The sequence below is a fragment of the Lutra lutra genome, chromosome 2, assembly GCF_902655055.1.
Source record: "Lutra lutra chromosome 2, mLutLut1.2, whole genome shotgun sequence".
NCBI classification, from domain to species: domain Eukaryota; kingdom Metazoa; phylum Chordata; class Mammalia; order Carnivora; family Mustelidae; genus Lutra; species Lutra lutra.
Genome location: NC_062279.1, coordinates 39,646,926 through 39,791,104, shown reverse-complemented (window position 1 = coordinate 39,791,104; position 144,179 = coordinate 39,646,926). Strand labels below are relative to the sequence as shown.

Genomic DNA, 144,179 nt, shown 5'->3' with positions numbered 1-144,179 from the left:
GAAGACTGAGATGGGAAGGCAGCATGGGCAGGTTCTTAGAGAGACTCCCTATGTCCTCTTTTTATAAGGGCACTAACCACATCATGAGGGCCTCACCCTCCTGACCTCTTCTAACCCTAATTACCTCCCCAAAACCCCACCTCTGAAAACAATCACTTTGGGGATTAAGATGTCAACATATGCATTGAAAATGGCAGGGGATCCAAACAGTCCCTACTACACAATCACCTAAGCTTCCACTTTATAAAAACAAGAAAAGAGGAGCAAATTAAACCCTGTGCCAGCAGAAAGAAGAAAGTGAAACGGATCAGAGCTGAGCTGAATAAAATTAGAAACAAAAGCAATAGAGAAAATCAGTGAAACTAAATGCTGTGTTTTTGATAAGTTAAAAAAAAAAACTTTAAAAACCTACAGCACTGACCAAGAAATAAAAGAGAGAAGCTGCAAATTACTGTAATCACTACAGAACCTACAGATGGTAAAAGAATAATTAGGAAATAGTATGAAAAATCATCCACCCATATACTTGACAACTGAGATAAAATGAATCTATTCTTCAAAAGACAAAAACAAACACTCAAGAAAAAAATGGAAGACCTAAAAGAGCCCTATACCTATCAAATGCATCAAATTTGTAGTAAAATAAAATAAAACAGAAACTTTCTCACGACAAAAAATTTAGACCCAAATGATTTCACTGGCGAATTCTACCCAACACTAAAAGAAAAAATAATACCAAGCCTAGATATCCTCTTCTGGAAAATATAAGTAGAGGGAATACTTCCTAACTCATTTTATGAGGTCAGCATTACTCTAATGCTGAAACTAGATAAAGATATTACAAGAAAACTACAGACAATGCTACATGAACATATAAAATTCTCAACAAAAATTCAACAAATGATGACCCCAAATACATAAAAATGATGATACATCCAAGTGAGATTTTTTCCAGGAATGCAAAACAGTTTCAGCATTTGAAAATGAATTAATGGTGCTCGCTTCAGCAGCACATATACTAAAATTGGAACGATACAGAGAAGATTAGCATGGCCCCTGCGCAAGGATGACATGCAAATGAAAATGAATTAATGTAATTTACCATATTAGTAGATCAAAGAAGAAAATACTTGTGTAATTCAAAGTTTGCTAGATTATGTCCTGGATAAGTCTTCTCAAATAAATTTTGTCTCAAATTTGATGAACATTTTTTAAAAAGATTTTATTTTTAAGTTATCTCTACCCCCAAAGTAGGACTGGAACCCACAACCCTGAGATCAAGAGTTGCACACTCCACTGACTGAGCTAGCCAGGAGCCCCACTGGGTAAACACTTTTAATCTGATTACGTGGGTTTTCCTCAGCCCAGGAATTTGGAGTTTTTTACTTTGCTTTTGATAATTACTTCTGTTTGATTTATTCTTATGTCTCTGGCAGTTATGTACATGTTAGATTAGATTTCCTTTTCTGCATCCTTTATACCCCCCATCTTTTTGTTTCTTTGCAATTTTCCCCTAAATTTTGAGAGACTTTCTCAAGCTTGTTGCCAGTTAGCTACTGCTGTGTGACAAACCATCTCAAAACATAATGGCTTTAAATAATAACATGTATTATGTCTCACAGATTTCCAAGTTGGTGGTTCTGCCAGCATGAGCTGGACTCAGCTAATAGTTTGGCTTGCCTCTGTGTCTGTGGTCAGCAGGATGACTGGCCATTGACTGTTTAGGGTCTGATTTTTGCTGGAATGGCTTGGCTCTGCTCCATGGGGTCACTCAGCCTTCCCAAGGCTAGCTTAAACACAGTCTCATGGCAACAGCAGAGGAGCAGGCAGAGAACTAAAATTCCCAAGCACTTTTCAAGTGTCTGAATAGTCAAGTTTCCTACTGTCTCTTTGGCAAGCCACATGGCTGAGCCCCAAGTCAAAGGGAAAGGGACTTCAGAGATACAGAGCAAAGGTTATATATATTAGGGCCATTAATGTGATCCATCTACCAATATTTTTCTTTGTATTACTTATTTAATTTTCTACAGAACCAGTTCTATAGGATTTATAGATCGTATTTTGATATTTTGTTTTTAGGTTCCATGCTGTCTTTTTTTTTTTTTATCTTATCCATGACCCTTTAAATTTCATTCTACTGTTTTTCCATCTTACCCTATTTATTCTTTATGACTTTCCTGATGTATTTCCTATTGACCACACCTTCCTATATTCTATTAGGTAGAGCACAGTGTTCAAAAGCTTTGTCTTTTTTTTTTTAAAGTTCAAAAACTTTTTAAAGTTTTCAGAGGTCTCATGAAAGTCTTCTCTGCTGTTTCCTTCTCTTCACTGTAATATATTCTTATAGGCCTCCTTTGACATCTTCTGAATAAATAAGACAGCATTTTGAAGTGTGTGATATGTGGGTTGCTTTGGGGCTCACTCTGGGTCTGAGTGATGGTAAAATCATCACAGATGCCCAGTGGAGAGGAGGTGTGTGAATCCAGCTCCCAGTCCTCACTAGAGTTTCTGGCCAGTACTCACCAGTGCGTTTGTGTTCTGAGGAAATGACATAATATCCTGTTCCCTCTGCCTAATTCTGTAATATTCTAAACAAAGAAAATACAACTTGGGCATGCAGAACTACCAGGATTCTTCCTGCCTGCCCCTGCCAGCCATTCTTTACTTGTGAAGAATCGTCTGCACCACCTCAGGCTGTCATCCGGGAGTTCCTGTCTCTTAATGTGTGAAGACAGACAAGAAAGAGTGTGTGGAGGCTGGGAGGGGTTGGGTGGTGGTAGCAACTGTGCTCTGGCAGTCTCAAAAAAAACAAAAAACAAAAAACGAAACACCAGTCCCAGCTGGGCAGAGACTGCTTTCTCAGTTTTCTCGTGAGGTTATAATCACATCACAACTGTGCCCATGACGGTCAGGCACAAGGGTTTAGCCCCAGCACCACAACAGTGTCTCACACAATACTTAAGCTTTTAAACTATGAGAATGAACAACAAAGGAACCCTAAATCTCTGAGCTGTGAATGGGGCCTGGGTTTTCAAGTATTTTCCACCATCGTGAAGTTAGTCTCTGTTTTGTGACTTAAAGATGGCGTGCCATGAGTTGGGCATGGGTTTTCAAAATGGCTTCAATCCTCCCAGAATCTTGTTTATTGTTGCCCATCAGTCTTAGTTTTGGGCAATGGTATGAACTTATATCTTTTTAATAAAAGATTCCGGGAGACTGCACTCAAGAGCCATTGGCTAAAACTTACTTTAAACCAGATTGGGATGAGAATTTTGTTTTGAATAAGTAAAAAAAAAAAAAAAAAAAGCATAGAAATAAAATCCAAAAGCTGAAAAGGGTAGGTATGCCTTGAAAAATCTCAGGGTTGGCCCAGTCCTCTGACTATCCAGTTTCCCTTCCCAGAGTCAGGCTGTCCTGTGAAATTATCTTACATGTTCCCAGAGAGATCCTACACGTACCTGAGCACAGTATGTGCATGTATTTGTATGCACATAGCCACATACTAACCACTGTTTCCTTTGTGATTTTTACTTCTTAGCAAATCTTAGAGGTATCTCCATATGTCAGTACATACAGAGATTTATTTATCTTCCAGCCTTTCTATTGAGATTTTAAAGGTACATTTTTAATTTTAATCAAATAGTTATGTTTAGTTTAAAAAGTCAAATAGAGCATAAAGATTATTACAAAAGACAATGTCCCTCCTTGCCCCTAATTCCTAATTTTCCTAGAAGAAACCACATTCAACTCTTCTAGTGGTTCTTCATATATTTCTATGAATTATATTTTTAAATATTATACAAATGTTAAAATTCTTGGATTTTCCAATTTTTTTAAAATATTTTATTTATTTATTTATTTATTTATTTATTTTAGAGAGAGGGTGGGGAGGGGGGGGTGGAGAATCTTCAAACCAACTGTCAGCCAAACATGGAGCTCATGGCGGGGCTGGATCTCATGACCCTGAGAGAATGACCTGAGCCAAAATAAAGGGTCAGACATTCAAGTGACTGAGCCAAACAGGTGCCCCAGGATTTTTTTCCCTTTTAAATATCATCCATTCACTTTTTACAACTCCCACATTTAGGTGGCATAGAAGGAGCTGGTGAATGAGTTGGAGGTCAGACCAACAGAAGAATGAAGAAAGAGTAACATTGGGAAAGTCAAGAGAAGTTTGCATCTCAAGAAAAGTAGCAGTCAATGGTATGGAAGGTTCTAAAGAGATAAAAAGATAAGGACTGAATAGCTTCCGCTCTATTTGGCTACTCAAGTGTTGACTTCTACTTTCTGCTATAACAGCTTGAGGGGGGCTAGGAACCTGTCATGAGATGAACAGAACAGTTCACAAGTGGGGAAGAGAACTAATTCTGGGTTGTCTAGACAATGAGTTAATTAGGATGGGGAGTCGGTGGCGGGAGGGCAGGAACACGAGTGGTGTGAGACGCAGAATCCCTGAACCCTTGCTTAGCTTCCCCCGAGATTTGCAGCTTCCTTTCCTAGCCTAGGGAGTTGCAATATTTTATGAGCCATCAAGTCTCCCCAGGCTAGGCATCTGGAGTTGCCAGATAACTCCTTAAACAGCAGAGACCCAAATCCTTCAAACAAGACAGTTTTCTCTTGCTTGCCCTCAAAGGGAAGACCAATGGAGGGAGACTCCCTCACCTTGGAGGAACCTGTCTATAAGACGATGGAAGGATCAGGAGCTCTGTGCCTAATCTCTTAATTACCTGTGACCTATGTAAGTATCCCCCAACAAAGCATATTTTAAAAATGCCTGACATATGATGGAACAGGAGTCACCTTAAGCTCTGGGATATGAGTGGGAGTGACCCAGCGTGCACCCTCCCTGCCCAACAGGACTTGTGTTGCGGCAGGGCAAGAAGTTGGATTTCAGGAGGTTGAGGAGTAGGAAAGTAATGGAGGAGACATGGGAAGTGAAGACTAGTCATTCCGGCAGTTGGTGGATGATAGGATGGAGAGAATGGGAAAAACCAAAAGAGTAAGATCCTGAAGGATCCAGCACACGGTGAAATTATCAAAGCAGGTACATGTGTCCGATTGCCTGTGTGTCTAATGGAGACAATGTTTTGTATGCGTCTTTTCCAGTTCAAACCATCAGAACTTAGAATGCAGCTTGTAAAGGCTGAAGAATAGACACACTATCAGCATCAGGAGGTAGGACCTGGACAAGCTGGACCCTGAGTATGGTTGAAAAATAAGTTATTTAAATGAGAGATAGTAAGATATGCCCTAGAAATATGCACCATGCTTTGACACATCAAAGAAACTGCTGAAACAAGAAGTTGTCAAGAGCAGGATGATAGCGGAAAATTTGAAATTAAGACAAAAGGTAGCTCTTTTTTTTTTTTAACAGTGGCTTTGTTAGGATGTGCTTCCCCCCATCCATTAAAAATATTTGCAAAATAAAAAAGTAAACTTTTCACAATTATATAGGCAATACAGAACATTGCGTGCTTTTTTTTTTTTTTTAAGATTTTATTTATTTATTTGAGAGCAAGCAAGAGCACAGAGGGAGAGGGAAAAGCAGACTCCCTGCTGAGCAGAGAGTCCAATGACGCTGGGCTGGATCCCAGGACCCTGAGATCATGACCTGAGCCAAAGGCAGACGCTTTACACCTGAGCCACCCGGGTGCCCCTATTGTGTGCTTCTTCAAACAAAATTAGACTGGGGCAAACAGCTGTGCTGAAGCCGTATTGACTTAGTTACAAACAGATAGTTCAAGACCCCAAACCTGATGGTTTTAATGATACTATTTGAGTGTGGGTGCTGTTGGTGCTGTGCAGGGATTCCCTGGGGTGGAAACCACCTCAGAGCAAAATTAATGGGTTTATATAAATCGTTTTTCTAGAAATTCTGTGAGTCCACATGGAGAACTCTTTCTAGAAACTTCTGTCATCACAGTTATTATCTTCTTTAAAACAGTCCCATCAATAGTCAGGAAGGTTTGTTTCTCCTGAGTCTGGGATGTATAACCTGTAAACACATAACTCTCAGATGTATGAAGAAAGCCCTCCCCCTCCACCATAGCTGGCACTCCCCCTATGCTCGGGTAAATTTGCACCATACACCTGAGCGCTGGAGAATCAGGCTGAACAAGACTTGAATGGCAATTCCACATGTGAATAAGAGCTCCTTTGACCTGGGCTATCATTTTGGTTCTGCTCTTACAAGCTGTGCAGTGAGTGATTATTTGACCCCTCTAAGTCTCAGTGTCCTACATGCAAAATGGGAATAATAATAGTACTTACTCAAGTGGTCAACATGTCAGAATGGAAGCATATAAAACTGTTGACATAATATGCAATGTGTACCTAACTTCACCTAAACTGAAAAGATAAAATTTATAATTTCATCACATAAAAATATAATTTTTACAATTAATTTTTATAAATATTATAATTTTACAATTAATTTTTTTCACATAAAAACTCAAATTATAAAAGGATTATAATGAAAGCAAACAGTCCCTTTCTCCCTTCCTCTCTTTCTCTCTTCCTACTCCTTGCTTTAAGCCCTGTTCTATTTTCATTTATTCAAATAGTTAACAACATGTCCGTAAATTATACATCTACACCACTACTATTTTTAAAAATTTATGTAGTTTCTCCATGTCTTTTCATGACTTAATAGCTCACTTTCTCTTTTTTTCTTTTTAAAAAATTCTGGTACAGTTAACATACAGTGTTGTATTAGTTTCAGGTGTACAATACAGTACAGTACAATACAATACAATTCAATACAATTCTATGGATTGTTCAGTGCTCATCATGACAAGTCTACTCTTAATCTCCTTCACCTGTTTCCCCCATATCCCACCCATCTCCCCTCTGGTAACCATCAGTTTGTTCTCTACAGCTAAGAGTCTGGTTTTTTTAATTTTGTCTCTTTTGTTTGTTTCTTAAATTCCACATATGAGCGAAATCATATGGTGTTTATCTTAAAGATAAAGATATCTTAATCTTATCATATGGCATTTATCAAATGGCAATATTTCATTCTTTTTTATGGCTGAGTAATATTCCATTGTGTGTGTGTGTGTGTGTGTGTGTGTGTGTGTGTGTGTGTGTGTATCTCTACCACATCTTCTTTATCCATTCATCTATCAATGGAAATGGGGCTGCTTCCATAATTTGGCAATTGTAAATAATGCTGCAATAAACATGGGGGTTCATATTTTTTCAAATTAGTGCTTTTGTATTCTTTGGGTAAACACCCATTAGTGGAATTACTGGATCAAATTGTAGTTCTGCTTTTAGTTTTCTGAGAAAAATGCATGCAGTCTTCCACAGTGGCCACACAAGTCTGCATTCCCACCAACAGTGCACGAGGCTTCCTTTTTCTCCACCTCCTCACCAACACTCATTGTTTCTTGTCGTTTTGATTCTAGCCATACTGACAGGTGTGAGGTGATATCTCATTGTGGTTTTGATTTGCATCTCCCTGATGATGAGTGATGATGAGCATCTTTTCATGTGTCTCTTCTGTTTTCTTTGAAGAAATGTCTGTTCATGTCTTCTGTTCATTTTAAATTTTATTTTTTTTTAATTTTAAAAAAAGATTTTATTTATTTATTGGGCAGACAGAAATCACAAGTAGGCAGAGAGGCAGGCAGAGAGAGGAGGAAGCAGGCTCCCTGCTGAGCAGAGAGCCCAATGCGGGGCTCAATCCCAGGACTCTGGGATCATGACCTGAGCTGAAGGCAGAAGCTTTAACCCACTGAACCACCCAGGCACCCCTTCTGTTCATTTTAAATCAGATTATTTTTCTTGGTGTTGAGTTGTGTAAGTTCTTTATATATTTTGGGTACTAACCCTTTATGGGATATGTATGTGGAAATATCTTCTCCCATTCTGTAGGGTGTCTTACCTCCAGTATTGATTTACCAACTTAAACATTTTCTATTTACTTCTTGCTATGACTCTTACAGATCTAGTTCCCTGGCACCATTGCAACTCTCACAGCATACTTAAACTTCCATTTCTTGTTCCATACAATGGACTGACCCCCCCACCCCCAATTCATGTTATGAATATTAGCCCCCCCAGCTCTTTCTCTCAGTCTTGACCTTTGTCAGCTGAAATTTTGTATTTGTCTTAAAATATCGAAGTTGGTTGCATTGATAGTTTGCATTGCAACCGTAATGAACTTTTCTGCTATTTGTCTACAAGTTGATTCTAAATATTAAAAATAATTATCAACATATATATTATTGTGACTATAAATGCTGCTGTTCCCTCAGCAGTCAAATAATGTCTATGAACACAGGGCTTTCTCACCAGCACTTGTGAGCAGCCATATGAGAATGGTCTTAACATAAATTTCAATCATGTCACATTTTAGTTTGCTTTGTATTTGGAAAATGTCTTTCTTATACTTTGTCTCTTGAGTTTCTAATTACCCTTTCATTGTTGTTGAAAGAAAGACCTTAAGGATTAACATATGTCTTCTCCACCTCCTTACTCTTGTCCAGGTTCTTATTCATAGTACCCATTGCTTGGAAACTATTCCATTGTTGTTTTTGAAGTTCCAGTTTTTCTCTTATTTAGACTATGGTTTTCTTTTATTGATTTTTGTTTGCCTTTTTGGATGCAACACTTTTATTATTATATCTTCTTTTGATTTTTCTGAGTGCACAGTCATTCTGTCTGACCTCAGTAAAAGGTCATACCATTTTTTTCTCCCAGGGACATCCTTTCCAGGATCTCCATGCCCTGATCTGGACTAGGCCATGTTCTGGAAGTGCCACTTTGCATGACGTCATCATGGCACAATCCTTCACGACTCTCCTAGCTCATACCCACTGTGTGCTAGATCTTACTCCTCAGTTACCAGGAAAATTTCCCCAGGGTTTCTAGTAAAAGGGTGCATATGAAGTAAATTTTGCGGGGACTTGCCTATCTTTTTTTTTTTTCTTTTTAAAGATTTTATTTATTTATTTGAGAGAGAGACAGTGAGAGAGAGCATGAGCGAGGAGAAGGTCAGAGAGAGAAGCGGACTCCCCGCGGAGCCGGGAGCCGATGTGGGACTCGATCCTGGGACTCCAGGATCATGACCTGAGCCCAAGGCAGTCGTCCAACTAACTGAGCCACCCAGGCGTCCCGGGACTTGCCTATCTTTACTCTGTCATCATTCTGATGGAATAAGTGTTTTATAGACTTGTTCCTTTCTGTTTTGCTCTCTTGAGGCTTTTAGAAGGTTGTTTTTTTTTTTTGTTTGTTTTTGTTTGTTTGTTTGTTTTAATCTCTAGGGTTCTCAAATTTCACAGTGAAATTTCTGGTGTGGCTCTTATTTCACTTATCTTTCTGGATATCTTTGCAGTCTCTTTTGCTACAACTTCTAGAACTTATGTTATTTTTTGGATAAACTCATCCTTTCTGTTTTGGGGGGGGATTTCAGTTCTGGGATTTTTTTAAAAGATTTTATTTATTTGAGAAAGAGAGAGAATGAGAGAGAGAGAATATGAGAGGGGAGAGGTCAGAGGGAGAAGCAGACTCCCTGCCAATCAGAGAGCCTGATGTGGGACTCAATCCAGGGGCTCCAGGATCATGATCTGAGCTGAAGGCAGTTGCTTAACCAACTGGCCACCCAGATGCCCTCTTCTGGGATTTTTTTAAGTTGTATATTAGACCTCCTACATTAAGCCTCCCTGTCTCTTGTTTTTTGGTTCAGTTTTCTGTATGTGTGTCATTTGGTTTACTTTCTGAGAGATTTCTTTGATTTTATCTTCCTACCCTTCTACTGAATTTGTAATTTCAGCAATATTTTTCTTTTTAGTTTATTTGCAAGAACTCTTTCTAATTTTCTTACTGTTTCTTTTTCATGGCATTCTATCCTTCTTTTATGGACATATTACATGTATCTCTGTGGTGGTACTAATTATATTACTTAAAATGCTATTTTCAGTTTCATGAATTAGTTCTGTCTCTTCTGGGGACAGTTTTTCTCTTTGTTTACGTGTTCTTTCCCTTCCAGTTTGCAGGCTTGATTCAAACATCTGATGAACTGTGGGTGTCTGTTTATACTTGAAAATTCCAAGTCTGACTGGGAGTGCGGGATCAAGTGGTGGGGTTTTCATCTGAACCCATGTCACTTTCCACCAGGCAGGTAGGCCTGGGAGGAGGCACCATTCCATGGCATGCTGAAGGAGGTACGTTTTACCTGGATCACCAATACTGTTCTAACTACTGTAGTTCTTCCTGGAGAGCTCTTTTGATGTTTTCAGAAAAGTTGTTTTTTCTTTCTTTGGGGGCTAAGCAGCTGGGTACAAGACACATAGGGAAGTGGAGGAGGCAGATGGGGAATGACTGATTTTAATGTATTTTAATCTTAAATCTTCAGCAGATCCCCTGTGTTCAGCTCCACTTCATGCCTCCAACAGGAGTCCCAAGTCTTTCCAGGCACTATCGTGTGGGTTCCCGCCCACTTTCAATGCTTGCTGTACAGTCCGTCTGGATAATCTGGGTTTCCTAGGGCCTATTTCATTGTGAGCCAATTCTGTGCGCTTTTTGTTTTGCAGAAATTTGTTGAACTCCATTGTTTGTTTTTTTAAAGATTTCATTTATTTATTTGTCACAGAGAGAATAAGGGAGAGCAAAAGCAGGGGGAGCGGCAGGCAATGCAGGCGGAGGCAGAAGCAGGCTCCTCACTGAGCAAGGACCCCAATGCAGGACTCCATCCCAGGACTCCAGCATGATGACCTGAGCCAAAGGCAGATGCTTAACCGACTATGCAGGCATCCCAAATTCCACTGTTTGTCAATGGCACACTCTCCTATTTTCTTTATTGTTGGGATTTTCAAAAATATTATTTATTAGCATTTTAATGCAGAGTGTATACATTTATGTACTCAGACTGCCAACTGAGACTGAAAATCTTCTATTTCCTTTAGTAATCAAGGTGTAACTTCATTATTTCTTCTCAGGAAGAAATGGGAAGAACGTTCTGAATTGCAGGCAAGTCTGATGGCTAGAATGACAGGAGTTGAGGAAATTCATGGAAGATGAAAGAGAATGTTTTTCTTCTGCCTGTCCCCAACACAACCCCCCGAGGATCAAGGCAGGCAAAATTATCTTCTCTCCCCAAACCACATTAGATGTATTTGATTTCTTCTCTCCCACACATATGTAGACCTGAATTTGGAACTCATATTTTCTTTTATGAATGCTCATTATGTACCATGTATAAGTCACATATCATTTTATTTAATCCTAGCCACTCTACAAATTAGATATTATTATCTTTATTTTATAGTTGACTAAATGGGGACTGAATGCAGTTAACTATTCTATCCAAGCTCATGCAGCTTATAAGAGACACCCCCAGAGGTTTAGCCAAAGCTGTTGCCCATCTTCTTTCACTTTCTGCTGTCATGAGCAAAAGCATATTAATCTTTAAGTCTTCATCTCCTCTTTTCCTCCTCCTCCCCTTCCCCACTCCCAAAGTCTGAGGTCTAGTAGAAAATGTACCAATTTAGGAGTCAGAGAATTTAGATTTTAGTTTTGCCTCTGCCACACTTGGTAATGCTACTTTGGCTCCGTCACTAAACTTTTCTGACCCTGACTTTTCGCATCTATATAGAAAAGTACTGGGGCGCCCGGCTGGTTCCGTCCGTAGAGCGTGTGACTCTTGGTCTTGAGATGGTGAGTTTGAGCCTTGTGAATAGAGCCTTCTTTAAAAAGAAAAGAAAAGTATAATAAAATCGGCTCTGTCTCAGCCACGGATTGCAGAGGATCACATAAGAGCAGGCATATTAAAAGGCTCTGCAGGTAGGGGTCCCGGGGTGGTGTGGTTCATCAAGCATTACATTTTGAACTCTTGGTTTTGGCTCAGGTCCTGATCTCAGGGTTGTGAGATGGAGCCCTTTCTTGGACCCTGAGCTCAGCTCAGAGTCGGCTTGGGTTTCTCTCTCCCTCTGTTCCTTCTCCTGTCCCTCCACCTCCCCCACCCCTTGCTCTCTCTCTCTCTCTCTTTAAAAAAGAAAAAAGACTACAGGTAATCCCAGAAACAGTTCACACCTGTATAGTACTCTATAATTTGAAAAGGGCAATAACATTGTGAAATAAATCCTGTTTTGCAGATGAAAACTGCACTGTCTTGATATAATACAGCTCACACTTTGCAGAATCAGAATTGAAACCTCATTCTTCTTACTCCAAATTCCGTTTTTTTCCACTTCATAATGCTGCCACCTTATTTACAAGAGGATTCTTTAATTATTAACCAATTAACAATAGAATTTATTCACATAGCTTACTCACTTGATAAAATGCTATGTTTTTCTATTCATAATTTTATTTACATACTACTCTTCTGGAGCTCACCTATTGTATTAAGTAAGGCGTGGCTCTATTAATTATTTATTTTCATTTATTACTTTAACATATTAAATTATGTTGTAATGGCCACAAAGTATGAAGCAATTCTTTAAAGGCACTTGAGTTAAAACCAGTAGCCTAAACGGAACTTGGCACCTACCATAATCCCTGGCATAACTGAATACCACTTCATATCATTGGATGATATTTTTAATAAAATAAAGAGCTAGACTGCATCTTCAGTATCTTTAAAAAGAAAGCTTTCTAGCAAGTAATATAATGTTTACATGGTTCTTCGGCTTTAGAATACATCCTTGCCAAATAAGCATGAATCTTCCAACCTAATCTCTGGGAAGTCTTGTTGGAGAAGACCACACGAACATTCCAACCAGAGAGTCTGTTTGTCTAGATGGTGTCTGGGCCGCAATGCCGTCTCCTAGTGGATTAATAAGAAAACAAGCCATTAAGCCTTAGAACACGGGGTGCAAAAGGAGACACAACAGACGGAGAGCTGAGAAAGAGCAGGGGGAGAGGCAGAGGGAGAAAGCAACGTTAGAAAACTAGGAGCAAACAAGAAAAAGGACTCTATGTATTCTCAGCACTGGCATGGCCCCGAGATGGGTAGATATACAGGAAAGAAAAAAGGGTGCTAATTAATATTCAGGTTACAGAAGCCAAAATGAACAGTTTCTAAGAATGGAGGTAATTAAATCTCTGCACATACGAAAGAGAAGCTAACAAACACTGATGGGCCGCCCACTTCCTTGGACTGGTGAGCTTCATGCCTTTAAGATGACAAGTTTTCCATAAGTTCCGTCACTGCAAAGAAGTACCAGTATCTGGCCTGACAGCCCTACTTCTCATGGCCAGGCTACTCTGGCCGTACCCACCCACCCCCCCTCCCCCGCCTGCTGGGGCAGTGGGACGCCACCTACCAGCTGGGCCAACCAATTAGTTCCATAGCAGAAACCAGTTTCAGCTTTAAGGTTTATAATTCTGTTGCATTCTACCCCAAACAAATCCTAAATTCATCAAAATTGAAACTCAGAATGTAGTTGGAAAAATGGTGAGTTGTGGGGGTACAACCTCATTGTAGAAACCACAAAATATATAAAACAAGTTTTGAAAAATCATCCATAATCCCATAAACTCAAAGTAGTTGCATTCTTTGAAGAGTAGCTTGTGTATAATTAGGATCTAAATTTTCACAACAGTCCTACAAATGAGAACTGTCTGAACCACGAAATGCTGCCAAGACTTTACCTTCAAAACAGGATCAAAGGATAACGACTCTGTTCTTCAATTTCAATGTACTTTTTTTTTTTTAAGATTTTATCTTTAGGTCATCTCTACACCTCATGTGGGACTTGAACTCACAACCCCAAGATCAAGAGTAGCATGCTCTACTGACTGAGGCACCCAGGCACCCATCTTTTTTTTCACTAATGCTTTTGATATTTGGATTCTGGAGTTCTGAATGATATTCTGTAATAAAATCATAATAAAATAATCATATAGAAGCTGGTGCATGGGGAAAAAAGACTATGAAGTTTAAATAGAATATGTTTAATTCCAGATTCACCTCTGATCTTTGTTAAAGGTACTCTGTCATTTTTATACAGCAGTTGCTTATATTTTGGATTCTGCTTGACTCACTCTATGTCATTTTGTATATACATGCCCCTTAGCTCATTTGCTAAGGTGCCCCTCCCCACCAAACTCTGTTTTTAACTCCATGCTGCTATCGGTTTTGTCCTGGCCATGTCACCGACCTTCTTCGAATCTTCTCTGGATCTTCCATTATCTTTAGAATCAAAACCAAACTCATGGCACAGAAATCCCTTCCAAGCTGGTCTCTCTACTTTGTGCCCCTACTCCTGGGCCGGCCGGATGCAGAGTATTAATGCAGGTTTTGATAAGCTCAGGGAGAGTGTTCTCCAGGGTGGACGAAATATGTCTCTGTCCTGGAGTCTATAGTCCCACAGCCCTTGCCTACTCTTGCACTGTCCAGCTTGCTGATTTTGCTGGTCTAACTGGTGCAAGCTGATTGTGGATGAATGATATTTGGTGCCTTTGGTTTTCTCCCCTGGTGATTGCTCATTCACAATGTTTCCCCATCATTTTTTCATACTGATTTGCCTAAGATCCTTTTCAGTTTTAGATATTGCAAAAGTCTTCTCTTGGATCTGTCAAGACTTGAGCCATAATGTCTTTCATTGAGGAGAAATACCCAATTTTGATGGAAGTTAATGAATGTATTTTTTGCTTGCTTGTACTTTGCAAGTTTTAATACCTCCCCTTGGAACCTGAAAGACTTTTTTCATACTTACCCACTTTTTAAAAATTTCTTTAGACATTCTCTCTTGTTTTCTGAAGTCTGACCTCTTCCAGGACAGGAACTGGGCATTATTCATCCTTGAACCCTTAGCAGTCTGACTCATGGTAGTTCAGTGCTGGTGGAAAGCAGGAGTGACCCGTGTTAGTGGTCATGTCATTGTGCTGAGTTCTAGTAAAGTCATTGCCTCTCACTTCTGCAATGCCTCCCACAGTCTCTTCTGCCCACAGTTATTTGGAATTGGGGCTCAGACAGAATGAGTCCTTTAGTATCAGATGCCAGCCACAGGAGATCTGGAAACATAGAGCAGCCATTCAGGGGCATGAATGTAGATCATCAAGGAGTGGGAGATGATCTGCAGAGAGAAGAGAGCAAGAGTCCATGGGGGCAAAAGAGAGAGACCAGGTTTTCATTGGTTTTTGACAAGTTTTCTGCTTCTGAAAATTCCTCATACAGTTTTGGAGGTCATAAGATACCTGTACATTCCTTTACCAAGAGAAAGCTTTTATTAAAAAAAGATTTTATTTATTTATTTATTTATTTATTTATTTATTTATTTGAGAGAGACAGCAAATGAGAGAGAGAGCTAGTGCATGAGTGGAAGAAGAGGTTGGGGGAGAGGAAGAGAATCTCAAGCAGACTTCATGCTGTGTGTGGAGCCTGGGACAAGGTTCGACCTTGCCACCATCTGAGATGATGAACTGGGCCGAAGCCAAGAGTCAGACACCCAACTGACTGAGCTTCCCAGGTGCCCTGACCAAGAGAAAGCTTGAGTAAGTTCCTCTTCTTTATAACCAAAATATCCCTAAGGTACCTATCCATATGTTTTCTACATAGCAATAACATAATTGCAATTTTTGCATTTTTCACTGGAGATAATAGTAACTTGCTAAATACCTACTTATTATAGCTAAGGCATCTTTTTTTTCTTTTAATAACCACACAAAAGTGGACTCCTATTCAACTTGTCACCCAGTGATCTCTTTTTAACTGTCTATACTTTTTTATTCCTTAGCAGGTACTACCACGCTTACTGGGACTGAAATCATGAGGCCATGTTATGGTCAGATTCATCTTTTTGAATTAACCATGTTGATTACGTGTATTGCCATGTAAGCTCTGTTTCTGTCTAAGGTGATATCAATTCCACTTTATATTTACAGCATCTAAAATTTTTCACGTGAAAATGGAAAACTCAGATAGCAATTTGGTACGTTGGTAGAAGAACCCAATAAAAGGATAGGACTCAAGTTCACTCATTTACTTACATGTTAATTCTATTTACTGTGTTTAAAAAATATAATATAACCTCCCTAAGTCAGTCCTCTATGATTTCACCTTTGTAGCAGTTCATATAGTAACTGGGTGGAGTAAATTTTTTTATTAAAAGTTTTTGTATTGTGTAACAAAACACAGGCACTAAAATCCACACAAAACAAATATATAGCTCAATGAGTAATTTCAAGATGGACACACCCTTATAATTATCACCCAGGCCAAGAAATAGAACTTTGCCATCCACCCCAGAAGCCACTCCCCAACACAATCACAACCCCCTCAAGGTTAATTTTTAATTATATAAATGACAAAATGATTAGGTAAGCAGTAGTGTAAATAATTTCAAAGAGAATGTTTACATGTATCAGACTCATTTTTCATGTTTAAAATTATTTTTAATACTATTTGAGTAAAAAATTTATGATAATATTGGAATGCTCATGATTCTGTATAGTTTACTGTATACTCTCTATAGATAGATGATAGCTACGTAGATAGGATAGACAGACATGAATATAGTTTTAATATATTATCCTCACTCACTACACCCTGCAATGTGTGATTTTAATAGGTGAAGAAGCCAAAGATCAAAGACAAAGAAATTTGCTCAAGGGACAAAGCTAGAATTGAAATCAAGTACTCTAACACTCCTTTCCAGTATATTCTGCTATGATAATTCTAAGTGGTTCTTATTTGTTCATTAAAACAGGTTTGCCTGTTATTTTATGCATGTAGGTCTGTTACTATATGCTATTATTTTTAAAATCCTGTAATACAAATATATCACTCCTGAGAATGGTCTTTTTTCTTGATTCATCCTTGTAAATGCTTCACTTTATTCTTAGCCTAAATTATATATCCTGGCTACAACAACAACCCTTGGGCTCCTGGGTGGCTCAGTGGGTTAAGCCTCTGCCTTCCGCACAGGTCATGATCTCAGGGTCCTGGGATTGAGCCTCGCATCGGGATCTCTGCTCAGCGAGGAGCCTGCTTCCCCCTCTCTGTCTGCCTACTACTGATCTCTCTTTCTCTGTATTCAATAAATAAATAAAATCTTAAAAAAAAAAAAAAGAAAAAAACAACAACTCTTGCGGAACCCATATTCTGTCAGACACCATGCTGAGCAGTTAACATTGGGAATTTCATTTAACCCTGAAAAAGGTTCTTTGGGATGGGCGTCCTTCCGTCTGTCTCAGAGGTGCCGCTGGCAGAAGGGCGGGAGGTATCCCTGGCCACAGCTCCCAGTGCAGGCCCTTCCCACACATGCGCACTCTACCCCACACGCCTCCTGACTTCCGGGGGGCTCTGTTGGTGCCCTACAGCAGGAGTCTTTTTTTTCCTTTTTAACCTGAACATGCTTGAGTCACCAACAGAACCTAGAGCAAGTCGAAAAGAGATACTGGGTGAAGCAAAGGAACGAACCCCAAGTCCTATCTGTGCTCCTAAGACTGTGTCTCTTGGCTTGCTCTCCCTGATGTGCAACGTGTCAGGGGAAGTGCTTTGGAGGACCAGGTAGATTTCATTCAGCCATCCCTAGAAAGCTCTGGTGGCTGCAATTTCCGTGACTCACGGAAAGGATACACAGGAGAGGAGGTGCCGAAAACTCCCTTTCATACTTAATAATTACCATGGATAGTTTTTTAAAAAAATATTAGACTATTATGGAAGATTGGCAAAGGAAGAATAACTTTTTCAATATGAACTGAAGTTATTTTGAACTTAGTTTGTGCAGCAACTTATGTAAACCTGCGTATCACTGTAAAAGAGCTTGTCTTCTGTGTTTTCAAAGTCATAATTTAAATGACAACCAAATATGTTAAGTGGCTTTTGTAAACTCGCTACAATCTTTGCATGCCCAGACTTGTCTGGGACAAAGTGTACAAAACAGACATGTGATTTATAAACTATGGGGTAGTCAAATGAATACAAAGAAAACGAAGAGAATTGTCTATATTTGAGTGTTTGGGAGTGATACTTTAAAAACATGTTAAGGAAAACTTATTTGCTTGACTTTTATCTCAAACAGACTTGACTAAGGCTAATAAATTAGGCATGCTAATTATTCCCCATCAATAATATCTGGAAACAATGCTTGAACCTCCAAATCATTTTGTTTCTATTACAAAGATCACAGAAACATAGAGCAGAAAGGATCTCAAGAGAGAATAAAATTCTGGTTTTTGACATTGGGCTGCTCACCTAATTTGTCTGCACCCGTATTTCCTTCTGAAAAAAATGGAGATATTATCATTACCTGAAGAATGAGACAGAAGACTGAAGGTTCTGGATGTATTAAAGTGAGTGATGACTTAACTGTGTGTTCAAACATGACAATTTGGTCTGGATTACTTGATTCATGTATTTTATAAGTTTTCATCTACTAACTGCCTTCCTGGTATTGCACAGAAAGCTAAAGAATACATACTCTATGGGGCATCTGGGTGGCTCAGTTGGTTAAGCCTCTGACTCTTGATTTCTGCTCAGATCATGGTCTCAGGGCCCTGAGATCTCCTCCATCAGGTACAGCATGAAGTCTTCTCAAGATTTTCTCTCTGCCCCTCTCCATTTGCCCCTTCCCCCAGCTCACCATGCACTCTCTCTCAAATAAACAAATAAATAAGTAAATAAATAAAATCTTCAAAAAAAAAAAAAAAAAGAGAGAGAATACATACTCTAGTGGCCTGAAGGCATTAGGGATTCCATTCTTTTCTGATTTTGATCTTCAAACTTTATTACATTTATTTTTTAATTTTATTTATTTATTTGTATTCATGAGAGACAGAGAGAGAGAGGCAGAGGGAGAAGCAGGGTCCCCAAGGAGTAGAGAGCCTGATGCTGGACTCAATCCTAGGACCCGGGATCATGACCTGAGCCAAAGGCAGATGCTTAACCATCTGAGCCACCCAGGCGCCCATTCTTCAAATTTTTAATATATAAAGTAGTTACACAGTAAATATTGAGCAAGAACAATATTGCCAAGGCTCATTACATTTCCCTCCAAGGGGCTCAGGTATCATATCATTAAGAATATGACCATTCTTGGGGTAAAGGCAGTCTTATTCCCATTTAACAATTTGGGGCCTAGTAAGGTTAATGATATGCTCAAATTCAGATAAAAACAGCCCTGAGCAAACAAGGCTGGAACTTAGGTTTCAAATTCTGCGTTCTATTAACTAAACTATTACCTAGTTCATTTTTTAATCTATATTGGTGCTTTTAAAGTTGTCTGGAAACTAAAAAATGTAGAGTTGCCTTAGTAATAAGTGGGACTTTATACAAACAAAATCAAATTCAAATTTTATTGTAACTTCTTGGGAGAAGGATGAACTAGATCCTTTTGATTGGCCCAAAATGACTCGTTATAATAGAGTTCTAAAGGAAAAAAAAAAGATTATTTGGACCATGAAGTGACTTCACTCCATTCAGAATTGTTTCAAGCTAAATTTACACTCAAACAGCTTGAAAAAGCCAATGTCAAGCTCAGTCAGAGCTGCTCGTGAGCAGAACAGTGTCTGCATTTGTCATACGATGGTTAATACATTCAGCTGAAATTTCTCCACAGCTCTAAATACAGACTAGTGTTTCTAAAAATTGTTTAATCCTTTTAAAGCAGACGAGATTTGCCAGGATCTTTTTTTTTTAATAAACAAAGAAAGGGTATGTTTTACAAGTATTAAGTTAACAGAAGTAAGAATTGTTATTAATTCTCTTTCACCATGGCAATTGGCCACAGACCATTAAGCAAGGCACCTAAGAAGTAGCCAGAAACATCCAAAACCTTAAGGGAGGTTAGAATGCAAGTAAATAAGCAAATTTTAAGTAATTTTCCAGCCACTTTTATTCATGTATAATTTGTAGATAAATGAAAACCCATCCTTGGAACAGGTGATTCTAAAACCCAATCTCCAGTCCACTGCAGAAAACCTCACAGGTGTTGAAGATGAAAAGAGAAGCTGAACTCTGATGGTCAAAAGTCTCAAGGAAGAAAGGAAGCAACTGCTTTCCCAAAGATTCGTTGGTAAGAGCAGTGAGGACCCAAAAAGTGTGCCTAACGTTTGGCTGCAATTAGCCAGGCCACCATCCCCTCAATGTTCTGTACTGTTGACATAGTTCCTCCCGCATAAAACTGATTTCTAATCAACAATATTTTGTTGATTGATGTTTTGCTGATATACAAGACAGTAACCACATGTTCAGTCTTGCTTAAGAACTAGAGATTGTGGAAGATGGTGACTTAAGTCACCATTGAAAGATGTGCTGCTGTGGTAATTTGCTAGCTTTGAATATAACAAGAGAAGAAATTTTTTTTTTTTTTTTTAAATCTCCTATGCCAGGTCCACGCTTTCAGAAAGCAGAACTGGTCCCCTCAGGATTGGTCTGAATACCAACTGGTGAATTTGTAGATTAGCTATAACGTTGTCCCAGTCCCAGGCCAGCTGTCTTCCCTTTGAATTCAGATAGTTGTGCACTTGCTGGTCATTATCATTAGGTGTAATGAATTTACAAAATTGCAAACTAATTACAATACTGGTGTAGCAAAATCAATTTGGGAAGACATATGTATAAAAATAAAAGTTAACATTTGTAGATCGTTTGCTTTTTTGGATTTTCCATGTAACCACTTTCATTGGTGTAATTAATTGAGGTTTAATTGCTAAACATTTTTTTAAAAGATTTATTTGTTTATTTGAGAGCGAGAGCGAGAGAGTGTGCGAGCAGGAGAAGGGGCAGAGGGAAAGGGAGACAAGCACACTCCCCGCTGACAGTGAGCCCATCGCAGAGCTCAATCCCGGAACTCCCAAGATCATGACCCAAGCCCAAATCAAGAGTCAGATGCCTAACTGACTGAGCCACCAAGGAGCCCCTTGAAAAATAATTTTGTATTTTTAAGACATTGTAATGCTTGAAATATATATGATATATTGTGTTCTGGAAGATTGTGAAGGAAAAAACCCATCCTCCTTTTTGCTTTATGGAGGATATTAATATATACAGCCCACATGGCAAAGCACTGAGGTCGCCCGCCAATAGTCATGTGAGGGAGCCATCTTGGAAGCAGCCTCTGCAGCCTCGACCTGGAGCCACCCAGCTACACTCTTGAATCCTTTAACCATGGGGTCACATTTGTTGTTTGAAGCCACTAAAAAATAAAATAAATAAAATAAAAAATAAAATATGTTGTTGGGGTTTAACCACTTTCACAAAGTACACTGGACTTCTAGAAAGAGCCCTCTATTGCACTGGAAAAATTTTTAAAAACTTTCAAAACTGTTATTCCCCAGGCCTGACTCCTTCCTGGGATAGCACAACACTGGATTTAATCTGATCTGATTAAGTAAATATTTGTTAAACACGTAGTATTGAAAGATACTCTAGTAGATAAAGAAAAAAGTTGACACCAGAGAAAAGGAACTCAGTCAGTGATTACTTGTATTGGTGTTGTTTTTTAAAAAACAGTCCTAAGTTTAAAAAAAAAAAGCATTAATAAACACAATCGTTTGTCAGAAATCGCCCCTTTATGTACCTGCCTTCATACCTCTCCTGTTTGTCCCTGGAAATACTTCTTCCCATCCAATCTTCACATTTCTCAATATTGTCAAGGTTCAGAACTGGGAGAATCATTCACATTGTTCACTTTGGCTCATTTGTAAAATAGTACTCAAAAGATCATTAACTATTAAAATCTTTTTTAAAAGGGGGGGGGTGCCTGGATGGCTCAGTGGGTTAAAGCCTCTGCCTTCAGCTCAGGTCATGATCCCAGGGTCCTGGGATCTAGCCCCGCATCGGGCTCTCTGCTCAGCAGGGAGCCTGCTTCCTCCTCTCTCTCTGCCTGCCTCTCTGCCTACTTGTGATCTCTGTCTGTCAAATAAATAAATAAAATCTTATAAATAAAAAAAGATCATTAGTTGTTATCAGCTATCTTGTTACAGAGATGTGACAATAAAGGAGAGTTGACTATGCCCTGTTTTGTTGACAGATATATATATATTAGGATTTCCAATGCATTTAACAATTTTGATGGGGAAAAGGTGAATTCTGAATTGCTAAACTAAAATGATGGAGGAGGACAGAATTGGAAATGGTAGCTAAATGAATAGGCGGAGTTTAGCTAATGGCTTATATGATATGAGGCCATAAGAGGCCTTAAAACCTCTTATCCCTAAAAATTACTGCTGCTCTGTAATGTCTGAAATCTTCATATTCTCCAGTTAAAGACTCAGTTAAAATGCAGAACAAATGCCCCATGAGAAGTAACATTTTAATTGTTATCAGCCATTTATTCCTTTGTGGAAGTGTGTATTAGCTTCTATCTTAGCAGTAGATTTTGATGGAGAACAGAGTATCAAGTGCTGTGGGATGAAGTAGAGAAGAAAGAAGCATGTCTCAGAGCCCTTTGGACACCTTGTCTGTTTTTCAGTTTTGCCAGTGGTTGGAATGACATGCACAGAAAAGAATCTGATTTACCAAGAAATTGATTTACAAATATTTTTCTATAATTAAAAAAAACCTTCAAGCTTATAGAAAAGGCCTAATAGCACAAGAAACTTCTACCTATTCTTTATCTTCATTTGGTAAAAGCACTATCATTGTGTCTCGCTGACTGTTCATTATGTCAAGAGTTTCCGTCTGCTATCATTTCTCTTTTGCCCAAAGAACTTCCCTTAGTATTTCTTGTACAGCAAATCTGCTACTGAGAAAGCCTTTCAATTTCATTTATCCAAACATATGTGAATAGCTACTTTAAAGTCCTTGTCTGCTAATTCAACATCTGGGTTGTCTTGGAGTCAGTTTATATGGACTATTTTTGTCTTGACTACGGACCACATTGTCCCATCTCTTTTCTTGACTGTGGATCTCATTTTCCTGTTGTTCTCATTCCTGTAATTATTTTAGTGTATATTAGACATTGTGGATGATATGGTACAGAGATTCTACATTCTGTTATCTTCCTCTGAAAAGTGCCTTTTTGTTCTAGTAGGCAATTCGGCAGGACTCAAACTCTATCTCCTGTGGTGGGCAGCAGCTGAGGACTCTGCTTAATTCTTTCAGTTGCTTAGCTGTTTATTTTCTGCCTGGCTCCTTTCTGCCACAGTCTCTCATTGTAGATTTGTAGTTCAGGGATTAGTCAAGGACTTGTCAGTATTTATATGCAGCTTCTGGAGTTCCCCCTTCTGTGGTTCCTTTCTTTCTGTGATGTTCCTTCTCACTTTCCAGTCTCTCCAGAAGCCCTGAACTCTGTCCTATTCCTCAAACCAATTTCACTGTAACTTTCCACTTAAATTCTATCTCAGCTATTGGACTGGGAAATACCTTCGGGCAAAAAAAACACACAAACACACAACCAACACAGTCTTTTCTTTCAAAGAAACCAGATGCAGAATACTTTTCAAAAACATGAAAAATAAAACATCAATTCTACAAATTGTTACAAGCAAATTAATTAATTCAGCACGTATTTATCAGGCATTTACTTTGGGCTAGGTATTATGCTAATACTAGGTGCTAGAAAGCTTTTGAGATCTAAGAATTGTATTAGATTGTAGTCACTTGAATGGGCCTGGTTTTCTAAATCTCAGCATAAAATGTTACTCAGAGATACTTGCAATCACTTCCCCCCAAATGAATACGTTAAACATACATTTACTTGTTCTGTCATAAATACCTTACCTTTATATGGCTCATTTTTAAAAGAAATTCCGATTTCTGAGGCCAGATGCATTTTCAGTTAAGTTTAACAACACCAGCAGTTGGTTGCAGTTCAAAACCTCCCTCTCTGTTTTCATCTTATTTTATTTCCCTTCCCTGCCCCATGTTCATGTTTTGTTTCTTAAATTCCACTTGAGTGAGATCATATAACTGTCTTTCTCTGATTGAGTTATTTCGCTCAGCATAATACCCTCTGGTTCCATCCATGTCGTTGCAAATGGCAAGATCTCTTTTTTTTGATGGTTGAGTTTTATATATATAAAATGTTATATATATAAAGTTTTTCATATATATATCTATATATATCATATATATCTATATATATAAAGTTATATATATATAAATTTTTTCATATATATATCTCTCTATATATACATCACATCTTCTTTATGCATTCATCTGTCAATGGATATCTGGGCTCTTTCCATAGGTGGGCTATTGTGGACATTGCTGCTATAAACAGTTGGGTGTATGTGCCCATTTGAATCACTATATTTGTATCTTTTGGACAAATACCCAGTATTGCCACTGCTGGGTCATAGGGTAGGTCTATTTTCAACTTTTTGTGGAGCCTCCATAAGGTTTCCCAGAATGGCTGCACGGGTTTGCATTCCCACCAAGAATGTAAGAAGATTCCCCTTTCTCTGTGTCCTCACCATCTGTTGTTTCTTGACATGTTAATTTTACCCATTCTGACCATGTGAACTGATACCTCACTGTGGTTTTGATTTGTAGGGCAAAACATAAAAAACTTAACTCTAGGAAACAAATGGAGTGTTGCCGGAGGGGAGGTTGGTGGGGAGGGGAAGGGATAATTAGTGATGGGCATTAAGGAGGGCACTTGATAGATGAGCACTGGGTGTTATATTTAACTATGAATCACTAAATTCTACCCCTGAAACTAGGGAACAAAACAAAACAAAACAAAACCCAACTTTCTTCAGCTAGTTTGGAATGTGTCAAAATGTTTTTCCTAAAAATCCCTGCAATGGAGAGCCACTCCTTACAGCAAAACCTCTGTAGTTTCTCTGTTTGGAAGAGAAGGAACTCCGGAACTAGAAACATCAAAAATAAAAGGGAACACAGTGGGCCTACAGCATCACACTGGGGGCTCGACTACTACCAATAAGCCTGGACAGTGAGCAGCCTCCCTCTGATTTATTCCTACCTGGAATGTGGAATGTTACTAGTCTATATAATTGGCTTTCGTTTTTTACTATTCCTGAGTAAAATAAAGGTGGAGAATACATCAGTATGAAATCCAAAGCTAAATGCCCCTCATTTACTTTGGGGTGAGAGGTCAAGGACAGGAGGGAGCTGCTGCTGTTTCCACATGTGCGTCAGGGAGTTCGTAGGGCTCACCCGCTTGGTTCTGGAGCCTCTTGCCTCATCCTTACTCTCACATCCTCATTCAAGGCTGTGCTGAGCATAGACTTGCAGGAGGTTGAAGAGGGACAGAAAGAGGAGTGGGATATTTTTCTTGCCTTATAGTTTTGTGTAAGTTTGGCTCTAGCTTTAATGGCGGCGGTGGGGGGGGGCGTCCAGTGGGAAACAGATTTAAGACTAGGCTTGAGTTCCCACTTTGTGATGCTCATGGTTTTGCATACAGGTTGGAGGTGAGCCAAGTGTCCTTTCTATTTCTATTTGGTTTTTCAGCTCCTATTCCTGTTCTGATTCTATTACTAGACTAGAATAGCCTCTAGATCACAGAGAGCTAGCACAGAGTCTATACGCCACAACAGCTTGTTGAATGAAGTACTTGGCTCTGCAAAATATATTTTTGTCCTTTCCCCCTTTATTTTTTTTTTTAAAGATTTTATTTATTTATTTGACAGAGAGAGATCACAAGTAGACGGAGAGGCAGGCAGAGAGAGAGAGAGAGGGAAGCAGGCTTCTTGCTGAGCAGAGAGCCCGATGCGGGACTTGATCCCAGGACCCTGAGATCATGACCTGAGCCGAAGGCAGCGGCTTAACCCACTGAGCCACCCAGGCGCCCCTCCTTTCCCCCTTTAATTGTATTTTCTAAGTAAATGTATCTTAGCCACGGAAATGATTTTATTACGATAATTTTATCTATTTCTTCTCCAGCATTAAAATAGTTCTGACATTATAGCAATTTCATGATCAACTCTGCATTTCATTTATGAATCATAAAGACTTCCACCTGTATAGATCAATAACAAACACCTGTGCCCTCTGAAGGCTAACTTCTTCCTTTAGTGCGGCTGTGCTAGCTAAACACCCAGTGATTTACCACCATGAAGCCGGACACCAGGAGAGGCTCACCAGTGCTTCCTGCTGAAGATCTTATGCGTTAAAAAGAGAAGAAACGAGGAAAAGGAGAACACAAGTGTTAGTTACCAGTTTATTAGTCGTTCCAGTTTTCTTCCAAAGAAAATAGTTTCACTGAACCCTTGGATGAGTGGGCTGGGGGTAGGGAGAGGAGAAGTGGTACTATCAGCTGGTGTGGCTTTGAAGTGTGGCTGCAGGCCTTCCAGCCCTTTCCCAGCTCAGCTGTTGCAGCAGAGAAGCAACTTCAAAGGCAGACTCTCTGTTGTTCCTGCCAGTGGGGGGTGGGGGGTTGGGGTGTGATTCTCATCAGTTGGCTTTAGAGAAAAAATGGGGAGGAATTCATCCTCTCCCTTGCCAAGGTTTGATGCTCACCTAAGGATCTACCACCTTTTGGTTTTGACTGTCTGTAGCTAGTGGAGGCAAATCAAAAACAAACCACAGTCAATTTCACTGGGACTTACATTTACTTAATGTACACTATTTTTACAGATCATCTGAGATGGTCAGATTTTGTCATTTGTCCAGATTGTGCAACATGTCAGTGATACAAGGAAACTGCTCCTGCTCCTGATTACAGTTTCTGTTCATAGAAATATAAAGTGGCTTTCCCAAAAGCAAAGCAGAGTTTAAGAAGATTGTCCCCTTGCTGCTCTGCGACCTCCTGCCCATAATTTTAACTGTTTACAGTCCTGAAGTCAGTGTATGTATTGGTAGTGCATTCAAACCCTTCTGTGAGTCAAGAAAGAGTTATTCCATTTGGTCAACAATTTACCTTGTACAAGAAAGACATTTTTGAATAATAAAATTTAAAAGCAAATGCAATTTCCCTCCATAATTTTATTTGGTCTAAACCTTTCCATTTAAAATTTATGTTCTTTACTTCACAATTATAAAGGGAAAAGGAAACAATCCTTGAAATATTAACTCTAACTCTTAAAATCAAGACAAGCTTGGATTCAAAAACTAATTCTACGACAATGATGGAGACAGTAAATTTCCCGGCCACTACCTCCCACCAACTCTTATTTAAATAAACTTGAAAAACTAGGTAAAAACATTTCAATGTACGGTACAAGACAGGAGAGTTTTCAGGGAAGTTTAATTATGCTAGAATAGAGAAGTGTAAGGAACCAGTCACATTAAACTTGAGAGTTACTCGGCCAAGAAGCAAGTTGCCAACACCAGGTGTATATTATTCAACGGCATGCCTCCAGCATGGTCCAAAGAAGCCTGTTCTGATGGGATGAAACTGGGTATTTAAAAAAAAAAAAAAAAAGAAAGAAAAAGCAAACAAGCTCCTGGGAACACAATGAAGGGAAAACATTCCAATCACAGAAAGCTTCCACAATTAGCAGAGAGTAGAAAAGACTGTCTCCTGCACAAGTTCGGAAGCAGCGAAGATCGTTAATTCATTAAAGCACAGTAAGGACAGCAGTGAGACACAATTTGTCCACTACCTGTATTACATTCATCACAGAATACGACTGAAGAGGATGATATTCTTCCAAGGGACTGGATTTTTACTTTTGAATTTCACAAAAATGTTTAAATCACGGTGGCATACTCTCCCAGAGTGTCACTTCCAAAGATGTATTTCTATTCCTCACTGACTGTATCCTGAAGAAATCAAAGGTCTTCACAAGGTAAAATCACATCCCTGGTTATAGTCTGTGCTTCCCCTGTTTCCCCTTCCCCCCTTTTGGTATAATAAATGACTTGGCGATGTAATTTTGAAAAGAAAAATAAAACTGGGGAGAAATGACAAGTGAAGTGATTTTAGGTACATAGGGTTTGAAAAAAAAAATGCTGTTCATGATTAGTATATTTAGGAGCTTACTACTAGACTGCTGAACCATTACTTATGTTGTTCGTTTTCTGTGATTTCATTCCAACGAGAGTTGCACGCTGTCAGCTTGATTTTGTGTCTGCTGATAGTCATACTTCCTTGCTATTCAAAAACCAAACAAAAAACAACAACAAAAGAAAGAGATAAAATAAAAAGTAAAAAAATAATTAGCTTACATCATTAAATCACAGTCAAGTCATGATTCTCAGTAAAGAATTAGCTTGAATTAAATAATTTTTATTAGAGAAAATTTATTATATTTTGTGATCCTCTCATTTCTCAATACTGCTGATATCCATTTTTATATATTTATTATTATTTGTAGATCAAGATTATTCAGAGCTTTAAAATAATTTTTTTAAAGATTTTATTTATTTATTTGACAGACAGAGATCACAAGTAGGCAGAGAGGCAGGCAGAGAGAGGGGCGGGGGAAGCAGGCTCCCCACTGAGCAAAGAGCCTGATGCAGGGCTCAATCCCAGGACCCTGAGATCATGAGCTGAGCCGAAGGCAGAGGCCACTGAGCCACCCAGGTGCCCCTAAAATAATTTTTTAATGAAGCTATTAAAATTAACATTTTTTAAAAAAGATTTTGTTTATTTATTTGAGAGAGAGTGTGTGTGCATGAGTTGGGGGGAGGGAGGGGTGAGGAGCAGAGGGAGGGGCAAGCAGAAAGCACTGGGCATGGAGCCTGATGTGGGGCTTGATCTCACAACCTTGAGATCATGACCTGAGCCAAAATCAACAGTCGGATACTTAGCCGACTGAGCCATCCAGGCACCCCAAGTTAAATTAACATTTTATAATTTCCTTCTTTCTTATCTCCCACTTCCACCCTAAGATAAGTTAATAATACTACTTTTGTCCACATCATAAGGAATTTGTATTTCAACTTTTGAGTCTAAGAGACTTATTATTGAATGCTGTCATTGATATAAACTAGAAGAAAAACAGATAGGCATTCTGTATCCTTTCTGTACTTCTGAGAAATGTTTATTGAAGAAGAACGGTTTTAACCTGCAACTAGACAAAGTATGGAGTTAAAATCTTTGTGAATGTTAAAACTTTCACTCTCTTTAAGTTTTTACTAGCCAAGAAAGAGATACTATTTATTTATTCTACTCAGGGTGCATCCAAATTTTTGTGGCCTAAAGTTTGTACAATTTTGGGAATCCTCTTTAAGAAAAAGAATTTTTTTGTTATTTCCTCTTGAACTGCCAGACTGTCAGGACTAGATAGCTCACAAACACTAAGAATGAGCCACTGTGAGGGGACTCATAAAATGGGCAAATCCACACAGATAATATTTATTTATTTATTTAAAGATTTTACATATTTATTTGACAGAGGGAGACACAGCGAGAGAGGGAACACAAGCAGGGTGAGTGGGAGAGGGAGAAGCAGGCTCCCCGCGGAGCACGAAGACTGGTGGGGGGCTTGATCCCAAGACCTTGGGATAGCGACCTGAGCTGAAGGCAGCTGCTAAACGACTGAGCCACCCACGCGCCCCACACATATACTATTTAAAAGAAAAATGGCTTCTAAAGATGTTTGCATCCTTGTCCCCAGAATCTATGAATATGTTACTTTACAGGGCAAACAGGACTTTGGAGATGTGATTAAGGTAAGGACCTTGTGAGGGAGAGAGTACCCTGTATTATCTGGCCCGGCCTAATCACATGGGCCTCAAAAATCAGAGACACTTTCCTGAGTGCAGAGAAAGGCTACAAAAAAAGGAAGAATGATCAGAAAGATTAAATGCTGCTGGCTCCCAAGATGGAGGCAGTGGAATGAGGGTGGCCTCTAGAAGCTGGAAAAGGCAAAGTTACAGACTCTCTTCTAGAACCTCCGGAAAGAGGGCTCTGCTGACACCTTGGTTTCAGACTGTTGTAGGACTTCTACACTACAAAGCTGTAATATCACACATTTGCGATGCTTGAAGCTACTGGATTTTTAGTAATTTGTTATAGCAGCAGCAGAAAACTAGCACACCTCATAAACACAGGGATTCTGATAAGTTATATTTTATGGCATTCCCATCAAAGAAGAAAAAAACCTCTATACTTGGTTTATGATAGTATAGACTATGTTATTGAGTGTATTACTGCTAGGAAATAACTTTGTTTTGACTGGGCATGCATGGAAACTTAAAGTTTTATAATTTTCCATATAGAGCTTCTGGCTCTACATTCATTTTATTTTTTAGTATTTACATTTTTTTAAGGAACTTTTCTTTTTTTTTTTTTTAAAGATTTTATTTATTTAGGGACAGATCACAAGTAGGCAGAGAGGCAGGCAGAGAGAGAGAGAGAGGGAAGCAGGCTCCCCGCTGAGCAGAGCGCCCGATGCGGAACTCGATCCCAGGACCCTGAGATCATGACCTGAGCCGAAGGCAGCGGCTTAACCCACTGAGCCACCCAGGTGCCCCAGGAACTTTTCTTATTGTGGTAAAATACACACAAATATTGCCATTTGTAACTATTTCTAAGTGTACAGTTCATAGTGCTGTGCAACCATCACCACCGGCCATCCACAGAACTCTTCTGATCAGCCCAAACTGACTTCCACACCCACGAAACAAGAACTCCCCACTCCTTGTTCCCCAGGCCTCTGGCAACCACCATTCTACCTTCCGTCTCTGCCAATTTGCCTCCTATAAGTAAAATACGTGTTCTTTTGTCACTGGCTTATTTGTCTTCATAAGAATAATTGTGAAGCATAATGTCCTCAGGTTCATCTGTGCTGTAGCATGTGTCAGAATTTCCTTCCTCTTGAAGAATGAATAACATCCGACCGTATTTCTCTACCACATGTTAGTATCTGTCAAGGACACTTAGGTTGTTTCCGCCTTTTGGCTATTGAGATAAGGCTGCTTTGTTAAATGTTACTTCTTCTTTTGAACTGGTAACATATGCGGATGGTACAAAATGCAAAAGGAACAAAGGAAACAGTAAAAAGCATATCTCCCTCCTACCTGATCAGTACTGCAGCTACCACCCAGCTCCTTCCCCTAAAGGAACTGCTGTCACTAGTTAAGGTACAATTTGTGCTTAAGACTTTAGAGGTTCTAGGGCGCCTGGGTGGCTCAGTGGGTTAAGCCTCTGCCTTTAGCTCAGGTCATGATCCTGGGTCCTGGGATGGAGTCCCACATTGGGCTCTCTGCTTGCTCAGCGGGGAGCCTGCTTCCCTCTCTCTCTCTCTCTGCCTGCCTCTCTGTCTACTTGTGATCTCTCTCTGTCAAATAAAAATAATAAATAAAATCTTTAAAAAAAAAATAATCTGACGCGTATCTTTCCAAGCCTTCCTCCATGCTTCCATGGTTACATAGGACATTTATATTACACATAGATAACACAAGGGATATTTTGGTCATTTGATTTTAAAAGAGTAGCATCCTGGTATATATACTATTTTATCTTGCTCTTCTCACTTCATAATACACCTTGGAAAATACTACTCTTTCTTTTTTAAAAATGTTTAATCTTTTAAAAAGATTTTTATTTGAGATAGAGAGTGAGAGGGAGAGAGCATGCATGAACAGAGGGGAGGGGCAGAAGGAGAGGGAGTAGCAACTCCCCACTGAGCAGGGAGCCCATTGTGGGGCTCGATCCCAGGACCCTGAGATCATGACCTGAGCTGAAGGCAGACACTTAACCAACTAAACCACCCAGGCACCCAACCACAACTCATTCTTTTAAATTGTGGCATAAAAGGCTGTGGCTTAGGCGTACAATTCATTCTGGTTCCATGTATTTTAAACTTTATTTCTTGTCCCTGACATACATACTCATGGTGTTCAGTACTATCTGACATATTAATATTAAGACATGAACTCTGGCCTTGCACATTGATATCACATGCCATATTCTTGTAAGCTGTTGGTTTTTGTTTTGTTTTGTTTTATTTGTTGTTGTTGTTGTTGTTTTAAGTAGGCTTCAGGCCTAGCATGGAGCTCAGTGCAAGAGTTGAACTCATGATCCTGAGGTCAAGACCTGAACTGAGATCAAGAGTTGGAGGCTTAACAGTATGAGCCACCCAGGCGCCCCTGCAAGTCATTCTTATTTTGCTTCGGCTTGCAGTGATTCAGTTCTAATGGAAATGCCTGCAAACTCCACAAATACAAAATTCAAGCCCAAACCAAAGCGGGTCCAACTCAACCTCAGCCAGATCCCCAAATGCTCTTGGTTTCTTCAATGCTACTCCACATGAGGGGAAGTGCAGAAGAGGGCAGATTGGAGCAGGCAGAGACAGCAGTCCTAACTGATGGTTCAAATATTGAATTTTTGCAAAATTTATAAAAATATCATCATATGAGCACATTTCTAGGGCTATTCTCAGGGTCCTGGATACGCCCTGTACAAGCAAAGGGTCCTGAAGCGTCAACTTCACGGCAGATCTGCCTTTGCTAACATTGTGCTAAGCATCTAAAAGACACACTAAGTTTTCATTACCAATTCTTTCGGATAATTTTTGCTAATTGAATTCAATTCCAAAAAATCGATTTTTAAACATGCCTCCATTCAACACAGAAGATACTTACAGATGGAATACATTTCCAGTTGTTGTCTTAAACGGATTTTGCTCATTGTGTCATAAAAGCTGGGCTCTGATAAAGTTTCTGCTGTAGGTGGCACACTGAATATCCTCATAATTTTCCTTTTATTCCTACAACACAAAACCAATACGAAAGAGAGATTTATACTAATAGCTACAGGTCTGTAATGGACTCAGGACCATAGTAATTAGAAGCTATGTTAAAAGGACTTAAGTAACAATGAGCTCATCTTCTCTTTTGTCTCTGTGAGATGCTTCCTTGGCTCCAGTGTTCTTCCCTTAACTAAAAAGTATGAAGTTATATGTGTAAGGCCACAGAGCTTGAAGAAATTGAAGAAAGCTGAACTCAGCCACTTCATACAACAAAGTTACGTACCTCCACTGTGCTTCTACTCCTGCACCCCTCCAAAAATCTAGTATTCGATGGCAAAATGCACCAACTAGAAAATATCTTATTTCTCTCCTCCCTCTGGTGTCATCCAAATAAAGCTAAATTACTGGGGTAGAAAATAAACAGAATGAGAGTAGATCTTAATTTTGTAAAATAATGAATCACTGTATTTCTTAAATACAATGGAATGGCCTTAGTGGATCCATCTACTTAAAATCAACAACAGTGTCTCTTTTTTTAAAACAGGATGGTGGGGAGGAAATGGTGGCTATTTTTGGAGAAAACCTGTTACCTGTGGAGCCTTCTCTCAGCCACCCCCGGGGCCAGGCTGCCAGTGGGCCAGACGATCCAGATGGGGCGGGAGGCGGGGGGGGGGGGGGGGGGGGGGGTGTAGGTGGGTCATGTGGCCCAGAAGGGCAAAACTGCCTGCCTGAGAGCAGGTGCTACCCAGGCCAAACATCAATTATTTCTCAATTACTAATTACTCCGAACTATTGAATGTTCTTTTAACCTTGGTGAAGAATACCAAGAAGCATGTGGCTATAAGGAGAAGTGACTCCATCCAACTAAAACTGCTTTTCTTCTTCAAAGCACCCATCTTTTTTTTTTTTTTTTTTTGTATATTTAAATGAAAGGAGCCAGGGAGTATGGAAAAGAATAAATTATGCTGGGCGCCTGGGTGGCTCAGTGGGTTAAGCCGCTGCCTTCGGCTCAGGTCATGATCTCGGGGTCCTGGGATCGAGTCCCGCATCGGGCTCTCTGCTCAGCAGGGAGCCTGCTTCCCTTCCTCTCTCTCTCTGCTTGCCTCTCTGCCTACATGTGATCTCTCTCTGTCAAATTAAAAAAAAAAAAAATCTTAAAAAAAAAAAAAGAATAAATTATGCTACAATACCTGGAATCAAAGCAGGAAATATTTATTGAGGATTTACACTATGTGGCATGCCAGGACACAAAGGTTAAAGGTCAAAGTACTTGTTCTGAAGGGACTGGAGTTTTTGTGGAAGGGACAGACAAGTCGTCAGATAATACCATTATAATTCAGTAAGTGCTATCATACGGTTGTGTACCAGAATCAGAAGGGAAAGCTTAAAATGTGTGAGGAGAGAATTGCTAAAAACATGGGAATTTGAGTTTCTGCATTTCAGGCACAGTGAACCCAGGCTGGATGATCAAACTGAGCTATATTAGAAATATAATATATGTGTATATGTGTATGTATGTATGTATGTGTGTGTATATATATATACACACATATATAATATGTTATATATTTAGTGTATATAATATATATTATATAATATAATATGAAGCCGGTCAGGGTGCCCAGAGCTGGACTTAAATCTTAAAGCAATGGGCTCTTCAAAGCCAAACTGGCATCCAGAGCTCGAGAACAGACCCGAGGAGAAGTACTTCCCTAGCAGGAACAAAAATACCGATGAAATTATTTGTGTGCATTTAATTTGGAACAAACAAACATGTCAACTTTTGAAACACCTGCTTTCTTTTCAACCCTGAAATACTAAAAATATTACCTCTTGGCGTACATGAAGAGGACAAAGCTAACAAGGATCACTACCAAGTACACATTGGTGGCTTCGTTCCAGGCCTCATGAACGCTGTAATCCATAGAGCCATCGTCACCCATCACCCCGTAACCTCCAGGCATGGGGCTGGAAGAAAGAGAAGGGAGTAGGGTTTCTGTTAGTGCTGGTAAGACCGATTGTAAAGGGGCTGGCAAACGTAAGGCCTGCTGGCCAACTCCAGCCTGCCACCTGCTTTTGGATGGCCCAGGGGCTAGGGATGGCTTTACATTTCTAAACAGATACATTTTAAATGATTAAAATGTAAAATGTACCTGTATAATATCTTTGCTTTTTGCTTCCCAGCCCTTGAAGCCAAAAGTATTTACCACCTGGCCCTTTAAGAAAAAGTTTGCCAACTCCTGGCCTACATAACTAGGGCGTGTAACATATTTCCCCTTATTTTTGATTTTGAAACATTTTATTTTCTGAGTGAAGTGAAAACTGGAGTTTAAAAACCCAATTACGAAAAGATAACAAAAAGGATATAGGGTTGAAATGTTACTGTCCGGTTTCTGAACGGTAACTATCACCAGATGAAAGTACCAAAATATTTTATTTATTTATTTTTAAGATTTTATTTATTTATTTGACAGAGAGAGAGAGAGAGAGAGCACAAGCAGGGAGAGCAGGACAGCCTGATGTAGGACTTGATCCCAAGACCCTGGGATCATGATCTGAACTGAAGGCAGACCCTTTACCGACTGAGCCACCCAGGTGCCCAAAAGCACCCAAATATTTTAAAACACAGACCCAAACAACTGGCCGTGATGTTAAAAAATATCCTGTCATGCTCATGACGGCACCCTAGAAAAGACAAGACAGCCATCGCAATGCTCTTCCACTGGCCTCTCCAGCAAGTGGAAAATGTTGGGAGCTTTATCTAGTTTTGGCCTCCTGGCCAAATACCCTTGAAAGAAGCTATGGGATAAAAAGTTACTTTTTGCTATTTACACAGCTGTGACTTCTATTCACGGAAATGGATTCTTTGGACATTTTCACAGAAAATAAGAGTGGTAAGAGCCAGTGTATCAAATAGCAAGTATAAGAGTAATGGTTTCCTCTTTGTGTTTGAGAGTTAGTTGAATTTTTCCTTGAAGAAAAAGTTCCTCCCTTCTGTTGGACATAAAAGGTAAGTCTAATAAGTAAAATGACCTATTATGTGAAAAAAAAAAAAAAACCAAAAGCATTTTTAAGACATTCTATAAGAAGGAGAAAAACTGAACAAGCGATAGGTGATCAATGTACTGTAGTTTCTAAGAATAGGACAGTCGTTTTCTAATTCCAAGAAAAAGAGTATCTGAAAAGTCCAAGAAATTGTTTTGCAATTTTTCTCTAGACATCCTACAACAATGAAGGCTTTGCAGACATTCTTGCACTAAAATATCTTCCAATCGCCTGTGAGCCTCCAAATGTTCTGTAATGTAGATCTGGCTTAGTAAGTTAATAAGTGTGCATTAAGGGAAATGTCTGTTTTCTTTCTTATAGCTCACCTCTGCATAAAATGAATAAAATTCTTCCATAAGTTTGCTCCTAGGCCAGGTGGCATGTTTTCCCTGTTCTGACATCTGAAATTTTTGTCAGATGTTTGGGGACATATTGTATTCACTTATGATAAAGTGAGTGTCATGAATGATCATATAACTTAACCTCTAGACACTGAGGTCGAGAGTGAAAACTTTAAAAGACCTATTGGTGTCCGATGAATATAAAGATTGGTCTTGTGAAAATCAGCCAAGTATTAATAAAAACAATTTACTTTTAATCATAAAAATTTATAGGTATAAGATCTAAATATTATTTAAACATCACACCATACCCAATTCCTTGATATGAAAGACTGGCTACAGATTTTTTTTTTTTTTTTTTGAGAGAGTGGAAGACAAGGGGCGATTTGGTATATTCACAGTTTTAATTCTTATTTCCTGAAACTAAACTCCAGAATTTCTCTGAAAGTAACATTATGATTCATAGTAAGTAATCAGTCTATTTTAGAAATGGAAACTTTTGGAAGACAAGAGACTATAATTATCTTTATGATTTATGGAATCTAGAATTTTGCTGGTGCTGAAAAGTAACAACAACGAATGTGTTTTGGGCAAAAAGAGATGACTTTGAATATCTGATTTGAGATGCTGCAGAAGGCCACAGACAATTATGCCACAAGGGTGGTAGGTTTCAGGATTGGGAGCTGTTAAATTCAGGAAGAAACAGGGGACATACAGCAATGGCCACTAGAACATTTCTCAGGTGTCCTTTACCTGACAAATTACGGAAGTGTTTCCTACGTGTTTTCTAACACCTGAATGGATCTGACCCAGGTTAATTTCTTGCTTCAATTTCTCACAGAATTCTGTTCATGGGCCACTTAATAAGGGGTATATTCCTACAGAGCTTGTCTTCATCCTGCTACAAATATGTCGATCTTGAATAGTATTTAGAGAAGGATTTTGAATTATTACTGACCCAGAATGGTAAAATTTTAACATGAATGAAACAACATGTATTATACAACATCATCGGTATGCAATGGCACTACCATTCCACAGTTCCAGGGACACGCACTTGAATTATTTTTAGTACTGTAGTTGTGAAAGATTTGCACTGAGGGTAGGCCTCTCCTGCCCAATCCTCCATCATGACCAATGGCACGACTTTGCAAGACTGCCAGGAATAAGGAATGGCCTTGTGCGGAGTCATAGTGCAGACCCATGGCCCACATGTGGCCTTAACTATGACGGTCACCTCCCAGCACGCTACAGTCTAACCAAGTGTACACATACATACTTGCTAAGTAGTTACTTCATACCACCACAGCCTTCTTCTAAAGCAAAATGCCCATGGGCATTACAATGGTGCATTCCCGGGAAGTTACTATTTCAGCAAGATCACTAAGGTAGCAAGCCATGTGCCCAGATCGTCATGGAGGGCTCTTTTGAGAAAACTGAACTTTTTTCACATATTTTTCCTGGACACTAATGCTTGAACAATTTCGATAAGGAAATTCTAGGATGAGCTGAATTAAGACCCAAGTAAAACATTAGTATCCAGAGACAGAGTTCCCAAAATATGGCAACTAAGGGGTTAGTTTTAGTTTGATTAACTTGGTTGAGAACTAGGAGAAAATTTTCCAGGGATCAAGTGATTATATCATAAGTTTTAAAATCCGTTTCCTGATTTCAGGTTCCTGACTCCATATCTAGGTGGTTCTAAAATTGTGTAGCACTTGTCATTATGCCTTAAATGTTGCCATTTTTGTCTCTCAGAGCTTTGCTATCTTAATACAAATTCGGATTAGAATCACTTACACAGTGCCTTACAACACAACGCACTGCGTAAATGTAATTTCCTTTCTCTGTCCTCTGAAACACTGAAGGTTTGAGCCCCTGAATCAGAAGGGTACGAGGTAACAGGCCCTCAACCAAGAGGAAGGAGGCAGTTTGCGGGTTCACCAGTAGGGCAGTCGGCATGCTGCATTTCTGCCGGGAAGCCCCGAAGCTCCGTTTTACAGAAGAAACCGGGAAGGTGGGAGTGGTAGTTACGTAACTTGCTCCAAGTTGCACAGGCCAGGGCTGTCCCATGCACCTGACACCCAAACCTGAAGCCCCTGCAGTCGCGCCCCTGGCTCTGCGACACCTCTCCTCCCGGAGAGAAATCCAGCCGCGCGGGAATAGAGTAGAATCCCCTCCCAGGAAGCGACCACGGCCGCCCCCGGAGCTGCCGGGACGGCTTTGGCGCTTCGCCGCTCGCAGGCTGCGAAACCCTGCGGGATCCGAACACACCCGCGCTCAACGGCACCATCCCCGGTCGCCGGCGCGGCTGCCTCGGTGTACCGCCCGCATCTCCCGCACTCGGAGCCTCACTATTCCTCACGACCCTGAGAGGCTCGCGGTACGCGCTAGGCTCAGGGCCCGGGTCCGGGGACGCGCGGCGGGCAGCGATCCCTTCCTCCTCCCGCGCGAGGCCCCGGCGGGGCGGGGCGGGGCGGGGCGGCGCGCGGGCGAGGGGGCGGGGCCGGGTGACGCGGCCCCGCCTCAGGCCCGGGAGGCGCGGAGACGCGGGTCCACTCACGCTGCTGGCTCGGGAGGCGGCACGCGGCCAGGCTGCTCCGCTCGGGGCTCTTTACCCCGGAGTCTCGCCGGACGCGCGGGGCCCGGTCGCCGAACGGACCTGGACGACCTCTGCCTTCGTCATTTCCTGCCGGCCCGCCGGTTTCCGGATGAAACGAGGAGCCAGGTCTTTCCCCCCGCCCTCCCCGCCCCCCTTTTCAGTGTTTGAACGGGAGCGACGCCGCGGCTGCTCCGGTGCCGCCCCCGGGCGCGTGAGTGGAGCCGGGCTCCCTTCCCCCAACCCCCGCGGCGCGTCACCGGCGCGCCCCCCGCGCTCCGCGAGCCCCCGGCCCGAGCCCGAAGCCCCCCGCGGGCGGGCGGGAGCGCCGGGCGCCGGTGCCGGCGGGGGGTGTCGCCGCCCGCGTCTGGAAGCCCACGTGGGTGGAGCTGTGGTGCGCCAACACCGGGCGAGAAGTAGCGGGGACAGGTCGTTGCCCGGAGTTCCGTGCTCTTCCCGCCCCGCTTCGGCGCGCCCGGGCGTGACTCAAAGCGTGGGAGGGGGAATGTGCATGGTCCCACAAATCGGGGTTAAGCTGGGCAACACGAAGACTTTTTTTTTTTTTTTCCCGTAATGAGGACATAGAGTTACTTTTAATATTTACTTTGATACCTCACTTGAGAAAGCATATGCTCTCCACACTGTCTTCCCACTTCCTCTGTCATAATAAATGTTGCGTGGCTGAGACTGTTGTGTTTTAAAAACTGGATGTGCCCAGGATGCTGCAGTATTGTCCGTTGAAGTGATTTTTGTGTCTTAAAAAAAAAGTGTGTATAGGGATTTGAGAAATAGGTTTTCTAGCATAAGACAGGTAATGAATTTATGCAGGTTTTCAGCATCAGTGTGGAAGTCATCAGATTTCAGTGGTTGATAGCAGCCTTGGGCATAAATGGTCATTGTCCACGTGCTTGAGGTCTTAACTGTTTATGTTGAGCTAGTTCTCTAGGGTCAGCTGACTGCTAATTATAATTCATCCTAGACCTTGTACAAGTTGTAGTCTTAATTAATAAGCAGAGGTAAGAGCTAACATTTAGCCCAAATCCCTTAGCAAGTTTTCTCTGCCTTTTCTTGTGGCTCATTCTGTTAAAATTAAGCTCACCTTTGTCTGGAGAGCATTGCTTGGTACAGTAAGGTACTAGCTTTATTTATAGTATTAATACATTTTAGTTTTTATGTATTATACATACATTGCCATATATATGCCTTATAACCATTTAGTTTGACTCTGAATTTGGAAAATTAGGAACAATAATAACGGTTAATGTTGAGTACTGCCTGTTTGCGGGGCCTGTGCCAAATGGTACATGCTTTATCTCATTTAATCTTCTGGGATAACTTTTGTGTAAGCATAGGTTGCTCAAAAATTTTTGAATACATGGGTCTGATTTGAATAGGTCTAAATGTGGAGTATGTGTATTATTAATTACTTCTGTTTCTGCTTTTGCGATAAAGGGTGTTGGCAATATAAAATGACTCATAGAGTAAATATGTTTTTCAAGTTGGAAGATGTCTTTAAAATTGCATAGAACTGCAATTATTCTCTTTACTTGGGTATTGGAAAGCACCGTGTCTCATTTATCCAAGTTCCCATAACACACCATCATCACCCAGTGAAACCGGCTATTCTTGGACATTGGTAGAAGGTAAATGTTGGGGAAGCCCTAATGGCCTTCTGAAAGTCTCCCTCCTACCATATTTTTTCTAAGTGGCATTCCTAATTAGGGATCGACAAATGATGATGAAACAAGAAGAGTAATTTTCCAATACCAAACCAAGGAAATAAAAATCAGTGGATTGGTTATTACTTTGTTGATGAATCTAACATTCGTGGGTATACAAATGTTAAGAATGTTAGATTATCTGCATTGTGGGGTCTCTACCTAATTTTTCATTTTGCCTTTAATATCATAAGCAGTTTGGAGTCCAGTACATTGTGCATTAAGAGGTGAACATTTTGACTGGATTTAATTGAGTAGTTTTGACATCCTTAATCAAGAAGTTTATTTTGACTGTGTTTCCAAAGATATAATGATTTGTATAGGCATAACAATGATGAGAGTGATGGTGAGGTCTAACAGTTTGCAACTTGTGAGAGTGGAAGTAGATGAGAAGGACTGGAGAGGACAAGGGAGATGTTTTGGAAAAATGCATCTTATTTGTGATGAGTGCACATTGGACTTAACCTATCTCCAGATTCTAGTGGCCCAGTCATTGGAGAAGAAGAGATTGGGAATGCTTTGCCGGTCAGTATTTTTAAGAGGGTTCGTTTACCTCCAGGCCTTCTTTTGGGGAGGGATAAGTAGAGAGTTGTCTTCGGTGGAACTATAGAAGAAGAAAAAAATGCACGTATTTTCTTTTGAAGTTAATACTTCCACCCATCATGACTGACAGATTCTTGTCATCTTGTCACCACATGCATCTTCAGGCACTTTCCTAGTAGATACTTGATATTGGTGGGCAGCCGCTAGTAGGTCAAGTGAAGAAAGGAAAAAGTGGGTGGATTGGGGGTAGAGACAAAGCTCAGGGGTATACAGCAAAGCATTAATAGGTTTTTCATTTGGACAGAATTTAGGAACTGGGCCTCCAATGGCCTCTGTTACGAAAATCAATCCAGTAGTATTAACTCTATGTGTTTAAAATCTCTTGTATGTTATATGTATCCAGAAATATGGAGAATATCCCTTTGATGTGTTTTACGAACAACGGAACATTTAGAATACAGTACATGAAAGTTAACTGAATTTTTCATGACGGCCATTTCTGTATGTTTGTCGTTGTTGGAAAGTCAGAGCGACCATGATGCCAGCATTGGCTCCTGTTTGTAAGGCATTTAAGCAATGTTGTTTCATCCTTTTGGGAGATAAGCTCTTCTCATTCCTTCAAACTTGGCTCTCATGTGGAGTGCCCTTTGAAGCTCCAGAGTACAAGGGATCTTTTCTGTCACTCATTGCCATTATCTCCAGAGCCGAGAACAGAGCCTGACGTATAGAAGGTACTCACTCAGTGACTGTAGAATGAACAAAAACACATCGGAATCATCTTTTCTTTGCACTACTGAAGATCCCACTTTAGTGGCCTGGCCACTCCAGTTTACCTCTTTCACAGAATCTTCAGCCCACAAAAAGACCTTTGATGTTCGATGTTTATGCCACATACTTTGGCATTTAATCCTTTATGGCTTTATACTGTTATATGAGCATTTCCGTGTTTTGTTTTCCCCATCTAAAATAGAGGCTACTCGAGGGCAGAGAATATATATTGATAAGGTACTATGTTTCCTTGTTTATATAGTATAATAATATCTACAGAGTAGGTTTATATTTGCTTTCTTTTTTATTATTTTTTTTAAAGATTTTATTTATTTGACAGAGATCACAAGTAGGCAGAGAGACAGGCAGAGAGAGAGGAGGAAGCAGGCTCCCCACTGAGCAAAGAGTGCAATGCAGGGCTTGATCCCAGGACCCTGGGATCATGACCTGAGTGGAAGGCAGAGGCTTTAACCCACTGAGCCACCCAGACGCCCCTTAATATTTGCTTTCTGAGTGAATGTTAGATACCATAGGGGAAACGTCAGAGATACTGAAAATGTGGTTCCAGTCTTCAAGTAGGTAGTATTTTAGTAGGCAAACATTGTGTACAACAGTATGAGAATTTGTAGTTAAATGAAACAACGTAATAATAAGAGTTAACATTTAGGTAGTGCTTAAAATGTGCCAGATACTGTTCCTGGAGGCTTTGCCTGTTAATTTATATGAATTTCATAATGAACTTTTGAAGTAATAGGTACAGTTAGAATCCCCTTTTTAAAATGAGGAAACTGAGGCACAGGAGGGTAATTAAGTTACTTGCCCAAGATCAAAATGCAAATAGTAAATAGGGAGACTGGCTATGAACCCAGGTGGTCTGCCCCCCCCCCCCCCCAGTCAGTGTCGTTTCTGTGGGAAATTTACTTTACCAAAGAAGAGAGATCTAAAAGTTGACACTACTTTTTCAACTGTAAAAGCCTCTTTCAGATTTCAAAATAGCATGAAAGATTGCAGTGACTGCACTGCAGAAACAATGCTGTGGATTTTCCAAATACAAGCGTCTGACAAATGGTTACGGGGCAGTGTTTTGAAATGACTAAAGGCAAGGGGAGAGAAACTGAATTCTGAATCTCAGAGCTAAACGAGGATTATAACTCTTTGTAGGTACTGAATTCTAGGACAGTGATTCAGCAGGAAAACTTACATGAGATATAATATTGAATGATACTTGATGTCTTACTGCTTTTCTTTTTTAAACACTTACTAGATTCATCCCTAGCGGTAGTAATTTACCAGGAAGTGAGTGTTACTGAAAGTTTCCTATGTGCTTCTATCCATTTGCTTTGTCCTTACGTGGAATCTCGATCCACTTTTTCAGCTTGTCTTGGGCAGTAGAGAGCACTGTTGGGGCCAGGAGGCCTCTTCAAACCAAGAAATATTTCTTTGGTGGAAAAAAACTGTAAAATTGTGCTGTTGATTGGATGACAGACCTGGAGTGAAGTGATTCTGAAGCTGTGTGGAATTGGATGTGGGTCTGCAAGATGAAGCAAGATGAAGAGAAATGGGATTCTCTGAAAACCCACTTTTGTGTCCCTTTTGTCAGGAGCTGACAGTATTATTTTGGGGGTGTTGGGCATCAACAGAGTCACTGAATCTAAACGACTCCAGAGATAGGGGAGTACATACGTCAGCACCCCCACTGTCCAGGAATCAGAGGAAGTGCCCTTGAATGAAGGATGGGCCCCAATCCTGGTTAGCAGCCAGGGAGGACACACGCTCTGCAGGTATAGTATTCTTTGTTTTAGATCCTTTCTGCTGGGCAGGCGGTCATGTTGTTGGGGATAGCTTTATAATTTGAGTTGTCACTTTAATATCAGCACATATTTGGGGATGGCCTGTCAGGGAAGCAGCTTATAACAATGGATATTGTCGCACCTTTGTATTCTATTTAAACATCCTAGGAAATAATTGGAGTTAAAATAATCTATGTTGAAGTGTTTTTCCGACTGGCGTGTTAGCTTTAATCTTAATTTCAGGTTTTTCTCTAAATGGGGGTTTTAGGGAAAGAGAAAATGAAGCACTGATTCATTTATTTTTGTTCTATCAGTATGGGATAATTTGATAAAATCTCTACTGGCCCATTAGATGAATTTTAGGGTTTTCAGAGCAGGATCCTGAATGTGATCCAGTGCTGATCTAGTGCGGTAGTTCTTTAAGTAGGAGTGTCCGTCAGAATGACCCAGGGTTTATGATGAAGTAACAGATCTCTTAGCCTTACCCTAAAGATTTGATTCTTTAGAGCTGGGCCTGGGATCTGTATTTTAAAGGATCCTTAAGTGATCCTAGTGCCCGCCTCCCTCTGTAAGTACCAGCCTTGTATTTTATAGATAAGAAAGTTGAGGCAAAATCAGATGACTTGCCTAGAGCTGGTTTAGTGGTACCAAGATTGTGTCACCAGATAACATGTAATTTCAGAATTTTATGGCTGGAAGAAATTTTCCAAGTCAATTCAGTAGCTCATTTTACAGCTTAATATAAACTGTGCTTGTTCACACAATTTCAAGTAATACATGAATGCAGCAAAATTTGTGTTTTCTCAAAGCCTGATTTCTGTCCTGGCCATGGTAAAGATTAAAACTTCAATCACCAGAATTTCTTTATAATTTTAACAGATGTTTTTGTATTAATTTTGTATTAATTTCAGGAACTGTCCATTATTTGCAGTATTTTTATTGTGTATTTTATGATGCTTTGTTAAAGTTTCTTGAAAATATAGTGTATTTAAAGCTGAAGTGAAAGGTTAAAATTTTTTTACTTAAATTACTTATTTTTCAATCTTAGCTAAAATGTAGTACTGTGTGAGAATTTGTGCTGCTTTATTAGAGTTTCGTGTTTTTAAAATTTAGTTGATTTTTAACTTTTGTAAAATTTTTTTTTAAAGGCATCTTACTTTGGAAAAAGCTCAACTTGGCTTCCGTGTCATCTTTGAGTATGAGAGAGAATCCTGTTTTGAGCATGTCCTCAACAGAGACCAAAGAACCAGGTTTGTTCCTTCAAGAAGTCTCCTAAAGCCTGTGGAGCAGCATCCACTTCCAGAAGTCGATAATAATGTTCGTGATGCCTGTGAATGGACTACATGGCCAAGTGACTCATTAAGATATCCACGGAAGAGTGGTTAAAAAAAAAACAAAAGAAGAAGAAGAAGAAAAGGCAGATTTCGAGAAGCACACCAATATCATGTAGAAGTTTTGAGGATTTGAAAGAAGATAGTTCTGACAATAGGAGTGAAAGACTCTAGCACATATCTTTACATGTTTCTTACAGCGCCTCTGTTAACCCATCTGCTTCTGGGTATAATATTTGAGTTACTTTCCTCTACTGCAATAGCTGGTAGTCCCCTCATGAACAGAGTTTTATTTCATGTGCATGGAGAACTAGTGGCTCTAGTAGGAGAAATGGGAAGGGCTGCCGAAACCAGCTTCAGCTCGGTAATTACTACCGGCACAGGATGTTGACGAATTGCTTCTTCATAATGTGCTGCTGTTTGTTCACAGTCTTGCGGCTTTAGATTCATCTTTGATCTACCCTCAGCCTCTCTGTGTGCCTGCTTTTTCTTGCACAATCTTTTTAGCCTGAAGATCTAATGACCATATTTTTTCAGTTTAAAAATAAGAATTACATCTTCATAAATAGATCTCTATTATTGTTCTCTCCTGCCCAAGGTTATTTGCTAAGATCAAGAATAGAATAATTTCCATTCGTTTTTCAGATTTGCTCTTCTTAACTATTTTTATATTCTTGTTCAATGTTTGGTTTTCCTCTACTCTTTTTAGGTGGAAATGAAGGATGATGTCTGTGTTGTGTTTTTAGTTATCTCGGAGACCAGAATAACATGGATTGTAAAAACTTAGAGAAAATTTACAACATCTTTTAACCATTACTCTTTTAAACTCATTTTAAACCTCCATCAAACTTCTTCTTAGCAATATTGAGGTAAATACTACCTTCTTACTCTGCACTTTCCTTTTTGGGGGAAGCAGTAAGAAGCAGGGATTTCTCCAAATGCTGGTTAAGTGCAGAGAGAGAGGAAAGGAAGAGGGGAGAGAGCACTTTTGTAACTAGCAAATGAAGCAGGAGAGAAAAGCTTTTGTACTTAACAAATGAAGCATTTGGTCATTAAAGTCATTAATGTGTATATTCACATTTTCAGTATAAAAATTGGTTTGTGGCTTACAACTAAGATCATTAATAGTAAATTTTATTGTTTTCAACCCTGCTTACTTTTGCAGCTGAGTCAGTTGACCTGATCCATAGTTTTCTTCTTTTTAAATTGAGGAAACCTCTATTTTTATGAATCAGGTTTTACGCAGCAGAGAGGAATATAGGCAAAAGAGCAGCTTTTAAAATTTAGTAAGCTGAAATTCCAGAAACCATTTTTTAATAAATATTTCCTTCCCTGGTAGGCCTATTTGCTTCACCCATTTTTCTCCTTTCTGCCTTATTTATTTATTACCTCATGTCACTTTTACCTTTTTTTCCCCCATCTGTCCAGAATTCCTTGCTTGCTATCTGTGTTTTGCCTACTTCCTGCTTTTTCCATGATTCAGCCTCCCTTTGAAAGTGATTTCTGTTCTTACTGTCTATTTCCTTGGGTGGGCCTCCTTCCTACTCTGTTGCCTCCAAGTCTTTTGTTGTTATCTCTTGCAGTTCAGCTTCTGTCATCTCTAGCTCCTTCCTGTTTTACCCCTCACCTGTGTCCACCTCACTTCCTGTCCACTTGCATCCCACTCTCATCTCCCATCAGTGGTGATCTTGTCTTTTCCACTGCCCCATCTACCTCTGTCAGTATAAGCTCCCTGATCTATTGTGTTTCATGCAGCTCTGATCCCTTCTCACCTCTTAATTGCTGATGTTTTCTTTCTGTACTTTATGGTCATTGTGCATTTGCCTTGTGAGCTCTATTTCTGTTTTTCTTGTCCCCGGGTGGTAGGTATTACTAGATGGATTTGTTGTCAGTATTTGCATAGAACACAGATCCTTGCTGTGTATTTCCTGGGTAGCCAGGATGAATCAATTATTATTAACTTTTCTTGGAACTTTGAGCTTCCTGTGTTTTCTGCTTCTAAGAATTAGATTAGTATTCTAGAAGACTAATACTACTTTAAAGAAAGTCAGGATAGTCCTATGATGCTATCATTTTAACTCTTTATCCAAGAGTTCGTGACATTTGAATTCACTCCCTTGTTTTGAAAGATTAAAAAAGACATCCAAACCAGGTTTGGGGATAGGAGTGGGCGGAAGGTGGGAAGAGAAAGGTAAATACTAGAAAAGGATTCATAGTCAATTTCTAGAACTGGAAAGAAAACTGAAAACAAACCACATGCTTTAACATTTTTTAGGTAAAAGGTCCCCTAACTGAAGGAAAAATACCATTAATTCTGTTAACTAGTTTTAGTTCTAGGTCATCTGTATTTTTACATTTCCGTTTAAGTTCCAACACCTTTATTTAATGTTTAACAGAACAGAAACTTAATCTTGTAAACATTCATTTTATTTTGAGAGATTTGATGTTGCCTTAAATATTAACCTGTGTCATTTTATAATTACACTGTAACGTTCTCAAAAATGCCGTTAACATCTGACTCTCTTAGTTTCTCATGTGGGAAAGCACATAAATTGTATGGTTTTGTCCCTCTGGACTCTGTAGTCATGTTATAATGAAAAGGTAGCTTATTGGCAAGCTTTTATTTTATGCTGTTGATGATATGTTGTCTTGTGTTTTTCCATAATTTTTGTATATACTGAATGTGGAGTGATTCTGTAACTGAGTTTTCTATAGTGTATCTGAACTACTGGAAGTAGACTAACGTAAGTGTAGATGCAGCTTTAAGAAACTTAAAAAAACAAGAGCCCTATACACGTAATGTGCTGCTTCAGATTTTAAGAATAACCATACACACTGGGGTCGGTTGTATGGAACATTCTTTCTGGCTGAGCCTTCTCTAATTGTGGTGGTGGTTGAGCATCTTGAAGCTGAAGGAATGGCTACTGGTCTGATAATGTTTCTGTAATATTCACCTATGAGCAGCTAGTAAAAATAACATCAGAACTGTGGATAAGCTACTAAGAAGAAATTTATGTAGATGTGCTAAGTACAGGGCTATGTTCTGGGATTACAGAGATGAACAAAGCATAGTCTGTTCTCTCTGGAAGGGAAAATTGGTAAGTAGATGATTGTAGTACAGGATGGCAAATGCTAAAATACACATGTGTAGTAGCTGTTATAGGAACAGACCAATTGTGTAGGTCAAAAACCTAAGAAAGATAGGTATCCTACATATATAACTGTGACTATATATTGTGTATAAATTCTGACTGTGATATAATTGCTGGTGTCTCCCTTATTACGTGGGGAGCTTACTCAGAGCACTCAGACACCGTGTCTTCCCCTTGAAATAGTGATAATTATCTAGGAGTGTTATATGTATTAACTGAGATAATATATATGAGGTACCAGTAATGGTCCTTTATTCAATTATTATTTAAAATTTGGAGAACACGATATAGGATTATACTTTCATTGTGTAGATAATATTGCTGCTCAGAATGCTTGGAATTCCCATTTTAAATTTGCTTTTAATAGTTTTTAAGAAAACTAAACTTACTCAAAACCTTGTAGTCCGTATCCTTTATTTTTTTTTTAAGTCAAAGGAGGTTATTTGATCTATTTGCCAGTTGTAGTTCTCAGTGACAGTTGTCTGTTCCCATAAATCAGAGCTGTTCTTAGAGAATTTAAAATTTGCTACCATTAAATGTATTTGACAAAAGTGTGCCACAGGCTTCTATAAACTATTTAGCAAGAGTGACAACATCATTGGAATAGATCTTTGTAATGATTGCTTTTGGGAAAGTTGGGTAAGACTTACTGGGGACAGAAACTTTTGAATACATTATAAAATCAGTCTTTGCATAGCTGTAGTCCCCACACTGGATTATATATACCAACCTGAATAGATTTCCCGAATTTTACCTATGTTTTTGTTATTTTAAAAGGTGTTTAAATTAACTTCCTTTAACAGAACCAAACTGAACAGCCTGCATTTTCTTATGTAGTAGGAAAAATTGGCCCAATAATTTAATATTACTTTGTTCATGGTTGATTAATTTTTTCCTAAATTAACGGGTCTTTAAGATAAGGGTGTGTGTACTAGACTATATGATAAATCAGGCTGGGCACACTTTTCATTTGATGAAACAAATTGATTCTTCTGCTCTGGGTGTTTTGACCTTGTTATAAAAGTCTATTAAGTCATAATGAGATTAGACCGGTCTGTCATATTGTGATTTAAAGATAAAACAACCAGCCCAGAATTGTGTTACAGATCAAAATATATGTCTTGTTTAGAGCATCTCTATTAAAGTTCATGATTTACAGTCATGAGATTTAAATAGTTTAGTTTGTATCTTATGGTTGGTATTTATTTGTATTGACATTATAGTCATAGATAGGGAAACTATTTCCATAGAAAGGGAGACTTGATGTCTTAGTTTAAGCTGGTTGTGATTAGAAAAGTGGCTTTCACTTGTGTTCTCTGGAAGATTCTCAGGTCTGTGGGCATGTTAATAATGACATGTTTAATCCCCATAATAAATATTTAGTTAGAGGTATTTGGGAAATTGCTGCAGATGATGTAGAATGAGCTGAGGTACGTTTTTGTCTTTTACTGAACCTGTTAGGTTCTTAGAGAAACTAAACTTTTTTTTTTTTTTTAAAGATTTTATTTATTAGATTGAGAGAGAGCGTGCAAGCAGGGGAGCAGCAGGCAGAGGGAGAAGCAGGCTCCCCGTTGAACAAGGAGAAGGATGTGGGGCTCGATCCCAGGACCCCAGGATCATGACCTGAGCTGAAAGCAGACGCTTAATCAACTGTGCCACCGAGGTGTCCCAAAACTAAATATTTCAAATAATGATTTATTTTTTTCTTGGCTTTTAGGGTCCAAAAGTAGGGCCAGGCTCTTGACATACACTGAACTCTTTGCTACTGCTAATGTAATTCTTTCTAATAAAATTTGATGTTATGAAATAGTTTTTATATACTATCCATTCATATATAATATATAATGTATGTTTACATTGACAAGGGAGTAAATGCTAGGGCAGTTCTGCAGAACAATAGGTTTGTTGTGTTACATATTTCCTACTATAAAAATGAGGACATCGAGGGAGGTTATTGAACTGCCCAAGGTCACACCAATAAGTGGTAAAACCAGGAATTTAAGCTAAGTCTGGTTAAATCTCATGCTTTCATTCATTTTTCCATACTAACTTTTAAGTTATTTCTCCTTGGGGCACCTGGGTGACTTAAGTGGTTAAGCATCCCAACTCTTGGTTTTGGCTCAGGTCATGATCTCAGGGTCCTGGGAAGGAGCCCTGCATTGGCTCTGTGCTCAGTGAGGAGTCTGCTTTTCTCCCTCTGTCTCTGCCCCTCCCCCTGCTCGCATGCTCGCTGTCTCTCAAATCTTCAAAAAATAGAATATTTCCTCTTGGGAAAGTAAAATTTACCTTTATAAATGCATATTATTTTGAACCAGGGAGTACTTTTGTTAATCCTGTGCTGTATGCCTAACTTTTTCCCAAAAAAATAAACTTTGTTTATAGTATATAAGGTTACAGAAGGCTCAGTGTTCAAAGTAATCAATGCTTAGTAGAAAGAATAAAGTCAGATAATACAGAAAAGCATAAGGGGGTGTTGAAAATCACTAGTAACTACCATTCAGAGGTTAACATTTTGATGTATAATCATGCAAACATTGAAATAAAATACATATATGTATATTTTTAAAACAAAAGTAAATTTTTAGCATGGATATTGTCTAGTAATACTTGTCATTATATATTGGCCATCATTTCACATCATTGTTAATTTATATCTTACTAAATTTTTTTTAATTTTTAAAAAATAATCCTTTTATTTTAGGACAGTTTGGATTTATAGGGAAATTACACAGATAGTACAGAGAGTTCCCAGATTCCCCTATTATTAACTTCTTACATTAGTGTGGGGCATTTTTCGCAATTAATGAACCAAAACTGATAACATTATAATTGACTGAAGCCCTTGCTTTATTGAGATTTCTCTAGTTTTTACTTCATGTCTTCTTCTGTTTCAGGATCCCATCCACGATTCCACAATACATCGTCATGTCTCCTTAGGCTCTCTGTGGCTGTAACTGTTTCTCAGACTTCCCTTGTTTTGCAGGACATGGCACTTTTGAGAAGTACTAGTCAGATACTGTAGAATGTCTCTGTGCTGGGATTGTCTGATGTTTTTCTCATGGTTAGATTGGGGTTATATGGGGTTAGACTGAGGGAGGCCACAGAGATGAAATGCTATTTTTATCACATCATTTCAAGGGTGCATCCTATCTGTGTGACTTTATTGTTGATATTAACCTTGGTATCCTGGCTGGGGTGGTATTTGTCAGGTTTTTGTATTGTAAAGTTACTTTTTTTTCCTCTGCTTTCTTTCTTGTGCTCTCTGGAAGGAAGGCAGCCCACACTTAGGGAGCAAGAATTATGCTCTACCTTCTGAAGGGCAAAAGCAGAGTTTCTGCCTATATTATTTGGAATTCTCCTACACAGGAGATTTATCTGTCCTCTCCCATTTATCTCTATTGAGTCATTTATTTGAATCAGTGTAGACCAATGGATATTGATACTTTCAAGTTAAATCCAGTATAACTTTATTGCTCTAATTTTTCTAGCTGTGGCCATTGGGAATCTTTCAGTTGGTTCCTATATCCATAGACCATACCCCTATTGTTGTGTGTGGGTTAATACCTTCATTTCTTTTTGCATAGCTGCATTGTATTCCATTGTAAGACTCTACAACGATATAGTTAGCTAAACCCTGATTTATGGTAATCTATCAGATTTTTCACTGGTATAAACAAAACTGTGATGAGAAGTCTTCAAAATATATTTATGAAAGTATTATTTGATAATTAGGAAAAATTGCTGTATTAAAGGGACTGCCTTTTATACCCTTACCTGAGGCAAATTTCTAAAATGTGAGCATTTTTACCTTGCCTATGAAAAACAGTGGTATATTTATCATGTGGTTGCTTCTCTGTTTTCTTTCTTTTTTTTTTTTTTTTTTAAGATTTTATTTATTTTGGGGCGCCTGGGTGGCTCAGTCATTAAGCATCTGCCTTCGGCTAGGACGTGATCCCAGTCCTTGGCTCCCTGCTCAGTGGGAAGCCTGCTTCTCTCCCACTCCCCCTGCTTGTATTCCCTCTCTCGCTGTCTCTCTCTGTCAAATAAATAAATAAAATCTTTTTTAAAAAAGACTTTATTTGTTTTTAGAGAGAGAGCACGCACACAAACAGGGGGAGGGATAGACAGAGAGGGAGAAGAAGCAGACTCCCTGCTGAGCAGGGAGCCCGATGTGGGGCTTGATTCCAGGACTCTGGGATCATGACCTGAGCCAAAGGCAGACACTTAACTGACTGAGCGCCCCCAGGCACCCCTGTTTTCTTTTTCATGTGATGAGAGCTGATGGCAGGGGTGGCACCGGTGGACCTAGAGAGCTGCTTTGAGATCACATCTTGCCTTCAGACACCTGTGCCTTCTCAGTATAGAATCAGTTACTGTACATAGTAAACTCCGTTGGGAAGAATAAAACAGCATTCTCAAAGAGTAAAAACTTAAGAACTGGAAACAACCTTAGAAATCATGTTCCATCCCTGCATTTTAGAAATCGGAAACTTGTACCACAGGGTGAAATGATTGCCTGGGATTTTGCCATAATGGAAGCATTCAAGAACCTGAATTTCTGGGGTGCCTGGGTGGCTTAGTTGGTTAAGTGTCCAACTCTTGATTTCGGCTCAGGTCATGATCTCAGGGTTGTGAGATTGAGCTCTAAGTTGCTCTGTGCTGGGTGTGGTATCCGAAAACAACAAAACTTGAATTTCCGCTCAGAATTCCTTGTTATGTGAGTATATTTTGTATATATACTCTCATATATATATATATATATATATATATATATATATATATATATACACACACACACACACACACAGTTTTTTTTTTTAATTTGTTTATTTGACAGAGAGAGATCACAAGTAGGCAGAGAGGCAGGCAGAGAGTAGAGGAGGAGGAAGCAGGCTCCCTGCCGAGCAGAGAGCCCGATGTAGGGCTCAATCCCAGGACCCTGGGATCATGACCTGAGCCGAAGGCAGAGGCTTTAACCCACTGAGCCACCCAGGTGCCCTATACACAGTTTTTATGTTGGAAAATTTCAAACACATACCAAAGAAGACAAGATAGAATAATTCATCCTCATGTCCCCATCTCTCAGCTTTACTTGTCAGTTTGTGGCCAGTCTTGTTTAAACTCCCATCCAATCCCCTCCCTACCATATTATTTTAAAGCATATCCCAGATACTAAATTATTCATCTGCAAATATTTCAATATGTTCAAGAAATCTTTTTCAAAACACAACCACAATGTCATTATCCTACCTTTAAAATATTTCTATTCGAGCATATTTAGTTGTAAGAACTTCAGAAATTTGTACTCACCATGGATTAGAATCAATCATTACTGAAAATACATTTACTTGGTATAATTCCCCAAAATTAATAGAGAGATTTTTTTTAAAGATTTATTTATTTTAGAGAGAGTGAGCATGTGTGAGCATGGGGAGAGGAAAAAGGAAAGGGGAAGCAGACTCTCCACTGAGCAGGGAGCCTGATGTGGGGCTTGATCCTGGGACCCTGAGATAATGACCTGAGCCAAAATGAAGAGTGGGATGCTTAACCAACCGAGCATCCCAGGTGCCCCTAGAAAGATTCTAATGTGCTATCTGTATACCATACAAAATGGCCTAGGTTATGGCTTTTATAAAAAATGTATTAGGGTTTTACCTGGGAAAAATAAGTTAACCTCTCGTGAGATTTCTTTAGAGCAGAGAAATCCATAAAGACTGTATGACAGATAACCCCAGTTGTGTACATTTGCTTTTTGGCACTTCTGTACTCTATCTGTGCATGGAAAAGAAAGTCCAAGTATAAAATCTCTTTCAGATTTTATTCTATTAACTGAAGCCAAGGACAAGAACATAGTGGTATGGTCATTCTATTCACATCTTCTGTAGAGAGATTTTTGAACGTGGAGTAAAATTCCTGCATGCTATTTCCTGAATTAGGAGTTTACAAAGCTTCTAAGAGAGTCAGTGTGTTGACATCACTGCATTTTCATTTGCTTTTAAGAAGATAATTTAAGAGGAAAGAATACCTTTTGTATCAGAGCTGATCCTAAAGGCAGAACCAATTGCAATTACCCTGTTTACATCAAGCAGCACACTAAGTGGATTACCTGGCTGTCAACAATTTAGAAGGATGGCTAATACTCCCAATATTTTAAATATCATATTTTATTGGGGCTTCACTGGATCTTTAAAATTAAAATTGAGGTGTTATTTTCTTCTGGAAAAACAACCCTGTTTCAGACGCTTTACAACCGCAATAGGAAACTTTCTCCTAAATACCCATTTACTTGCATTGAATTTATCCTAGAATTGCTTCTGGTTTTTTGACATGCTGTTAAAATATGCAATGATCTAAATTGAAGAAGAAGTGAAAAAGAGGGCTGAAATTTTCTTTCTGCTTTTTCTAAGCCAGACCGAAACCAATCTTAACAGCATAATTTTATTTAAAACTATTTTATTGCTAATAAATATTCATCTTGCTAGCCTGTATTGTTCATTATATGCAGATTCATGTTTTATTCTAACCTAATTTAGACTTTTCTGCCTTGCGTTTCACAGTCTTACAGCCTTTCCATTTTCTTTCATGAGTGGGCTTTGTTATAGTCAGTCAGCTTAATTTTCTTTCCATTTTGAGTGCCCTATTTGTATTATTTCTGAATGTTGGCACACTTTTATCTACTTGTTTTCATTCAGTGAATATCTTTTAAAGAAGAGAAATCATTGTTCTCATCTCTAAGCAAAAGCCGAAAGATTAACGAAAAATAATCAGTTTAAACTACATCTCTCGTCAAGTGCATTCAGTCTTCCTAGGCTAATGTGTAGTAGGAATTTTAAGTTCTTGGAGGACATAGTATTCATTGTCCTGTGCTGTGATTGACCTCTGTAGCATTTCACCCACTCTGCCTATTTTAAGCTACTTTATAAACCTCTTCTTGATACGTAAAGGATACTTTTTCTTAAAGTCCTCTTTGCTTTGACATTATCTCTTTTGACATCTTTACTACTTTGTCAGCATGTGATCTTGATTGAATTTCTTATCTTCTTTCAGTTTCTTCCTCTGAACACTGAGGATATTAATCAGTAGTCTTCTCATTGGATTGTTGAGTTAAATGAGATAAGCTGTAGTTCCTGGCACATGATAAATGCTTCAGAAACATTGAAGCCATCCTAATTATATCTTTCCCCTTTGTTTATACCTTCACTTGATTAGGAAAAATGGTATGTGTATCTTAAATAAGTGACCCCCTTTACATTTTCCTCAAACTTTCATTGTTTTCCTCAAACTTCAAAAAAAAAAAAAAAACCCAACCACCTTCATTTTGAAATGATTACAGATTCATAGGGAATTGCAAAAATACGGAGAGGTCCCGTGTGTACTTCGACCAGTTTTCCCCCAAAGGTAGCTGTGGTGCAAGATCAAAACCAGAAAATTGACACTGGTGCCACCTGGCGCTTACTCAGATTCCTCCAGTTTTATATGCACTCATTTGTGTTTGTGTGTGTGTGGTGTGTATGGTTCTGTGCAGTTTGATCACATGTGTATTGTGTAACCACCATCACAATCAAGATACAGGACACTGTATCCCTGACCTATCAACCCAAAGCTTCCTCTTGCTCTCTTATATAATTTCCCCAAACCCTTGGTAACCACTAATTAGTTCTCTAGCTTTCTAGTTTTGTTACTCTGCGAATATTATATAAATGGAGTCATATGATGCTTGTGATCTTTAGAGATTGGCTTGTTTTACTCAGCATAATGCTTGTGAGAGCCACTCAAGTTGTGTGCGTCAAATAGTCTGTTCTTTTATTGCTGAGTTCTGTTTCATGGTGTGGATGCACCACAGTTTAGCCGTGGAAGGACATTTGGGTTGTTTACAGTTCTGGGTTATCACAAAGCTGCTGTGAACATTTGTGTACAGGTGTTTTGTGTAGACCTAAGTTTTCATTTCACTGGGATAAATGCTTAGGACTACAGTTCCTGGATCAGAACTTTCTAAATGGACCATTGTAAGCTTTTTTGAAAATACATGCTAATGCCATATGCAGATATTAAGAGCAGGTATTTCTTAATGCCAGCCATTATAAATAATATAGTGTCCTCTGTTTTAAAATATCTTTCTGTATAATTTGCAGCATCAGTCCAAAGTATTGAATCCTGTATTTTTGTACTGTAATATGTTTTTTTAATTTTTATTTTTTATTTAAATTCAGTTAATTAACATATAGTGTATTATTAGTTTCAGATCTTTTTGTATTGTAATATAATGTGTACTAAATAAATATTTCATTTTGTTAATGAATCCCCTTTCATATTGTATTGACAGTTTTCTTGGGTATATTATAGTTCTTAGATACTAAATTTGAGTGGGGGACATATTTCAAGTAATGTTTTTTTCTTTTTATCAGTTCTTTGCAATGTGATAGATGTTGAAATTTTAAAATACTTGTAAAGATGAGCACAACGAGTCAGGAAGTCCATTAACCAATATCCAGCATTATTTCAAATAATGAATAATGTTGGACATTTGTTTTCCAACATAATGTTTGGGGTCCTAAGATGTTTTATAAACTCATTGTCTCCAAGATTAAAAATAAATGATGTCATTATTAAGGCGAAGCTACAAATGCTGTTGACATGTGAGGAGCTCCTAATGGTAATACCCATAGATGTAAGTAATTGTACTGAAGTTGGGCATCAAAAGTCAGGAGAAAGACAATATAAATTATGTGTGGTGGACAGGCATTAGATGGTTGATCAGTTCTGGCTTTCGCAAATATATCTAATAGTCTTAAAATAACTAATAAAAGGAAAGCTCTAAAAATTGGTAGAAGGGAAGGAAACAAAATGTAGAAAGCAGTGGTTCTTAAGTCTGCTCATTTGAATATTGTCAGTCAATTTAAAAGTGAAACAAGCATCCCTCCCTGGGCCAGTTAAATTAGATTCTGGAAGTGGTGCCCAGGCCTTGGTATTTTAAAAATATGCCCAGGTAGTGTTTAGCCCGAGTTGAGAGCCCCTGACCCAGCAGGAATGGCCTCTCTGCTCCTATTTCTTCACCTTAGAATTCGGTAGCGTTTGTGCTGCGAGCATCCATCTCTAATGTATCGGACTCATGTGGGTTCCACATACCTTTTATTTATTGCTCTGTGGGGATGCCTGTTTTCCTAGGGGGGAGGGTACCCACACTTGTGGACACATTGAAACTGTAACAGGGCTTTAATATGTGTAACAGAAGAATGCCTATCTTTGGAATGAAATACCCCAAACAGTGAGAAACTCTAAGTCATTGACAAGTCAAAAGGAAACTAAGTTTCATCTGGGGCATATAATGGGTAGGACACTTTTTGGGAAATTGGGCATTTAGGAAACCTGCATGGGGTGTTGCAGTGAGAGGTCTCAGGTTTTACTGATAGCTCCTATTGTCAGCCTTATTTAGTTTTTATTTCTTTAATTTTTACTTGGCAAAAAGTGTAACAAGTGAAACTATGCAAAGATGAGTATAGACAAAAGAATCAATACCCCACAAATTGTTCATAGCCTGATGTGAATTCTTCCATACCTTTTTCTGAATTCATAAAAGTTTGTTTAACGATATAAGGTTTATGAGTTTTTTGTTTTTAAAATAGGATCATATTCTATACATTATTATGAAGTGTTTCCTCCTTAATATATAATGGATATTTCTTTAGGTCAATACAGATCTAAGTCTTACTTTAAAAAAATGTATAACATTTTCAATACGTCATGATATATTGAGCCATTTGCCTGTGAATGGACAGAGCGTGAACTCTCTTTAATTTTTTAAAAAATTACCACAAAGAATGGTGTATCTTTGTATATTTAAGCTTAGGTATTTTTGCTTTTGTTTGTAAAGCATTCTTATAATCCATGGTTTGGTTTTGGTCAGATTTCTTAGTTTCTGGATACTTTCTTTGATACTGAGAATTAATGGACTAATAATATCAGTTGATTTCTAGTTAATTGGCTCCTAGGTATTAAGTTGGACATTAGGTAGGGGAATCAGTTATTTTAGAAATGGATTTTAATAAATCCTCGTGGCCAGAAACGTTTTTCATAGGTGCTAGAATCCCTAACATGGAGTACCTTAATGAGTGGCCTTCAGATGGGCTTCATGGGGGGTCCGTGAACTGTCTGATATTGATTGAAAAGGTGTGTATACATTGTACATTTAATGGCTTTTATTACCTTTTCAAAGGGGTTTTTATTGCCCCTCAAACTGGTTAAAAATTGGTAATACAGATATCAGAGAATAGTACTTAGTCTGCAGAACCTGTAGAGTACTGAGTTGTCATTGATAGCACGTTTTTAATCACAGTATCCTCTTTCTGTAAAGATCTGGATTGAAATATGTTCCTAATTTCCAGATGGCATAAGCCTAGGAGAGATGGCTAATGCTATAGCTAGCAGACTCCAGGCTCAGAATAACCTGAATAGGTCATAATAATGTTCTGAAATCAGCAAGATGAAAAATACTGAGGATAAACATCTGCAGGAACTGAGGAATGCTTAGGCAGGGAGGACAATCTCGGATGCACCTAAGATGAAAAGAGCGAGGAGCTGATTTGCCCACGGGCTTGTGTGGGCTAGCTCTGTGATGTGGCTGTTAAAAATATGAGCCATGTGGACCACATTTGATGGGTTGTTTTTGCGTCTGAAAACCACATTTGAGGTGAGACACGGGTAAGGAGGAAGACAAGGTTAGGGATGGACTGAGATGTGAACCCAGAAGCACACCAATGCTGAAGGAGTTTGGTTTTTGGATCTGACGGAGAGGGTGTAAAAGAACAATGGTGGCAACCCTTGTAGGTGAAGGAATAGGAAGACAAGAAAATGTGCCCAGTAAATGTTTGAATGAATGAATGAATGAATGAATGAATGAATAAATATTACAAGGCTAAGGATTTTGACTTGACCTAAGCTCTGGTGAGAGTTTTCCAGTAATGGGGTGGGCACGTCTAGAAAGCAGTGACTTCCCAGTAGAGCCTTCAGTCATAGTGATGGGTGACTGGGGTAGGGCTGTAGAAAGTGTTCCTGTTCTCAGTGATAAACTGTTTAACAGGACTTTAAAACACTGTTAATTGGAATTTTATATTTCTCTCAGGTACTTTAATTCTTAAATAGGAGACAATTCCAGGATAATATCATAGGCTCTTTAAAAGTACTTTTATAGAAGGAGTGTTTTTGACTCACAGACTATATGATTGTTGTTGTTTTTTTTCTTTTTAACGTATAATGTATTATTTGCCCCAGGGGTACAGGTCTATGAATCATCAGGCTTACACATTTCACAGCATTCACCATACACATACCCTCCCCAGTGTCCATAACGCAGCCACTCTATCCCTACCCCTCCACCCCCCAGCAACTGTAATAGGTTTTATCTGAAACTGTGATGAATGCATTATTCTGCTGTTAAACCTGAAGTAGCTAGCTTGTCTAGACTTGTAGAGTAAGTATGGTTGAAGATTTTATTTTTCATGACTTTAGAGAGAAGAAAAACCACATTCTTTTCAAGCTACAAAAAGAGGAAAAAAGGAAATTTTGCCACTTGCCGTGGCCTCAGGAAACAGGCACACTATCTCCATTAGACTAATTGTCTGAGACCTGACTCCGATCATGGTAACACACCAGAGAACTGGTGTCCTGCTGTGTCATTTACATATGTGTGCCCCTCAGTGTGCATACTGCCCTGTGGAAATGGATCTCTAATGTTTGTTTAAGTTGGTTAATAGAGATACCTTTTATTACCCCTCAAGTAGTCAAAACAGTGTAAAAGAACTTCAGGTTATAAAAATGGATATTGTCCAAATTATTTTATATAAAGCTTTTTAAAAAACCCTGTTTCTCCCACTAGCAGTTTTAAAATAGATTGGGGGATAAGGCCACTTGGGACCCCATGGTTTCCACTCCTTTTTAGAGGGCCCTAGGAGTTTAGGTCAGGGTTTAAGATGGGCTCCACCACTCACTGACTGGCCTTGATTTCCCGTGAAAGATAGTGCTGGTGCCCCTAAGCATTCTGAGAAAGCATGGTGCTGGGTCCATCCGGAGAACTCGGTATCTATTTTGTATCTTCTGCTCTGACCTCGTGACCCCTTTCTCTTTTTCCTGATTCAGCAGATACTGTCATCTGTATGTCTTATACTGTCTTGAAAATAGCACATCTAAAAACTAATTTTTTTGTATCCCCACCGCCACTCCTTCCTCCTCTCATTCTTAACCTGCTTCTGCTCTCTTCTCCTGTCTCCTCTTTTTCATCCATGGGTACCACTCTCCAGAGGTAGCCCTGGAGGCGGCTAACACTGAGCTCTGAGTCCTACTGTCTTGGATTAAGTTCTAGCTCTATCACTCTGTTGCCACGTGGCATTGGACAAGTTACTTAATGTCTGTCTCTAAATCTCAGTTTCCTCAGTTCTAAAATCAGTATGGTAGCCATCTGTCTTACAGAATCGGGAAAATTCAGTGAGATACATACATGTTAGCACTCGGTATGGTTGCTGATGCTTACGTGATTGTACAGTGTGCATTTATTAGTTAGAGCTCAAGCTGAAGTGGTGGCGTCATCCTTAACTCCCCTTCTTTCCCTCACCTAAGCATCCTCTCTGCGATTGATTCTGTCTCAGGAGTCTTTCCTCTTTCTCATCCCTGCTTTTAGGTCAGGGTTTTTAAATTTGAATTTATTATACTCAAAGAGGTTTATAACCCCTAGAAATTGAACATACATCTTTTGACATATGTGCGTTTTTCCTAAGGAGAGGGCTTTTAGCATTTATCATTGACTTTCACACAGGTCAGTGACCCACACAATGTTGATGACTGCTGGCTTGGACTCCTTTCTAGCCTGTATCCAGGAACATATGCACTGATACTCCTCCTCTGGCTCTGTGCCTGTAATCTCTCACACTGTTGCCCAGTGAACTTTTTCTTTTTTTTAATGTTTTTACATCACTCTCCTGCTTACAGAGTTGTGTTGACTCCCTGTTGCCTGCAGCAGTGGTCTCCCCCCAAACCACATACTAGAATCCCATGGGAAGCTTTTAAAGACGTACCCAGGTCCCATCCTAGACCAGTCAATTGATACTGACAAATACTGGGCATCAATATTTTGTTTTAAAGCTTCCCAGGAGATTTTAATGTGTGGCCAGACTTGAGAGCCTCACGGCTACAGGATGATGGCCGGACGTGTTAGCGTGGCCCTTAAGGTCCTCAGCAGCCCAGTGCAGATCTACCTCTTTAGCCTGATCTTCTGCCTCCTCTCTGATTCCTATCTCACCACTTGCTCTCTGGATATAGACTTTTGCTATTCCCAGAACATTCCATGTTATTTCCTCCCTCTGAGCTTTTGCCTGTACTGCTCGCTCTGTCTAAAATGCCTTTCACCCTTTCTCTGCCTGCTCATTTTAATCATAAAACAACCCCCCCAACCCCCGAAGAGAATTGCAGCGCTACTTCTGAACAAACTTATAGGCCTTAAAGTGTATTATAATTACTTGTCTATTACTATCTTCCACATTACACTGAACTCCTAGAAGGTAGGATCCTTCTTTATTTCATTCCTCTCGTGTTGACACCAGGTTTAAAGGAGTTCCTTGAGAGTCTAATGAATGAATAAATGACAGTGAACAAACAGCAGGCTACTCTGGGGAATCTGGAAATCCGTGGGGTTGGGGAAAGTAAATATGGCGTACTAGCTGTGGTAAGGAATGCTCAGCAGAAGTTTAATCCTCTACTGTTGCTCTTCTGTACTTTTATAAGAATCAAAGATCAATACATGGAGTTTCTTATCTGGGACTAGGAAAGTCAAGACCAGCTTTGAAAACATCTCCAAACACTATTGAACATTATCAAACATAATAGTGTAAAGTCATGTCATCTTTGTCTCCTGAGACTCTCCAGAGATTTCTGAATGAGAGATGGAGAATCAGCCATTATGATGATGGCAACTTTATTTTCCCCAGTGGATTATCCTAACTTAGTTACTGATTTAAAGGCACCCTTATATGGACAGTTCTTCAGACATTATATGTTTCTAATTTTGATCTCACCCCTGGCCTTTATGTTTAGCTGCTGCCTAGTCCTTCTGTTGGCTATTTTTAATACTTTTTTTTTCTGTGTGTCTCAGAATTGTCCCAACACGTTTTAAAGAACAGTAACTTCAATGTGTTTTAGTCTTCCTCTTTCTTCAGTGTCCAGGATTAATTTAATGGTGATTTCTTTAGTAAACGATCTAAGAGAGGTTCTTTTGGATATTGTCTGGGGGCTGTTTAATCTTACTTATTTTTCCTGAATGTGCCCCCCCCCCACTACACTCTTAGGAAAAGAGATGGCTTATTTAACACTTACACAAAGGACAGTGAGTACTAGTGTGATGTCATGAGTTGGGTGTACATCATTCTGATATGCTGTGTATGAACAACGAGAATACCCTTTGTCTAACCGGCTTCTGATTACTTTATAATCTTAAAAGCTGGAATAATAAGGACAAGATTTTTTTTTTTTTATTCAAAGTCAGAATGTTAGTTGGAATGTATTAATATGGTATCCTTTTATGCTTCTATTCATCTTATTTAAAAAGTATTTTAAGAAGCCTTAAAGAAATCTGGATTTATCAAGAAGCCCTCCTTTAAATATGTTTACATAAAAGAATCTGAGTCTGTGAAACTAAAAAGAGTAATTTTTAGTCATTTTTTAAGAGCATTTTTAGGAACAGATGTGAGTCAAGGAACTGGGAAACGCACCTTTTCCTGGCAAATGGAGGGACAGGAAAATATAATGTCAAGAAAAAGAAGAAACCAATGCTTACAATGATTGCATTAAGGTCTAAAATGGATAATTGTCTATTATTTCACAGTCTACAATCAACAACAACAGATACCCCGGTACTGTTTGTCCACTCTTCTTGTAGTGAGCCAGGGCCTGCAGAGAGGAACTAGCCTGTGGTGTTTCTGAGAATGGCTTCTTGGATTATTATAATTACTGGGCTGTTACAGTTCTTAGAGCTGAGTTGTTTATCCTGTAGTTTTTTGCTGTTTTGAAAGGTGAGCACCCAACATCGGAGCACTGTTTTAAATGAGCTATTTAGTGCTTAAGAGATACAATTATATATGTCTACTGTCAAGAGACTAGGCTATACCACGCCCACTCCTGGAAGAAACTAGCCACCTACTGGGTTCTTGTAGCAAGGGAAATTCACATCTCTTATGAATATGTCAACAGACCATGTCCATCGACAGCGGAGCTGTCGAAAGTCTAACTTTTGAAAGTCTAACTCAAGAAAGCATTCTTGATTTCCCAAGTCCCTTGGTAATTGGTACCAGGTATTGTATTCTATCACACACTTGAGCATTTGCCCTTCAAACAGATCTTACAAATGCTCGGGGACTCATGAGAACATATTTGAAATTATCAATAATAAAACTGGTGCTTTTGGGCTGTTATTTTGAGGATCCTTTCCTTCTTAGCCTGCAAGTACCCTGTTCATCCAAAAATAAGATAGAGAGGGAACCTAAAAACCCAGAACCCCAAAGTAGATTCTCTACCACATACAGGTGGTTTAACCTGGAATTCCCCTTCAGTGTTAATTTCTATAGCTTAAAAAAAAATATATATATATATATATATAAAACACAAAAAAATATACTTTATATATAGAAATCTGTGCCAAGTACTGTTCTGAGTAGATTAACTTGTTTTCTCAACAATCCTTGGAAGTGGCTTCTTATCCTCATAGGTGGGAAGAGAGAATTCTGTTAAGTGACTCGCCAATGGTTGCAAAGCTACTGAATTTTTATTTGAATGATCCCATCAGTATGACTCTTAAGTGTTCTCTAGTCCTCTTTTCCTTAGAAAGTCTTAAATCTCAAGTCAGAAAGTAGAGTAGCTCTTACCCTAGAAAGATTGTACATGCTCTTGAAGTAAGCTCGATTGCTGTGAAGCAGTGTGCATTGGAATAACAAAAATTAATACTTGGTGTTAATGTACCAAAAGCTTTTGGAGATTAGTAGCTGGTTGCCTGATTCTTGATAGTTTTACTGTAATTGGATCAAAGAAACAGAGAAGTGGGTGTTTATGGTCAGCAGCTCGGCATGGCGTTATCAGTCCGCATACTGGCCACCAACATGGGAGTGGCAACAGAGTTTGATTTGCAGTGGGTGAAATTTGTCTTTGTATTATCTGTAAGAAAGACAAATAAATAGTATGAGATTGCAGGACGTTTATTTATTTATTTTTAAAGATTTTATTTATTTGTTAGAGAGAGAGAGCGCACATGAGCACAGGCAGACAGAGTGGCAGGCAGAGGCAGAGGGAGAAGCAGGCTCCCCGCTGAGCAAGGAGCCCGATGTGGGACTCGATCCCAGGACACTGGGATCATGACCCGAGCAGAAGGCAGCCGCCTAACCAACTGAGCCACCCAGGCGTCCCAGGACGTTTATTTATTTAAACAGACTCTTCAAGTACTTTCACCTTAAAAATGGAGAGAACTCACTTTAACATTTTATTAATAGATTCGAGTAATAAGGTTACATTTTAAAGTATTTTCAGTGTGGATATATGACTGCCTTGAAGCCAAATTAGAGTAGAACTAGTAAGATTTTGTTACTTTTGAAATATCTTTTGAAAAACTGTGGCTTCAAATCTAATGTTTTTCCTAAACTCTCAAATTACAGTACATTTGTTTGTTGTTTTGGGTTAGCTTGAATGCTAATGAATTATAGAAGTTCAGATTGTACTTAATAAGCCTTTGCTAATTTTTTCATTTAAGGTATGTTTATTACATATTATTAGTGCTTGTTTGTTCAAACCTGGCAGCTGGGCTCTGTCTGTGTAGCACTTTCAAGCAGAGCATCTTATATCAGCAAATGCAGAAGTGTTGCTCCAAGAGAAAGGAGGAAACTCCGAGAGTAGAGGAGGGACGGTCTCTTTTAACCGAGTGGAGGCTAATATTGGGGCGCATGAAAACGTCTGACCGTGTCCTTGTGATTCTCTATGAACTCCAGATGAAGGGAAAACAATCAAAAGCATATTTAGCACCTACTACATCCCAGGTACTCTGTTTAGTGGTATACCTATGTCTATATATTCATGCACGTTTGTCTGTCTACCTTGCTGTGTATGCATAAACGTGCAAATTTATTTATTTAATAAAATATTTCTATATTAAGCACCATTGTTTTACATGCTTTACAAACATAAACTCATTTAATCTTCATAATAACCATATGAAATGTGTCTGTTACTGTCCCCATTTTAAAGATGGTGAAACTAAGACACAGCGAGAGTAGTTGCCCAAGGTCAGCAACTACTGATGATGAGGCTAGAATTTGAACCCAGAGAGAGATGAATTCTGAATCCATTCCATTCCCCAGACATGCATTATAGCTTTCCTTTTTCTTTACCTTTGCTGAGGTCATTGTTTCTCTATAATGTTCTTTCTACTCCTTTTGCTCTTGAAAGCTCACCAGCATGCAAAGGCTCAATTCAAATGTCACTTCCTCCAAGATGCCTTTCCTGATGAACCCAACTGGAAGCCTCTAATTAGGTTCCTAATGGAATGAAATGAGATACTTACTGATTACTCTCTCCTGTGGTAGGAAATTTATATTTTCTATCATGTCTCGTGCCAGATGATAAGTCTCTTGAAGGCAGAACTATCATTCACACTATTTTCTGCTATAGTCATGAACATCGCGCCATTCATACAAATGTTGCAGGCACTTGGGAGTTTCATGATGGCAAGAACCAGCTGTTCAACAAATGTTTGTTAAGTGGATGACCATTAGGAATGTAGAGGGTAAAATTTCCCAGTATTACTCTAAGATACTTTAAAAAATTAACTACATTAAAATAAGTATTCAAACAACAACAGTAATAATATTGCCTTAAGTTCACAGTCCTGTTATAAATTGTTATACAACCGTGCTAAATAGGGGTGCCTGGGTGGCTCAGTTGGCTGAACATCTGACTCTTGATTTCAGCTCTGGTCATGATCTCAGGGTCCTGGAATTGAGCCCTGCTTCAAGGTTCCGCACTCAGAGAGGAGTCTGGTTGAGGATTCTCTCTCTTTCCCTCTGCACCTCCTTCCCGCCCTACTCATGCTTGCGTGTGCTCTCTCTCAAATATAAAGAAATCTTTAGAAAATAAAAATAAAATCATGCTGAATTAATTAACTACTTACCAAGGTTTTTAAAAAGAACTGACTTTAAGAGTTTGCTGCTATGTATGAACTTCTTTCTTTCTTTCTTTCTTTCTTTCTTTCTTTCTTTCTTTCTTTCTTTCTTTTTTTTTTTTTTTTAGCTTCCAAAAAAAGAATGCTGAAGAGAAAATGGCTTATTCTTTTGGAGTCAGATTTTTCTGTGCATGTGTAGATAAATTGGTACTCTAATCCATTTCTGAAGTATTTCGACAGATTGAATAGCTATGATCTATGCCAACATAATCACTCTGAAGGCTCGGATGAACGAATCATCTCTTTAGCATATATGTGTAGTTGTAGCATTGAAGGCCACATATATTTGTCTCAAATTATAGGATGGAATAAATATAGAACTCCCGATTTTAGTAATATCTGATTTTATAATCAGACCATATGACTGTTTCATTTTAGTTTGACTAACAATAATTGATATGATAAGGTAAATATAGTAATCAGAATTGTGAATTTTAAGAATAACAGACATCAGTTAGTCTTAAAAGGTTTAATTTGGAGATACAGGGATGGAATGTTATAGACTTTTTGGAGATATGTGTATCAGTGAGATTTTGCTGTGTAACAAATCATGTAATACTAGTTGCTTAGGAAAATAAGCATGTATTATGTCTAATAATTCTGTAGGTCACCTGGTGACTTTGGTTTGGGCTAGCCTGGGTGATCTCTGCAGGCAGCTTGGCTGGGGCCATATGGTCTAGGATGGCCTTGCTCACATGTCCGGTGGTCATTGTGCTGGCTGGTGTGGGGGCCTCGACAGCTGATGGTGTATCTTTGTTCCGTGTGGTCGTCTCACCCTCAGTAGGCTACCCAGGGCTTCTTTGGGTAGTGTTCTCAGGGTTCCACAGTGCAGCAAGAGAGGGCAAGCCCCAGTGGGTCAGCACTTTTCAAATTTGCCCTTGTCCTCCTGGCCAAATTAGTTAATATAGAAAGGGACTACCCAATGGTAGATGCAAGGAAGCAGGAATACATAAGGGGTCATTACTGCAACAGGTCTCTAAATTCTGATGCGACCTTAGGCCAGCAACATGAAGTGATTAAAAAAAAGAGAAAAAAGTGTGCAGGCTCTCAAAAGCTACAGTTTTCAGAGAGATAGTTTATAGACCCTAGGTTTCCCTGAAGTACTTAATAATCATTTGAAGCCCTTCCGGCTTTTTATTTTTTGAAGCTTTGAGCTATAAAAATGGGGAGCCTTTCATCCTTCCCTCACTCAATAAATATCCCAAATTGATCTTCAGCGAGGACCACAGCGATGATAGAAGGGGTGTGATCATACTGGCTCCAGCCACTTAGAGCTCCCGGGCGCTGTGCTGTGTGGCATCTCGGAGAGCGCTGACACTGGCCCTTGCTGTTGGCATCATTATCCCTGTGTTACAGGGGAGGAAGCAGACTCGCAGAGAGCATGTAGCTGGTCGGTGGGAGGCTACATTTTGAACCCAGGTCTTTCGGACTCTACAGCTCCATCCAAAGAAGACTTGCTTACTAGTGGGTTGATCGTGGTTTTTTCCAGCATGAAGCCTTTGAGTATTTAATGTCACCCTTGAAAAACTGGGAACCATGGAGAAACAGGAAGGGTTTTTTTTTTTTCCCCCTTTCTACTCTTTCCCTACTCTACAACCCTCACTAGTTGGACCAAATAACCACGTTTAATTTGAAGATGGTAAAAGCTCAGAATGGAAATTTTACTGCTGGTTCCAGATGTAATTTTTAAATCTTTCAGAATAACTGATCCCTCCCATCATGTCACCATGACTCTTCAAAGGTTCCAAAGTGAAATTCAGAATCCCGAGATATTCTAGAACATATATTTAAAATGTCATTAGAAGATAACCTTCATTTAAAAAATTAACTGTTCCTCTCCCCGACTCTTACTCCCATGTGCACTCCCAGAGCACAGTGCACATAACTGTGTCCTCATACTCACCAGAACGTTGTGTTTGCCTGGGTGGGTCTGTCCTTGTCACCAGAGTGTGAGCTTCTTGAACACAGAGCCCTTGTCTGTCCTCTCTCTATCAGCAGCACCTAGCCTAATGGGAACATTCTAGTATCTGCTGTGTGATTTTATAACTGAATTCCATGCCTGGGGAGAAATTCTTTTCTTCTCCTTCCTATTGGTCTATCTGTCCTCCTTTGGTTCTGTCTTTTCCTTTCTAGATGATTTTTCCTCCCCTTTCAGGCTGTCTCTGGTCTTCAGCTTTCCTCAGCGTTTATCCCACCAGCTCATTAGTCATTTTTATACTCACTTCATGTTGAAATGATAGTATCTTGGATATATTGAGTTCAATAAAATATGTTACTAAAATTAATTTTCCCTTCTTTAACCTTATGGTGAGAAAATTTTAAATCATGTGTGTGGCTACTCTAGAGGGTCGATATCCAGGTGAATTGATTAATGCAAGTTCATAAAAACAGTTGTTTTTATTTTTGTTTCAATTGCATGGATCTGTTGCACTAAAGATCCCATAGATCACCATCTTCCGCTCACATAGCGCTGCCTGTCCTGCCTCCCCCAACACCAGAAATTCATGCGAACGAATGGGGAGAATTTACCTTGCTTTTTTTTTTTTTTTTTTTTTTTTTTGAATTTACCTTGCTTTTAATGATGCACACAGATTTTTCTCTACTGTCATAAGTATGCTTGCAACAAAAGTACAGTTGACTCTTAAGTTATTTTCACTAATGAAAAGGAAGCTGCAGAGTGACTAATGTAAATTGGAGGATACACTATTTTCTTTGGAATGTTTGGGTTCTTCCATTTTGGAACAGGTGTGGCCACTGTTGAAAGAAACAGTAGAGTCATACTCAGCATATTTGATACATGAGAAACCGGAAAACTGCTCAGCGTCCCCTGCCTTCCATTTAATGGATGTAGAATTCATCATATTGTTCCTCTGCAGTGCAAACTCCAGTGCCTAAGTAAACTCGGTGTGTTTGCTTTTTCTTTCTGGTTTAGGGAAGAAATCATGTTTTAGCTTAGAAACTCTTCTTCCGAACTGATTAATTAATCACAGTTATTAATCGGTTAAGGATTAATTGTGTCAAGAATAGCCTCGCAATGTCTTCATTTGCATCAAGACTTCCAGAATTGCTGTGGATCACTAAGAATTAGTTATACTGATCTGCAGTTAGTCATCTTTGATGAGTGCCAACTTGTTTCCCTTTGGCATGGAGTAGGAGATCGCCCACTTTGGCAGGGAGTGGGAAATCACCTCCAGTGATTTTCGGCTTGGGGTGGTGGTGAGTGCACATCAGCTACCGTCTCTTGGGCGGGGTGGGGGGGGTGGGCGGTGGAGAGCAAGTGCCCTTTACAGCTGGGCGGTAGGGGTGGAATCCCAGACTAGCAGCTAGCTGTTTTTGCGAATGACCTGGAGAGAGGGTCTGTGCTGTGGTTACCAGCTCATGCCAACAGGAGTCAAGCTGTTTACCACTTTGGGGGTTTGTGCTATAGGTGGATAGTGCTTCATAAGGACATAGTCAGGTCTTTTTTTTTTTTTTTTTTAAGATTTTAAAAATTTATTTATTTGACAGAGATCACAAATAGGCAGAGAGGCAGGCAGAGAGAGAGGAAGAGAAGCAGGCTTCCCGCTGAGCGGAGAGCCTGATTCGGGGCTTAATCCCAGGATCCTGGGATCATGACCTGAGCCAAAGGCAGAGGCTTTAACCCACTGAGCCACCCAGGTGCCCCAGCATAGTCAGGTCTTAAGGATCCATGTTTCAGGATACCTGCCTGTGATAGAGAGTCAAGGAGGGAGCTAGCCCCTGGAGCACAAACCTGGGATTTGGGAGTTGAACAGAAAAAAAATAAAAATCTCTTGAATTCTAAACTGACACAACATTTTAAAAGCAGGAAAACAAACAGCTCTGAAAAGATTTCCGGGATTTTAGCTCAATGGTTAATATGGAAGACGTGTCCTAGAGCAGTTAGGAGGGGGGATGGAATAATCCAGCGTTGATTCAGACTGAAACTTTGGACAAGTCATTGAATTTCCCTGTTTTACCCATCTGTTTAGAAAAAGGAGGGGAGGGGGATAATTTCTCCCAGAGGTGTCTGGAGATTTGATTGATGTTTGAATATGTTTTGATATCTTTCATAAAGTGACCAGACCAAAGTATGTCATCAGAACTCGAATGTCTAAAACAAACTAAATCTGAACCAGCTTGAGTAGATGTTAAGCGGTTCTGTGGCTTTGATATGAGTTGTACTTATTAAGAAAGTGTATATATTTTAAAGAAAGTTCTATGTTACTTTCTTTTGAATGTCAGATGTATGCTTGAGGTCTTTAGCTGTTAACTTGAGTTTCAGTGTGCCTTATAAATGGTCAGTCACCTAGCGGGGGCAGCTTACCAGTTCCAGCCGCCCCGGCAGTTAAATGCATTTCAAAATGCTTCTTGTCAGGGATGATGCCTTTTGCATATTTGAGATATTTGTTTTCAGTTGTGATTTGTTAGTGAAGCTATGTCCTTATAGCAACTCCTTGGGAGGTGCAGAAGACAAAGCCCGAAAGCAAGTAAGTAACATGAGCTCGTTCTATATCCAGAAAAAAGCTTTCATTGAAGGGTACTTACTGATAGACTTCTCAGTATGTCTATTTGATGCCTATTTAATTTCACATAGTACTGCATCTAGTCACGCTGTTTCAAGAATCTGACAGAATGTCCTTTTACTTTTCTTTTCCTTGTGAGGAGCAAACAGCACTGCCACCTTGTTGTCAAAGTTCTGTCTGATTTGAATGTGCTGAAAACTCAAGTGAACGCCTTTCGTGGAAAAGCGCTTACTCTTTCTCTTTGTCGGTACTTGCGGAAACATCTTAAAAGAAGTTAGTATTATTGGACTGAATTCAGTAATTAGCATAATCATGATGCTCTGTATTGTTCCGCAGAGCACGCCCCTTGGCCAAATTTCCCATTAAGAGGACACCGATGTTGTCCTAGTGAATAAATCCCGGCACACATGATGCAAATCAGCGAGTTCCTGCTGCTGCGCCGGTGCGGTTAATTTTAGCCAGGGTTTGTTCTATGAGTTGTAACACTGTTTACCCAAGTAGAAGTTAGTAAGCTGAAATGTGACTTCTCGGCCTGATGTGATAGGATATCTATTTTAGACTGCAGACTGGGTTTATGGTGGGGAGAGCAGTCTTCTGAAGAATTGCGGCTCAGATTTCCTTTGAAAGTGCTTGTAAGTAGTGGGTGGATTTTTAAGATTTCTCTTTGTTCTTTTTTCCTTAAATCTTCCTTTAGTAATTTTTTATCTCGGGAAAATTGGAAACTTTGGGGTGGGGACTTGAAAGGATTCTAGGAACAGTGGCAAAGGTTTTTCTTTACATGTATCCTACTACAAGAAACCTGCCTTTTTCGGTTTTCCCAAGAGAAAGTATTTGATTCTTACTGTTTTATCTTTGCAGAAGCAGTCTGTAGATTATTTCTTATTTTATCTGTTAAAATATTCGATTAATGGAATGGTTGTCTCATTGAGCTTTATTTCTATGGTAACCTAAATCTTAGGGAAAAAAAAAGTTAGAAGTGGATTCCTGTTAAACTTCCTGTGAGCCACAAGTTTATATGCAGAAATAATGGAAGCGTCATATATAACTTTGTAAAATGTATAGACAGACGGTTTTTATTTTTCTAAGAAGATTTTCTGTTTAAAAATAGACCCGTGTACCCCTAAAGAGAAGCACTTAAAAAAAATAAGTTTAGGAGGAAGGCTTTACAAAGTAATTGAAAGCATCCTCTGGAAGATGGAGTTACCAAAATTAATGAGAAGTTATGAAATTTTTAAATCATAATTGATTAAAATTAACAAGTCATTGTCAATATAAGTTCAGACCGAAGAAAACTAAAGATTTTAACATCAAGTATTGTTGATAAGATCTGAAGCACCTTGCTTAATTAGTTTGAGGTGTGTTTTAAATCAGAGTATACCTATCTTCATGCCACACAACGTGCTTATAACAGAGAACAAGGCAGGACATTTTTTAAAATCAGTTAACACATAAATTATATCACCTATAGGAATATTGGTTTTACTGAAACAATTCTAATAGGTCCTGTAATAGTTGCTTCCCAGGCATCCATGTCCATATCAACTCTGTTCCAAGGAGCAAGGAGGGAGGCATTCCCTCAAATGCCATTTTCCCATTTTGCAAGCTTTATTCAAAGACTTCTTTGTTATTATGTATTGTCTGATTTAAATCCAAATGACCTAAGGTGTCAACAATGAAAGGAAATGTTTCAGTGGTACATTTAGTAGGAAAAGAATGTAAGAAGGGAAAACAGAACTGAGTTCTTGAGCTATTTTTAGAAAACAACTCCTATTAAAACTTGTTTTTTATTGAGCCGAAGAGAAATTTACAGTCCAGATTCATTGTAATTATAACAGCAAAGTCTGTAATACAACTTCAGTAGTAAATGGGACTTTGTTCCAGTATTTGCTTCATAATACATACTTCCATTGGAAGACAGTAAATGGGTGTTATTCTTACTTTTAATTGTCACCTAGGCTCCGTGAGCATCTAAGTGGAGTGTTTGTAAAGGTACACTGTCGGTACGTTGGTACTGGATGGTTTTCAAGCTGTTATTCATTCCCTCCACTGTCCTTTAGTCCTGTAGAAAAGAAAGGCTGTTCAAAATGTACCCATTTTTTAAAAAATTTAACAGAAAGAAGCTTCCATAGGTATTTTTACTAGAGGAAGTGTGTGTTCTTCTAGGAGTTGCTAAAATGCTCATAAACACTTTCAGAGTGTCCCTTTTAGTGATTTATGTGCTGTGAGAGCCTGATACAAGTGAAAGAAAGGGGAGATCGTTTAATGATCTAAGTGTCAGTGTGGGAATTTCTTGCGTTCGGTGGGAGGGTGGTTCTCTTCACTCCTTCTTCTCTTGTGTGCCTGATGGAGTGATACTAGTTATGGTTCCCTCATTAGTAGAGTCCCTGTTGACTAGTTAGGACCTTGGGCATGACCCAACACGGTGAGCTCAGCTCAGGGTGACAGGTGAGGGGTCCATATGCTGAGCAGCCCTGGCAGCTGTGGGGCCTGCAGATAGAGCCCAGCAGCCCACAGTTCCGCGCATGTGCTGTGCACACCTGCACCTTCCATCACGGTCACCCTCCCTGCACTTGGCTTGTGCATTTCTGTCCTCCAGTCCTGTTTAAGCTGCTTTCCCTGGCAGCCTGCCCCCCTCCTAGCCCTCTGCCTCTTAAAATAGTTATAGACCCAGAGGCTCTGACAGAGTGGTTCCTGCTTGCAGTAGATTTATTTTAATGTTTCTCTATTCCTAGAGAATTAGTGTTCTGCTCTGAAGCTTTGAGAAATTTTTCAGGGAAGCAAAGAAGAGGCTTTTCTGTTGGGGGGGTCATCTTCAGTCACATGAGGCTTTTAATAGGTAACTGGACTGTGCAGTTATATGGGAACTTATATTATCTAACAGGTTGCCTTTTGGTTTGGAGCTGAATGCAAATGCACAGTGATCACATCTCTAGAATGTTCTCTTTCAAAAGGAAATTTTGTAGGAATAGGCTTTGTTATACTGAATTTCAACTCTTTTTATCTAAAACGAAAGGAACAGTGCACAGAGGGACGCCTTGAGCTCTGGCTGTCTTGTACACAAGTAGATGGTAATAGGATTGGGCCCTCTGCTGGAATTCTGATTTCTCCTGGAAATACTGGCACTGCTGTTATTATTTAGCACGTGTTAAGCACCCCCAGAGCACATACAATGCACAAAGACAGCATAGTTCCTACTCGCAGAGGACTCACGTGCTGAAATTAGGCACTACACAGAGACCGGCCCCCAACACCGCACACTAAGTAAACTGGCAGAAGGGGCACCTGGGTGGCTCAGTGGGTTAAAGCCTCTGCCCAGAGTCCTAGGATCGAGCCCCCACATCGGGCTCTCTGCTCAGCAGGGAGCCTGCTTCCTCCTCTCTCTCAGCCTGCTTCTCTGTGATCTCCGTCTGTCAAATAAATAAATAAAATCTTTAAAAAAAAAAAAACAAACTGGCAGAAACCATAATATGAAATGGAAGAAAAGGAAAACAAAATGGAGAGGGGAGGGTTGGGGGTAGCTTGTGGGGTAGTTTTCAGATTGTCTGGGCTTTTTTGCCAAACAGGACAAACTACAGTGCCCCTCAGGGTGCTCCCTCCCTTTCTCTTTCAGCAGCTGCGGAAGTGATGGAGATAGAGGAGAGTGACCCCAGCAACCAGATCCCCAATGCCAGTTACCTGTTAGAATTCCCAACGAAAGGGAGGAGATCCACTAGTTTCTCTGCACCTAGAATGCTTATATGAAGGAGGTAAACTTAGTGTCTTATAAAGGCAATGAATGTAGGAAACATCTTTCCCAATATAATGGTATTTGGATAGAAATCTGAATTTGCATTCCAGATTTTTTTCTTGCCTCCTGAACTGATACGCACTTGAACTAGTACCTTAACCCTGCACTGGGTTAGGGTGTTGAGTCACCTGTTGAATTAGAGAAATGCTTCGAGCTTCTCAGAAGAAAGGCATTATGAAGGTCACCTAAGCATTACTACAGCTCATAAAGGAGTCAGAAGAACATGAATCAAAAGAGAACTAGTAAGACAAACTTTGGGTATTGGGGATTAATAAATAGGAATACACTGTATGAATCTGTGAGTCATTTTTCCCTTTATATGCAATCTCAGCCAGTCTGACCAAAGTTCCGGGTCTAGTTCATGGCTCCCCATCTAAGAGACTTGGAGAAGACTCAACAAAGAGCCTCACAAAATGATTAAAGGGTTGAAAATGATATCTATAATAAGAAGTTAGGAAACGTCTATTATTTAGCCTGCAGGGAAAAAAATGACCAGGGGACTCTTGAATTGTTATGTAAGTAAATATATGCCTCAGAACTGAGGAATGGTGACCAACTAGTATCTATTTCCAGTGAGAATATAATGGTTCAGTCCCGCAGGTTAGGTTAGAACTGTGGTCTTCACAGTGCAGTGCTGGTTCTCAGCATCGGCTCCACCTGGGAGCTTGTGAGAAATGCGCCCTCGAAGGCCTTACCCAAGACCTATGGATTCAGCAACCATGGGCCGGGGCCCAGCAGTCTCTGTTTTGACAAACCCCAGCAAGTGATTCTGATGCACACTAATGTTGGAGGACCACTAGATGACATACAAAGCCAGGTTTTAGAAAATGGAGAATTTCAGTACTGGACAATGTAAGCCTTTTTCTGGAAGTCATCTCAAGATAGGTCTGTATTTGTACATTTTTGATATTCTCTCTTCAGTCTAGAGATAAATGACCTCTCAAAGTCCCTTCTAGCCCTGACTTTGCTCTGGATTTTCTCTGTCACTTCGAGAAGATTAATAATTAACCAGGAAAATTTTGCAATTACTTTTCTGAACTCAGTAATTAAGACAGTGCCCATTTCAAATGAGAATCAGATGAGAAAATGTGATGCTACTGTTGTATTATCAGATAACATCACAGTCTTGTTCAGTAGACGCCCTCCTCCCCTTGTGACTTTTTACCGCCACCTGAAGGGGAATTGGGGCAGAGGTCAAAACAGGGAACGTTCGCTGGTGATCATTTTGTGTCACAGACTGCTGGCTGGGTGGGTCGCTTTGTTTCTTCATGAAGCCTATGTCAGAAGATAGGTGGCTCTCGGGGAAGTTTGAGCGTACCCCATTTTCCCTACTCTGTCCCTTCTGCAGAACTTTTTCCGTGAGCTGTTCTGTCACCTGCGGAAATGCCATGCTTCATCCCTGCCATGGCAAATTCCATCTGACACCCTAGGTGTAGGGGCAAAGCCGGAGGACCTGAAGAGAACTCAATCATGGGCTCATGTTAGCAATTTGGAGGGTCTCTGCTGGAGGTGAAGGGTGGTGACCTGTTTCATCCTGACGTTTTTAGATCCTCAGCAGTCCGTGGTACTGCTAGGCATTTAGTGCAATTGAATGATTAATTACTCAGTCAAATGTTCAAGGCCTCAGGGCGCTCTATTCCCTCCTGTGTAATACAATTATCCAGAGTTAGGGAGGTGGCAGTTCTTCCTTTCCCCTTCAAAATAGTTATTCCTCCTCAGAGTCCCTCTACTCTTTGCACTTTTGCCTGATGGGATCGTCTTGGGTTGAAAACACAAACTACTGAGAGTGTGTCTGTTTGTTATACTTTGTGTAGCATTTTGTACCATATAAGCTTTTTGTGGTCCTAACGAAGCATTCTCAGAGGACGTGTTTTGCCGGTGCTGCTTGAAAAGTGTCACACAAGTGGCACACTGCTGTCTCCAAAGAAGACATGCTCCGTCTTGGCCAGGATACTATGCACTCATTTTTTAGCACTTAGAAGTGGGATAGGTAGAATGCTTGGCTTTTATAGCTAAAGCTAATTACACATTTGCAGAGTATTCAGAGTTCCTTGAAGTGAGAAAAGACAAGTGAGGGCAGCCTGGCTGGAACTCCAGTTTGCCTCGTAATGCGAGACAGAGCCGTAAAGGTGGCAAGTGTATGTAGCAGGGTTGCCCGGTCTGCAGACCTGGCTGTGTTTGAAAATACTGACCTCCCAGACGGGAACATGCATGCCCTGTTACTTTCTCCTTCTGTGTCCATTTAAAAGTATGAAATCCTGATAAGATAGCTGTATCTCCTAAATCCAGAGGCAGAGACCACTGATTTTTAACACCCTGAAGTGGTCTGAATATTAAAATGCTCTCTTTAAAACCAGTGAACTCTCAATAACTGTAAACCCAATAGAAAATTCAAATGTTTGGTTGGTTTGGTTCTTACTGATCGCAGGCAACAGGCTGTTTTCATTTCTATACAAAGGAGTCATCCCCTTCGGTATTTCACCCTGGCAAAAATAATTTTGTTTTTAAAATCAAGATTATATTGAGTCTACATATGTTTCATTAAAAATGAGAGTGGGTAAGTAGCTTGGGCTAAACCTTTTTTATTATAGTTCTTTAGTCCAAAAAAATTCAACTTGAAGAGAAAGAAGGGGAAAAAGCTCCTTTGCTTACGATTAGACTACTGGAGAATTACTGACCTAAATAATAAAACATCCCCAGGAACAACCTAATAAGGTACTAGTTAAATAATTTATGGTGTTGCCACATAGTGCAACTCTGTGCAGCCATTTAAAATGATGGCATTCTGTCTGTAATGAGTGAACCTTGCAGGTTTACAAAATACATATATATAACCATTTTCCAACTGGAAGGCAATTTTTTTTTTAAGATTTTATTTATTTATTTGACAGAGAGAGATCACAAGTAGGCAGAGAGGCAGGCAGAGTGAGAGGGGGGAGGCAGGCTCGCCGCTGAGCAGAGAGCCTGTTGTGGGGCTCGATCCCAGGACCCTGGGATCATGACCTGAGCCGAAGGCAGAGGCTTTAACCCACTGAGCCACTCAGGCGCCCCCTGGAAGGCAATTTTTAATGGCCTAATGGCTTCATTTTCTTTTTTTAAAAGGAAGGTACTTGTATGTACATGAAAAAAAGAATGCTGTGCACCAAATTAAGCAGTGGTTATTTCAAGGAGGTGAGCTGATAGACGATTTTTCCTCCTCCTTTTTTGGCTACCTATATGTTAGATTTTCTTTTTTTTCAATGAGCATGTATTATGTAATAATGAAAAACTTTCTTTTCAAAACATGGCTATGATAATTCATTTTGATTTTGACTTTTGTATTTTATTTAATTTGGCAGTGGCCTGCCAGTGGCTTACGTAAGTAATGTGTACTCCAGTGGATAAAACCAGTACACCAAAATGTACACAAAACAATGGTTATTTTTCAGTGGTGAGCGAGGAGCATTTTTCTTTGTTTTACTTTCTTTTGTTTTTCCCAGATTTTTTTTATATGAGTGTGTATTATTTTTATAATGGGAAAACTTGACTTATTTTTAAGGCAGAGACTTGAGACCTTGGTTCTTGGGAAGAGGCCCACATCAACTGATGCATGGCAATTATTGACAAAGGGTAATTTTGTGAATTCTGCAGTATAAAAGGTGTTCACCAAAGGTTGCTTTCACTACTCATGGCAGTGGATGTTCAATGAACTCGAATATGACCTCAAATTGAATAAGATCTCAGGCTCAGTATTATTTAAAGGAAAGGAGTTGTGAATCCAGCATATTTTTAAGTCATTTAAATAATACTTTATGGTAGGATTGTTCATTTAAATTTTGTAAGGGACCATCATTCTTGATCGTATATATAAAAGTAGTGGATGGTGGAACCATATGTTGTAAAGCTCAGAGAACATTTTGAGTGACAGTGATGAGGGATGATGGAAAGAACAAGCCACCTAGCTAGTGTTTCCAAAGCACTTCTCTTTGCAGTATCAAAGTGTATCTCACCAGTGTTTATTAAAAGTGACAGTATTTTAAGAGAGTACTAGCTCCCTCAATTATTTCTGCCAAATGCTGCTAGGATGTTCTTGTGGCCTTAATCAGAAGGTTATTTGGGGTAACTCTTTAGTACTGGTGGCAGTTGATTTAAGAAAATCGTGAGCAAAAAGAGTTGGCCTCCCTTTTAGCTCGTTTTGTGTGGTAAAGCGTGAGAATAAGTCCTTTTGGTGGTTATTTAAAGGTGTCTCTTTGAAGTGTCTTCCTAAGTCTGGGCCTAAATGAGTAGAATCTGTCACCAGGTTTTCTTGGAGGTAGAGGTCTAGATTGAGACTGTATTGAAGCCACCTTCAACGGGACTGATACCTTGAGAAACCATAAGAAATCTGGTAGCATGTGTGTACTGCCATGTTTTGGCCTAGCCTTCCTTTCAGAACCTTTGTTACTCATAGAAGAGTATTTCCTGGAATACTCGGAACTAAGAAAGCTGGTTTTTCAAGTTTCCTTCTTACATTTTTGACCCTTATAAGGAGTGCCCTTCTTGTCATCCCCTTCTGTATTTCTTTACCATCTCGTCTCTCTCCTGCAGTTGTAAGGTAGGAAGAATCGTGTCATTCCTCTCTGCACTGTTGGCTCTTCAGGAAAGTAAAGACACATCCCACATGGGTTTATTTTCATTTCTTCTGGGGAAGGAAGGGGAGAAGGAGATGTTGGGGAACAGTTTAACCCCAGTAAGGGACGCAGTGGATTAAGGGCTGCCGCCAGTGAGATCTGTGATCACCACATTGGATGTCCTTACCGGCAGGCAAGTCCCAGCCCTCCTCACACAGGGTCAGCTCAGATGCATGACATGCCACATGCGTATCAAGGTAGAAAAAAATTGGTGCTTACAGTTTGATTGGTGGAATGCTTCGCAGGTTGAGTGGCTCAAAGCAAGAAAGAGAATAGCTTTTTAAAAACGATAAAACAGATAAAAATATTTCTAGACTATATTCTGAGATTCTGAGACTCTAGACCAAGTTAGAAAACGTAGAAAAACTCTCTGGTTGCTGTCAAGAGAAAGGGTGGCTTTAGGAAGAGAGAGGGGAGACTGGATCTCAGCTTAAAGATTTGGACCGAGTTTATTTTCTTCCCTTTTATTTTTTCATTTGTTCATTCATTTCTTGGTTTTGTTTGGTTTTGCCTTTAAAGATTAAAACTTTAAGTAAGAGGATATGAATGCTCTCAACGTAGTAAGGTGGTTAGGAGTTACAGATGAGCTTATCTATTATTATAAATGTTTTAAAAAGAACGTGATTGCTTAAGACTTGACTTGGAATTAAAGTGGCCGCTAGAGCAGGAAGAGAGAATGCTGGGATATTCTGTCACTTTCTGCCTTGGCCTGTTATGCAGACTTGAGTCTTCCTGGGAACCTAGAGGGTAGGTTGTCTGGCCAAGCACCTCCTTCTGTCAGACCTGATTTTTGCCATCTCTTCCTTTGTTTACATTTTTTTGTTTGTTTGTTTGTTTTTCCTTGATCTTTAAATCACAGTGTCTTCAGGCTCTTTGAGACTTGTCAGTAAAAATTAAATGATCCAGAATTTTTATTTGAAAAAAAATGACTTAAAGCTTAATCCAGAAGAAACTTCTGATCAGGGATAAAAACTTGATATTGTCATATGAACTATTAAGTATTACAGTGATACATTTTTAAAGTTTAGTTTTCATTTTATTGCATTCTGAGAGGAAATGACCCTCAGTTGGCAGTAGTATAATGAGAAAGTTTTTGTTTTCTATCTCTTCATTAAATATTAAGTACTGAACTTCTAAGAACTCAAATGATCTAATTGGATCCAACTATGCAAGAGCAATACAGGTATAGAAGTATCTTTTTTTAAGGACAAATCATGGCCACTTCAACAAATATTATATATAGTAAAATTCACTTTTTCTGGTGACACTGTAGTTCTGTGAGTTTTTACACAAACTCAGGGTTTTTTGAGTACCAGCACATACAGGGTAAATAATAATTAAAACGCCCAGAGGTTACCTTTGTGCTGCCGCTTTGCATTCAGACCTTCCCACCATCATTTGGTGAAAGGTGAAAATCTAACTAGTTAAGGGAGTTTATGCACAGCCTTTGACCAGTTAAGTGGCTTTGGGTGTTTCTCAGGAAGCCAGACTAAAATGGGAAAACAAGGGAGAAAAAAAATCTGAGCCGGGACATAAACAGCTGTATACTGTGTGGAAAGTAGACTTCACAGATTTAGATCAGGCAAATAAACAAATACCAGGAACAAAACCTCTGGGGGCTGGGAATATCAGTAACCAGAGTATGCTACAAGATGTTATCTAAAATGTCCAGTTTTCAACAAAAAAATTATGAGACAACTAAAGAAACAGGAAATTGTAACAGATACATAGGAGAAATAATAGAGTCTGCTTTTGAAGGGCCCCATATATTGAATAAAGCAGACAAAAACTTTATTTTAAAAAAAGATTTTTTAATTTGTTTATGTCAGAGAGTAAGAGAGAGAGAGCACAAGCAGGGGGAGTGGCAAGCGGAGCATGCAGAACAGGCAGAGGGAGAAGCAGGCTCCACGCTGAGCAAGGAGCCCAGTGATGTGGAACTCAATCCTAGGACCCTAGATCATGACCTGAGCCGAAGGCAGATGCTTAACTGACTGAGCCACCCAGGCATTCCAAGACAAAGACTTTAAAGCAGCTATTATAAATATATTCAAAGATTTAAAGAAACCATTCTTAAAGAATTAAAGAAAGATATGGTGGCAGTGGATCATCAACTAGGGACTATTTTTAAAAGAAATAGAAATGATAAAGAGCCAAATGCAGATATGATACCAAAAACACAAGCAATAGAAGTGAAAATAGATAAAATGGAGCACATCAACATTAAAAGTTTCTGCACAACAAAGGACACAATCAGTAGAATAAAAAGGCAACCTTTGCAAGGGGAGAAAGTATTTTACAAATCATTTATCTAATAAGGGGTTAGTATCAGAATACATAAAGAACTCCTACAACTCAACAGCCAAGAACAATTCAATTTAAAAATGGGTAGAGGACTTGATAGACATTTCTCCAAAGAAGACATACAGATGGCCAACAAGCCCATGAAAAGATCCTAAACATCACTAATCATTATGGAAATGCAAATGAGAACCACTATGAGTTATCACCTCATACCCATTAGAATGGCTGCTGTTAAAAAACAAAACAAAAGCAAAATAACAAGTGTCGGTGAGGATGTGAAGAAATTGGAACCTTTGTACCTTGTGGTGGAAATATAAAATGGTGTGGCTGCTATATAAAACAGTATGGTAGTTTCTCAAAAAATTAAAAACAGAATTACCACATGACCCAGCAATTCCACTCTGCATATACACCCAAAAGAACTGAAAGCAGCGGAGACTTGGAGAGATATTTGTATAGCCATTTAGTTTAATTTAATTTAATTTAATTAGCTGTCTATTTATTTTTAGGGAGGGAGAGAAAGGGGGGAGAGGCAGGAGAGAAAACGAGAGAGAATTTTAAACAGGATCCATGCCTAGCACAGAGCTCAACATGGGTCTCAGTCTCACAACCCTGGGATCATGACCTGAGCCTAAATCAAGAGTTGGACGCTTAACTGACTGAGACCACCCAGGCACCACTGTATACCCATTTTAATAGTCTTATTCACAGTAGCCAAAAAGGGGAAGCAAACCAAATGTCCATCACTGGATGAGTAAACAAAATGTGGTATATCCATACAATGGAATATTATTCAGTCTGTTAAAAGGAAGGAAATTTTGACACATGCTACAGCATGGATGAACTTTGAAGACATTATGCCAAGTGAGAAAAGGCAGTCACAGAAGCACACTGATCTCACTCATATGGATGTACTTAAAGTAGTCAAACTCATAGAGACAGAATGGTGGTTGCCAGGGACTGGGGTGAGGGGGAATAGGAAATCATTCTTCAATGGGTACAGAGTTTCAGTTTTGTAAGGTGAAAAGAGTTTTGCCCATGGGTAGTGGTGATGTTTGCATAGCAATGTAAGTGTACTTAAAGCTACTGTACACCTAAAAGTAGTTAAATGGTAAATTTTATGTTTATTTTGCCACAATTTAAAAAATTTAAACATGGAGGGATGCCTGGGTGGCTCAGTTGGTTATGCAACTGCCCTCAGCTCAGGTCATGATCCTGGAATCCCAGGATCGAGTCCCACATCGGACTTCCCTGCTCAGCAGGGAGTCTGCTTCTCACTCTGACCTCTACCTTCTCATGTGCACTCTCTCTCTCAAATAAATAAATCAATCTTAAAAAAAAAATTTAAAAATGGAAATACTAGAATTGAAAACTATTAAAAAAATGAAAAACTCTGGGGCGCCTGGGTGGTTCAGGGGGTTAAAGCCTCTGCCTTCGGCTCAGGTCATGGTCCCAGGGTCTTGGGATCGATCCCCGCATCGGGCTCTCTGCTCAGCAGGGAACCTGCCTTCCCCCCTTTCTCTCTGCCTGCCTGTTATCTCTGTCTGTCAAATAAATAAATAAAATCTTTTAAAAAAATATGAAAAACACACTAGAGGGCTCAACAGTAGATTTGGGTTATCAGAAGAAAGAATCCGTGGACTTGATTAGAGAGCCATGGAGATAATGCAGTCTGAAGAACGGAAAGAATGACTAAAGAGCTTACAGAATCTCAGAAAAATATAGGTTACCATTAAGTGTACAAGAAGTAGAGGAGAGAGAGAAAGAGGCGGAAAAATATTCAAAGAAGTAATGACGTACAACTTTCCCAATTTGATGAAAACCACTAAGCTACACATCCAAGATGCTTGACAGACTCTTGCTTGACTGATGAGAGTAAGCATGAAGAGATCACACCCAGACATGTAGTCAAAATTTTGAAAGAAAGATGCGGAAAGGAGCAAGAGAGAACTGACTCAGTTCTAGGGGACCTGCAAGAAGATTAACACCTGACTTCTCATGAAAAACAGTGGGGGCCAGATGGCGGTGAGAGGCCATGTTAAAGTGCTGACAGAGTCCTCCGCCCTGCAAAACTGTCTTTCAAAAGCAAAGGCAAAATGAAAATATTTCCAAGTAAATGAAAACAGAATCCATTGCTACCAGATCTGCCTGACAAGAAATACTAAAGGAGGTTCACTAGGCTGAAAGGAAGTGACACTAGAGAGTAATTGAAATACACACACACACACACGCACGCACGCACACACGAGCTCCAGTAGAGGCAATTAAGTGGGTCATGACCAAAGACCATAGAGTTATATATTTCTTCTTTCTTCTCATAACTGATTTCAAACACCAAGGAGCAGCTTATACCCAGTTGCTTTCTAGTTATTATAATACAGCTCTTTATGTTCACATCAAGGCATTCTCCCAAGCTCCCAAGTTTTCTAAAGGAAAAACTGAGCCAAAGGAAACCAGTGACTTGCCCAAGAAAGTTTATCTCAAGTCATTCATAAGGAGATAAGTAGCAGGAGCACTCTCAGAATCAGGAAATAATATTCAAAGACATCTTAAAAACTTATCTCTCTGATATTTTTAAACTGCTATTTTCATCATTCTTCGAAGGTGATGTCAAGCAAATGCTTATGGTTTCTTAATTTAGTAAAAAGATTTCAATTTCAGTTGTCTCCATGAGAGATATGGAAAATGTCCTAGATTTCCACCCGACTTCCTGACCAGATGAACGATTTTTTGAACTTACTGCCTTGTTTAGACTGTTTATACCACTAATTTGGGTGGAACTGAATCACGTTTGCAGACTTCCGATGAAGCACTTTAGAGACCTGAACCAACTTTCCTACGTTGCGAAGAGGAAAAGTCTCACTGAATCAACTTAATCATCTGCTCCCTCTTGCTTTTTCTGCTGCCTAAGAAGTATTGCTTAAGAAAGAAGCTTTGGAATGAGAACAAGAAGTATGCGGCTGTAAATTGAGCATGGAAAATAGTTAAGATAATAATCTCTACCTATCAACTCTTCGATTTATATTAATGTTCTATTAATAGAAAGAATATGTCGTAGTATCAGGAATCAGTGTTTTTATAAGTATCATTCATAGTTCTGTTGAGCCTCTACTGTAATCAGACCAAAACTAGCAAATAAATCTGTAAGAACCACGATATCTGTTTACATACATGGTTCCATTTTAAACTGCGGCCAAAGAGAAGGTATTTCCCTAATATAGCTCTTGGAGTTTAGCCAAACAGTCCAACACTTCAGGGCACAGAACCGGAACAAGTGCTCCCAGGTTTGCCATGTGATCGAAGTGATGCTAAGTGATTTGCTCATGAAAACAAATCTATTTTTGGTTATGACTGAAGAAAAAAGTTATGTAGACTATCTGAGGGGAATCCATCTGTAGCATACACTGAAAGGGAAAAATGTTTAGAAGCCATTTCTCTCCTAGAGTGGGAATAAATGTAGAGGGCGGCCATCCTTGTCCTGTGCTTTCAAGCGGTATCGTATCTACAGCACTCCAGCAAGGCCATCATAATCCTGAAGAAAAATTATGTAGGTTAATTTCACGTTTCTAATGGGAGTGCATTGCAGTGTGCAGTAAGCCATTCAGTTAGAAATTTTTTCTTCTCCAAGTGCAGTCTTATTACAATGAAAGACTTTTTGCCATATCTCCACACTTGATAGAGAATGGCCAGTATGTATTTCCTTATAGTAACTTTTTCATGAAATCATCAAATTATAAAAATGAAATAGAAGCAACAGGGGCACCTGGCTGGCTCAGTTGGTGGAGCAGGTGACTCTTGATCTTGGGATTGTAGGTCCCAGCCCCATGTTGGGTATAGAGATTTCCTAAAATTAAAACCTTTAGGGGCACCTGGATGGATCAGTCAGTTAAGTGCCTGACTCTTGATTTCAGCTCAGGTTGTGATATCAGGATCCCAAGATTGAGCCCAGCATCAGGTTCCACACTCAGTGCAGAGTTTGCTTGTCCCTCTCCCTTTGCCCCTCCCCCTCCAAATAAATAAAATCTTTTTTTTTTTTAAGATTTTATTTATTTATTTATTTGACAGAGAGAAACAGTGAGAGAGGGAACAGAAGCGGAGCGAGTGGGAGAGGGAGAAGCAGGCTTCCTGCTGAACAGGGAGCCTGATGCAGGGCTCGATCCCAGGACCCAGGGATCATGACCTGAGCCGAAGGCTCATTAAGCAGTGAGCTACCCAGGTGCCCCAATAAATAAAATCTTTTAAAAAATAAAATCTTCTGAAAAAAATAAAAAACAGGGACACCTGGATGGCTCAGTCAGTTAGTCTGCCTTTGGCTCAGGTCATGATCCTAGTCCTGGGATCAAGTCCTGTGTCTGGCTCTGTTCAGCAAGGAGCCTGCTTCTCCCTCTCCCTCTGCCTGCCGCTCTACCTACCTGTGCACTCTCTATCAAATAAAATCTTTTAAAAAATAATAAAAATAAATAGAAACAACAAAGTTTCTGAAAATAATTGCTCAGTCATTTAGATTCTGTTTGAGCATCTCCTAGAAAATGGCACTTCCATGACATGAGGCAGTCTTTCAGTTTTTAAAAAACTATTTTTCACTTAGGTTCTGTAGGGCCTTCTCCATCTTCTCTTTCTGTTCCTCAGGCCAAATTGTAATGATTCCTTTAACTTTATCTCCTTTTCATTATTTTTGCTGTTTCTTTCTTTATCCTTTTAAAAACATATTTACTTAATATATTCATACAATGCTTTCCCAGAGAGCAAAAGGCTACTGGAAGACATCTAAATAACACATACGCTTTACAAGCCAAAAACAAACTTAAATGTCAGAATGACAAAAATGCAGGAGGGAGAGTGAATACAGCAGGAATGAGCCTGGAAAAGAATCAGGGTCCAGAGGGGCTGAACCCTCAAGGTCTGGAGTAGAAACTTTACACAGAAAATGAGTTTGTGCCATATTCCATACACTCATGAAAGCCATTGATTGCATTGTTCTAGAAAGGGTCAGGAATTTCCACCCCTCTCCCCACAGCACAATCCTGTGGTTCACATTTGCAGGCTACACTGCCCCTTCTTAGCCCTGTGGTCTCTGGTTGATACAGAATAATTGAGCTGGACAGGACTGGAAGATATCCTCAGCTCCTGAAAATTTCCAAGGATCACGGTTCTGTGGCATTCTTTGTAATCCATCCTCTTTTTCACCCTTTTCTCTTTCCCTGCTCTCTCTGCCTCTCCCTCCCCAAGGAATCTCAACTCCCCAAGTAGGAGCTAGTATCATTAGGAAGGCCAGCCAGGGGCACCCCTTACACTGCGCCTTTGTGTACGTCCCATGCAGTCATTGGGTATCACGTTTAGGGAATAGTCATCTCCTGTCTACTTTTAGTTATGGCGGTCACATCTTCAGAATGACCAGAATTGGACCAGACGACTTCTCAAGTCTTTTCAAACTGTAATGTTCTCTGATTCTCTAATTCTGTGAACCAAAATAGGAATCAGAGACTAATCATAGGTTGTTTCTTGTAAGCATTAACTTCAAATACTGCTTCAGTCAGGCTTGCAGAGTACTTGGCAGGACATTTTTCTTAATTTCTGAGTAAAGTTTGGTTCTGATGGCCAGTCCTCAAGAGAAGCATAGAAAAGATGAAGGGAGAATTCTAAAGGAGGACCAGGTGTGACTGGGGATGCACTTTAGAATCCTGTAGATGGGACTATGGTAAAGGCTCTGAACCATGGAGCAACCTTTCCATCCCATGCTCAGATGCCAGAACTGTGGGGTGTTCTTGAAAGTGAAAAACAAAGATAAGATCAATAAAAAGTATAGAAGGTGGGACGCCTGGGTGGCTCAGTTGGTTTAGCAGCTGCCTTCGGCTCAGGTCATGATTCCAGCGTCCTGGGATCGAGTCCCACATCGGGCTCCTTGCTCAGCAGGAGCCTGCTTCTCCCTCTGCCTCTGCCTGCCATTCTGTCTGCCTGTGCTTGCTCTCTCTCCCTCTCTCTCTGACAAATAAATAAAATCTTTAAAAAAAAAAAGTATAGAAGGTATATTTACCTCTTAAGTTGTAGGTCATAACTTGAAAGAAGAATTGTCTGCGAGGCCTGGACTGAAAACAGACTCATGATAAATTCATTTTGTTTATTGCAAAAATGAAGCGTATACTGGTGGTACATTCCTAACTTCTCCAAAAAAGTGTGCATTCCTCAGTAGTGTTTTGAAGGGTTTTTCCAACGCTAAAAGTAGTAATTGCTCATAGTGGGAAGTTTTGGGTAATATAAAAAAAAAAGTCAAGATCAGCTAGAGAGAGCCACTCTGAACCTTGGGTGTGTTTCTTTAAAGTCTCATTGCTGGTGTATTCTCAAGCATAGTTGAGATCATTTGGCACACACCATTTGTATGCTGATTTTTCCCTTTGCAGAGAATGTTCCAATGCCAATGATGTAACTTGAAGAATTGCCAATGATGTAACTTGAAGAATTCAAGTTACATCATTTTATTTTATTTTATTTTTTATTTGAGAAAGAGGGAGAGTGTGAGAGTGTGGGAGAGATAGCATGAGCAGGGGGAGGGGCAGAGGGAGAAGCAGACTCCCCACTGAGCAGGGAGCCGGATGTGGGGCTTGATCCCAGGATCCTAGGATCATGACCTGAGCCGAAGGCAGATGCTTAACTGACTGAGCCACCCAGGCACCCCTCAAGTTACATCATTTTAGTTATTATATAATATTTCCTCTTTAGAAGTCATCAGTGTTTCCTTAGCTTTTCCTCCTATCTGGGGGATAGTTAAATGGTTTCCTTTTTTTCATGATTGTAATAAATGACATCTTTGTACATCAGTATTTGTTTACATTTCAGATTATTTGCTTATTTTCTTGGACTTGTGAGGTTCACGTTATAAAGCCACCCATACCCTCCCTGCATACTTCTTGTTCAAGACAGCGTACTGGGACCGCCACGCATCGGACCCAGCCTGGCACCATTTCCCATATGAAAAATAAATGCTCCTGCTTAGAACTGTTTAAATCATTTCCAGCTGTACTTATGAGAGAGAACATTTCCGAACCCATTGTAGAGTTGGTATTGGAGTAGCAGAGCAAGGTGACACTTTTATTTATAGTTTGCTTATGCTCTAACTTATTTTAATTGACCTCCTTGAAGCTTTTGGTATATGAAGTGTCCGCAAGTCCAGATTTAAACTGTTTTCCATCTGTGGGCCTCCATAGGGGTGATTTTTAGCTGAAGTATTTATATTTGCCGTAAACCTGAATGCTAATGAATGGGTTTCCACCTTTTAGATCCTGAAGAAGCGAGGTTGGAGACTTGGCTCCACAAGAACGCCCTGCTTTTCTTTCTCTGTGGAAATAGTATGTGCCTGGTTGGAAGAGAGGTCTAATCTGTCCCCACAGCAGGCCTTCCCCTTTCATCTCTGGCCTCGGAAAAAAAGAGTTGTTTCTGAGTCCCTTTCTGTGGAACTTTGAATTTGCACTTCTAAGTCAGCCACGTCCTCTCACTGATCTGTGTTTGCTCTTTGCTTCTTGATGCCATTGTTTTAAACAAGGTGTGACACCTTGTCCCTGAGCCCTTGCTCGATTGGTAAAATGGGCGGCTTTTACTATGTTTGAGTAGAATGTTCCTTCTTCCATTCAATAAGAGAGTTACTTTTCTTTCTCTCTCCCTTCCTTCCCATTCTTTTCTCTTCTTTTCCTTTTAACTATTTAACCTGGGGGTCAGGGGAAGGCAAAGCCAGCAATATAGGAAGGGAAACGTATCAAGAATGAATATTTTATATACTTTTATGACCAGTATCATATTGGTTTTTTACCTCAGCTTTACTGAGGTAGAATACTGAGGTAAAGAATTAATTGGCAGGGCGCCTGGGTGGCTCAGTGGGTTAAGCCGCTGCCTTCGGCTCAGGTAATGATGCCAGGGTCCTGGGATTGAGTCCCGCATCGGGCTCTCTGCTCAGCAGGGAGCCTGCTTCCCTTCCTCTCTCTCTGCCTGCCTCTCTGCCTACTTGTGATCTCTGTCTGTCAAATAAATAAATAAAATCTTTAAAGAAAAAAAAAAGAATTAATTGGCAAATAAAATTGTAAGATATTTGAAGTGTACACCGTGATGATTCTATACACATTTACATTGTGAAAGGTTTCCTCCCATCTGGTTAATGAATACATCCATCACCTTACGTAGTTATATATGCCAGTGTTATTTATAGTCTGTTTTATTGAGGTATAATTTATATATAATAAAATTCACTAATTGCAAGTGTACAGTTTCATGAATTTTGACACATGTGCCCAGTAGTGTAGCTACCACCATACTCAAGATATAGAATAAAAAGTTCCCTGTGTAGATATGTGTTTTCATTTCTCTTGGGTGACCATACCTCAGAATGGGACTGCTGACTTACGTGATGAGCATATGCTTTATAAGAAACTGCCATCCTGTTGTCCAAAGTAGTTTTACCATTTTGCATGATATTTTTTTCTTAGCACCTTTTGGAGGTATTTTCGTCTACTTCTTCAGCTCCATCCAGCCCTCAAAACTGTTCCCGTGCCTTCCAATGTATGTCAGTCTTTAATCAAAGACAAGGCCAGAATTTGGACATTGAGGAGGAAGAACAGGACTAGAGGGAGGTGCAGTGGGTATATCCGCATGACTGCTAGAGGTGGGGGGCGTAAGAGTGAGAAAGATCCTTCTAGAAGGTTTTTGGAGCTTCAAGTTGTTCTTCCTGTGTCTACGGTGATACTGATAACTTCAGGTGGCTTGAGGCTAACCACAACTACAAAACACTTAAGCATTTGTTAGGTTTGATCCTAACAATAATTCTACCAAGTACATGTGTTATTACTATCCCCATTTTACAGATGATGAAACGGAATTCAGAAAGTGGATGTGTCTTTCCCAAGGTCACACTGCTAGTTAGTAACAAAGCCGGGAGTAGTCCTGGGTTTCCTGACCATGACCGCAGGGCTTTATCTGCTAATAATAGTAATAGTCACCATGTGTTGGTCCCTGGCACTGATCTAGGGCCTTTACATAGCCACCATGTCTTGTGTCATTATTCCCATTTTCCAGATGAGTCATTTAAATGACTGCCCACAGTTGTGTAGCTAGTAGCTAACTGAACTGGAATGGACCCAGAACCTCTGATTGCAGGTCCTGAGCTCTTTCCCTTCATGCAGGAGAAACAAATGTTCCTTTCTTAACAACAGAGAGGAAAGGAGAAGGTAAGGAACATGAAGTGCTGGGGATTGCCACAGTGTATTAGTAAACTGTCCTTGCCATTTATTCCCAGTTTACTTTGGGTTTTAAATCTGCAGCTTGTTCACTTTGAACGTCTTTAATAAAGATTATCAGGCTTTACACTCATGCTCTTTGTCCCCGTTGAGTAAACTTGCTTCGTCTTGCTTCTGTGTCCTTGTGTTCCAAGCTGGGTCTAACATTTGCCTTTGTTGTCTTGCCTTCCCTTTGGACATTTTTCCTCCTTCTCCCTCCCTCTTTCTTTCCCCTTCCCCTCTCTCTCTTGCTTTCTTGCTTCTGCTTCAGTCACAATATCATCTACCTTTCTCCAGGCTCCTGTGCTCCCATAGACTGCCTTGCATATTTGTAAAATATGCCATTTAAAGGTAGTTAAAACAAGTTTCAGAGCCATTCTTGTCCTGTTTCCATTTTTTAAATCATTATTGTGAAAATATGAAACTCAGTATGTTTTATCATCAGTATACTATTTTATAATGAATTTTTAAAATTTAAGACTATAAAGGAGATGTTTTCATGAGCTATTCAAGAATGATGGTGTTGATAGAAACTCCTTATGACAATATCTACCTCCTCAGTGTTGAAAAGAAAAAAATGCTTCTGCTATACTATTCTGTAAGTAAGATTTCAAAAATGAATCTTCCATTTTTATCTTTCCATATTATTGGGAAAAGCTAATAGTTTTGATGGCTGAGTAGCCAGGTTTACGCACAGGTAGCAGAGAGTTGTTAGATTTTACACCATACCATTGAAGAGACCATCTGTCTTCAGATTTCTACCAAAGTGTCAGAAGTCAAGATTCAACCCTAACTTTTAGGAAAATAGGTTTTACATTTCTAGAGGGTAGGTGTGAGTCACTTTTGGTTATGGTTTGTTGTTTTTTTTTTTTAAAGATTTTATTTATTTATTTGACAGATCACAAGTAGGCAGAGTAGCAGGCAGAGAGAGAGGGCGAAGCAGGCTTCCTGCTGAGCAGAGAGCTTGATTCAGGGCTCGATCCCAGGACCATGAGAGCACGACCTGAGCCGAAGGCAGAGGTTTTAACCCACTGAGCCACCCAGGTGCCCCAACTTTGGGTTTAAGTGAGGTGTTGGGAAATTACTTCAGAGCACCAGGGTCCTCTGCATGGAGGACCTGGCTCCTTCCCCTCACCTGTTGTTGGGGGAGCTTGGCCTGGGTGCAGTCCATGAAATCTCAGGGACAAGCTCAGCATAGGCCAGAAGCCAACAGGAGGAAGGGAGGCTGTCTGTGGGCTAGGCCTTTAAAACCACAAGGTCCCTGGGAAGGAGTCCTAATTAAGCCACAGTCCACTCCAGACCTGATTGTCTGGGATGGGTTGTGCCCGCTGAGGGACTGATGGGACTCCAAGGCTGAGAGAGAGAGGGGGGCAGATGGAGGTTTGCAACAGGCATCCTCTTGGCACGTTTGCTTGAGAAGGCCAAGGGTCATCTTGGATGTTACCTTTAGCAACATTTCAGAACTGGAAGCCTCCCAACCAAGCTTTTTTTTTTTTTTTTTTAAGTAATGTCTATTAAGTGCTAGAGCTCAGCCATGTCCCTGTTTTTAAACTATATACAAATTCATCTAGAAATATTCTGAGAATATTTGTTTTCACTTTTTCTTCAACATTCAGATTTCTAGTGTAGATAAGAGGGTATGAGGTAGAGCTGAAGCAGATGCTCACGGAGGGAAATTCTAGAAAGAGAATCTATAAATCTTTGACTCGGGAGTCCTGCCAGTGCTCTCACTGGGCCTGGTGACAGAGGCGTGGCTGGTTCAGAGATCAAGAGACAGAAGTGATGGTGGGCAGGCCTCAGAGTTGAGGAGCTTGCTCAGAAGCATCGAGGGCCCCAAGAGAAGAGAGTGAGGATCTTGTTAACTTTACAAGATTGGGAGGTAGAACTTACAAAACCCCTCAGTACCTCTTCCAGTGATTCCGAACATTCTAAGGTCTCTGTTCCTCTAATGTGAGAGGTCAGTGGCATTTGGAAATTAAAGAGTATCTTGGCACATTCAGTTCTGTGAATCGAAGCCATATAGGGGCTTTCATACAGTGGGGGAAGGCAAGAGAGTTAGGAGGCTTGGCTTGTCCTGACTCTTTTCAGAGAAGCCCTTGCAGGAGAGAGAGAAGAACCAAAGCGTTAGCTAGAAGATCTAAATGCCATTGCGTCCTCGCTGAGAATCATTGCTGAGCAGGAGAGGAGGCATTTCCCTGCGACGCCTCCACACGTCAGGCCTCTCTGTCTCCCAACGACATGATTTCTTTCTGTGAACTCAAATGAATCAATTCTTCAGTATCAGGTCTAGGCTCCCCCATCCCAATATTAAGTAACTATTTGCCTCTGTGTTTTCTTCTTTTCTTCAGGTTTCAGTTTTTACATTTAAATCTTCAGTTCATTTTGGCTGGAGGTAGGAATCTAACTTATTTCTTCCTTCCAGGTAGTTATGAGCAAGTTGGCCCAACATCACTTGTTGAATAAGCCAGCCTTTTCCCCGCGGACTTGATTGCCCACCTCCATCCTGTTTTCAAACAGCCAGCACTGTCTGGTGACACACCGGCTAGACCTCAGCCACTCTGGATTTGGGCTTCTGTACTCCTGACAGATTCCCGTCTCAGCCTTGTGCTCCGTGCTCCCTGGCCCCCCTGCGGGGGGTGCCAAGCTCTGTTTCAGCAATAGACTGTGCGGTTGTTGAAGTGCTTTGTTTTATTTTGCTCCCATTTGATAAAAATGAATGGAGGAGGGAGAAAACCAGGGTGTTGGGCCTTGCCATAAAAAACCCGGTCTTATAAATAGAATAAAAAATAGAAGTCATTTGGTCTCAAAAAAGCCTTTCTCCTCAACCAGATGCTAATTGGACATAATATGAAGGAGAAAACCTGCATTAAAGAACACGGACCCAGTTGTAGAAATTAATTACCTAAGATTATCTGAGTAGGAGAGGGGTCCTGGTCTGAAATGGTGCCTAAGGTATCATAAAGACAAAAGCCTCTCCAAGCCACGCCGGGCTGAGGGCATACCTGCCTTGGTGCTCTTGGATTTGACCTCTGTGTGCAGCCTGTCCCAGAGTGAACCTGTGGGTGAACCTCGCCCTAACGTGTAAAAACAAAACTAGAAACAATACAAAGGAGAATACGTAAAAACTCCCCTTGGCTGTTTCTCAGCCCAGTCCTGCCAGCCAGCAACCATCTGTCTCTCTTAGTCCCCACGCATAGGCCACCACCGCTTGAGCCCCAGAAACCTCCTTAAACGTCCTTTCTCTTCGGTCGGTGGCACGGCCACGCCAGGCCAGGGGCCTCTGTGGGGGCTGCCTGCACCACGCAGTAGCCCTGAAATCAGTCTCAGCACGTTCCCTCTTCTGTCCAGCCCTTTCTGCGCATGGTAGCCACGGTGACCTTCTCGAAAGTCTGATCATGTGGGCCTCCCTCTGGTTACAACCCTGCAGTGACACCCTACTGACCGTGTGGTGGCCACCATCTTCAGCTTGCTGGACGCTGCCTCACACCGGCCTGCCTGTCCTGCCCTGTATTGCCCCTTCCCACCCCTGCTGTGTCTGGAATGCCTTCCTCTCCCCAGAGTTCGCCGCCCCTTCCTAGATTGCCTTTCCTGCTCTCGCAGGCCCGGTCCTGGCCCAGAACTGCGCTCTCACAACACCGTGGGCCGCGGGCCTCCTGCCTCCTTAGCACTCACCACGGCCAAGGGTCGTACATTTGTGTGTTTACGTGGTTAGCGTCTGCCCCCCTCACAGGTCGGTGAGCCCCACATCCATTTTCACTTATCCTCGTGTTCCTAGTGACTGGCACAAGGGAGGTTCTCAATAAATACTTGTTGAATGTTGTTCTTGTTCGCTCTGTTGGCAAGCTAATGTGACAAGATTTCATCAAGATTTCTATTTTAAGATTCGATTGTATTGGTCCAAAATATTCCTATTTTGTATTTTCACTTCTAGATTTGATGTGTCCATGATATTAATAAAATACTCTTTTAGTAGGATATTGTCCCTTGCTGTTAGAATGGTCTTTTCATTTGTCTCACGTGGGCTCTAAATCTCTAGAATTGCATGGGCTTCAAATCTTAGGAAGTGACAGAATCTGTCAGTGTATAATTTCTATTTCATTATATTCCTATAGCATTGCATACATAGATGGCACTATGACCAAATATTTATTATGTACTATTTTAATTTGAAAAGCATGTTACTCAGTTTACAGTTTTGGATGGAAAGGAAAAAATTGTCTGTAACACTACCTGCCACTCAAAGTTAGCCGCTGTTCTGATTTTTAATATATTAACCTGCCTGTCTTTTTATATGGATTTTAATACTACCATGATCACAATATACATAAAATTTAGTGTCCTGTTTTTCCCCCTAAATAATCTTAATGTTGATTGATCATTATACTGTCTGTGACATGACATATGAACCTAATTTATCTAGTTCAGGTCAATAAGCATCTCTGAAGAACCACACTGTGGTAATAAGCACCATTCTGTGCACCTAAGTCAAAAAATTCATTCAAAAAAACACAGATTTTGTACCTCGGCTGTATAATAATAGAATACCACAGTTCCAAAGCTTTTAGTGACATTTTTACTTCTTGGATTTACTAATTTTGTGACATTGCCTTTTTATCTTAGAGGACTTTTCTCCATGTTTAATAGCCCCTTTTTTCATATATTCAAAAAATTGGTTAGGGCTTCCAGCATGCCAGGCACTATTCAATGTCCTGGAGATGCAGCGATGAAACCAAATAAAGTACCCACACCCTCCTGAAAGGAGACAGATAAGAATGAATGAATGAACGAATGCAGTGATAAGTAAAACAGCCAAAAAGTTGGGTGAGAGGGGTGGTTAATGGCATGGGGAGGAGGGGCTGCTCTTTCACAAGGTCAGGGAAGGCCTCTCTGATGGTGACATTTGAGCAGAGACCTAAATAGCATGAGTAGCTACACAGCTGTCAGGGAGAGCTTTTCTGGCATAGGGATCAGCAGGTGCAAAGGCCCAGAGGTGAGAGCGTTTGGTGATTTCAAGGAATAAGAAGGAGGCTGTGAAGGAAGGGGCAATCGGAGCTGAGGACAGTGGGCTGGGGTGGGGCCTTCAGGAGACCGTGGAGGGCCTTCCAAGCCGTGGGGTGAGGCCTCTGGCCTTTCCTCTGAGTGAGGGATGGGTAGTCGGGGAATAGTAAGATGATCTGAATCATGTTTCAGTAGGATCACTTCATTCTGCAGCTTTCTGTCTTCCTCCTGGGGGCCTTCGGTTTCCACCTTTGTCAGCCTCTGACAAAGTATACTTTATACTAGACGTAAACAAAGTATAGTCGCTGTATACTAGAGCCTGTAAGCCTTCTTTCAGACACATGCACAGTGTGCTCGTAGAGTGCTCATTCTTGACTGTAAATGTTCAGGCAGGTCATTAGCCACACCCTGTGGTGTCACAGAATAATATTTGGTCATCACTGGTCCAAGAATCAGGCACATTCCACGTATCTGAAAAACTCTATAACTGAGTTTTTCATTTCTTTATCTTTTACCCATTTGAAGCAATTTTTTCTTTCTGAAAATAATGACCAAATATGTTTTTCAGATTGCAAAAAGTCATATCCTGTTAAGGCTTATTGTCAACCTGTAATTCTCAAGCATACTTCACCCTCTGATATTCTAGAAACCACCTTTTCTCGTGGGGGGGTGGGGGGAGACTTTAAACTAATTATAATCTTCCTTGAGTTGCTTTATGGTTAGATCTGTCAAATGCCAAAGTTAGAGCCCATTAGTAGGCTTAAAACACTTATTTCTGATGGAACGAACTGTTACAGGTTGCTTAGCGTAATTGATTTCCTTTGTTTTCTTTTCTGTTATAGGAGGAGACATCACAGCTTTCCCAGATTGGGAGGAAAAATATGGAATGTGTTTTACCACTGACTGAACACAACCAAATGAACTGTACTGACAGTAGTTTGAAAACCAGCAGTTAGCAGTTTGTTCAGGCTCTAACATTGTCCAGCACTTTCCAGAGCAAACTCACTGTTTACAAGAACTCTCGGCCTTACGACGTTTATAACCTCAAGCTTTGTTTATTTAAAATATTTCTGCAAAAGAAAAGTACCCGGAGCCCACTTTCCAAAATGGCCATGGATGAGTATTTGTGGATGGTCATTTTGGGTTTTATCATAGCTTTTATCTTGGCGTTTTCTGTTGGTGCAAACGATGTTGCCAATTCATTTGGTACTGCTGTGGGCTCTGGCGTGGTGACCTTGAGACAAGCATGCATTTTGGCTTCAATATTTGAAACCACTGGCTCAGTGTTACTGGGAGCCAAAGTGGGAGAGACCATTCGAAAAGGTATCATTGATGTGAACCTATACAATGAGACAGTAGAAACACTAATGGCCGGGGAAGTTAGTGCAATGGTCGGTAAGTAGCCTTATTCTTTACATCAATGGGAAATGCACCTGATGGCCTACTTCTGTACAAATATTTCTGTCATGTCCATAAGTGTGATTTTTGTTTTAACTTCAAAACTGGTTTGATGTTTCATATATACTACATCTTATTTTTGCTTTCTGCATTTTAACTTGATTTTTTTTAATGTTCAGATATCAAATTTTTAGCAAACATTGTTGTTAAAATAGATTTGGCTAAAAGTACTTTTTATAAAGTAACAGACAAAGATGTTTGTAGACTAGCTGTCATTTTAAAGTAGTTTGAGAACCCTTAAAGAGATAACAAGTCTCGGTGAATGTGTTTGTAAGGTTGACTTGTGAGATATCCTTGACAGTTGATGCCTGTTTTTCCATAGGTTATTCATCAGTTAGGCTGCATGCAATGTTTTGAAAACATGGATGCCAAAAAACCAATATTTATTAAGTTTTGTGTCCTCAGTTTGAGGTTTTGAGCCTGACTGAATCAATGTCAAGTGCTTTTGTTTCAGGAAATTCTAGTCTTCTACCTTATTTTTAATCCCTTTGCTGGGATTTTTGATTTTTGTTTTGATTTTTGATTTTCTAATTCTACCTCTAGGAGATCCATTTGGGATGATGTTTGTTTTGTTTTCTGGCCAAACAACCATTTGTGTGTCACCTGTTTACAGTACAACCTTATATTGGTAGTTTCAAGTTGTCTAGATGAGGGGGAAGTATAGAGGGCAGTGAAACATGGTAGCAAGCTGACTGACCAGCCAGTCGGTGTGATTTCTCCACTGGCCAGGCTGACCATCAGCTGCAGGCACCATGGGGGTGCTGCCCTGTCTGCCCTTGCTACCTCCGGAAAGAAGATTCAGGCAGGAATGCTTAAGTGCAGCCCCCAGGACTCTTGCTCTGCTTGTCTCTGGGTAGCAATGACATCACAGCAGACAGCTGATCTGTATGGGTAATTTGGTTAGGGAGAAGATGATTAGAGAAGAGCCCTACCACCTTCTGCTTTCAACAGGACATACCCTTTTGTAGGAAGGGTTCTGCAGTAGGAGGTAAGGTGGCTGGTGTACCAAGAACACAGCTATAGTCCACAGGCCTATGTGGACTATGTGGAAGCACCCAGAATGTGGAAATTATTTACCAAATATAAGATGGCCCACCATCTTTTTGCAATAGCAGGTTAGTTTGAGAAATTGTTGAGGTGTTTGATCCATATCCAATTCCTATGTACTAAGGTATTAAATACCAAGCACACGACACTGGTAATACATGCTAAGGAGTTCTGTATCTCAACATTTTGTGTTTTAATGACGTAAGGTTTATGATTGCTTTCATGACAACAGCTGTTTTAATGACTGGGTTTTATTTACCTTCACTGGTTATCTGTTTCTCATCATAGCCAGATAAAAGTGAAATTTCCCTTAGAAAAATGACAGTTCTTTTTAAAAGTCATGCTTGGTTGTCGTGATAGGAATTAAGACATAGTCATAGTGAGCTAAAATTAAGATTTCTCTAGTCAGGATGATATGGGCAAGAAATGTTGAAAGTAGGGGAAAAATAAAGAAAAGCATTTATAAAATTAAGGGTTTTTGTTTTGTTTTGTTTTGTTTTTTTTATTTGACAGAGAGATCACAAGCAGGCAGAGAGGCAGGCAGAGAGAGAGGAGGAAGCAGGCTCCCCGAGAGAGCAGAGAGCCCGATGCGGGGCTCGATCCCAGGACTCCGAGATCATGACCTGAGCCGAAGGCAGCGGCTTAACCCACTGAGCCACCCAGGCGCCCCTATAAAATTAAGTTTTAACAGTAGCTTCTTCTGTCATTGGATAAAACTTCTGAGGAATAGTTGTATTTATATTTTTTTAAGATTTATTTATCAGAGAGTGAGTGAGAGAGAACACACAAGCAAGGGGGGCTGTAGGCAGAGGGAGAGGGAGAAGCAGACTCCCCACTGAGCAGGGAGCCTGATGCAGGACTCGATCCCAGGACTCTGGGATCATGACCTGAGCAGTTGGCAGATGCTTAACCGACTGAGCCACCCGGGCACCCTGGCATGGTTGTGTTGTTTATAAAGAGATTTGTTGGTGAGGCCACACAGAGGCCCCGGCTTAGACTAGAAGCCTCGTGAGCTCAGAGCTTCATGTCACTGCTCACTTTTCATGTGGGCAGTATGACTTGTCCAGTTTTTCAGTTCTCCCACCCTGGCCTTTGGCTCTTCACTGGAAGAATGAAGAATACTTACCTCAACTAGAATTTAGGTTAACCAAAGCAATTTGAGGTTTTGCTTGAATAACTTGATGTTGTTTGCTTTGGTTTCTTTCTTGTAATCTTCCTTTTTTTCTTCCTTTCTCTTTTGGTGTATGGGTAGATGAATCTCAAAGCCTATTTTGTTGGGAATTTATGTGAATTACTAGATTTTTAGAATTGGGTTCCTTGCAAATGAGAGCTTTGTTAATTTAAGGCGGTGGTATAATTATTATTGGCCAAAACCAAAGCTGATTCTTTTCCAATGCCTGAATTGTCCCTTTCTCCTTCTTCTAAATTCGATATCCATTTCTTCTCTCTTTATCTCCCCCTGTCATATTCTATTCTTTCTTTTTTCTTTAGAAATGTCTCCCCAAGCCCTTGGGTCTCTGTGCTTTCTGATAGAGTGGTGGTAGCATTGGGTTGGTTGGGTGGAAGAGATTATTTTTGCCAGCTAAACTTCCAGAATTAAGCCCCTTTGTACACTAAGCTCAGCCCTAAAGCAATAGTCGGTCCACTTAGTATGAAACCACCAATGGAATGGTTCCAAAAATCTACTGAGAATTCAGAACTCACCATCTTCTCATGGATATCTGTAATAGCATGAACAAGCGGTCTTCTTGAACCAAAGTAAGAAGTGCCCCATCCCTTTTCCTGTGCCGAGCACACTCACGCTGCCTGTCTGCTTCTAGCATGACCGGGCACCTTTGCGCGGCCACCTCCCCACATTCCCCCAACTTTCCCTAGATTTTGTCTTATACCTTTATTCCGCACTTAATCCCTTCCTTTTTATAAGATATCATTATCTCAAGTTAAAATATCTCTGTCTTTCTTCCCACTGTTTTTCTTAACACTAGTGTAATCCCATTGGCCTTCGGAAATTCCCAAGGCTTAGGAGGCCTCGCGCTCTCACTTTGCCAGGCGCCCTGCAAATCCCTGCCTCTGCCTTGCCCTCCTTTCCGCTGCCCCTCCCCTCCCACCCCCTGGCCCCCTTCCTGACTAGGCAGGCCTGTCCTCCCTGACCTTTCCTTACAAACCCTTCTGCTCCAGGACCATTGTTATAAAGTCAGCCAGAGAAGGGATAGCAGCTTTCAGGAAAGAAAATCTCATGGTCTGAATTCATCTGGGTGAGTTTATACTCCTCTCTGAACGTCACCAGATTATTTTCAGTTTGTAAGAATAGAAATCATAAAGTTTCTTTCTCAAGTTATAGCTCTGTGCCATGTAACGTGCTCTAAACCCTGGCTCTATTTTTAACACAAACTAGTCAGTCACTCAGAAGCTCAGGGCTTAGATGGGAAGGCTTAAGGAATTGTCCACAGGGAGGCGTGGCTGCCGCCACAGAGCCTGTCACCAGTTTGGCAACACGGGGCCGGCCCCTCCTCCTCCCAGCACATGCTTCAGGGGTAGCCACGGACAGGGTCAAGCCCAGTTTGGCTCACAGGTGGGGCATGCCCAGCTTTACGGAGCAGTGGTCAGCATTGCTGCCCAAACTAGGGCCTGTACAGCCAGTAATGATCCTTTTTAAGTCAGATCTTTTTGTAGAAAATGCCAGGGATCCGCTTAAAAGTGCTGCTGCCAAGCAACCAGATTTCCAGAATTAACATTTGGGATTAATAACGTGCCCTGCTTATCAGCCAAGCCCTTTGTTCCCTTACAGTTCTATATGAGCTTTTCAACAACTGTTTCTGAAAGTGATCTCGCCCAGCTGATGCTTTTAATACGATGCAAAATTTGATCTGCTTATGAAAATATCTGGAGTGACCTGTAGCCTAGAAAAACATTAAGCCTGGAAAAGGAGGTGAAATTGAGGTAAAAGGACACAAAGCCAAAGCTAAGGATCCTCTTAACTGGTAAGAATTAGAAGACTCGAGAAAGTAGACCAAGAAAATGCCTGGCATTCTGGTCAGGGGCTGAGAGCAGATGCCCACCTGTGGGTTAAATGTCTTAGTGACTTCTCATGCAAAAGAGACAAATACAAAAAAGCAACGTGGAATTACATGCTCTCTTTTTTCATTGAGGTGTCACTGACGTGTAATGCTAGATTAGTTTCAGGTGTACAGTGTAATGATCCACTGTTTGCATATTACAGTCTCTCTTACAGACTAATCAATGTGACCTCGCCAGAGTCTAGCCCTCCTTGTTATGTGACCATAGGGTTAACTGCAGTGACATCTTTTCCAGTATGCAGCCTTTCCTACTTCTCTTGTTCACTAGAGTCTGTAATCTCTTGCTCAGTCTTGGCCACACTTCACATTAGAACAAGTTCATCGTCAACACCTGTACCTAACTGTGGAAAAGGCAGTTAATAACTGGCATCGAGAGACTTTTCTGGAAATATTTTCAATAAATCATCATTATCCCTTCAGTGTTGAAGAGTGTCCCTTTGACTAAAGTGAGTGATTTTTGTCAGGACTTTAGCACTCTGTAAAGAAAGAATCCATTAGGGGCGCCTGGGTGGCTCAGTGGGTTAAGCCGCTGCCTTTGGCTCAGGTCATGATCTCAGAGTCCTGGGATTGAGCCCCGAGTCGGGCTCTCTGCTCAGCGGGGAGCCTGCTTCCTCCTCTCTCTCTGTCTGCCTCTCTGCCTACTTGTGATCTCTCTGTCAAATAAATAAATAAAATCTTTAAAAAAAAAATCAACCCTAGGGAGATACTGTTATGGAGAACTGTAATTTGGATTTCTTCCTTTTGTGGCTGTTTGAGGTACTGTATTCTATATCTGACTTTTTTTTTTTTTTAAATATCTCAACCTACAGGGTCAGCAGTTTGGCAGTTGATTGCGTCCTTCCTGAGACTCCCCATCTCGGGCACTCATTGCATTGTCGGTTCTACCATAGGATTCTCACTTGTCGCGATTGGCACACAAGGTGTACAGTGGATGGAGCTCGTCAAGATTGGTAATTGCCATTTTCTTTTACCTTTCAGAAGCACAGTTTACATTTTCTAGAGTAAGTCTTATTGAAAGTCACCATTATCATCTATTTTTCCCTTCAAATGTTAAGGTTTATTTCTTTTCTCTTTTTTTCAAATGTTAAGTTTTAGAAGATAAGACCTATGTGGGTAATGCATTTCCCCCTAAGATTTCTGCTAACGGAGACTGTGAACTTTTATGTGTTGAACTGTTTTCTAATGCCACTCTTTTCAGATGTCATCTGGCTCTGAAAATCAGTATCTATCTGTTGTTCCCAGACAAAAAAGAAATGTATGTGATTGAAATGAGCCTGTAGTCAGAAAAACGAGGCCCTCATGAAGGAAATACCTTCCGTGTCCAGGAGGCAGGGTTCGTGGTGGTGGGGAAGCCAGGGACCGAGGCCGGGCTTACTTAGCTCACGGCATTCAGCAGGTCTCCCTGTCTGCCCCCACAGAAGAGGCACTCTAGTGCTCTTTCTGGGTTGTAGGCTGCCCAGCAGGGACGGGTATGACAGGTCTGATGGTCGGCCTCCTGGCTCTGCCTTTTAGCAAGAGGGAGGAAATCCATTCAGCCCCACAAGTACAAACCCACCTGTTCTGAACAATATTCTCTTGCCCCATCTCCACCCACTGGGTTACTCACCCGTATCAGAATCACAGTGGCCTCAAGAGCTCTAGGTCAAACAGATCCCTGACCTCCCAAGCCAGGGACACAGATGGCTGGGAAAATCACCTTAGATCCCAGGAGGCTTCTAGAACAATGTCTCTCAACTCTGGCTATACTTGAGAATTAGCTGGAGAAGCAGTTAAAAAATATCAATGCCCAGAGCCCCATTCCAAACCTTTTAAATCTAAATTCTGGGGGTGGAATCTGAGCGTAACTGGTGTTTGAGAACTCCCCAGATGTTTCCAGTGTGCAGCCAAGATGGGAACTGCTGAGCCACGGTGCCAGGATGGCCGTACCAGGCTGACCTAGGAAAATGAAATGGAAGGTGGCTCTCCTTTTAAATAACTTTACTGTTGAGCAAGGACCAGGTCTCCATCTGTGGATGGGTAAGAAGAACAGACAAAAGGGACTCAGAGGGAATCACAGGAGACTCTTTTCCGAGGCCAGGCTCAGGGATCCCTTACCTGACGGTGTGCTGAGAGAGTGCTCACGGACGAGGGACTTTGTCTGTGTGTGAGGATAGCTGTGCACGTGTGAAGGTCAGCCCTGCCAGGGAAGTAGGGTCAGTTGGGTTCTGAGTTAAGGTGAGTAATTCCAGCAATATCTATTAGTGTTGGTACTATGTGTTGGTTATCATTCTATTATATAAATATGACTTATGTAGAATTTTAACATTCATTAGATTTTTTTTTTTAATTATTCAGTTGCTTCTTGGTTTATATCTCCACTGTTGTCTGGTTTCATGTCTGGCGTGCTGTTTGTACTGATCAGAATTTTCATCCTAAAGAAGGTAAGTGAGGCTGTTATGTTTTTATTAAGTTTTAGAACTAATTTGGTTCTATTTAATAGAAATGAATAGTTAAGGAGTCAGAGGAATGATTGTATTTTTACTTTGTTAAGGCACGGCACCCTGCAGTTAGAATTAGACTTTATTTTAAAGTAGGCCAAAAGGGGCGGCTGGCTGGCTCAGTCCATAGAGCATGTCACTCTTGATCTCAGGGTTGTGGTTTCAAGCCACACATTGGGTATAAAGACTACTTAAAAATAAAATCTTTAACAAAAAATAAAGTCGGCAGAATAAGTCAAGGTAGAGTACTAAGGGGCTCCCCTAGAAAGCAGCATTGTAAATAGTGTTTCGTATCCTGTGATTTAGTTCATTAGTCAGTGCTCCCTGGCATTGCACACAGACCTCAGAAAAGGAAGAGTAATTCTTTCCTGAATGTTAAATAGAACAGAGAGTGATAGTGCGAAGATTTTGAAGTAGACTACCACTACACGCACCTGGAAAATTTCTTTTCCCAAATATAAAGTGTTTTCTGTATTTTAACAGAGAAAAAGCAAGCTTGAGACACTGACTTTTTCTTCTCCCCGAGGAAAGGATGAAAAGAAGGAAATATACTTATTGGGGGTAGATTTTATCAAGAATGAAAGGAAATTGAAATTAGAACTTACTAAGATCCCTATTCTGGAGGAAAAAACTTGCTTGTATTTTTTTGACCATCAAGGGGTTGTTGCAATATTTTATACACCCTGAAGCAGGCCCCGGGTCCCTGTGTCGCAGCGCTCACTGAGCACGTGTGGGGCAGGTCTTCCCTCAAGTGTATCCTCACTTGAAGACGCCGCTATTTCCCATTGGTGCTGCCTGGCAGTCTACCGGAGGACTCCCTTCTCTTGGATCCGTACAAAGCTACATTCCTTCTCTTGGGCTCCCTCCATACTAATATTTATATACATCTTGGAAGGTGCCACCCTCTCTTGCCTGCTAGACTTCACTTTTCCGACTTCCTCTGCCTGGAACCCATCCTTGCCTGGCAAACTCCTGCTGCTCCCCAGCCATCATGGGCCACTTCCTTGAAAACCTTTCTTCTCCCACCCAGTTCTGGTTGTGTCCCTCCCTCTCATGCTTCTACGATGCTGTTTTTTCTTACCATTGCACTGTTGTGCTGTGTGGTGGTGTACGACTTACATGCTGGCCTGCTTGCCATCCGACTGTAAGATCTGTGAAAGTAGAACCATGACTGTCTTGTTCACTTTGGTGTTCCAGTGCCCAGCACTGTGTTTGGGAAGACACTAGTATTTAAGAGGGAACGACGGATGCTTAGATAAGTGGCAGATGATGGATAGATGGATGGAAGGAAGGAAAGAAAGGAGAGAGGGAAAGAAGGAGGGAGGGAGAGAGCCAGGAGGGAGGAGAGAAGACAGGTCTGGAGACAATTGGCATTTGAGTTTTAAGAATAAGTTATTTGAGAAAAAATAAAGTGATTCAATTAAAAAGACCATAAACTCAACACTTGTACACCTTCCCAGGTTTCCGGGTGGGTGTCTTTGTTCAGTACCTCTCGTCCTGAGAGAACGTTTTGGAAACCAGGGGCAGTGGGCATTTGAGCACCCGAGCATTTAATTTGTAGCGGGACCTGGGTTCTTGTCACATGGTACACGACAGGTTGGAAGAGCACTGTACCTCATCCCTGCTCCTGCCCTGGGTCCTGGCTTCTTCCTGTTTGCTGGTCTGGCTATGAGTCTCATGCAGTTGAATCACTTGCGATACCCGCTCTTACTGATCCTTATACCCCATTACCATTCAACTCAAGCCTCTTGACAAGTGCTGATGGCTACTTGAGACATTCCAGAATAGGTTCTTAATGGGTTGTACTGTTCTGCAGACACACTTGATTTCCATACATGTTTGCATTTGGTAGTAGGAATCTTAGTCTCTACTTCTCCTTACTCCCATAGCCCACAGTAGTTCTTAGATCTCATTTTCTTTTTATCATGGGTAGGTGGCAGATTCATATAAACACCAGTGTCTTATGCGGTTATTAGAAATTAGACATTGTTTGAATGATTTAAGTGACATCTAACATGCCAGTGCTGTATTGAGGAGTTCCCAGTCTATGGTTTTTTATTTTTTTAAAGAATTTATCTATTTATTTATTTGTCAGAGAGAGACAGAAGGTACAAGCAGGGGGAGCAGCAGGTAGAGGGAGAAGCAGACTCCCCACTGAGCAGGGAGCCCGACTTGGGACTTGATCCCAGGACCCTGGTATCATGACCTGAGCCTAAGGCAGATGCTTAACCAGCTGAGCCACCCAGGCACTCCAGTCCATATTTTTGCTTCAATATGTTCTGTAGATCTTCTTAAAACCCTCCGTTTCAAATATTCTCTCAGATGTTATTTAGTGTGAAACATAATGCAGTACTATTCTTGTTAAAGTATTAGATTTAGGGAATGTACCAGAAGCCTCAAGTTGTAAAAAAATGTTTTATTAGACAAAGAACCCCCAGTTCTTTTTCATTTTCTGTAGTTGAAGGTTAAATACTATGCTTTATGAAAAGATCTTAAAAAATCACAGCCCATGGTAATATATTTGCCTTATACATTTTAATAGAGCTAAAATGTATTGTGTAATAGGGTGAAGTAAAATCTCCCAGTAATGCAGTGGTGTTTAAGTCACTTGGCTCTCTGAGTGCCTCCTCCTAAGGCTGAGCCTCAAGATATTGGTTGCAAGCAGATTTTTAGGGCCAAACCTGAACTTCGCTGGAGGAGTGAGCACCACCGGTTTTGAAGCAGATGCTGAGCTCTGGGCTTCGGTCCCCAGGGACTGGCTTAACCTCACAGCTCTGCTCTGTTTCTAAATCTGACATCAGCTCATGTGATTCTAGCGCTTCAATGTGTCTCCTGGCCACAATAGTGCTCTTTGAAACAGTATTTGTGTAGGAGACACGGCCCAGGCTGATGTGCAACAGGTCACACGGCAGCGACATGGCCTGCCATTCTGGCCACACCACTGTTTGGAAGCCTTTCTCGTAACAGTGTTTTCTATCATTTTGCCTGTGTTGGCTCCAGAGGCTTCCTGAATCCTGACCTTCCACTTTATCTCATTATCATACAGGAGGACCCTGTTCCCAATGGCCTGCGGGCACTCCCAGTGTTCTATGCAGCTACAATAGCAATAAATGTGTTTTCCATCATGTACACGGGAGCACCAGGTAAGAATTCCTCAGAAGCTTAAATTCAGCAGGCAAGCTGTGTATCGTTAGACTTCACAGTCTCATTGGGCGCACTGTTGTTGGCTGACAGTAAAAAACCTCCTTCATGCTCATTACGGAGGAGGAAAAAGAGTAGTAAATGCATGTCTTTGTTTTAAATACTCAAGAAGTATGTAAAGGACAAAGGCAACAAACAGATTTTCAAGTGAAAAAAGAAATTTGAAGCCTTCCTTCTGCCTTTTGCGCTGCTGTGGAACCACCGTGGCCTTCATGTGCTGAGTCTCAGCACAGGGTCTAACACTGAGCACCTCCCCTGAGCCATGGAGGCGTTTGGGGGGGGGGAGCGCACATGAATGGTAGCGGCCACACGTCGGTGACATGCAGAGGCAGCTCTGACGTGGCCTGTGGCACAAACGCCAAATTCCCTGGCATTTGTCTGACCAAAGAATCCAGTGAGTGGACGCTACCTCCCCACCCCCTGCTTTTTTAAGATGCTGAAATCAGTGGTGATTATTTTCAGAATTACTTCTTCCCATTCTGAAAGCTTTTGTTCTTCTTATTAGGTTTTCAGGGGCTTTGGGGGGTGTAGGGTTAAAAGTTGTTTTCTTTTGCATTTTGGATGGCTAAAGAGAGACATACATGGTGTTCCAATTGGCAAACATTTCAGTATGGTGAGCATTCCAATGAAAATCATTCTGTACATGGTTTGGTAGAGAGGTTTCCTCCCACTGCTCTTTGTGGTGGCCTCATACAGCGAGATCCTAAATACACCTGTTACTGTGGGGATATCTGGAGTCAGCAGATAGTTTGTGTTATTTTTCTTCTTGTGAATATTCTTTATGGAGTAAGATTCAGTTATCGGCCATATCTGACCAAAATCTCCTTCTTCCTGTTCAAAAAGATAAAATTTCCCCTAAGTAGCATGTCATAACAGTTAAGAAGTACCCTTTTCCAAAATGGGGGAATGTCCTTACGAATTCCTCAAGCTCAGTGTCATCAAGGCCGTGTTTCTCAGATTTTATTTTATCAGACATATCTAATTATGTGTGTGTACTTCAGTACTGCACATAAGAAACTTTTTCTGAATGAATGTTAACATCACATAACTTTCTGATTTGGCCTCTCTGCAGCATTCGGAGTGTTAATCTTCAGGGTTTAAATACTCATGATCAGGACTTCCAGACTTTGGGTGGGAGCCCGGGGGTAGAGCATCACAGCTGCTTTAAGTTATATGGAAAGCACAAAGCCGAGGCGCATGGGGACGAGGAGGGCTGAGAGGGATGGAACCCCAGTCTCAGATATGAGCAGCCTGGTGGCCCTGGGCGTTTTGTAATTTATGGACTGGGAAGGGTGTGTGTCACAGACTGTCTTCTCAGTACATAAGAAAATTGGACGTGGGGAGAACATAGCTCTGCACCACAAAGTTAATCCTACCACCAAGTGTGACTGTCCCGAAGCGTTCACACGGTGCTCAGCCGGCCCTGAGCACCAGGAGGGGAAAGAGCCGTCGTGGAGCTGCGGCGTGCATCCCATCTCCTCGCTCCTTGGAACTCTTGTTCTTTTTTTTTTTTTTTTAAGATTTTATTTATTTATTTATTTGACAGAGAGAGAGAGAGATTTATTTATTGACAGAGAGAGAGATCACAAGTAGGCAGAGAGGCAGGCGGGGGCGCGGGGAGGAGGCTTCCCACTGAGCAGAGAGCCTGATGCGGGGCTTGATCCCAGGACCCTGAGACCATGACCTAAGCCCAAGGCAGAGACTTAACCCACTGAGCCACCCAGGCGTTCCAGGGACTCTTGTTCTTAATTTTATATCGGCTCCCAGAGCACAGAGTGGCGGAAGGAAAAGCCCAGCCGGTGTCAACAGCCACCTCTCGGCTTAGTGATTTTGGGGACTGAGGGGAGGCTGGGGATGCCTTTGTAGTACCAAGTCCCAGAAATGGGAATTGTTTTAAATGAGGATGATTTATTTTTATTTCTGCATTTTGTTTTTTTCTACGCTCTATGCTTCTTGCTTCTGGTGGTTCTTCTGAACGTCAGAAGTCAACTGTGTGATTTTAAGTAAAATTTGCCTTATTCTGTACTTGGTCTAATTTTTTCCATCTCTTCTTTCCCGTTTCCTCATCATTTGCTGCAGTTTTACTGCAGATTTGCTGAGAGAATCATCTGAGGGGAGTAGTAAATATTGTAGAGAAAACTGAACTGTATGATGGATGAGATGCTAAGGATAACATTAGTACTTCACAAGGAGGCTGAAAGAAAGAAAGAATATAAATGCTGAGTTTTAGTGAGCTGAATCACACATGAATTAATCCTTTTGGTCCCCTGGCAGTGCAGACAGGGAAGCGAGGCATGGCAGAGCTGAGTCTCCAAGGGCATGTAACTAGTGAGGTAGAGAATCGTACTCCCGAGCCCCGGGTTCTGTGTGATGATGTTACACTGACACATGACATGGGTTAGACACCTGCTACACAGTTCCTGGTCCCTCCTGTCACCGTTAATGACAGTCAGTGCTAAACTTGGAGCCTACTTCAAACAAACAAACAAAAATACACCAACCTTCATACATTCTTCCCCTTCTTTTCATTCTCTGTACAAATGGCTTCCAGTGCGGTCACCTGAGTGGCTCATTCAGTTAAGCATCCAACTCTTGATTTTGGCTCAGGTCATGATCTCAGGGTCATGAGATTGAGCCCCACGGTGGCCTCTATGGGGGCTTGGAACCTGCTTAGGATTCTTTCCCTCTGCCTCTCCTCCTGCTCTCTCTCCCTTTCTCTTTCAAAAAAAAGGCTTCTAATACATTTAGAAACCTGGTTCTATGTTTTTGTATATATTTAATATACAGGTACTGTAAAGAGAGTAACTACCTCTTTTAGTATTTTTTTAAAGATTTATTTATTTATTTATTTGACAGAGAGAGAGATCACAAGTAGGCAGAGAGGCAGGCGGTGGGGGGTGGGGAAGCAGGCTCCCTGCTGAGCAGAGAGTCCAATGCGGGACTCGATCCCAGGACCCTGGGATCATGACCTGAGCCGAAGGCAGAGTTTTTAACCCACTGAGCCACCCAGGCGCCCCACTACCTCTTTTATTTATTTTTTTTTTAAGATTTTTATTTATTTATTTGACAGACAGAGATCACAAGCAGGCAGAGAGAGAGGAGGAAGCAGGCTCCCTGCTGAGCAGACAGCCCGATGTGGGGCTTGATCCCAGGACCCCGGGATCATGACCTGAGCTGAAGGCAGAGGCCTTAACCCACTGAGCCACCCAGGTGCCCCCCACTACCTCTTTTAATTAGGGATATTAAAACATCTGTACAAGAACCTCCAGGATCATTCCTCGTTTGAAAGCCCAGATAGTATTCGCCCCACTGGGATTAACATTAAGGACTTTGGTTGGGCAGCTGTGCTGTCAGAACGTCACATCTCACCTCTCTGAGCCTCTGTGCATCACGATAAAGTAAGGACAGCAGGAGGACTTCCGCGAAAGGCCACCACATTATCTGAGACAATGCAGGCAGGTTGCGCACACAGTGCCCGGCCCATAGTGACTCGCAATGTGTTTAGGGCCTATTTTGTGACCGTCAATCATAAGTAGCCTCATCTTTTCCGCCTCAAGTTGCCAGCATATCCTGAGTCATCCTATCTTTTTATTTTTTCCACACATGTCAGTTTGGAAAGCTTCTTACTTGAAGTTTCCCAGGCAGGTAGGGGGATGGGGAGGGCTTGCCTAGAGGAGAAGGAAAGAAAAGAAGGTCATTTTGTTTCCCCACTAAGTCAGAAAAGGACTTTGCTAATATTTTGTTCCTGGGGCATGTTTGTAGAATACCATTAAGTGCGTCCAGATCTTCTGTTTATTTAAGCAAAGGTTAACTTTTGCCCTTCAAACCAGACTTCCATTGTCTAGTGCTCCACTCTGCCTGATAGCAGTGGTGTCATATTTGGTGATGAGGCTGAGCTGAGAAGGGTCCCTTCGACGGTGACTCAGTCAGTCTCTTTCAAAATTTGTCTGCCTTCCTGCTGGTCTGGAATGTATTCCTCCTAGTTCCCTTCCCTCCTTAGAACATTTCCGTTCAACACGTAGCTGCCTCAGAGGCAAAAGGAAGGAATGAAATTCCCTCACAAAAATGAGTAGCAACATTAATCTTACCCCGTTTTAGCCGTAAGAACTTTTGATAAATAGCATTTTTATGCATGGACATGACTTCAGTGGGGCTCATTGGCTGTTGAGCTCTAGTGCTATGTTTTGATTTCTCTGCTCCTCCATTCTAAATTATTTTGAAGTTGTTTATATCTTAGGCTGAGTTTGATTTGTTTTACTTTGCATTTGACATGACTTTTCTCAAAAAAAAAAAAAAGTCATTCTTCTACTTCAAAGCCTGAGCACTTTAAAAAATTGTCTCTGTATTTTTGTCCTTAAAAAAATAATTTGCAAGAAGCAAAAATAACTTTAGGAAATAAAGTGCTCACTTGGGTTGGATAAAGGCCTGAGATTTATTTATAATGAAAAAGTCTCCAGTTGTGTGGGACCTGGTTTTGGTTAGTTTTGAAAGAATGAGCATTGAAGTTCATTGCATGTTACTTTGGGCTGCCAGAGCTGATAGGCTGAGCTCACCTCTAGCGGTTGTGTTTAACTTCCGGGTCAAAGTGTGGTCCCTCACCCAGCAACATCAGCATCTGCACATGAGGTAAAGGGGTGAGTGTGTGTGTGTGTGAGTGTGTGTGTGTGAGACTGTGGAAAGATGTCCACGATGTACTGTATATGGGAAATGAAATCGCAGAACAATATATCAGTTTGATTCTATATCTGTTCATTTTTTTAACAAAGGAAGAAAAAGATTCTCACAAGCATTTTATGCTGTATGTTTATATTTGGAAAATACCTGGAAAGAGAAACACAAAATCGTATGATAGTATTTCTCTAGAAAGTAGGTTTAAGAGAGAAGAGTGATGAGGAATTTTTATAATTGTATATCATACAGTTTTGTACTGATATTTTCATAGTAAGCATATATTATTTATAAAATTAGAGAAGAAGAAAGGCTGTGGAAAGATGCTGAGAAGTGGGGGTATAAGGGAAGTAATATATAGTTAATGCCCTATTGGTTTTATAGGAGTTGCTTTTATTCTGTAGTTTCTGACAATGACCGTCAGAGGTGAGAAACGAGAGGTGTAACAAAGTAATGAACCCAGAAGATAGTGTTTCTGAAAAGTCTCCTGCATATTCTGATCCTTGGGGGATTTGAGATCGAATTGTGAAGATGTTCGAGGTTAGAGCCGCAGCCCTGGTCATCTGGTCTTAACTACTGAGAAACTGGAAAGAGCTTGAGCTGCACGGCCATCGCATGCCTGGGTCGGAGGGCTGGTGGGCCTCACAGCCCTGGTGTCGGTGTCTGGTGTGGGCTCCCGTGGCCACTCCTGGCCGAGGGAAGGGAGCAGTTCGCTCCTTGTCCACAGAGTGACGAGGCACCCTGTGTCTTATTGCCAACTTAAGGTGTGATGTTGGAAAGCAGTTTGAGATCCTCACAGGAAGACAAGGCAAAGTAGTTTTGTCAGAAGTTTTGCCTCAGATGTGCACTGATTCAAGTGCCTTTCTACGCCCAATTTTTGTACTTGTTTGTTATCCATGAAACTTGCTTTTGTGTATTTAGTACCAATCACAGCAATGTGATGTTAACGGTCCGTTTCCATGTCTTATGTGACGGCTTTTAAAGTGAATCTTTGTGTTCGTTTGCTGCCTTTGTACATTACTAAATTGCTAGAGTAGTTTGGTCAAATCCAAATTCTGTCCCCATTCTTTTCCTCTCTGCTTTCGTTATCAATGACTTTCACCATTTTCCTGAATTCCTTTGGTTTTTCTCTTCCTTGGTTTTTTTTACTGTCTCTCCTCCACTTCTGCCCTCAGTGATGTGTTTATCCCCTAGTCTCCCTTCCAGTTTCTCGTGACTTAGGGTGACCTCAGAGCTCTCTGGCCACTACCTAGGCCAAACTGATGGCGAAAGAGATTGTGATGATAGAGCTACCAAGGGCAGGTGGTGGTGTGGCTTTTTGTCAAGGCAAAGGATCAAAAGTCTTGTAGCCAACCTCAGTTTCTCTTTTTTGGATGTTGGTCCTGACACCTCAGGGTTCTCATGGAACCCCAGTAGAAAGCATGAAGACGGGCTTGGAAGGAACATAGAAAGCAGCCCTTCTCTGCTTTTATTGTGGTTGTACTCAGCATGGATGGAAAAAAAGAGTGCCCAAGAGCAAACATGCTCACTCATTTAAAATAGATTATACAGGGGGCCCCTGGGTGGCTCAGGAGATTAAGCCTCTGCCTTCAGCTCAGGTGAGATCGAGCCCCACATCAGCCTCTCTGCTCAGCAGGGAGCCTGCTTCCCCCCTCCCCCGCCTGCCTTTCTGCCTACTTGTGATCGCTGTCAAATAAATAAATAAAATCTTTAAAGTAAATAAATAAAAATAAAATAAATTATAGAGAGGTAGATAATATATAAAATCTCTGAAGATATATATATCTCCAGATTCTCTTTTCCCACAGTATCCAGGACTTGCCTCTCTTACATCAGATTTACACAGTGAAGCTAAACGTAGCACAGTTAACAATTTTATCAAGTAAAGTAGAAGACACAAAGAAAACCTCTTCAAAAACCAAATACTTGGGGCCCCTGTGGCTTGGGCAGTTACGCATCTGCTTTCAGCTCAGGTCATGATCCCAGGTTCCTGAGACTGATTCCCACATGGGGGGGGGGGTCCCTGCTCAGCGGGGAGTCTGCTTTTCCCTTTACCCTTCCCACCCCCGCACTGCTCATGGTCTTTCTCTCTCTCCAAAAAAAAAAAAAAAAAAAACCTTTTAAGCTATAAGAGTGATTGGTGCTGTTCTTAGTTTATCAGTTCGATGTTGCCAATTAACAGTTACTACTCAGTTTGGCAAGAACCAGCTTTGGCGTGATTTTTTATCACACGTATTAAGACACTGATGTGAAATTGTAAAGCAGAAGACAGGAAGCCAAGGCCCACGGGTACAGCCCAGTGAGGGGAGCCTGAGTGGTTTTACAAGTGGTAGAACCAGAGCAGGAGCTGGGCTGCCAGCTAACAGGGCCCAGCCCCCACTCCCCCCACCCCCCCACCACCTGGGCCTGAGTCCGTAGCTTCCTGACGTCAGAGTGAGTGCTCGGAATGGATTATCGAGCTCCTGAGTGTCCTTACTCCCACCGGTGATCCCTGAACTATAATTAAGCTAGGTGATTCTGGTTTTTTGTTTTTCCTATTTATATAGGCTAATCATGGCTCTCACAGTATTAACTACCCATTGTACCTCTTACAGTTACCAAAATGTTTAATAATACCTTAATTGAATAACATTGACTGGTTTTGTATGTATGAAATGGTTAGCAGTGTAACAAAGCCTGCATCATGAAAGATTTATGTAATCCAAGAGCAAAGAGCCAGGCTTTAAATAGTTTATTTCCTTTAAAACTTTTAAAAACATATTTAACAGTTTATAAAAGTGACATGCTTATTACATGTTGTCCAAGTACAGTACAAAAGTATATGTAGTGAGAAGTGAAAGCCCCCTCCAATTTCCTGTCTCTCTACAGGAAAAGCGCTTGTATCATTCCAGAACCTTTTCTACACACTTGTGCGTCTGGGAAGAGTATAAATATGGGGTTTTCTTTTTTAATCCTGAATTGGATCATGATATACATCCAGGCGGCCTTTCTTCCTTACTAGATCGTGGGCCTCTTCCTTAACCAGTATACAGAGATTGACCTCATTTTTATTTCACATTTCCATAATGATGCACATATTCACTGTCTTGCACGTTCTTACTGTTACACATAATGCCATGGGAGTATTGTACACGTCTGCTCGTTCCTGTGCAAGGATACTTGTTTAAGTAGAAACCTGGGAATGCGGGTGACACGTTGCCTGGTGCCAGCAGTGAACGAAGCGTACAAGATGCGGAGTGATGAGTTCTGGAGACAGTACAGTGCCTGGAGAATGGGATATTCCTCAACCATGTGCCCTTCGCCCCTTTTATTGGCTATTGTAATTGCAACTTAGTGCGCATTATTGAATTTTAATGAAAAGTTTTTCTGTGTTGTAATTCCATGAGTTGACACTTCAAAGAAGAGTTAAGTTTGAAGGTCAGTGGCCTTTGAAAAAAACTTTTGTTTCCAAGCTGACTTTGAAAAAGTTTGTGGATGTGGTCAGAGTGTCCTGGCCATTTAAATCAGGGCTGCTGACTCCTCAGAAACGCAGACAGACAGTAGTCAGCAGCCATGTGCAGGGAGGCTTCCAGACCTCGGCTCCTCACTGCCTGGGAGGGGGGCTGGCGGCCGGGCAGAAGACGGCAGAGCCCCTTCTTGGCCATGTTTGTCCACCCCAGAGTCTCGGTGTTGAGATAATGAGTAAATGGCTTTATTTTAACTTAATCCACTGTTTGAGCCGCCTTGGTAAAATGTTAATAGTTGGCTTACTACTACACAGTTTAGCCACATAGTGACAAGATGGAGTGTGTCTTAAACACACACCCTCCTGCCTACCCCCAAAATTGTAGTTGTGTTTTTTTGTTTTTTTGTTTTTTGGTTTTTTTTTGGTTGAGAGTTTTATTAAATACAAAGTCCAGGTGATTCATTTCGGATTTAGGAAATGTAAAGTTTTGTTGATATGAGGCTTGACCTTTCAGAAAGTATCCACTGAAATACCGCTGTCCTTTTACTTCCCAGTGCTTGGTCTGGTCCTTCCCATGTGGGCGATAGCACTCATCTCCTTTGGTGTTGCACTGCTGTTCGCCCTTTTTGTATGGCTCTTTGTGTGTCCATGGATGCGGAGGAAAATAGCAGGTAAGGGCTTTTTTCTTCCTCTGATTCACAAAATCCCTGGTTCCTGGGGCTTCAGGTGTAATCCACCATCACCCTTACTAACATAGGAAACTGGAAGCATCGATGACTCTGGAATACAGCACTGAGATACATGCCCCGTCCTTGTCTCTTGGCTCCTGCCTACTTTCCCTGTCAAACTTTTTCTTAGTAACTTGTGACTTGAGTGAGCAGTAAGGTCCTGGTTGCCTCAGATGACTACAAGTTAACTGTTTGGTCAGGTTCTACTGGCCAGATGAAAAACATTAGGGAAAATGCAGGGAAATGCATTTTAACACCATAATATAATATCAGTTCACACGCACAGGAAGGGCTAAAAGTGAAGGAACTATTTCGAAGTTGATGAAGAGGTGGGATAACTAGAACTCTTGTGCACTCACAGTGAAATGTAAATGGTCCAACCGCTCCAGAAGTTAGAATAAGTTTCCTGTAAAGTTAAGCTTACATTTACCACATGAACCAGTAATTCCACTCCTAGGTATTTATCCAAGAAAAGTGAAAACACACATTCATAAAGAGACTTGTATATAGTCGTTCTATCATAACAGGAAAAACTAGAAACAGCCCCAGCGTTCCTAAATAGGTGAAAGAATAACCAAATTGTGATCTATTCATACAGTAGAAACCTGCTTAGCACTAAAGAGAATGAACTACCCACAGCATAATGAATTTCATAGACATTGCTTTGAGTAGAAGAAGCCAGATACAAGAGTACATACTGTATGATTCTAGAGAAAATTAATCTACAGTGATAGAAACCACTGGGTGCTGGAGGTGATAGGGAGTTTACAGGAGACTGATAGCAAAGGGACATACGGGAGCATTCCAGGGGCCTAGAAATGTTCTCTGTCCCAGTTGGGGGAGTGTTTATAGGGTGTACTCATTCATCATAGGTCATCTGCTTATACACTTAAAATGTATGTATTTTTTTATGTATAAATTACACCTCAACAAACGCATTTTTTTTTTAAAGAAGAATATGGGTCAGAAAGTTGCCAGAGTTGTTTTTCTGTCACTAGCAACATAATTGCAAGCTGTGAGGCCACATGCTCTTATAGGGCTCTCAAAAGAAAAGAAGTATTTACTTTTGGCCTCAGAGTGTGCCTTACAATTGTGTTTCAGTGTGGACATATCAGAATTTGAAAACCCACATTTCAAAGAAGAGCAAAACAAATGAGGAGACATACCATGTTCATGAATTGGAAGGCCCTGTAAGAGTTAAGATGTCAGTTCTTATTAAATTGCTCCCTAGATTTAATAAAATTTAAATTAAAATCCCAGCAAGATACTCTGTAGATTTAGACAAGCTGCTTTTAAAATCTATATGGAAAGGTAAAAGAACTAGAATAGCCAAAAACAATTTTGAAAAAGAACAAGTTGGCGGATTCATAGGATTCATATAAAGCAGCCAGACTGTGTGGTATTAGAGAAGAAATAGATACCCACGTTAACAGAACAGACTAAAGTCCAGAAATAGACCCACACAAATACAGCACATTGATTTTCAACAAAGTACAGAGGCACCTCAGTGGAGAAAGAGTCCTCTTTCAACAAATGGTATTAGAACATTTGGACATCTGTATGCAGAAAAAGAACCTCAACTTAAGCCTCACACCTGTAAAAAAAAGAAAAAACCAAGTGTATCATAGATTTAAATGAAAATAGAAAGTGATACGACTTTTAGGGAAAGAAATAAAATGCATACAATTTGTCCATATTATTTTGAGCCATTCAAATCAGTGTGTAGTGATATCTTATGATTTTAATTTGTACTTCCTTGATGACTAACAGGACTTACTTGCCATTTATATAGCTTTACTGATGAAGTGTGTGTTCTTATTTTTTGCTCATTTTTAACTGCTGTTTTCAAAGATTTCTATGTTCTTTTTTTTTTTTTAAGATTTTATTTATTTATTTGACAGAGATCACAAGTAGGCAGAGAGAGAGGAAGGGAAGCAGGCTCCCTGCTGAGCAGAGAGCCCAGTGCGGGGCTTGATCCCAGGACCCTGGGATCATGAACAGAGCTGAAGGCAGAGGCTTTAACCCACTGAGCCACCCAGGCGCCCCTCTCTCTATGTTCTGAATACAAGCCCTTTGTCAGGGGATTTGCAAATAACTTCTTCCCAGTCTGTAGCTTGTCTTTTCATTCTTTTAATAGTGTTTCTCACTGTTTTTAATCTTCACGAAGTGTAGTTTACCAATTTCTTTTTTTTCTAAGTTGTGTTTTGGATGTCACATCTAAAAACCCTTTGTTTCATCCACTCACAAAAGTTTTTTCCCTTTTTAAAATTTTTATAAAAATCACAAATGTTGTGGTTTCATTTATATGACATTCTGAAAAAGGCAAAATTGTAGGGACAGAGACCAAGTCAGTGGTTGCCAAGGAGCTGGGCAGGGGGTCTGACTACGCGGGGGAGCTTTGGGAGGTGATGGAATCTCTCTGTGTCCTGCTTGTGGAGAGGGTTACACGGATCCAGACAGGTCTCACAATCAGGAAGGACTCACATATATGCACATGGTCTTACTGCAAAATTTAAAAACGAATATTAAAAAGATCCACATTAATTAATACATACAACGTCAGACTCAGTAGTAAAGCCACGTCAGTGATGGGCTGGTAAGTAGCTGTTGCTGCCTAAAATGAGCCACTTAACACATGCCGCTGGCCTGACTGAAGCCCATACTTAAATGCTTTGACGTTTAAAGGCTTTTCCTACTATCTGAACATTCTTGTCAAATAAACTATAAAATCTTCACTTTCCATCTTAAGGCTGTTAATATAACAGCAGGAAATTGACATTCCTCCCCATTCTGGCCTCCCAGGAAATTTTTTTTTTCTTTTTGGTCAGTGCCATCTTTTGTTATTTCAGTATATATTTCTTGTTTGGTTGTTTTAAGTACGCTCTAGTGATCAAGGACACGATCTGTAGCGCTAAACTGCCTGCAACTTACCACCTGGGTGACTATGCGCAAATGACTTAATCTTTGTACCTCAATCTGCTCGTTAATAAAAAGCAGAAAATAATGAAACCTGTCTCATGTAAGCGTTAACGATTTTGCTTAATTATCATTGTTATCATTACAAATATTACCTTCTCTCATTTTGATTATAAGCGCCTTGTGGTAGGAGATCTGTGTGTACCTTTCTTCGTTCCCTGTAGTACAGAACAGAAGTGTCATTTCGGAAGATCTGTGTGTGTTTCTTCCGACACTCTTAATAAAGAGAGGTGATGGAGATGCTGAGAGTGTATCCAGCAGAGGAACTGAGAATACTTGCATTTTAGTTTTGTAGGTAAGAGCTTAGAGATTTGCCCAGGAGAATTTACAAGCAGCGAGATCATTAAATCAGCCACACCGCTTATCAGATCTGATTAAAAAGAATGCTACAGAGCTTTCGAGCAGCTTTTTAAAAAATCCCTTCTCCTTTTTTTTTGAAAGTAAAGGATTTTAATTTAAAAGTAAGTAGGATCTCTCTGTTCCTTTTTGGAAGATGATTTACTTGTTTCCTAAGATTTGGTGACCTGAAGAAATCGTAGACCAGTAATTTATTGAACAGAAGAAAACCAAACAAACTATAACTAATAGCTCTGAAGACAAAAAGGATAAACATTTCAGTGATTTTGAGGTTAGTTTAAGAACACAGAAGACCATTCCAGATGGTTGTAGGATTACAGAATGCTGGCCCTGGACAGGACTGTGGGGACCGAATCTAGCCATCTCTGTTTGTTGGTTTTGGAGAAGAGAACTGAGGCTGGAGCCCCTCTCTTGTACTCAGTAGTTGAATTTTCTGGCTCAGTTTTCCCAGATAATTGAACTCTCCACTTTATTTTTTTCTATCTAGCTGTAACTATATTTTTTCATTTCCCAAGTAAGTAGTACTAAAGTATAAAGACAAATATTCATTTTTATATTCATTTTTTAATAACAAGAACTCTATTTCAGCATTTTCAGTTACGGCTATATTTTCTTTAGGCAAATTACAAAAAGAAGCTGCTTTATCGCGAGTGTCTGATGAAAGCCTCGGGAAAATTCAGGAAGCAGAGTCCCCGGTATTTAAAGAGCTACCAGGTGCCAAGGCCAATGATGACAGCACCGTCCCTCTCACGGGGTCAGCGGGGGAGCCGGCTGGGACCTCGGAAGGCACATCAGTGGGGAACCACCCCCGGGCCTCCTATGGTAAGACGTGTGCAGAGGATTTGCATGGTGGCAGAGAGCAGTTCTGGGGAAGTTATACAAATGTTTTAATGCACACAAGTGTTCCCCACTGTCATGATTTGGGAGAACTCAGGTGCTAAGGCTGTCTCAGGAGACCATGCAGTCAACAGAGCAGGCTCACTCTGGGCCTGTAATTTTCTTCCAAGAGCTATTTCTAGTTTCACGAGGAGCCCACACATTGGCCGAGCCCGGCCTCCGTGCGGCTCAGCCAGCCGCACACACATCCTCTGTGGGGCAGTCTCCTAGCTGCCGGAGATTGGCCCTTCCAGCTCACTAAGTGTGCCTTCCTCCCGGAAGACACAAGGAGAAAGCTGAAATTGGAACCAAGGACATCGTCCTACTGTAGAATCACAGAAACCTCAGAGAACATCGAGATTGTCCTGTGGCAGTGGGGTTCTTTTGTCTCCTAACATTTGCGGAGAATGATGGGTGAGCCCCAGCCTCTGCCAAGCCTGTCTGGGCAGCTCCTCACCTTCCTGCAAGGTGGGGCCCTGGCACCTGCTTTCGCTTCCTGTAGGTGCGGCCTCAGACTTGGCCCAAAGAAAGCAAATGGGTTTTGTCCCACTGATCGGACAGATAAGTACCTCTGACAGTCATGATTGGCCTTTAAGGAGCATCTAGAATTTCTCTCTCCCAGTGAACTTCCTCTATGAAGTTTCCCCAAGTTCCTTTAAGGATTATCCCTTTATTGGTTACTAGAAACAGGAAAGAGTGCCGTGGTAATTTCTAGAAGACATATTTTAGGAGAAAAATAGCATCACTTCCAAAGGCCATATTATTCATTCGTACATTTCCAACTTTCCTTTGCTATTTTAACCATATTACACATTCTTTATAGTAATTTGGAAAAGAAAGCATGGGGGAAAAAATTGGAAAATCCCCTATAACCCTAACTTCCAGAGAGAACCGCTGTGAAGAGTGAGGAATATTTCCTTTCAGAAATGATTTCTCTTCATAAGGCTAGAAAGTGAGACTCTCGTTCACCCTTTTCAGGAAGGGCACTGTCCATGACCCATGGCTCGGCAAAATCACCCATCTCCAACGGCACCTTCGGCTTCGACGGCCACACGCGGAGCGACGGGCACGTGTACCACACGGTGCACAAGGACTCGGGGCTCTACAAGGACCTGCTGCACAGAATGCACACGGACAGGGGCCCTGAGGAGAGGCCCGCCCCGGAGAACAACTACAGGCTGCTGCGGCGCAACAACAGCTACACGTGCTACACAGCCGCCATCTGCGGGCTGCCCGTGCACGCCACCTTCAGAGCCACCGACTCATCCTCCGCGCCCGAGGACAGCGAGAAGCTGGTGGGCGATGCCGTGTCCTACTCCAAGAAGAGACTTCGCTACGACAGCTACTCGAGCTACTGCAATGCGGTCGCAGAAGCCGAGATCGAGGCCGATGAGGGGGGTGTGGAAATGAAGCTGGCTTCTGAGCTGACCGATCCCGACCAGCCCCGGGAGGACCCCGCGGAGGAGGAGAAGGAGGAGAAGGACACCGCCGAGGTCCACCTCCTGTTCCATTTCCTACAGGTCCTCACTGCCTGTTTTGGATCCTTCGCTCACGGTGGCAATGACGTGAGGTAAGTATATGCGTTTGCTCGGCAGGTATGTGCTGAGGGCCTGCCTGCGGGCCAGGCACCGTGTGGACACCCGATGGGGATCCCTGTCACCGGGAGCAGACAGACAGGTAGCAGCTGTGGTGTGCTCGCAATGTAGACGCGAAGGGGAGAATCAGGTCTGCAGGGGAATGGCAGCGTCTCAGGGACCATGGTGTTGGCGAGGCTACTCAAGTTAGGGCTCACTGGGTGAGCTCTGAAGGGGCTGAGGGAGCCGGCTGTGTGAGCAGCTGTGCCAGAGCAGCTCCAGGACAGCAGGTGCAAAAGGCCTGAGGCAGGAGCGCACCTAGGGTATTGTAGGAAGAGCAAGGAGGCCATGGAGGGAGAGAGTGTGGACAATCAGGTCAGCAGGTCATGGAGGCCTGGAATATGTAGAGTCTCTATTTTCTTCTTACGAGCTGGGAAGCCCTAGATAAGCCACGTGTGTGTTTGGGAGCCTCAGTGTCCCAATCTATAAAATGGGAGGAAAACTAGTACCAGCCTCATGGGATTTCTAGGAGGATTAAGTGAGATGCTATATTTAATGTGCTTAGTACGGTGCTTCTCACATAGTCAGTATCTATGTATTTTCTTCATTACTATCATTATCATCAAGCCTAATGTTTTTTTCCAAATCAGGAAAACATGCTGTTGTTGTATTTCTTACTGCCCAGATAGATGGCTCTTGATTCTACAGCTCTGGCTTTCCAGACACAGCCTAACCATGTGCCATTCAGGGTCTGTTCTTTTTAGAAGACGTCCTCCCAGACAAGAGGGCTGGTCATCTCGGGTTCCACCCGCTGTTATGTAGGTGTTGCCGTCCCTGTATTTCAGGCATCATGTTCGGTCCTAGCTTACTTTTGTGACTACACCCCCCAGCACCACCCTACTTCCTCCTCCTCCAGATCAAAAGTTCCTACTGAAGCCTTGGTACCGGCAAGGTGTTCTGAATTGGGTTCCTGTTCTTGGAGTTTAGATTCCAGCTGGGGAGATTAAAAGAACATACACGGAGAAGTAACGAAGCACCCCAGAGCCATATCGCAAGGCCTCAGGAAGTCCCGGGCGGGACTGCTGCAGGGGACTGGCGTCTCGAGCAGTGGCTTGCCGGGCAGGGCCTAGGGGCTTCCGAGTGGCAGACACGGTCAGGTAAAAGTGCAAGGTTCTGGAAGTGATGTGGCAGTGAAGAGAAGCTTCTATTCCTTTAACCCAAGGCTATTAAGTTTACCCCAGGCTTCAGTGCTGAACCGTTAGTAACTTATTCTTAATCTGTCTCCAAACGGTCCTTTGAGGTCATAGTGGTTTCCTTCAAAGACGAAATCTGAAGCTCAGAAATACGACGTCTCTTGCCCAGGATCACACAGCTAATGAGAAGCAGACTCGACAGGCCGCTCTTTGTGACCCTCAGCCTCCGCTCTGCCTGCACGGCGTCCGGCGGGCTGAGGAGGGGAGGCCGGAGCTGCTGACGGCCCCTCAAAGGCCTGTGGGGGCTTCTGCACAGAGGAGCTCAGAGGCTGCCGCTCTCTCCTCACAACAGACTGAAAAATCAACAACTGCTCTTGGAGCCGTGAGAGAGAGGAGGACCGAGGGCAGACGGCTGGCCCCAAGACGAGTACGGGAGAGACAGACAAGCATGGGGCTCACGGGGGAGACACATGAGTGGAAAGTGTCGTGGGAACCAGTGCCGGGCCGGAGGGCCTGAATGGTAATGATGAATTCCTAGAGGCCTCGGTGGAGGCAAGTGTGGGAGGTAAAGACTCCAGGGAGAGCCCGTGGTAGGGCCCCCACCAGATTGTCCGTTTTGCCTCTAGGAGCTCTGCCAGCTTCTCACGGTGAAGATCAGAGGAAGCAGTCCCCTCCTGCTTCCATGGCGGGGGAGAGGCAAAGTAACCATACTTGACAGACCCAGACCGCTGTGTTCTTAGCAAGCTGCCCTCAGGGGAAACTAGTTAACCGGAGCCTAACCCGCTGAGGTACTATCACAGCCTAACCTGGAGGAAGAGAAACTAGCCCACGAGAACCATGAGACCGAGCAAGCATCAGAACCAGACGTGGCAAGGCATGTTAGAATGGTCGGGTTGGGAATTTAGAACAACTGTGATTAACATGCTAGGAGTTCTAATGGATAAGGTAAGCGTCGTGCAAGACAGATGGGCAATGGAAGCAGAGACAGTGGAGGCTCTAACAGAGAACCAGAAGGAAATACTGGAGAGGACCCATAAGTGAAGAAGGCTTTTGGTGGGCTTACTAGTTAGTGCACTGGACACGGCTGAGGAAAGAATCTCTGAGCTGGAGGCTATGTCAGCAGGAATCCCCCAAACTAAAGAGAACAAAGACCGAAAAACCAGAATAGAATGTCCAAGGAGTGTGGGACAGTTACAGAGGTGTTAACATATGCATAATAGGATTACCAGAAGGAGAAGACAGAGAGAAAGGGACAGATGAAATATTTGAAACAATAACATGGAGAATTTCCCTGAATCAATGGTAGACACCAACCCAGAGGTCCAGGAAGCTCAGAGAGTAGCAAGTAGAATAAATGCCCCCAAGAAACTATATCTAGGTATATCATTCTCAAACTGTAGAAAATTAAAGAAAAATTCCTGCAAGAAGTCAGAAGAGAAAAACAGAGGAACAAAAATAAGAATTAATCCATCTTCTCCTCAGAAAGCAATGCATTTGAGAGGGTAGTGAAATATATTTAAAGTGTTGAGGGGGAAAAAATCCACCAGCCTGGAATTATGTACCCTGGGAAATTATTCTTCAGAAGTAAAGAAGAAATAAAGACTTTCTCAGATGCACAAAAATCGAGGGAGTTGTTGCTAGAGAAATACCTTGCCTTGTAAGAAATGTTAAGAGAAATTCTTTAGGGGCGCCTGGGTGGCTCAGATGGTTGAGCGTCTGCCTTCAGCTCAGGTCATGATCCCAGGGTCCTGGGATCAAGCCCTGCGTCAGACTCTCTGGCAGGGGGCCTGCTTCTCCCTCTCCCTCTGCTGCTCCCCCTGCTTGTGCTCTCTCAATCTCTCTGTCAAATAGATAAATAAAATCTTTAAAAAAAAAAAAAAAAGAAAGAAACTCTTTAGAGAGAAGAAAAATAATATAGCTCAGAAACTCAGATCTACATAAAGAAAGGAAGAACATCAAACCTGGCGATTCACAGACCTGTACCCCTGGGGCTAATAATACATTATATGTTAATTAAAAAAATTTTTTTTAAATATAAAAAAAAAGAAAGGAAGAACATCATGTAAGGATTAAGTAAAGGTTAAAAAAGTTATTATTCTTATTCTTAAGTGATCTAAATGATAACAGTTTGTTCAAAATAATACTAACAGTGTATCAGTTATTCAGTTGTGTAGCTAGTATACATTGTATTATTATACTCTTTTTAATTTGTTGAGATATGTTTATATATTAAACTATATTTAGGTAACTGTAAATATGTACATATACAGTTACCTAAATATAGTTTAATATATAAACATATCTCAACAAATTGAAAAGAGTATAATAATACAATGTCTGCTGTCAGACCACAATTGAACTATATATATATATATACACACACACACATATATCCCCGTACATACATACACACAGCTATATATATGTGTATGTATGTATGTACATATATAATTGACCTTTGAACAACATGGGTTTGGACTGTGCATCTACTTACATGCAGGTCCTTTTCAATAACTACAGTACTATAAATACATTTCTCTTCTTTATGATTTTCTTAACATTTTCTTTTCTCTAGCTTACTTTATTGTAAAAATATAATATATAATACATATAATATGCAAAATATGTGTCAATAGGCTTCCAGTCAATAGCATTACTAGTAGTAAAGTTTTTGTGGAGTCAGAAATTATAGAGGCGCCTGGGTGGCTCAGTTGGTTAAGTGTCTGTCTTTGGCTCAGGTCATGGTCGAGCCCCACATGAGGCTCCCTGCTCAACAGGGAGCCTGCTTCTCCTCTCTTTCTGCTGCTCCCCCTGCTTGTGTTCTTTTGCTCTCTGTCAAATAAATAAAATCTTTAAAAAAGAGAGAGAAATTATACACAGAGTTTTTACTGTGTGGGGTTCAGCATCCCAATCCCCACAGTGTGGAAGTCAACTAAGTATGTATTTTATATATTTTATGTTTATATGTTTATATTTATATTATATATTTTATATGTGTATATATGTATATGTGTATTAATACATGTATGAATTATATACACGTATGTGTGTATATATGTATATAATACATATGTGCCTGTATTAAATGAAATGAATGACAGCAGTGATACAGGGGATGGGAGGGAAAAATGAGGATTTTTTTTTTTTTTAATTTTAAGGACCCATGCTATCTGTGAAATGGTATAGTCTTTTTTGAAAGCAGACATGGATTAGCTATATAAGTATGTATTGCAAAGTCTAGGGCAACCACTAAAAACAGTTTAAAAAAAGTATAAACAATATGCTAAGAGAAGAAAGAAAATTTTCATAATATAAAATGCTCAATTAAAAGGCAAAAAAAGTGGAAGACAAAAACAAGAAAGAACAAGGCCAACAAATAGGAAAGAGTAACAAATATGGTAGATCTTAATCCTCTTAAATCAGTAATAACTTTGAATGTCAGTGGTCTAAATGCACCTGTTAAATGACAAAGACTGCTGGACTGGATCAAAAACCAAATGTATGTTGCCATAAGAAATCCACTTTAAGTAGAAAGACACATTCAGGTTAAAAGGAGGAAAATAGACCATGCTAATACTAATCAAAGGAAAACAGGAGTTGCTATATTAATTTTAGAAAGAACAGACACAGATTCAGCAAGCAGATCAGTAAGGATATAGTTGAATCCCCTAAACCCATCAAATCTGCTGGATATAACTGACATCTGTGAACTAGTTCATCCAACGGTAGCAGAACTCACATCCTTTTCAAGCTCATATGGAACATTCAGTGAGTTATGCTGTATTTTGGACCATACCACACACCTAAACACATTTGAAAAAATAAAGCTAATATAGTGTCTGCTCTCAGAGCACAATGTAATTAAACTAGAAATCCACAACAGAAAGATAATTAGAAGATTCCAGAATACCAGGAGATTAAACAACACACTTCTTTTTTTTTTTAAGCTTTTATTTATTTATTCGACAGAGATCACGAGTAGGCAGAGAGGAAGGCAGAGAAAGAGAGAGAGAGAGAGGAGGAAGCAGGCTCCCTGCCGAGCAGAGAGCCCGATGTGGGGCTTGATCCCAGGACTCTGAGATCATGACCCGAGCTGAAGGCAGAGGCTTTAACCCACGAGCCAAGCAGGCACCCCTAAACAACACACTTCTAAATAACGCATGGATCAAAGGAGAAATTTTTAAGTATTTTAAACTAAATTAAAATGAAAACACATCAAAATTAGTGGGATGCAGCAAAATCTGCGCTAAGAAATTTATAGCACTGAATGTATATATTAGAAAAGAATAAATATATAAAATAGGTAATCTACATTTCCACCCAAGGAAACTAGAAAAAGAGGAGAAAATTAAATCCAAAGTAAGCAGAGGAAATAATAAGAATTAGAAAAGAATCAGTGAAAGTGAAATCAGGAAATCAAAAGAGAAAATCCGTGAAACCAAAGGCTAATTCTATGAATAAATTAATAAAGTTGATAAGCCTCTATCTAGGCTAACTAAGAAAAAGAGAGGATACAAATTACTAATATTGGAAATGAAAGAGTGGACTTCACTTTAGATCCTCTAGACATTAAAAAGACAATACTCTGAACCACTCTGCTCATAAATTTGATGACCTAGATGAAAAAGACTGAATTCCTTGAATGACACAATTTGCCAGAACTCATGAAAGAAGAAATAGACTATCTGAATTGGTCTGTATCTATTTAAGAAATCAAACCATAATTAATAACCTTTCAAAACAGAAAGCACCATGCCCAGATGGGTTCCTTGGTGAATTCTGCCAAACATTTAAGGAAGAGACTATGCCATTTCTCTAGTCTCCTTCAGAGGATAGAAGTAGAGCAAATACTTCTCAGCTTATTCTGTAAGGCCAGTATGACCTTATTACCAAAAACAGAGGAGGACATTGACATAAAAGAAAACTGCAGACCAGTATGTGTCACAAACATGGATATACAAATCCTCAACAAAGTACTAGCAAATTGAATCCAGCGATGTATAAAAAGAATTAAACACCATGACCAAAGGATGTTTATCCCAGGTATGCCAGTCTGGTTCAACATCCAAAAATCAGTTAATGTAATCTATCACACCCATAGGCTAAAAAAGGAAAAATCACATGATTGTATCCATAGTTGCAGAAAAATCTTAAACAAAATTCACCTCCTTTTCATGACAAAAACTTTCAGTAAACTAGGAATAAAGGGGAACTTCTTCAGTTCCTGAAACGAGTAAGCAGTTATAGCAGGGTTGCTGGATATGATATTAATATACAAGTCAGTTGCTTTCCTCCATACCAGTAATGAACCGGTGGCATTTGAAATTAAAAACAGAATATCGTTTACATAATGAAACAGTTATAAATCTAACAAAATGTGTACAAGATTGACCTGCAGAAAACTATAAAACTGATTAATAAAATCAAAGAATTAAATGGAGGGATTTTCCATGTTCAGGGATAGGAAGACTCAGTATTGTCAAGATGTCAGTTCTTCCCCCCCTTGATTTATAAATTCATTACAATCCCAGTCAAAATCCCAGCAGATTATTTTATGGATATCGACAAACAGATTGTAAAATTTGTCAGGAAATGCAAAAGACCCTGAGTAGTCAGCACTGTATTGAAGGAGTAGGACAAAACTGAAGGACTGACACTGCCCATCATCAAGACTTACTGTAATACAGCTACAGTAATCAAGATGGTGTGGTACTGGTGAAGGAATAGATAAGTCAGTGAACCAGAATGGAGCTCAGAAATAGACCCCCTTGGGGGCACCCAGGTGGCTCAGTCGATTTAAGTGTCTGCCTTGGGCTCAGGTCATAACCCCAGGGTCCTGGGATCAAGCCCTGCATCGGGCTCCCTGCTCAGCGGGGAGCCTGCTTCTCCCTCTGCCTCTGCCCCCCACTCATGGGTGAGCACGCTCCTTCTCTCTCTCAAATTAATAAACAAAATCTTTAAAGAAAAAAAAAGAAATAGTGCCCCATAAATACAATCAACTGATTTTTGACAGAGGAGCAAAGGAGATGCAGCAGAGTGGAGAGAGTCTTCTCAGCAAACAGTGCTGGAGCAGCTAGACGTCCATGCGCAAAAATGAATCTGGACGCAGACCTTACACCCTTCAGAAAAAGGAACTCAAAATGGATTGCAAACCTAAGTGTAAAGTGGGAAACTATTAAAACTCCCAGTAGGATGACACAGGACAAAACCTCGATGACGGTGGTTATGGAAATGACTCTTTAGGATACAACACCAATGGCACAGTCCATAAAGGAAATACTAGGTAAACTGGGCTTTATTAAAATTAGAAACTTTTGCATGGTGGAGGACAGTGTCGAGAAAATGAGTAGAGAAGCCAGAAACAGGGGCACCTGTGTGGCTCAGTTGGTTCTCTCTCTCCCTTCAGCTCAGGTCATGATCTCAGGGTCATGGGATTGAGCCCCATGTTGGGCTTCCTGCTCAGTGAGGGAGTCTCTTTCTCCCTCTGCCCCCGCTCCTCCCTACCCATCTGTTCTCTCTCTCTCAAATAAATAAAAAAAAATTTTTTTAAAGACAAATCTGCTAAAAGAGTAATATACAAAGAACTCTTAAAACTCAGCAATAAGAAAACAAATAATCCAATTTTAAAAAGGGGCCAAACACCTTACCAGACACTTCACCAAAGAATGGGGCGCCTGGGTGGCTAAGTGTCCTACTCTTGGTCTTAGTTCAGGTCTTGATCTCAGGGTCATGAGTTCAAGCCTTGCACTGGTCTCCACTCTGGGCATGGAGTCTCCTTTAAAAACTAAACAAAACCAAACCTGTGGCATCCCCCAAAACAGTCCACATGTGCCTGCCAAGGGTCTGAGTGACAGTAACGGTTGAGGGGAAAGGGGGTGAGGCCTGAGTCCTGCCTTCTGCTGGTGACGGAACGTTGGCATCCGTTTCCTCGTCAGTAAGATGGGAGCAACCATACCTAGCAGCAGGGTGGGTGTGAGAACTGAGGGTTAGAGACAGTGTTTGTGGTCTGTCGTGTGGGAGCTGATGTGGGTGCCCAAACTGGTAGTTCGTATTAGTAGCAAGGCTAGTAATGAAAATAGAAATAGAGAAAAAATAGAAGAGAAAAAAAGAACTGGGTTTTTGTGTCCACTTGTGATAATTCAGTACTTCTTTAAAAAATGAATAAGTCACACACCCATTGAGGGAGGGGCTCCTATTAAAAAAAAAAATCACAGTGACAAGTGTTGGCGAGAGTGTGGAGAAATGGGAGCTCTGGTGCGCTGTTGGTGGGCATGTGAACGGGTGCAGCTGCTGTGGAAAACGGTCCGGAGGTTCCTCAAAGTATGAAAAATAGCACCACCGTGTGATCCAGCAGTCCTCTTCCTTCTGAGTTTGTGCCCGGAAGAGCTGCACGCAGGGTCCCGCGGGGACATCTGTACACCCGTGTTCACCACAGCGTGTTTCGCCGCAGCCAGGAGGTGGCAGCGATAGGTGAATGGATGAAGGTGTGGGCTGTCTTCGGGGAGCAGGGGGTACAGCCTGGAAGAGGGAGGAAATTCCGACCCGTGCTCCCACGTGGATGAACCCTGAGGACGAGACGCAGAGCGAAATAAGCCCGTCACACGAAGACAAATACTGAGTCATTCTCCTTCTGTGAAGTGCCTAGAGTAGTCCAATCTGTGGAAACAGACAGTAGGGTGATGGTGAGCCGCGCCCAGTGGAGGGGGGTGGGATGGGGCCAAGGGACTTACTGTACCGTGGGTGTAAAGTTTCAGATTTGCAAGGTGAGAGAGTCCTAGAGCTCTGGTTCACAACTGAGTGAGCTGCTGAACACGACAGAGCCATACGCTTAGACATGGTGAAAGTAGTAAAGTTGATGGCGTTTTCACCACAATAAAACAAATGAGTCATTTCGATTGTGTGGGCGATGCACAAATACAGGCCGGTGGGCTTTCCTCAAGCCCGGGATGCACGGGACCGTGGGTGCATGCAGACCACGTCTGTGTCACTGTCTCTTTTTCCCCTTCCCAGTAACGCCATCGGTCCCCTGGTAGCCTTGTGGCTGATTTACGAGCAAGGTGCAGTCCTACAAGAAGCAGCGACCCCCGTCTGGCTGCTGTTTTATGGAGGAATTGGAATCTGTACCGGCCTCTGGGTCTGGGGGAGAAGAGTGATCCAGACCATGGGGAAGGACCTCACTCCCATCACACCATCGAGGTAGGCCAAAGCGCCAGCCCAAGGGGCAGGGCTGTCCTCCCGGGCCTGCCGCAGAACCAGCTTGCAGTGTCTGAAGTCCTCCCCCGCTGCTCCTCTGCCCCCAAGCCCTCTGCACAGCCTCGGGGGCCGCTGGGGCCCACTGGGCTCAACGCCCATCGTTGCTGTCCCTCGTGCGGCACTTGGCCCATCTGCAGTGGCTTCGAGTGAGGGAGAGAAGGTGAGAGGCTGGGAGTGTAAGGGGAAGAGAAGCTGAACCAGAGCAGGAGGGAAGAGGAAAAGAAACCTGGGTCCAGGCCCCCTGGTGGTCTTACCCTTGGGGAGGCCCAGAGGGAAGCGGGGCCCAGGGTCTGCATTTCCCCAAATTTCTCCGCCACACCAGCCTCCCCTGCTGGATGGAAGCAGCTCTCCCCTGGCACCCTCGGAGGTTAGCTTGCGCGTGCTTCCTGCAGCCGGGCAGGGGGAGCCGTGACCCTCCATTTGCCTTTGGGTGGTCCTTCTGCTGTGTGTGTTTTCCACGTGTGTTCCGGGTTAAGGACAAACTGACAGGAGAACTTGGAGAACACAACTGGACGTGGAACCACCTATTATAAAAAGTCTTCCTCCACCCCCCACCCTTGAAACTCACTGTAATGATTCTTTTATAAAAGATTGATTTGAAGAAAAACAAGCAGTCGGAGGAAAAAATTCACTTTTTTGCAAGAAGTACATTTTAAAAATGGGAGTACTTTTTTTTTCTCTGCCACTTTAGAAATGACTAATTTAGCATTTTTTACACAGCAGGAATTTCTGACCCAGTTACGACAGTGTGTGCTTTTTGAAAACATATCGGAAAAAGAAGGCTATTTAGGGCTGTCAACAGTATCACACACAGTCTTAGTGTGAATTGTTGTCATTATGCAGCAGTTTCTTTTCTGTTAATGTCATCTGCCCGGTCAGCAGCCCAACAATCGACCCAAAGAATGTTCCGGTGAGACTCTGGCACCCCTGGGGTGTCCGTGAGGCTGATACAAAGAGCGCCTGTGATATGTCTCTTGTGCCCTCCCCCCCTGCAGCGGCTTTACCATCGAGCTGGCCTCCGCGTTCACCGTGGTGATCGCCTCCAACGTCGGGCTTCCGGTCAGCACCACGCACTGCAAGGTGGGTCCCTCCCTCCATCAGGCTGCCGGGGCCCTTCCCTGGTCACCAAGCGAATGGGAGAAAAGCTGGCAGCTCTTGGCGTGTGCTTGTTTTTGAAGACAGTCATCTTGAGGTTTGCGGGGTCTGCTAAAGGTGTTGTTGGACGCGGGCCTTGGCTTATCCCACGCTGTCCCTCTCGACCCTCCGGGCGCGGCAGGGTGATGCCTTCTGTCGCACACACTTGGCTTTCTCAGCGTGTGCATGGCAAGAGCTCTCCCTCTTTCTATTTGTGCTTCACACTTCCGTTTGTCCTGTTTCTCCCTCGTTTTTTTCCACAGTGGGTTTTGCATTGATGTCATGTGTACGCTAACCATATTCATAGGCTCCCACGGGGGCATGGCACCCACTTCCAGCCAGCGCAGGGGACTGGGTGTTGACAGTGGACGTAGACATTGAGACATCATGTCAATGGAAGTGTAAGACTCGATTGTTTCAGTGCTTTTTCCTTTTATGACTGTCAAAGTGCCTCAGCTGCCAAGGAGGGTAATGCTGAATTTCATCACTGTCCAGTGCTCTAGAATTCAGGACTATGCAGGAGGGACTTGCTTACAAAGGGGGAGTGTTAGAGCTGCAAGGACCCTAAAAGGTCGAGGAAGAGGAAACGGTCTCCTTGAGTTTCCTGGAGTCATCGGAGGTCCCCCGGGGAGGAGGCAGGACTAGAACCCAGGTCTGCGCCGTATGTGGAGAGATGTTAAAGCGTACCCAGCGGGCCTCCTATACACAAAAATATTCACTGACTTCAACGAAGCAAAAGACACTTCCATATTTTTCCTACGTTCATTTGTTCATGTCATTCAAGAAGAACATTTGTACCCGCTCTGTGTGAGGCACCGTTCGTTGTGGGCAGCAGGGTACCACAGTGACCGAGACAGGGGCCGCCATCCACGTTCACACGCGGTTTAAAAACACCAACCGATGTGTCAATTATAGACAAATACCACTACATGTGAATGACTTTGCTTCAAATATTAAAATGTCAAGTGGCATTTATGGGAATATTTTAAGTGGGCCAGCTGACAAATCCGGAGCCTTCTGGCATGGAGAATCAGCCTTATGGGAAAGAGGCTTTTGTTTCCTTGTTTGTTTGTTTTCTCCCTTTTTTGCCACAGTATGTAGAAAACCCTCAGTTTCCACAAATTTTTATTATAAAAATCACCGCCACTTACTGAGTGCTTGGGGAACGCCAAGAGCTGTGTTCAGGGCTTCATACATGCTCAGTAAATACACCACTGAACCCCACAGCAACCCTATGAAATTGGTAGTTATTCCTGATTTAAAGATGAGAGAACTGAGGCCTCCAGAGTAAGGTCACTCGCCCAAGGTCATACATTGAGCAAGTGCCGACCTCATGCTCTGTGCCTCCTGCTCATCACAGCGATCCTGGTGATGTTCACCAACCACAACTAAGACGGGGCAGGGGCTCTCCGGGGCAGCATGTTAAGCGCCCTGTGAATGTGAGTCTATTTAATCCTCCCAGGCCCCTGTTGAGGTGAGTGCTAAGGGGACTTCAGCTTTAGCAATGAGGAAACTGAAGATAGAAGGGTTGAGCAACTCACCCACGCTCACTCTACCAGGGAGGGGCCCAGCTGAGGTCCCACAGCGGCAGGGCAGGCCCCATTCCCTCCCTCGCCCTGCCCTCCCTCGCCCTGCCCTGCGCACAGGCCAAGTACAAAGCAGGGAGGCAGGAACAGTGCGCTGTGCTCCGCCAGTCCATCACTGTTACTGTTCTGAGTCCAGTGATGGAAAAGTTAGGAAAGGAGCACAGGTTCATTGGAATATTTCAAATGACACAAAACTCTATGAACTGAAAAGTGATCCTCCTCCCCCTACTTCGCATCAGCTTCAGTTCACGGGTGTGTGGGAACAGAAAGGAAACGCCTCTTACTAAGTATATTTTCCTCCCAAGGAGATAAGCTTTGAACTTTTCTGCAGGCATGGAGAGTCTTTGGGGCTGCTTTTAAATAAATGTTACTGTCTTCTATTTTTTTTTTTTAAGATTTTATTTATTTATTTGACAGAGATCACAAGTAGGCAGAGAGGCAGGCAGAGAGAGAGAGGGGGAAGCAGACTCCCTGCTGAGCAGAGAGCCCGATATGGGGCTCGATCCCAGGACCCTGGGATCATGACCTGAGCCGAAGGCAGAGGACTAACCCTGCATGTAACCAGCCTAGTGAAGGCCGCCTCTTTCCCACCAGTTGAAAGATCTCTTGAAAAACCGAGTTTGGTCCTGGCTGTTACCTAACGCTCTCAGCAGTCTAACCTATACTGTATGAATGTATGAAGTGTTGTAACTGATGATACCTCTTTTGCCCATAACACTAAATTTTATAATACTATTTACAGAAAGAGATGAAAAGTATTAAGTGCCCATAAAAACCTACATTCATGGGACGCCTGGGTGGCTCAGTGGGTTAAGCCTCTGCCTTCAGCTCAGATCATGATCTCAGGGTCCTGGGATCGAGCCCCATATCAGGCTCTCTGCTCAGCAGGGAGCCTGCTCCCCGGCCCCCTGCCTGCCTCTCTACCTACTTGTGATCTCTCTCTCTCTGTGTCAAATAAAATCTTAAAAAAAAAAAAAAAAAACTACATTCATGTCATTTCCCCAATATTTATATTTCTACTATAATGAGGAGGTGCTCCTAAGGGATTTATATCCAATTTGTATAGGACCTTAATGGATAAATGTGTATGTCATCATTATTCTAAAATAGCCATACAAATCATGTGATAGGTTTTGCTTCCTTAGAGCTGATGATAAGTTGAGTTAGGATAGCTCGCTGGAGACTTAATAGAAGTCTCCTGAACACGAGACCACAATCGATGTCACCTATCAAATAGACAGGAGCCAGAACTCAACTTGGAATCTGGTCAGTCTGGCTAGTGTCACTATGGTGGACTGATGGACAAAGCCCAGAGCTAGTTGCTGCAGTAGCATAAGTCAGAGTCCTGGCTCTCCAGTCCTCACCATGGAGCGCAAAGCCTGGGTGGTGAGGCACTGGGAAGAGCTTGTGGCTGCCCCCCCCCCCGTGGAGCGCCAGCCCTCCCGCAGCGCCAGCTCTGTGCGCCCCAGCCCCCTGCGTAGCAGGTGCACACGGAAATAGGAGAGGTACAGCGTGGTGTTAGGAACAAGGCCCCGTGTGGGTGACACCATGATTCTGGAAACATTGAAAGGTTCTGACATCCACATAAAGTCATAACTGAACGCCATTGTGTTTTCAGGAATAATCACCCCACCTGTTTGATTTTTCCAGCTCTGCTTCCTGTCCGATCTGCTTGTTAGGCGTCTTGCTTAGAGCCACCTTCCACACAAGGGGGGCAAAGTTAGGAACTTGGCAGGAAAGGATGGAAACTGTTGCTGAAAATAAGCTTTTGAATGTATCTGGGTACATTTTATTCATTCATGCGTTTTTCTAAATGTACATAGCTAAGGGCATACTTTAAATTTTGTTGTACCCCATTTAAAACACTTATAAATCTCCATTAAGTGGTCCAGATGTTAGCTGAATATGTAATTTAGAAAAGGATAATTAGAAAAATCACATTGTCCTGAATAGTATACCATATTAGTGTAATCTATATTTCAGAAGGCATAAGTAAGACAAGTTTTGTTTTCTATAAATCTTACAGTGTTATACATTTTTATATTTTACATCCAAGTTCAGTTCATTAAACATTTTCCTGGGACACTACTTCTGGTTAAAGTTCAAAGCCTTAATTAAAAAAAATAGAGAGGACTCTTGAAAATAAAATTATCCACAGATGTAGGTTTCAGGAACTTGAATTATTCCCCCTTCTGTGAGCCTTGGTCACTTTGGTGTCCAGCCATGGCTACAGCACACAGCAGCCACTCTTGAACACATCCCTGAGCTTTTTAACCATGATTCAGAGTGGTGTTATCCCCAAACATCTTAATTCCACGTGGGGGTGGTTTGGGATGACCAAAACCTGATTTAAAATGATATATGAATATTTGTATAAAACTTAAGGAGCTAATAAATGACATCAGTGATTTTAGAACATTTCAGCAGGATCAAATTGATTTTCCAGATTACTAGAAAACAGGCTCTGAACAGGGCAGGGTTTATCCACCTCCAGCACCTACACAGGGCTGGCGCCTCATAAGCGCTCAACAGATAGGTGTTGAGTGAATCCCAAGAAGGGTGTTCTGACACCTTCAAAGTAATGCAGTTTATCAATCCATTAAAAAACAACATATGATCATCTACTGACATATATGCCAAAAGACATTTGATAAAATTCTCTAAAACTGCTAGAATTCAGCAAAAATGACCAAGCGCACCATAAAAGTAAAGAACTCTACAGCTCGTCTGTCAGCAGTAGCCAGTACAAAAATGTAATAAAACAACAACACCTCCAGAATTGCAGCAAAAAGATATTTCAGAATAATCCTAATAAATGTGAGTGTTGTATATGAAAAAGGCACATAACTTCACACAGACATGAAAGCAGACTTGCAGATGAGACAGTGTTATTGGATGGGAAAACTAAATTTTGTAAAGATATGAGTTCCCTCCAGGGCGCCTGGCTGGCTCAGTGGGTGGAGCATGTGACTCTTGATCTCCAGGTCATGAGTTCAAGCCCCACCTTGGGTGGTGTAGAAATTACTTTTTAAAAAATCTTTTTAAAAAAGGTATTATGTTCCTCACAAATACAAACCCAACCAAATTTTTCTTCTAACTTTACAAAAGAAGACCAAAGTGAATTTGGTGGGTCAGGTTCGCAAGGATATAAAATAATCTAAAAAGAAAAGTAATGAGGAAGGACAGTCTTACGAGAGAGGGAGTTGAAAGTCTACGGAGGTGGGGCAGCAGTGTGGACGGGGACAGTTTCAGCTGGGGAAGATGACAAAGTTCTGAAGATGGATGGTGCTGATGCTTCCAAAACAATGTGACAGTACTTTATGCCACTCAATTGTACACTTAAAAATGGCTAAAATGATCAATGTTATGTTATAGGTATTTTACCACAACAATGAAAAAAATCTGCTGTTTCTATAAAAACAGTAGATAGGCCAAAGATAGAGCCTGCTATACAGGAACGATATAGTTTGGTGATGTTGGGTAAGAGAGGGTGGATCGCTGGCTGTCAGTCGAGAAAAACAAAATTAGACACACAGCTCTCAAAAAATTAATCTGATGGCCTAACAGCATTTTAAAAAATTTTTAAATTTAAAATAAAATAGGATCTTATTTTAGAAAATTTACAGTAAAATAGAACTAAATATTTATTAAATATTCAAGGACAAATCATAGGAGAAGAGTACAGCATATTTTATTGTATGCAATTAGAAACTTGAAACAAAGCAAAGCAGTGAATCGAGAAAAATCTTTGCATTAAAGAAGAGTTAAGGGGCGCCTGGGTGGCTCAGTGGGTTAAGCCTCTGCCTTCGGCTCAGTCATGATCTCAGGGTCCTGGGATCGAGCCCTACACTAGGCTCTCTGCTCAGCAGGGAGCCTGCTTCCCGCTCTCTCTCTCTGCCTACTTGTGATCTCTGTCAAATAAATAAATAAATCAGTAAAAAAAAAAAAAAAAAAGAGTTATTATCTTTCAATAAAGACCACACATAAATAAATAAGAGCGCACATTTAGATTCCAATTGGGCAGAATACATGGAGAGATAATTTTATATATAGTAAGGACTAGAAGGGGTACAATTGGATAAATTAATAAAAGTTTAGCCTTAGGAGTAAAGATATGCAAATTAAAGCAACAGTAGCACATATTTTTGTTGATTGCTTAGCAAAAAAGAACAACTTGCAGGATGATTACAGTGTACCCAAATTCACAGATTATGGATGACCTTGTACATTTACAACTGTTAATAAAACTATTTGGCAGTCTGTATGAAGACCCTGTTCTTCCTCCTTGCAGCATTCCATCTGATACATGGTAGGAAGTTGGTAAAATACCATTTTGCAACCATTGTTGGTAAATTACCATTTTGTAACCATTGCAGTGAAGACAGGATTGGGGAGTCTTTAGCAGCAGGGGAGAGGGAGGTTGATAAGGAGTAGGATATTTTAAAGTCTGAAAATGTTTTTTCATGGATTGTGGCAGAAGGTTAAGAACTGGTGAATTTGGGTAAAGGGTATGTGGAGTTCTTACAACTTTTCTCTAAGTTTCAAATTATTTCAAGATATTTTTTAAATACTCCCTTTAAATTGCTGAATCACTATTGTACATCTGAAATTAATATAACCCCTATGTTAACTATACTGGAATTAAAAACAAAACTAAATAAAAGCCTCCTTTAATAATCCATTTCAGGGAATATTATTTTTTTTAACCCAAATATAAGCTATATGAATGAATACACTAATCATGGAACTATTATTTTTTTAAGATTTTAATTTGTCAGAGTGAGCAAGCGTGTGCACGTGCATAAGCCGGGGGAGGGGCAGAGGAAGAAGCAGGGAGCCTGGTGCAGGACTCAATCCCAGGACCCTGGGAGCGTGACCTCAGCCAAAGGCAGACATTTAACTGACTGAGCCACCCAGGCGCCCTGGAACTATTTCTAATAGGGAAAAATTGGAAACAAACTGGAAGTGGTTAAATTAAGGTGCATCCATCTAAAGGGTGTGCCATCTCTTATGTTAATCATAAAGCCTATGAGCACTATGGGGAGATGCCTATAATAGAATGTTAATTTTTTTTAATATTTTTATTTATTTATTTGACTTTATTTATCTCTGACAGACAGAGATCACAAGTAGGCAGAGAGGCAGGCAGAGAGAGAAGGAGAGGAAGCAGGCTCCTTGCTGAGCAGAGAGCCCGATGCGGGGCTCGATCCCAGGATCCTGGGATCATGACCTGAGCCGAAGGCAGAGGCTTTAACCCACTGAGCCACCCAGGTGCCCCTAGAATGTTAATTTTTTTAAACAAAGGAAATAATGTGCCCTATTATTTACAAATAAAAGTATATTGATAAAAACAAGAAAGGAATATATAAATAGGACAGTAGTGGAGGTCTGGGAAATTGCCCATCCCTCCTAGTACATAAACTTGCTATAGTAATATTCTAACCTCATGCTTTAAAAAAAAAAAAAATGTATTTGAGAGAGAGAGCACAAGTGGAGGGAGTGTGGAGGGGAGGGGCAAAGGGAGAGGGAAAAGCAGACTCCCCACTGAGCAGGGAGTCTGAAGCGGGACTCAATCCCAGGACCCTGGGATCATGACCTGAGCTGAAGGCAGACACTTAACCGACTAAGCTACCCAGGCTCCCCTACCTTTATGCTTTTTCAAAAAAGTTTTCTAAGAAAGGAAGAGGATGTGATAAAATGAAAACTTGAGCATGTCCTCCCTAAGGGAATCCAGAACAACCAAAAGGGCACTAAAGAGGACACGCTCCGGAGAGACAGTGCGTAACAGGAGTTAGAGTTTGTGGACTTGACCGTGTGTGAGGACCATCAGAAACTAGCTGACCCTTACACAGTAGAAAAATCTTGATTGTCATGTTTTAGGAACTTCTAGACAGCATTCTCAAGTTCATACAGGGTACTGGTTACAGCCAAAGATTTTAAGTACAATAATCACTTTGAAAGCTCCTCGTACATGTTAGTTGCTGTCCCGAAGATGTTGGTTGATCACGGCTTGGGTTGACAGAATATCAGACTAACTGCCTTCCAGTATACCGCTGGTTTTGATGTTCCAGGTTGTGTCCATAAACAGTCTGATGTGTTGGATTTTATTTTTCCTGTGGTTAGACCTGGTTGCTGTTTGAACAGCATTGGCCCCTGACGACTCTGGAGTATTTGAGGGTCAGTGGAAACAAAGCCTATTTTATGGAAAAATCCAGCTCACAAATGGGCATTCTGTCCAACTCCACGCCCCACCAGAGTGAGTGAGGCATGAGATATTATGGGAATTGTACTTTTTCATTTTTAGGATACTTAAAGTTGAGTCTTTTTTCCTTTTTAAACTTTCAACAAACCATAAAGATGAACGGTGAGTGTTTCGAAAAAGCTTGGAATCCGTATTAATGTGATTTCCCAATATCTGTACCTGTCGTTTTGTGAGGCACGAGTGACAGCCCCGATCCAGTAATGTGTTTGTTCCGCTTTGTCTTACTTTATTTTACTTTGCCGTTTGCATGTTTACTTCCCTTCACACTAGTGAGGGTACAAAGATGGCCAGGCAGCTTGAGATAGAGGAGAAAACCAGTTTAAAATCAAGAGGCCTGAGTTCTGTCCTCGGGCTGTGGCAGTTCTCCCGGGCCCCAGAGCCCCTCGGGATCTGTTTTAGCCTCTGTAAAATGAACCATGCGGATTGGACATTCTCAGAGGTCTTCTCCAGCTCCGACACTCCCGATGCTGCTTTTGCGAGGGAGAGGGTACGTTGTCGCCGTCGCACGGCCCAATCAAAGCAGGGTAGTGTGCTGTGGTCCACCGTAGCCCGCCTGCGGAATATTGAAGTGAAGTTAGTTTATAAGGTGCAGAGAGAAGGGGAGACACACACTTGTCTAACGTTCCACTCAGATGGAACAGATTATAGGCGAAGTGTGTCAGAACTGTGTGCAGAGTAGAATCACCCGAAAGTAATTATACCTAAGATCGTAATTATTTTAAAAGCTTTGAACAAATCAAGAGGCAAGAATTGGTAGTTTTATACTGAAGTTTACTTCTGAGATTAGCTGCTTTCCATGGCTTGACTGTAGAGTCTGTGCCTCACCCTTAAATTCGCGGGCCTCCGTTTTCACCTTTGAATGTCTGTGCTCCCACAGGTGGGCTCAGTGGTGGCCGTGGGCTGGATCCGCTCCCGGAAGGCCGTGGACTGGCGTCTCTTCCGGAATATCTTTGTGGCCTGGTTTGTGACTGTGCCCGTGGCTGGCTTGTTCAGCGCTGCTATCATGGCCCTCCTCATGTACGGGATCCTCCCCTACGTGTGATTTGTGTCTTCTTCCACGCTGCGCACAAGGGGTGGTCTAGGGTGGGCACGTGGGGGTGGCACGTGGCATGCGTCCTGCCCGTGCGCGGGCTGCCCACCCCCGCCCCCAGCTTCTCCGCGTCCCTTTCCTAGGGTTCCAAACCACACTGTTCACCTACACTGTAGAGTCCCCCTCCAGAGCTAACTTAACTACTGTACAGAGTTACGTGCATTAAACTGGTATCGTGGTGACACGACGTGGTGCGGTTACTTCCCTGTCTGCTGCATAGTGTGTACGTAGACTAGACAGCATTATCTCCGACATACTCAAAATGGGAGTGGAGCTGTATTGCCTAGGACCCAGTATTCAACAAATCCTTGTACATCGTGATTTCAGTGGCAAATTTCAAGAACCTTTTCAAAGGAAAGTGTAGATTGGAAAGGGGTGTTTCCCCCGTTGAACAGACTGTAAGACAAGTGCGAGTCGGGATGGCTGGTGCACATTTGGGCAGGTGTACGTCCACGGGTGTGCTCTTGATACTGGGGTGGGGGTTCACGAGGGCTCTCACTGAGGAATCTGTTCATATACTGTGTATTGATTCTGTAATATATCGTAATCGCTTCTGTAAATACTTCAAACTGTAATTTTGTAATGGTGTGCTTCCCTATACCTTTTTGATCAGAGAATTTTGGAAAGTACCAAAGAAGCAAGGGAATAGTTTGCCAGTATTCTATTTTCATATTGCCTGTCTCCCCTTCTCATTAATCCTACCGTTAGCCTGTGCTGGAGGGAGGCCGCCGGGCCCTGGCCTGCCCCTCACAGCGCAGATGCTGAAGCACCAGCCCTCCCCTCCCCCACCCCCGCCCCCCTACCCCCCCACTGCCACCACATGCCAGACACTGGTGAACCCCGCAGTGGCCCTTCGTCGTCGTCCGTGTAGAGAGTGTATGTACGTAAGGATGCGTGTTCCAGCACCACATATCAAGTCCAGTTTAAATTTTCACCCCTCTTCTCCCCTCGCAGCCTGAAGAACAGAATTCTTGTCTCAAACACTAAAGCGAATGATACAACATTCTAGCAATTCAGGAGCAGGGAGAGTTGAAATATTAGACGATACACTGGATTTGAGGATTTCCTTGAGGCCTTTACTAAGCTGAACATCTTGATGCTCTACTGTAGTCCCGTTGGATTCTTTTTTTGGTAGCGGGAGGGAGGAAGTGTGACTAATGTTAGAGCCTGAAACTATGGAAATGCTGCTAAAATTTTTATATTGACAAACGTTTTCTTGGTACTTCATTGTGATTTTTCATTAATCAACCACATTAAATTTATAATAAAAAAATGCCCCTCAAAAGTTTGCCTCTGAAGTCTTTTTCTAAGTATCTCTAGGTTTTTCAGTTTCCATAAAAATAAGAATTACATAATGTGTTTACTTCTCTTTTTCAAATAACTTTCTTATTTCACTACTATTATGTTTGCACACTAATACACATGAGCAGGAGAGGAAAGCAGTGAGGGACACAGCCAGCGCCGCTGCAGTCCCCTCCTGTTAGCACACACGCACACATGTTGGCTCTTCAGCAGAAACCTGACAAGAGGGTGTGTCCCGGGATGGAATTTTTGTGAAAAAATGTATCACACTTCGGTGCTCGGCCTCTCCCAGTTGACTCTGAACTTAGCCTCTTGGGGGGGACAGTGGGGAGGCAGTCAGTTCACGAGTTCAGGGCTAAGGGCCTAGCAGAAAAATGCACTTCATCTTTCTTCTTGGCTCAAGCAGCTACCCTCCTCCCCCCAACCCACACACCCTCTTGGAGCTTCGGAAGCCAGAGCTCCTCCAGCCTCCCCAGCAGGGCTCACAAGCCCCATTTCCTTCTGGAGCCAGAAAGGTGACAGGGATGAGGGACACTGACCAGGTGTGAAAAGTTCTTCATCTCCACAAGGAAATGTGCTTTCTCTGTTTTTTTTTTAAGATTTTTATTTATTTATTTAACAGATCACAAGTAGGCAGAGAGGCAGGCAGAGAGAGAGGGGGAAGCAGGCTCCCCGCTGAGCAGAGAGCCTGATTCGGGGCTTGATCCCAGGACCCTGAGACCATTACCTGAGTCGAAGGCAGAGGCTTAATCCACTGAGCCACCCAGGGGCCCACTTTCTCTGATTTTTAAAGTGACATTCGAGGCCTTTCATTTCCCCACTTCTGATAAAACCATAGATTCAAGAAAACGTTCGATTTCCTCCTAAGTTTATAAGAACAATAACAGCAAGACAGTGTCAGCTCGCCGGCGGCGTCCTGAGAGAAGGGCCGCAGGAGCAGAAGCCCGGGAACCCAGGTGGGACACAGAGCCTCGGAATGACTAAGCACGAAGCGGGTCTGGAGCACCCCTCCCTGGCCTGTCAACCTGACAGAGCGGTTGTCACCCCCGTCCCCCGTCCCTTCCCCACGAGGGCCAGGGGGCGGGCGAGCTCTGGCAGAGGATGGGTCATCTAGGAGGGGCGAGCGGACGCTGGGAAGGGGCACCCCTGCCCTGGCCGCTGGAAAGTGTCTCATCTGAGTCTCTCATCAGCAGCCTCTTCCTGTGAAAATGCACACACTCCTTGGACCAGGGGAACTCCGAGGACCCCCACATCCTCGCTGGGATCTGGTCACCACCAGGTCACCGTCTGCAGAAGAGAGCTGCATGGGGCCGCGGAGCACTGTGGAGACCCTGCCTCCCCCGTGGCCGGGCTCCTCTCAAGGGGTAGAATCTGCAGGGAGGACAGGTGACAGCTTCCAAAGGAGCTTGAGCTCCCCAGTCATTGCTCTTTTACTTTATTTTCTGCTTTTCTGAGAGGACTGAGCTTTTGAGCAAATATGTAAACACACTTATTCATTTTTAACAAGACAATTTTTAAAATTAAGTCCTCTTGGCTCCTCGGAATAAGCTGCGGAATTAAAAACAAAACAAAAGAAACCCAACCTTTCCATCATTCAGAGAATGTGGCCTGTCAAGTTCTAGGGTGTCGGGGAGTTCATGCGGTTACACAGTGAGGCAGGAAGAGGGCTCTGGAAGGTCCTGCAGTTGTGTTCCATGGAGCCCTTGGGTGGGGGAGACCGTGTTCACGCTGCGCCTTCAAGTGCGCCTGCCGGAGGGGGTCCTGGAGTCGGGAAGGGCTGGGCCCCTACCCTGTTCCTCACCGGGCCCCGAGGCCTCACGTGGGGCTGAGAGGAGCTCTGGGGGGACGGTGTAGGGAAAGGGGCTGCGCCGGGCCTGGCTCAGAATAGGGCTCCATACACTAGCGTGTATACACATACACTACCTTGCCTTCTTTTGTGGACGATTCCCCTCAGGTGGACTGCTTGGAGGAAAACTTTAAATTAGATGAT

At 41.3% G+C, this 144,179-nt stretch overlaps 2 protein-coding genes and 1 non-coding gene across 12 annotated transcripts; 2 read left to right on the top strand and 1 right to left on the bottom strand.

The window, feature by feature from the left end:
* Nucleotides 1-994: 994 nt before the first annotated feature.
* Nucleotides 995-1,101, top strand: LOC125094514 (U6 spliceosomal RNA). The gene has a single exon (XR_007125541.1). It is a non-coding gene; the product is annotated as a U6 spliceosomal RNA (small nuclear RNA).
* A 24,906-nt stretch (nt 1,102-26,007) lies between these two features.
* SMIM19 (small integral membrane protein 19) lies at nt 26,008-38,564 on the bottom strand. 5 transcript variants are annotated; one of them, XM_047717219.1, is made up of 5 exons: nt 38,392-38,564; nt 34,273-34,410; nt 32,336-32,460; nt 27,786-27,896; nt 26,008-26,358 (listed from the first exon to the last, which is right to left on the bottom strand). In XM_047717219.1, the coding sequence occupies exons 2-4, from the start codon at nt 34,404-34,406 to the stop codon at nt 27,832-27,834; spliced, it is 324 nt and encodes a 107-aa protein (XP_047573175.1). In that variant the 5' UTR covers nt 34,407-34,410; nt 38,392-38,564; the 3' UTR covers nt 26,008-26,358; nt 27,786-27,831. The 5 variants fall into 5 exon arrangements, with proteins under 5 accessions (XP_047573175.1, XP_047573176.1, XP_047573173.1 ...); XM_047717220.1 differs by having other exon boundaries at nt 27,808-27,896; XM_047717217.1 differs by lacking the exon at nt 26,008-26,358 and having other exon boundaries at nt 26,464-27,896.
* SLC20A2 (solute carrier family 20 member 2) lies at nt 38,423-142,172 on the top strand. Of its 6 annotated transcripts, none has more exons than XM_047717210.1 (11): nt 38,423-38,556; nt 96,328-96,880; nt 101,877-102,017; nt 103,402-103,487; nt 106,591-106,687; nt 115,413-115,529; nt 119,538-119,741; nt 120,774-121,365; nt 130,573-130,758; nt 131,811-131,895; nt 140,675-142,172. In XM_047717210.1, exons 2-11 carry the CDS (start codon nt 96,592-96,594, stop codon nt 140,837-140,839), a joined length of 1,962 nt encoding a protein of 653 aa, XP_047573166.1. In that variant the 5' UTR covers nt 38,423-38,556; nt 96,328-96,591; the 3' UTR covers nt 140,840-142,172. The 6 variants fall into 6 exon arrangements, with proteins under 6 accessions (XP_047573166.1, XP_047573170.1, XP_047573172.1 ...); XM_047717213.1 differs by lacking the exon at nt 38,423-38,556 and adding an exon at nt 38,575-38,641; XM_047717212.1 differs by lacking the exon at nt 38,423-38,556 and adding an exon at nt 62,762-62,782.
* The last annotated feature ends 2,007 nt before the right edge of the window (nt 142,173-144,179 follow it).

Excerpts from the sequence above, each read along its gene's own strand:
- SLC20A2 (XM_047717210.1), top strand. The coding sequence starts at position 96,592 with ATGGCCATGGATGAGTATTTGTGGATGGTCATTTTGGGTTTTATCATA. Across the intron at positions 96,881-101,876 it reads GGAAGTTAGTGCAATGGTCG|GGTCAGCAGTTTGGCAGTTG; the intron begins GTAAGTAGCCTT and ends CTCAACCTACAG. Across the intron at positions 102,018-103,401 it reads GATGGAGCTCGTCAAGATTG|TTGCTTCTTGGTTTATATCT; the intron begins GTAATTGCCATT and ends TTAATTATTCAG.
- SMIM19 (XM_047717219.1), bottom strand. The coding sequence starts at position 34,406 with ATGCCTGGAGGTTACGGGGTGATGGGTGACGATGGCTCTATGGATTAC. Across the intron at positions 32,461-34,272 it reads CTCTTCATGTACGCCAAGAG|GAATAAAAGGAAAATTATGA; the intron begins GTAATATTTTTA and ends TTTGTGTTGTAG. Across the intron at positions 27,897-32,335 it reads ACTGGAAATGTATTCCATCT|CAAGGAAGTATGACTATCAG; the intron begins GTAAGTATCTTC and ends GTTTTTGAATAG.